The 128,299-nt window shown below is 40.8% G+C and overlaps 13 protein-coding genes across 20 annotated transcripts in view; 9 read left to right on the forward strand and 4 right to left on the reverse strand.

Moving 5' to 3' along the window:
• The first annotated feature begins 5,478 nt into the window (after positions 1–5,478).
• plch2b (phospholipase C, eta 2b) lies at positions 5,479–20,036 on the forward strand. The gene is made up of 21 exons (XM_050039220.1): positions 5,479–6,087; positions 7,160–7,306; positions 8,728–8,971; positions 9,135–9,264; positions 11,532–11,702; positions 13,521–13,614; positions 13,737–13,940; positions 14,047–14,167; positions 14,265–14,436; positions 14,546–14,665; positions 14,776–14,859; positions 14,954–15,054; positions 16,470–16,558; positions 16,657–16,842; positions 16,949–17,056; positions 17,136–17,260; positions 17,359–17,443; positions 17,529–17,675; positions 18,510–18,589; positions 18,673–19,780; positions 19,899–20,036. The coding sequence occupies exons 1-21, from the start codon at positions 5,736–5,738 to the stop codon at positions 19,913–19,915; spliced, it is 3,885 nt and encodes a 1,294-aa protein (XP_049895177.1). The 5' UTR covers positions 5,479–5,735; the 3' UTR covers positions 19,916–20,036.
• A 914-nt stretch (positions 20,037–20,950) lies between these two features.
• si:dkey-183j2.10 (glutamate receptor U1) lies at positions 20,951–38,062 on the reverse strand. The gene is made up of 11 exons (XM_050039239.1): positions 37,996–38,062; positions 26,750–26,833; positions 26,482–26,567; positions 23,393–23,424; positions 23,116–23,295; positions 22,674–22,897; positions 22,396–22,493; positions 22,079–22,296; positions 21,786–22,005; positions 21,455–21,699; positions 20,951–21,085 (listed from the first exon to the last, which is right to left on the reverse strand). Exons 3-11 carry the CDS (start codon positions 26,564–26,566, stop codon positions 20,981–20,983), a joined length of 1,407 nt encoding a protein of 468 aa, XP_049895196.1. The 5' UTR covers position 26,567; positions 26,750–26,833; positions 37,996–38,062; the 3' UTR covers positions 20,951–20,980.
• Positions 30,812–43,707, forward strand: brpf3a (bromodomain and PHD finger containing, 3a). Of its 2 annotated transcripts, none has more exons than XM_050039221.1 (13): positions 30,812–31,729; positions 33,540–35,060; positions 35,708–35,864; positions 36,656–36,787; positions 38,040–38,168; positions 38,278–38,590; positions 38,685–39,026; positions 39,443–39,994; positions 40,077–40,134; positions 40,401–40,489; positions 41,769–41,866; positions 42,005–42,159; positions 42,256–43,707. In XM_050039221.1, exons 2-13 carry the CDS (start codon positions 33,559–33,561, stop codon positions 42,437–42,439), a joined length of 3,711 nt encoding a protein of 1,236 aa, XP_049895178.1. In that variant the 5' UTR covers positions 30,812–31,729; positions 33,540–33,558; the 3' UTR covers positions 42,440–43,707. The 2 variants fall into 2 exon arrangements, with proteins under 2 accessions (XP_049895178.1, XP_049895179.1); XM_050039222.1 differs by having other exon boundaries at positions 41,793–41,866.
• Positions 43,708–48,546: 4,839 nt separating this feature from the next.
• Positions 48,547–56,950, reverse strand: mon1bb (MON1 secretory trafficking family member Bb). Of its 2 annotated transcripts, none has more exons than XM_050039232.1 (6): positions 56,804–56,950; positions 56,132–56,226; positions 55,447–55,992; positions 54,254–55,046; positions 53,431–53,578; positions 48,547–51,446 (listed from the first exon to the last, which is right to left on the reverse strand). In XM_050039232.1, the coding sequence occupies exons 2-6, from the start codon at positions 56,208–56,210 to the stop codon at positions 51,219–51,221; spliced, it is 1,794 nt and encodes a 597-aa protein (XP_049895189.1). In that variant the 5' UTR covers positions 56,211–56,226; positions 56,804–56,950; the 3' UTR covers positions 48,547–51,218. The 2 variants fall into 2 exon arrangements, with proteins under 2 accessions (XP_049895189.1, XP_049895188.1); XM_050039231.1 differs by having other exon boundaries at positions 48,549–51,446; positions 55,447–56,043.
• Positions 56,951–57,061: 111 nt separating this feature from the next.
• Positions 57,062–59,316, forward strand: tcta (T cell leukemia translocation altered). The gene is made up of 3 exons (XM_050039283.1): positions 57,062–58,285; positions 58,375–58,426; positions 58,785–59,316. Exons 1-3 carry the CDS (start codon positions 58,075–58,077, stop codon positions 58,825–58,827), a joined length of 306 nt encoding a protein of 101 aa, XP_049895240.1. The 5' UTR covers positions 57,062–58,074; the 3' UTR covers positions 58,828–59,316.
• A 949-nt stretch (positions 59,317–60,265) lies between these two features.
• On the reverse strand, positions 60,266–68,852 carry glyctk (glycerate kinase). 3 transcript variants are annotated; one of them, XM_050039237.1, is made up of 6 exons: positions 68,754–68,852; positions 65,543–65,635; positions 62,309–62,695; positions 62,072–62,223; positions 61,806–61,981; positions 60,266–61,714 (listed from the first exon to the last, which is right to left on the reverse strand). In XM_050039237.1, the coding sequence occupies exons 3-6, from the start codon at positions 62,662–62,664 to the stop codon at positions 60,824–60,826; spliced, it is 1,575 nt and encodes a 524-aa protein (XP_049895194.1). In that variant the 5' UTR covers positions 62,665–62,695; positions 65,543–65,635; positions 68,754–68,852; the 3' UTR covers positions 60,266–60,823. The 3 variants fall into 3 exon arrangements, with proteins under 3 accessions (XP_049895194.1, XP_049895193.1, XP_049895192.1); XM_050039236.1 differs by lacking the exon at positions 68,754–68,852 and having other exon boundaries at positions 65,543–65,878; XM_050039235.1 differs by lacking the exons at positions 65,543–65,635; positions 68,754–68,852 and adding an exon at positions 63,446–63,639.
• A 78-nt stretch (positions 68,853–68,930) lies between these two features.
• Positions 68,931–74,255, forward strand: wdr82 (WD repeat domain 82). The gene is made up of 9 exons (XM_050039265.1): positions 68,931–69,300; positions 70,236–70,333; positions 70,985–71,051; positions 71,161–71,260; positions 71,377–71,493; positions 71,609–71,764; positions 72,062–72,131; positions 72,348–72,490; positions 74,024–74,255. Exons 1-9 carry the CDS (start codon positions 69,140–69,142, stop codon positions 74,051–74,053), a joined length of 942 nt encoding a protein of 313 aa, XP_049895222.1. The 5' UTR covers positions 68,931–69,139; the 3' UTR covers positions 74,054–74,255.
• A 563-nt stretch (positions 74,256–74,818) lies between these two features.
• On the forward strand, positions 74,819–83,884 carry LOC126386713 (twinfilin-2). Its single transcript, XM_050039254.1, has 9 exons — positions 74,819–75,232; positions 78,911–79,089; positions 80,539–80,634; positions 80,759–80,863; positions 80,972–80,986; positions 81,127–81,252; positions 82,103–82,253; positions 82,662–82,783; positions 83,218–83,884. The coding sequence occupies exons 1-9, from the start codon at positions 75,136–75,138 to the stop codon at positions 83,383–83,385; spliced, it is 1,059 nt and encodes a 352-aa protein (XP_049895211.1). The 5' UTR covers positions 74,819–75,135; the 3' UTR covers positions 83,386–83,884.
• Positions 83,885–90,140: 6,256 nt separating this feature from the next.
• cish (cytokine inducible SH2-containing protein) lies at positions 90,141–92,667 on the forward strand. The gene is made up of 4 exons (XM_050039269.1): positions 90,141–90,371; positions 90,654–90,755; positions 91,360–91,523; positions 91,714–92,667. The coding sequence occupies exons 2-4, from the start codon at positions 90,736–90,738 to the stop codon at positions 92,208–92,210; spliced, it is 681 nt and encodes a 226-aa protein (XP_049895226.1). The 5' UTR covers positions 90,141–90,371; positions 90,654–90,735; the 3' UTR covers positions 92,211–92,667.
• A 149-nt stretch (positions 92,668–92,816) lies between these two features.
• hemk1 (HemK methyltransferase family member 1) lies at positions 92,817–102,401 on the reverse strand. 3 transcript variants are annotated; one of them, XM_050039256.1, is made up of 11 exons: positions 102,156–102,401; positions 99,489–99,662; positions 99,283–99,374; positions 99,097–99,190; positions 98,861–98,998; positions 97,021–97,085; positions 96,828–96,877; positions 96,631–96,730; positions 94,093–94,188; positions 93,642–93,752; positions 92,817–93,407 (listed from the first exon to the last, which is right to left on the reverse strand). In XM_050039256.1, exons 1-11 carry the CDS (start codon positions 102,216–102,218, stop codon positions 93,344–93,346), a joined length of 1,047 nt encoding a protein of 348 aa, XP_049895213.1. In that variant the 5' UTR covers positions 102,219–102,401; the 3' UTR covers positions 92,817–93,343. The 3 variants fall into 3 exon arrangements, with proteins under 3 accessions (XP_049895213.1, XP_049895212.1, XP_049895214.1); XM_050039255.1 differs by having other exon boundaries at positions 96,631–96,736; XM_050039257.1 differs by lacking the exon at positions 94,093–94,188 and having other exon boundaries at positions 96,631–96,736.
• Positions 102,402–102,703: 302 nt separating this feature from the next.
• Positions 102,704–111,360, forward strand: nprl2 (NPR2 like, GATOR1 complex subunit). The gene is made up of 11 exons (XM_050039249.1): positions 102,704–103,155; positions 104,785–104,876; positions 105,189–105,357; positions 105,459–105,567; positions 107,392–107,528; positions 107,684–107,781; positions 109,820–109,856; positions 110,427–110,520; positions 110,599–110,716; positions 110,836–110,978; positions 111,060–111,360. Exons 1-11 carry the CDS (start codon positions 103,075–103,077, stop codon positions 111,125–111,127), a joined length of 1,146 nt encoding a protein of 381 aa, XP_049895206.1. The 5' UTR covers positions 102,704–103,074; the 3' UTR covers positions 111,128–111,360.
• A 129-nt stretch (positions 111,361–111,489) lies between these two features.
• zmynd10 (zinc finger, MYND-type containing 10) lies at positions 111,490–119,474 on the forward strand. Its single transcript, XM_050039240.1, has 12 exons — positions 111,490–112,905; positions 113,133–113,241; positions 113,391–113,507; positions 113,592–113,645; positions 113,757–113,909; positions 113,997–114,085; positions 114,847–114,941; positions 115,039–115,211; positions 116,444–116,569; positions 116,654–116,775; positions 116,876–117,001; positions 119,022–119,474. The coding sequence occupies exons 1-12, from the start codon at positions 112,817–112,819 to the stop codon at positions 119,119–119,121; spliced, it is 1,353 nt and encodes a 450-aa protein (XP_049895197.1). The 5' UTR covers positions 111,490–112,816; the 3' UTR covers positions 119,122–119,474.
• Positions 119,475–120,730: 1,256 nt separating this feature from the next.
• The window catches only part of LOC126386712 (ras association domain-containing protein 1-like), a 14,723-nt gene continuing 7,154 nt past the window's right edge, over positions 120,731–128,299 (forward strand). The window contains exons 1-3 of one of the 2 annotated variants that reach the window (XM_050039251.1): positions 120,731–121,033; positions 122,386–122,741; positions 123,599–123,723. In XM_050039251.1, the coding sequence (XP_049895208.1) occupies positions 122,420–122,741; positions 123,599–123,723 (447 nt within the window). In that variant the 5' untranslated portion in view covers positions 120,731–121,033; positions 122,386–122,419. Of the gene's footprint in view, positions 121,034–122,385; positions 122,742–123,598; positions 123,724–126,562; positions 127,259–128,299 lie in introns of those variants that run through there. The other variant, XM_050039253.1, reaches the window with a different exon arrangement.

The raw sequence follows: 128,299 nt of genomic DNA on the forward strand, positions 1-128,299 counted from the left end.
TTGTTGCACCTCCTGTTAGGGAAAAGAACACTCCGCAAAGGTTTTGTAGAGGAAAAATCTGTCATATATAATATGATACGATATAAATCAATATTATTATGACAATATATGAATTTTATGAAATGAACTGGAAAGTAGCATGATGTCTGAGCATGTTTGTAGAGCGAGATTTTAAGAAAGACTTCTTCAGTGATGACGACCACATCTCTCCAGTGACGTCAGAGTCAAACACCTGACGCTGTCCAAGGATTTTATTTTGGTATAAGCTATTCTAAGATGTGCAAATATAGCCACATAACACTACTTGAATATGAAGGGAAGAAACATGTTGAGTGGATGATGAAACTCTTTGGTGCCACAAAATATTGGTACACTCAAAGGTGTCATTGCAGACCACTGGAAACAAGAGACACCAGTTTACCACTATTTACTTTTAATATCGGCTTGCTTTTTATAACTGTGTAGAGGATGTACTTTTTAAGAGATATTGCTTGCGCAGCACTGTTATTCCACAGGCAAGAAAAAAAAAACCATCCATATTCAAACATGTACGCATGTATACCAGCTTGTCTACCTTTTGTATTTTATAAACCTGAAGTATTGGAGGTTACGTGGGCTGCCTTCAGGTCCACCACTGTTTTACGCTTAGATATTTTATGGAAGTGTTACTTTTTAATATTATGATGCAACTTTATTTGTTGTTTGAACATTGTTTTCCAGTAATGTTTTTGCAACCAAACCACGTGATAAATAGCAACTATTCTTGCCCATATTAGTGCAGATAAGTCTACAAATGCCCTCCTAAAAGAGAAAAAAAAAATACTTCAATAGCTGTCTGTTTTTGTTGAAATGCGGTACTTCTGATTTTCTATTGAGTATTGTAAAATAATTTATATTCTATGATAATTTGCTGCCTATCAACAGAAAGCATTCATTTTTAGTCACTGGTTTTAGGGCTCTTAAATCAACAAATGCTGTTTATATGAACAACATTTCTACATATATACAAAATATGGATATATATTTTTTTACTTTAAGAAAAAGGAATTGCACTTTTTAAAGAAAAGAACCTTGCATTGTGCATTGTACTCCCTGTTACATTTTTCAAAACACGAGTTACCATGAACTCTGAATTTAAACACACTTTCCCTCAGTATCCTCTGATGTAAATACAATGATATTGTAAATAAGATATTTGTCGGTATGTTTGCTTGCTCCAGGCTTAAATTGATTATTATTTTTTGCTCTTACTTGAAACCAAAAAGAGACTATATTTGGATTTGCAAATCTGCAATTTCATTGATGTATCCCTGAGTATCATTGCAATCACAGGGCATTGAGCAGAATGGATGGACCTGTTGGAGAATGAAACCATCAGTGGTCGTGAACCTATCAGAAGTTTCTATAGGTCGGACACGCCAACAGAATATTATAATTTCTCCCTTGATTTTGTTTATTTCAGAAGATCTTTATTATTTGATGAATTATAGAGTATATATTACACCACAGACCAAAAACTGAAACATGGATTTGAATTCTCTGCACCTCCCTCGTCAGATAGAGTAGAAGCCACACCTTCTATTGGTTTCATTCTTAGGTGCTCTCGTATATTTTAGACAACACTTTTATGTCTTATCATTACTTATGATACCCTCGCTCAGTATTTGTTGGGTACAGTGTAATAGCAATATCCATTTTGTTAGCTGATGCTGTTGTAGTTTTGGTTTGGAAGTGGGGTTTCACTTGCCTCTTGTTGTTTTCTTTTCCTTCGGAAAACTTGTATAATACCCATTAAAATCTAAATCAGTCCTACAGCTTTTTTTCTTTAATGTCACCACAATGGAAACAGTGTTTGTGCTTGTGTGTGTGTGTGTGTGTGTGTGTGTGTGTGTGTGTGCGTGTGTGTGTGTGTGTGTGTGTATTAATCGTTTTACTTGTATTTCTAGGGAGGGAAATGTCAGCTAATGGGCCCACCACTTTGGTCCAGATGAAAATATTACAACAAGATGGATTGTTATAAAATGTGGTACAGACATTCATGTTTCCCAGACAGTGCAGCAACATTCTCGGAAACGTATCTGATATTTTCTCTTGATTTTCTGCAAAGAGAAAATATAAGAGTAGTCAACTCCAGATGCACCAAGCATTCTTAACCATCCAAATTTGCTCTTAGGTGTGTCAGCTGTTCTCAGTGATCAATCCCACTTGCTCAGAAGTCAAGTATTCGCACAGGTACATACTGTATATAAGGGCTGGTGTTGTGCCGTGTGCAAAGACTCTGGCACATGCCCAAGACTGGGGAAATGCCACTGAAAAAAGGGTTTAGAAGAAGAACAACTTTGGCAATAGTAAAATTGACTCACTTTTAAATAAACTTAAGCCAGGTAAATGTGATTTTCGAGTGTCAGTACTGATGTTACAGGAATGACAAATCATTTGCCATGTCAGCAGTAGTGGTGGAGGAAATATTCAGATCCTTTACCTAAGTATAAGTATTAATACGACACTGTAAACATATTTTGTTACTAGTAAAAGCCCTGCATTAAAATGTTAAGTATAAGTATGTCAGTAGGGAAGGGAAATGTATTCAAGTATTAAAAGTAAAAGTACTCATGCAGAAAAGTTTAAATAAATTTAATAAATCAAAAATAACTAAAAGCAAAAGCTGCAAGTCCTCATAAAAATATATAAGAAACTGAAACTATATTTTTTCTTTGCATGAAAAATGACTTAAATAATTAGAACAATAGTTGACAATTCATTTTCTAATTAATCAACTGTGTGCAAAAATCTTTATTTGTAAAGTAAATAGTTGTAGTGGAGTGAAAAGTACAATGTTTCCCTCTGAACTGTAGTGGAGTAGAAGTAGAAAATATGAGATAAAATACTCAAGTCAAATAAAAGTACCTCATTTGTATTTCATTACAGTACTTGAGTGAATGTACTTAGTTACATTCAACACTGGTCAGCAGAGGGACGCACAGTAACTGAAATTACAGTAACTGGGATCAATGGACCAAGTGTAGGAGTTAGCCCTGAAATTTAATAAACCAACCATTATAATAACTCTAAAACTTCATTCATATTCATGCATTTTTTTTTAAATGCAATGTTTTCCTCTTATCTTGGTAAGAGTGCTCTCGGCCACTTGTAACATTTTATCTAAGAGAAAAGCAAAAATAAAACATGAATCCCAAAAATCAGTGCATACTAACAAAATAGGAACAAATTGTGGATACAAATAATAAAAGAGAAATGTCTGCATATATAATTTCTTGCATGAGGCCCAAAGTATTCAAATTATTTAGGTCAAGGGCGTAGGCTTCATTTCATCATTTGGTGGAACACATAAATTCGGGGGTTTTGAGCATCAAATTTCCTGCATTCTGCTACTTTCATGTTTTCATTGTGGGGGTGTCAAATTCACGTGTCCCTTGTGTCAATTTGTCCAACAGGCTACTCTTTTTTTTATGACCAAATACCTCTGATCACACTCTCATCATTAGTATCAGCTGTAGGCTGCTTTGTGTTCAGTAGGCTACTTGTTAGCAAATGTTAGCATGCTAACACGTTAAACTAGGATGGTGAACATAGAAGACATTATACCTGCTAAATATCAGCAATGTTAGTATTGTTATTGTGAGCATGTTAGCAAGCTGATGTTAGCATTTAGCATAGCTTCACACAGCTGCTAGCATGTTACCCCAACAGAGTAGGAAAAAAGACACTTCTAACATTTTGCACACAAGGCTACTAGCCTCCTGTGACTGATTAATACAAAAGTATTGGTATGAGTGGTATGTATTCAAATATAAGTCATTTTTGATAACAGGAAATAACGGTCACCAGGTGTGCTGGCTGAGTTCTTATTTACTTCAACTGTACTTCTGGTGGTCTTAAAGCCTCTAAGGAAGTGAAGTTGTTTATCTGATGTTAAGAGCATTGGGTCTTGATATGTGCTGTTTTTAAAGGGACAGTTCACCCCAAAATCAAAAATACATATTTCCCCTCTTACCTGTAGTGCTGTTTATCAGTTTAGATTGCTTTGATGTGAGTTGCCGAGTGTTTGAGATATCGGCTGTAGAGATATCTACTTTCTGTTAAATATAATGGAACTAGATGGCACTCAGCTTTTTGTGCTCAAAGAAACACAAAAATACATTTGAAAAACTCAACAGCAATGTCTCTTTCCAGAAATCATGACCTGGTTACTCAAAATAATCCACAGACCTTGTTGTGAGCAGTTTCATGTAGGAACTATTTTCTTTCCATTGAGCTACACCCAGCAACTGTGTCAACAAACAGAAGGAAGCATGCATCCATCTACATCTACGTCCATCTAGTTCCATTATATTCAAGAGAAGGCAGACATCTTTACAGGCCGATATCTCCAACACTCTGCAGCTCATATTAAAACAGACTAGACTGATAAATAGCACTACAGGTAAGGATGAACTGTCCCTTTAAATTACCCATTTCCACAGTGGACATTTTGACTTGTCACAGTAAGAAAAACACAGATTTTGATTATAATATTAACAGTGGCTCTGTTCTATTCAAATGCCTGGTGTGCACAATACCAGCCTAAAACATTCCTCACTGATGATGGTTTTATCAGCTCCACACAGGTGTTTTCACTTATACCGGCTGATTAGATGTCTACTTGTGAAGATTGAAATGCGATGGCGCTATGCTGGGAATTATGTCACCATATCACCAGACGGATATAGACTGTTGATAAAGGTGTAAGATGTCACACACGACACACAGCAGGTGCACCAAAAGAGTGAGAGAGTCTTCTCTGTGCAGACAAAATAAATGAAATCACCTATGTGGGTCCACCATGAGTGTGTAAATCAAAAGCTTGAGATCACAAGTCTGTCTTTTTTGGAGTGACTGTACTCCTTATGGTCCCAGTAAATGAAATATTAGTGGATCTCTTTGTGTATTGTAACATGATACAGGGCTACATACATACATGTTATGCTTTTTGATTGCTATTCTGTTGCTAGGGCAACAGCTTTGGTCCCCGTTTAGTTCCTATCAGCTACCAAGGAAACTATTAAGTTTTTTCCTTGTCAGCTTCTGTATTACCAAACAGGAAATACACTTGGGTCCACTGAGAATGTTTACATTGTCAAGTCTGAATTGGTCTATACATGTATTGTATGTCACACATTTGCCTCTAGGGGGAAATCATTGCACACAATTGAAGGGTGGATCCATCAAGCTAGTTAATAGCCAAATGCACCAGTGTGACAATAACTTTAAATCATGATACTTTCTATCCTCAAAGCATTATATTAAACCCACTGCAATTTGTATATTCTTTAGTCATTACAACTGCCATGAGTGTAGTTAAATTGATATTAGCACCCTTCCTGTCCCACTCTCTTTCTTCAGAGGCTTACTGGTTGCGTGAAAATCCCTCCATGAAAGCAAGGCTGAAGCTGCGCTCCAGGATTACAGCTTGAGGAAGATTTAGTGACTCACACATGTTGCACACTCTTCCTGTCTGTGAGCCTTCTCTCAAGCAAAAAAATAAATACAGAAGGACCTATGGCTGCTACACCGGATGACTGGACACACGATGATGAGGAATGAGCCTTCAGGATGGGAATATTGTTCCCTAATCCCATGTGGGAAGACTTTACCTGGACGATATGCTGCGTGAGAGAAGCTGTGCCGTAAACAAACTTGTGCACAGCAGAGTGAGGTGGGTTAATGTGGTGTGAATGGGACAGGAGAGTTGGACTCAAATGTACAGCTCAGGGATGAACAGCACCCCAGCGATGCCACCTCTGTCTCCAGGGCTGAGTGGCACCCCACCGCTCTCCTCGTCGTCACCCAAGAAGACCAACTTTCAGTCTTTAGGATCTCTGTCATCAGGGATGTTCTCCCCCTCGCTGGCTAAGGGCTCCTCTAATCAGGCCAGGGAGGCCTCAAGCCCCTTGAACTCGTCCACCCCGTCCATTATGAGCTCTCCAAAACTTTGGCAGAAAGCATCCATCTCCAGACTTGCTGAGGAGTTCTTCTGGATTGGGGGCAGTGTGGTGGCACAGCCAAAATGGAGACTGGGTCAGATAGGTAAGCTTCATCAGTGACTCACTGAATAATGTTGCCTTCAAACACTTGAATTACAGCAGAATGTCAACAGGTTGCTTAGCAGAAGTGCCTGAAAGCTGCTGCAAACTAAGGAGTGGAGTTTTAAATCATGTTCCCACACATATTTTGAAACAAGGACATGTGAATTTGGAGCTTAAACTGTGATATTTTCCTGCAATTAGCCTCTTAAATGTGTGAACATAACAGAATGGTGCTGCAGGGGAGCCTGTGAGTAGATAATGGGCATATGGACTGCAGACAATCCTTTAGGATTAGCCTGAATGATGTGCCAGGTTGTGTCACATGTATCTGAGCTTCAGATTACAAACAAAGGTTACCTGCTCACAAACACACCACTTCACTATGGCCTGAATGCAACAAGGAAATAGCTGGATGTGTCATTTTAGCCAAAGAACTGTACACTTATATAAAAATTGCACAAAATATCAGAAAAGAAAAGTCAGGAGAAATAATTTGAACCACTGTGAGGCAACTGATAATTGAAGCATTTGTTTTCAGGCAAAGATCAGTTAAGCGGTGCATATCTTTTCCTTTCTGTCTCTCTTGTCATTAAGACATACAGCTACTTAAATCCCTGTGTGACGCAGCCTATAATCTCATAAACAAGCTCTACTTGTCTCGGCTGCTCCAGGGATTCCTTTGTTTGTTTGGTGGGTCTGCAGAGTGTGGTCTACACATGCTCTATATGATAAGTGCGCTGAGATAACTGCTGTTGTGATTCGGTGCTATATAAATAAAACTGACCTGAATTGACTTGACTGTGGTGTTGTCACGAGGTCTTCCCGCACATAATCACGGCACATGTGCTGCAGCATTTCATATATCACAAACTGTTTTAGCAAAATTTGTAATAATAATGATAAGGCACTTTAGAGAAATGAGCTGAGGCACCAACATTTCACTTTCATTTTAGTATTATAGATGACTGAATATACAGTACACTAAATGTTTGATTTGCAGCTCTCTCTGGTGTCCCTGTGGATTTTTTTGACCAAGCCACTTGACTTTTTACAAATAATGTGTTTCCCTGTAGTGGAGAGGTGTATGTGCACCATGCAGACTGGCACCCAGATGACCAAAATGAAGGGGAAGAAGAAAGGACTGGTCCGATTCTTCTACCTGGACGAGCACAAGTCCTGCATCCGGTGGCGGCCCTCCAGGAAACACGACAAAGCCAAAAGTGAGCCACTCACCAGTCTGAATATTCAATGTTCATATTTGCAGCGCTGATAATCTACAGCTGGCTGTTCTCATGGGTGTATTGGTTTTGATGTAGAACTCAAGATGAAGCTCTTCAGCGCTGATCACTTGGCAAGAGAGTAATGACTGTAAATCAGTCATCATCACTATTAAGAAATAGATTGAGCTTTCTTTTCTTCTCTCAGTAGGGCTATTGTTTAACTGAGGCTTGCACACAAAGCTAATGGTGTATCTTGCCATTAGTCAGTGTATCTAGCTCTGAATCCTCTGATCAAAATCAGCTATCACACTTTTTTGTAGCCCCTTAGCTGTGTGCATAAACGTTGGGCTCTGTCTTTTTATGTATAATGGGGGGACAGACTAAGGAGGTAAATAAACAGTTGCCAGTGTTATCTGATCATTAAAAAGTTTTTGTAAACTAGGAACATTATCAAGCAGCAACCAAAAGTGAAGCCAGTGAGAAAGTGCCAAAAACTGCACTTCCTCTAATGGCCATTTGAGGCTGGCTCCAGAAGCCAGTCAATCCCCATAGACCCCCATGTTAAAATGTTCTCCTCTACAGCAGCAATAAACATGTTTACAGCCTGGTGAAAAAAATATGCAGCTACAGCTAATTTCTCCGTTTATAAAAACTGTATGGGGGTGAATTTGTATGTAACTTACTCGTTTGCATTTTATCAAAGCTTAAAGTGACGCATGATTAAGAGTGGTCTGCTTTGAGTGACAGGCTGTCTGCCGATAGTGTCCTTGGCTTCTCAGTCAGATTCATCCCTTGCTCCTCCACAGCACCAGCACCTCGCCCAAATATGGTCACTTGTAGCTCCAAAAAACCAACATGGCTAACTTGAGGCTTCACAATGGGAGTCCACAAACCACTGTGTGACATCATGGTAGCTACATCCATTATTTATACAGCCTGTATACATTATAGGCTTTGCAGGTGAACACCTTGGCTATGTTGGAGTAGAGTCCATATAATGAATGTTAAGCTGACAAATAAAGTCATGCCATAATAATCTGGGCTGCTCCAATTGCAAATTGATGATCTCCAACAATGCCAAGTAAATGTGGCCCTCAATACTCTGAAGTGAATGAATTGAATGTAGGGCCAACAGAGGAACTACTACTACAATTATATTAGACTTCATTAGGGAATAGCATAGACTTCATGCTTTTGAGAAAACACTGGGGTCAGGAGCCCCAGCAGGCACTCCCCTCCTCCTCTTCCCCTGCACCTTTAACCCCTCCTAAGTCAGAAAGGTTGGTGACTTGGTTTTCGCCTTTGGTTTATGGGTTATAATGCTGTTCTTAGCGGCGGGTTTTTCAGTTACACCAAGAAGCTCAGAGGTGTCACTGACTAGTTGATTGACCCCCATCATGTTTCTTGATCATCTGTTTCAGTAACTATCGATTCCATCCACGAAGTCTGTGAGGGGAAAAAGTCAGAAATCTTCAGGCGCTATGCAGACAACCGCTTTGACCCAAACTGCTGCTTCAGTATTTACTACGGAGACCGTGTAAAGTCCCTGGACCTGGTCTCCACCAACGCAGAGGAGGCCCGCACCTGGATCACTGGGCTGAAATACCTCATGGCTGGCATCAGTGATGAAGACAGTTTGGCCCGGAGGCAGCGCACTCGTGATCAATATCCTTTGTTATCTCACACACGCTTAATCTCTGACTGTTTATTGTAAATCCATCACTCCTGTTCCTATAAAGAAAACACATCAATTTGTACAAGACAAAACAACACAGAGGAACTGACCTGGTCATGATCATTGTAGTTTTCTCCTTAACAGCAGCCTCACGTGGTTACAGCAGACTTTCTCCGAGGCCGACAAAAACGGAGATGGCACCTTGAGCATTGGAGAGGTTCACCAGCTGCTCCACAAACTCAATGTGAATCTACCCAAGCAGAAAGTCAGACAGATGTTCCAAGTAAGACTGAGGCTGATTATGCAAACTGTCATAGAGTTAATGAGCGTGACCTACAGTCAAAGCTACCTCTGTACTTTTGTATGTTCAGTAACCTAGTATTACTGATGACTCCTAACTGGAAATGTTGCTTCATGGCTACAAAACAGAATTCACATTGTGTTGAACTTGTGACTTGACTGATGGCTCTACTCTAGTAATATACAGCAGCTGAATAACAAACTAACAAGACTCACAGCCATGCTTGCAGCTCTGCTAAATGCTAACATGTTCACAATGACAATGCTAACTTGCTAGTGTTTAGCAGGTATAACGTGAAGGGACTGTTCTTTACTTATCAGAGGAGTAGGGTGGCTTTGGTGTGACTTTGTGTTTTTTATCTTTTATCCGGACACTCCCCCGAAGCTACAGATATTTTTCCTTGAGCCTCTCTGAGTGACTGGGAGAAAATGTATGACCCTTCCTTCATCATAGGCCATATTCTTTTCTATATTCACACAATAGTATGGAGCCAGTGCAACAAGCAAGCAGCATAGAGGGTGTTATCGCCAAGACAAACAGCCAGTTCTTAGAATGCAAATCCTCCTTACAAATTGCATCATCATCACAAGCTGTCTGTGCAAATCAGCAGAATTTGGGTGCATAACAGCCACCCGTCATCAGTCCTACCACACAAAACCAGCAACGGCCGGCAAGAATAATATCAGTAACAGGGACATTTCTAGATTTTGAAAATGTACCCTTTGATGTTTGAAAGTTAAAAGTTAAAAATGAAATCCTGGAGTTTAAAAGTTTGGGCAAAATTTTAAATGAGACATTTAGAATAAAGTGCTTTTAGTGAAATATCAGTATTTCAAGCTTAGATTTCCTGATGGAAGCATTCATAGTGCATAATGTTCTCAAAGACTGTTGAAAATTTGAAAATCCGTCGATAGCTGTGTTTTTACAACCCAGTCTCACTCCAAAGTCGTCAAAATCCAGCGCTTGGGCAGTGACTTGCGGCGTCAGACACTTACAAAAAAAGCCGTCCTTTAATGTCAGTATGATAAGAACGGTCACTGTTATAATTTAACGGTACTCGGCAACATCTGGGAAATGCAGCGTGGACAAGAACGAAAGTTAAGGTGGTGAAAGTCTGAGTAGGGTGGGTGGATCCAACAAACACTGACTTTCACCTGGGAGAACGGTGTTTGTGTCCTGTAGGATTACAAAGCCAAACCCAGTTCTTTTTTCCTAAACCCAACGGCATGTTTTTGTTTCCTAAACCAAACCACGTAAGTCAGTTGTTGGAGGAAAAAAACTGTCAACGTAGTGCGTTAATTTTGAAAGAGACTGTATGTAAACGGTAAATTTCCTGTGAAAAGTGAAGTGTATTTTGAAAGAAGACAACCTCCACCCGTAGTGCTTAAAAAATTATTTGACATACCTTCCCTATGTTGAGACATTTCACTCCAAATCACAACTTCATGGTGGCACTAGAGGAAAGCTCACAGGATCACTGAAGTCAGTAGGATTTATCCTCTGGGCACCATGAATGTCTGTACAGAATTTCATGGCAATCCATCCAACACTTGTTTAGATATTTCAGTCTGGATCAAAGTGGTGGACCAACAAACAGAACAACATAGTCTTCCATACAGCACTGCCAGTATGGCTAAACATAAATAAATATGTTTGTACATGGCAAAAAATGCATTCCACTTAATATGCTTTCAAACAATAGAAAGAAAAACAGGAAGCATCTGCAAGACAGGATTGTAATTTTATTATTTCCTAATGCACCAATGTAATGGACAGACACACTTTCTCAGAAAGAAGAAAGAAACCTGCAGGCAGATAAAGTGAAAAATGGTTTAAGGTGGAAAATCCTTGATGTTTCCCTAAGAGGCCTGTTCTGTGTGTGCTCTTCACATCATTTCAGAGGCACAGTGAGATTAAAGGATGGAGATGGAGCCAGCAGACAAATATGTATATACAGTATTTTGGCAGGACAGTGCAGGAGAGTGCCACAGGAAGGCCATATGGCCGCTGCTGAACAGATGGCTTTAGTTGCACTGCGGTATTGCTTTAGTTCACTAGCTCACTGTCCTCCCCTCCTGATGGCGATAGTCTCGGTGAACGAGCTCCATCATGTTTGATGGTGATCGAGATATATCCCTCAGATGGGTCTATGGTGGTACATATTTTCTTTGGCAGGGTGGTTATCTTAAATCACACTTACCGAGAGAGTTATTTCTCGCTCATAAAATACTTTTTGTCGTTATCTGTAGGAAGCAGACACAGACGAGAACCAGGGCTCTCTGGGCTTTGAAGAGTTCTGTTCGTTCTACAAGATGATTTCCACACGCAGAGACCTCTACCTGATTATGATCTCCTACAGCAATCAGAAAGAAGTCCTGGATCTCCACGACCTCGCACGCTTTATGGAAAGCGAACAGAAGGTAAACACAAAATGCAAAAGGAGTCATGCCAATTCTTTGTAGTTGTGTGTATTTATTCAAGTTATTATACTAAAGATTTTCATTAAATCAAACCCTATTTTTACACTATCTATGGTCAGCAGTTATCAAACAGTAGCCATTTCACTAACAAAGACCAAGCCAAGCAGTATAAAATTAGTTTTATTTGGAATGGATTCAAGAGAGATGGGCCGAGGGTTGTGTTCGATGTGATGATGGGGGCAGAGGACGGGGATAAAAATGGGGCCATTTGCCGGGAGATGAACAGCACGTGAAGGTTGGTCAGGGTCGTGTACAGTGGGATGAGAAGAGGGATAAAAAATGGGTTGATTGCATGGGGATGAACAAGGTCGAACACAGTCATAGTGTGGCTGGAGCACATATAAACTCAGGGGTTGAGGCGTCTCGATGAGGGTCGTGCTTCGTCATCCCCCCAGGTGTTCAGATCCAGGACGTAGTTGTGAGGTAATGGTGCTTGCCCTGAGCCATCACGCCAACCTGCTGAAAAAGGGAGAGGATAGGTACAGAGTTTGGGGGGAGGGTTGTGAGAACCAAGACAAACGAGAGAGACAGTTAGACCAAGCAGCAGTCTGGGGCTGAAAAATAAAGCCAAGGCGGAGTGCCAAAAACTGCAGTTCTTTGAATGGCCACTTGAGGCTGGCTCCAGAAGATATAGTCAGTCTTTATAGACCCCCATGTTAAAATGCCCAACTTTACAGCAGAAACGAACATGTTCACAGCCTGTTAAAAAACTGTTTTTGTTTCAACAATCATGACAACTGTACAGAGGTGAATATTTATATAACTCACCTGCTGACATTTTATTAAGGCTTAAATTTATGCCTAATTAACGGCAGGCTGCTTTGAGTGAGAGGCCGTTGCCAATAGTGTCGTCAGCTTCTCAGTCAGATCCACCCCTTGCTCCTCCTAAGTGCCAGCCTCTCACCCAAATATAGTCACTTCTGGTCCCAAAAAAACAGGATGTTAACAGCCAAAATGCCGATCTCGAATCTTAAGAATGAGAGTCCGTAGATCAATGAGTGATGTCACGGTGGCTATGCACATTATTTTTACAGTTTATGGGTTTGACACACCTGTACAGCCGAATGGGAGGAGCATAGTCTCGTTCCTGAACCATACTTATAATAACTTGATTTAATGTATGCTCTGTATTTACCTCCCTTTATAGCAGTTTTCATTGTTGGCGGCAGAGTCTGTCATTCCTGCATGAGATTCAAAAGATTCAAACAGTCCAGTGTTACTGTTTGTACAAAAGTCCTGCACTCCAGCTTTAATAAAAGGTATACATGGCAAACAGACAAGTTTCAAAGGTCCAGTGTGTGTAGGATTTAAGAGCTTCTATTGGCAGAAATAGAATATGATATTCATAGCTGTATTTTTTATCGGTTTATAATCACCTGGAAATAAGATGCTTTGTGTTTTTGTTACATTAGAACAAGCTGTTTATCTCTACATAAGGAGCAGGTCCCCTCCCACAGAGTTTGCCATGTTTCTACAGGAGCCCAGAATGGACAATCATACACTAACACTATATAGGGCTGTCTCATTTTCACATTTTGCTTCAGCCACTGAGGTTCTCCGACACGCTTGGCGCACAAGAGAAGTTTCAGTTCTGCAACCTCACCACTAGATGCCACTAAAGCCCACACACTGCACCTTTAAGATTTGATATACGTAACTATAAAAGAACATTTCCTGCTTTATAGTAAAAGCATTCAACCTGTGAAACATATATATAAAAGCAGTTTAACCAAAATGACATCCCGGTTGTATTTGCAGATGCGAGGTCTGTCCAAAGAGTATCTAGCCGACATTGTGGCCAGGTTTGAGCCATGTCCTCAGAACCTGCAGCGTATGGTGCTGGGTATCGATGGTATGTGGAAACTAAGTGATTACAATTTATTTAGCAATGCATCAGTTACATTGCATACATCACTTGAACCAGACATGACATCAACATACAAAAAAATCTGCTTTGAAATGTTCGTCCTTCAGGTTTCACCAACTTCATGAGGAGCCCTGCAGGTGACATCTTCAACCCCGAGCACAATCAGGTGAACCAGGACATGACGCAGCCTCTGAATAACTACTTCATTGCCACCTCACACAACACCTACCTGACCGGAGACCAGCTGCTCTCTCAGTCTCGAGTGGAAATGTATGCCTATGTTCTCCAGGCAGGCTGTCGCTGTGTGGAAGGTAAGAGCCTGAAAAACCAGAACTCCAGCTCTCTTCACTCTGATTTTATTACATTGCCGATAAGGTGGTTTACTCATCCTAACTCCTCATCTTCCTCCTCCTGCAGTGGATTGCTGGGACGGGCCTGACGGGGAGCCTATTATTCATCATGGCTACACCTTGACATCTAAAATCCTCTTTAGAGACGTTATAGAGACAATTGACAAATATGCCTTCACAAAATCACCGTAAGTGCTTCTGGGTCCTGATACTGACGTGTTTGTGACAATGAAAAGCATCTTACCTGTAGCTCAGGTGTCATGACTTCACTCCCTTCACCTCCAGGTACCCAGTGATCTTGTCCATAGAGAACCACTGCACTGTGCCTCAGCAGAAAAAGATGGCTCAGTATCTGAAAGAGGTGCTACAGGACAAACTGGACCTGTCCAGTGTTAATGTGCATGAAATCAAGAAGCTGCCTTCCCCTGAGATCCTGAAAGGGAAAATTTTAGTAAAGGTAGAGTTGTTTTTAGCCACATGCTGCTCAAGGATATTCAAACAAAGCACAAACACGCCACGGTCACACACGGACCTGTTATATTTAATCAGAAATTCTTGTTTTTCAGGGAAAAAAGCTGCCAGCAAACCTTGATCCTAGTGCAGATGAGGGCGATGTGTCTGATGAGGATACTGGGGATGAGGAAGAGGAGGAAGACGACGACGACGATGATGATGATAATGTACAGGTAGGTAGACAGATGGATAGATAGATAGATAGATAGATAGATAGATAGATAGATAGATAGATAGATAGATAGATAGATAGATAATTGTGCATTATGTTTGATGATTGTAGGAGGGGAATATCGTCACTTCGGCCAATCAAACCAAGAAGAAGAGACGATTTGGCAGATCAATCATCAGGAGCTTCAAACGAAAGGTCAGCCCTTTGCTTATCACTGTACTCTTTTTTTCTAGCCAACAGAAAGATTGCCAGTAATGTTTTTTTTATTTATTTATTTATTTATTTTCAGAGGAAAAAGAGATTCCGAGCGAAAAATAAGGCGTCGCCTGACGGCAAGTCAGACCAGAGCAGCACCAGCAGGGAGAGGACACAAATTGTTTATCATCCCAAGTAAGACCAGTCATTGAAGGAAGTAGTTTAAGCCATTTAACACCCTTAGTATCAGCAGTTACAGGTAATTTATGATAATAATAATAATAATAAGAAGAAGAAGAAGAAGAAGAAGAACAATAATTAATTGTATTTATATAGCGCCTTCACACAGAGTGTTTAGCTCAAAGGAGAAAAAAGAAGAAAATAAAAACAGGCAAATTAAAACAAGGGTAAATACTGCACGATAAAAACAAGCAATCACTTATGTAACAAACAAAAGAGGCAGCAAATCTCAAGAACAGGTAAGCTAAAAATAATAAAATATCATAATACTTGCAAATTTTTGCACATAAAGGCCTGTCTCTATTAGAGGCCTGGTCTGGTTGCCAAGCTGTTCATTTTTATAGAAGTTCTTTGGATGTATAAAACCGGGTTGTTGGCTACCTCAAATTATGTGTCCATTCCTTGATAACCCTCTAAGTTACTCATATTCCTTTAGGTCGTAAGGTTCCACCAATCAAAAAGGGTTTTTCATAAAAATTAATTCAAGTTTTAAATAGTGTTTTAACAGGATAAAGTGGTGCTGTGTCGGTATGCCTGCTGCTGTAATCCTCTCTATTTGAAATGTTATTTGAAGCCTAATTTTTATACAAACAATTTGATCATACTTTCCGTCTTTGCTGAGCAGCAGTTTTGTGTGAAAGGAACTAAAGGCCTGTCCCACATAGACGTCTGTCCCAAATATAGGCCTGTTAAGTTATGGTATGTTAATGGCGTAGAGGTAAAAACAAACGAGACATATGAAGGATGAAACACGTGAAAGATGAGAGTGAAACAAAGGAAAAGTGACAGTTTTTTTAAGGTTATGCTGAATAAATACGTTTTTAATTGCTGTTTAAAAATCTTAACATAATTTGCATCTCTTATGGCCTTGGGTGGAGGATTCAATAGCTGCCAGTTTTCTTATTTGTGTGATGTTAAAAGAAAAAAAAGGTAGAGGAGGGTCTGAGAGACCATGAAGGAAGATAAAACTTCAAGGAACTGGTAATGTAGGCTGGTCATGCACCTGTAAGAGCCTTGTAAATGAGTAAAAGAGCTTTAAAATCAATCCTAAAAGACACCAGGAGCCAGTGTAGGTTGGCTAAAATCAGGGTGACATGCTCTTTCTGTCTTGTTGTAAAAAATAAAAAAAATAAAAAAAAGTCCAGTGGCAGAGTTCTGAATTTATTGTAGTTTATTGTTTTGGGAGACCGGTGTACGTTTTTTGGCACCTTGTTTGGATAGAAACAGGTGTACCTTTTCAATATTTCTTAAATGAAAGAAAACTGTTTTGATTACCTTCTTTATGTTGGATTTAAAATATAAGTCTGAGTCAAGGATAATGCACAGGCCTGTGATTTAACCTGTGTGTATGTCTATAACTTTCCCTTCAGGAAGAGGAAAACAATGAGGTTGTCCCGCGCTCTGTCTGACCTGGTCAAGTACACAAAGTCTGTCCGTGTGCATGACATCGAAACACAAGGTAATCTTTGCATGTTTTTATCACACGCAGAATGTTACAGTTAATTGTATATTTAAGGAATGGATGTCTGAGGCTGTTTTTTCCTTCCTGTCTGGTAGCCTTTGCGAACAGTTGGCAGGTATCATCCCTCAACGAGACTGTCATGAACCAGATCTTACAGCTGAAGCCGGCGGAGTTGGTCCGTTTCAACCAGCGCCAACTTATAAGAGTCTACCCATCCAACTACAGAGTGGACTCAAGCAACTTTAACCCACAGCCATACTGGAACGCAGGATGCCACATGGGTAAGACACTCACTGAGACTGCAATACTGCCTGCTTTAAAATTACAATGAGAGGTATGTTTAGTGTTGCAGCAGCTTTTCATTTACTTGTTTATGTTTCATTTCAGTTGCAATGAATTATCAGACAGAGGGCCGCATGCTGGAATTGAACCGAGCCAAGTTCTCAAGCAATGGAAACTGTGGATATATTCTGAGGCCTAAGTGCTTGTGTAAATGTATGTGCATATGCAGATTCTGCAGAGTTAATAGCAACTCTCTGTGCGGAGGTAGTAAAAGTGTTTTGGTTCTTCTCAGCTGCCTTTAACCCCATGTTGGAGGATCCTCTGCCAGGACACAGAAAGACTCAGTTAGTGCTGAAGATCATCAGCGGACAGCAGCTTCCCAAACCCAAAGACTCCATGTTTGGGGACAGAGGAGAGGTGACAGACATAATCTGTTATTGAGACACCTTCTAACCTTTACAAAGATCTTCTTCATCACTAAAATTCAAATTTGGCTCATGTTTTTCTGCTTGCAGATCATCGATCCCTTTGTTGAGGTCGAGATAATCGGTCTAAATAATGATTGCTCCAAGCAGCAGACCAGGGTGGTGGATGATAACGGTGCGTCTCATCTTGGAATCTCATGACAGACAGTCCACTTTCTAGTTTATCTTTATGTGTAACTTCACTTTAACTGTCATTCAAGGTTTCAACCCCATGTGGGAGGAGACCCTCGTCTTCAACATTCAAATGCCGCAGATGGCCCTAGTGCGTTTCCAAGTGTGGGATCACGATCCTATTGGGCGAGATTTCATTGGGCAGAGGACTGTTGCCTTCAAGAGTATGATGCCAGGTAGATTACATGGTATCAGTTATTCACACTCCAGAGTTTGCACAAAGTCAGACATTTTGGGAAATATGCTTGTTGCAGAGAGTTAAGATGAGAGGATTAATATCACTGTCATGTGTGTCAGATCAAACATTAGAAAGAGGAGGAAACAGTCAAGAAAGTGACAGTTTGTTGGACTTCTATTGGACAAAGTGCAACTTTATGTACATGCAAAATTGTCTTTTGAATTGACGAACATCATATGTGTAAGGCACAATTCAAATGGGATCAAAACATTTTGTCTCTTGCTGCTGACCACCACACATATTTTTTCCAAAATAAGATCCCATTGTGATCCACTGGAAGAGGAGGGACTTCGCTTCTCTACAGTCTCACACATAATCCTGTGTCCAATTTTGGAACCCTGTGGCTATGATAATGATAAGCTTCTGCGGGCAAGGGCCAGTATTTTAAGAGATCTGGTGTAGCCATTTGATGAGCCAAGACTTTTCATTAGACAAGACTGCATTACGGTCAGTGTGTTCCACCTCTCCACACAGACTGTTTGCCTGCCGTTCAGATGTGATTGGTCAATACTACTAGACTACCAATGGAAAACCAGAACTCCTCTGATACCAAAATGTGTTTTCCCATTGCCTACAGATTCTGCATACATATGGAGGATCTGTTTTATAGATGTTACCTTTTGCAAAACCAGAACTTGTCATTTCTAAACTTCACTCATCACATGCCAATTAGCAAACTCCCAGCAACAAAAGCAAATAAGCATTCTCCCAAAATGTTGAACTATTCCTTTAACGTGAAATATTTTTGGGGTAACATGTTCTCCTTTTTTAGGTTATCGGCATGTGTACCTGGAGGGGATGGCAGAGTCATCCATCTTTGTTCATGTTGCCATCAATGATGTAACAGGAAAGGTAAGCTTTTCTAACTCACACATCTAATTTCAGCTTCATCAGACAGCACTATCCTAAAAGATTTGGTGTCCTTTGTGAAACAGATCAAACCGGCAAATGCAGTGCAGGCGGCCAGAAAACACATAAAGAAAGCAGCCCAGAAGCACATGAAGGGTCCTCAAAGGCAGCCTTCTCTAGACTTCTCTGTCCAGTCCTCAGAAGACGGACGTGCTCTGTTCTTCCGCAAGGATCTGGATACCATTTCTCAGGACAGCAGGAATGGAGAAATGTTTCCTATGGTACAAGGCCCAGCAGCCAAGGCCGCCATCCACAAAGGGGCCATGAGTGAGCCAGTGAGGCGAGCTCACAGAGTTAAAATTCATGAACCACCGGAGATGAGGAGGGGGATCTTCAGCCGGATGTCTTCCACTGACTCCCACCACATGGGGGCTGCTCCCTATGCAAAAGCGGATAGCTTTGACCTTGACACCTCTCCCCAGTCCTCTTGTATCGATGGTTTTGCTCCTGACAGCCAAAATCCGATTCAAGAAGAGTTGGAGAGTGAACCTGAAGAATCACCAGAGTCAAACTGTGCTGAGCAGGAGGCAGTTCAGACAACTGAACCAAAGCAGCCTGAACAATCTGAGGAACCACCAGAACCAGAGCCAGATGAGGCTGTTGCCATTGAACCTGAGCCACCGACAGAAACTCAAAGTCATACAGATTCACTTCCTCAGCCTCTGCCTCGGCCCAGGCCCGTGCCACAGCATCTGCTCCAGCATGAAGCCATATGCTCTCCCCTTATCCCTCCACCGTCCCCTGCCAGGGTGAGACGGACCTTAGAGGCTCCAGCCACACCCCGACCATCCACCCCTGTACGTACAAAGGTCCGCTCACGCAGTTGCCCTCGAAAACCGACTACCTCTCCTCAGACACCGATGGTGAACCGCAAGTCTGCTCTCCACTGGCAGACACAGCGAACACAAAGCTACGGCAGCTACAGCGGCCAGATAAGGCCCATCCCCAACGGCCTCTGCCTGTCTGACAGCACATCCAGCAGCAGCGATGGCAGCACAGACAGCCTGGAGTTTGTGCCCCCCTGTGTGCCAGCCGGGGAAGAGCAACGTGAGGGCACCCTGCAGAGGGAGATGAAGGCCCTCTTTGACCAGAGGATGAGCGAGATTCGCTGCAAATCGCCACTTTTTCCAAATGGTGAGTCATAGATGATGTGTGAGTCACATTTACAAAAGTTTAATAAAAAGAACTGCAGATACAAAAGTTAAGGAGCTATAATAAATCATGGATTGTGTTTTTACTGTGTTTTTTTTAGATGAGAACACAGTTTAGATTTTACAGATGACTCCAGAGACAGCAAGGCCCTTCAGAAGACAAAGAAAAACCACAAAGAGGAGGTGTGGGAGGAAGCCAACCCAATCAGCAGCAAAAATGTTGGCATTGTACATTTCAGCAAACCACAGATACGTAGTTTGCTGAAACTACATTTGTAGTTCCATTACATTCATTACACTGTACATTATTATATAGCAGATAAGTTGACTTTTTTTGATTTTCACCAACACTGTGATTAATATGTGGTTGTGTTTAGGAACAAGAACCACTTGGTTATGGTTAGAAAATATCATGTTTTGGGTTAAAACACCCACATTTGGTGGCACAAACACCACTGGGAATGCAGCAACAGGTTGCTAAAAACTGGCTACTGTTCTGATAGCAAAGTCAGCCCATCTATGTCACTTTATAATAGTTGATGTGTATGAAATGTACAAATGTAACGTATCCATGTTTTGCAGAAATGTACAATGCCAACATTTTCTTCAGGCAACCGGGCTGAGGAAACAGCTCTGATTTTCTTTCTGGATAAATGGGATGACACCGGGCAGAATTACACAATTAGACAGTGTTTATTGCATTAGGCCTGCTGTAATGTTTACAATCAGCACCATTTGTATGCATAAAATAGTTTTTAAAAAGAAATCATATGATGCCATTGCCAACTGTACAAAACAGCATGATGCAGAGTTGTAAAATCGTAACAGTAAATGTAAAAAAAAACTAAGTATGAGCACTATCTGTTAGTCAAACTGTAAACACTGAAAATTTTAATAAGTGTTTTTTTTTTACAATATTTAAACTATAATGTTTGCTTTTTCATTGAAATTGTAGCATTCACACATTGAAATTAATAAATTCATTATTTTACTAAAATGTGAGTCATTTTATTTTTATTTTTTTTGTTTGGTTTTTTTTATCTCATGCATCTCTGTGAGGAAAGATTAAAACCTACAAATAAGTTAATGTTTCTGTCAAATATTAGAACAATTTCTCAAACAACTATCAAACTATCAAACTAAAAAATGTTCACACTTGTTAAAAAATGTTTCTCAGATATTTTTATGCTTTTTCTTTATCTTTTTCAACATTTTCTTGAGGTTTGTTTGCATCGCTGGTCCTCAAGCGCAGACTCAGTTCTTCAGTCAGCACAGAGCAGCAGGATTTCTGTGGGAAGGACAGATAGATAAAACAAATCAAGTCATTAATATGTGAGAAAATTAATGTAAAGGTGTTTGTGTGGATGAGAGAGCATGACTGTCTGAGACTGTGCTCTGCATTTTGTTTTAGAGCTGAGGTGAAACCCAGTCTGAAAATGACAGGGTTGCTGCAACAGACTGCATTGTCTTTAAATGGTTGAGCAAACTTTGCAGCCTTGAGGCTTATGAAACCATTGAAAACCCTGTTGGATAAACACAATTACATAAAAAAATAAGGCTGTTTGGTTTAGTCTCTGAAAAGTCAACACTCTGGAGATGGATGTTGTTTTTCGCCTGACAGAAGTGATGTGATTTTTAAATGCGCTTGCACACACACCTTCTGCTCAGCTGCACTTCTGCGGCTCTTGGAGGTGAGCTCCAGGACAGCCAGCAGTGCACCCAGCCCCAGGCCCAGGGAAAGAACCAGAAACATCCCTTTGAGGCTGTGTGGCTGCACAGCTGAAGACTTGGCCCTGTTTGCTAGGCAGCTGCTGGCCCACCATTTGCTTCGCAGGTAAGCCAGCTCCCCCGCCTCACTCAGCTGAAGGATGGCCACGCTGAGGTTCTTTATGATGGGTGAGCCTTGAGGAAATTCATAGGTTTATTGTTTATTATGCTCCTTTTTAAAATATCATTGGTAAAAAAGTCATGAAAAAGAATAACCTCACCAAGGGGGGCAGCGATGCTGTATCCCCTCATTCCAACGACTTCATGTGCTCTGACCAGCTCACAATAACGTGCTACTGCCAGGTCCAAAGAAACAGACTCTCCGATGAAGGCAAAGTTTCCCTCTTTTGCACGTCGGACCCCTTCGTCCATAGATGACACAAAACTCTTAGTTCTCTCCATGTGCTCATAGATTCTGCGGTACACTGGGTTGTTTGAATTCTGCATGAAAGAAAAACTGAATTAGAGAAACAGCAGTGAGACGTGGGAGCCATGAGTGATCCGATGTCTGTACCTTGAAGAAGGAAAGAGTGGAGGAGCCGGCCAAACAGCCGTACTCAATCATGTCCTGATTGGCCAAGTCCTCAAACCCTTTCACTGTCAGGTGAGTGGACTCAGAGGTCTTAGAGGAGTTGAGGTTGGAGAAATAACAAGCCAGGAGGACGATGGTAAATAACCACCAGCTGCAGCAGATGACGCGTCCTGAAAGAGCTTTGGGGTGAGGGCCAGCACCTGACAACACAGAAAGAGAAAAGTGTTCCAGTAATCAGTAAATTCATTATCGCTGGTCTCCATTTGGTGACATACAAAGTGCCTGGTTTTAGTGCTTACCTTGTAGAGTCAGAGCTCCAGCTGTGTACCACAGGCTGTGGAGGAGGCTGAATCTGTTCTGCTCAGTCTGAGGCTGACTCCACTCGCATGGGCTGAGTCTGCATTTGCATAAAAATATTACTTATTAATGTGACCGCACTCAAAGGGATTCCACCGCCAACAGAAATGTGAAAATGTCCACAGACGAGACATATATATATAAATCCACAGCACAGCAGTCACCATCAACAAATAAATCATAATTATCACTTTTATTATACATTGATTGCATCACCAACCTGGTAACTATAAAGATACAAACAGCAGTCCCCAGGTAGGCAATGAGTATGCCGATCCAGGTCTCGGCTGTAAAGGGAGTCAGGAAATCAAAGAAGCCTGCTCCCTCTGAGATGTCCTTCCTCAGCAGGATGCTGATTCCTGTCTGCATGAACGGTTTGGTCATCCCCACCGCTTTCTCCCGAGCTGCAGTGAGAGTCAGCGGAGCAATCGCAAGGTCGGCCTCCTGTAGGGAACGCATGAATACTTAATGTACATTTATAGAAACTCCTCTTAGAATATTAGAGATTCTTATTGCACCAATGCTGATATTGTTCACACCACATATTCACTGATTTTGAATCTATCTGTTGTGAGTCACAGACACCAGCTGGTTAATTCAACCTCCTGCAGAGCGGCTAGCTGCCCTTTGACCCCACCAAATGTCACTTTTGATGGACTCACCCCTCTCACCACCTCTCCAATCATCCCATTCCAGTTCCCGCTCTCATCCTGTCTGCCATATGAAGAGTCTTTCACCAGATGCACTTTGTACTTGAAGCCCAGTTTCTTGGCTACTTCAGACAGCAGGTCCATACAAAAGCCCTCCAGTTGTGCACCTTTGGACATTGCATATGGCTCTTGCTGAAAAAAAAAGAGTAAAAGATAATCAATGGCATGTGTTATATCTTAAATTGTGTATTGACCTTTACTAGAGGCTCAAAAGAAACAAATGAACTACCTTTATGGTTGTGATTCTCATCTCTGATTGCGCTGATGTTGAGGGAGAAAAAAGTAAAAGGACAACGTTAGTACGGTAACTTTTAGACACAATACAAGCATTGTCCATTATGTCTTTGAAAACTAGAAAGTTGTTAAGATATGAGGAGAATAAAAATAAATCTTGGGGTTGGGACCTCCTCAAAGGGGCTTTAGATAAATCTGAGGGGTCACCAGGTGACTAAAATTTAAATACTGGATATTTTTCCTCCTCAGGCCTCTGAAAACTATTTAAATAAAATCAAATTAGGATGAAAAAAATCACCCTTTCACAGCCCATCATCTCTCACAGCCAGACCTTTCACAGCGCTGGAAAAAGGTCTGCCTGAACCCATCATAATCCCACCCTAAGCATATTAAAACACTTGGGTTGTTTGTATTTTTTAAACCAATCACAATCATCTTGAGCAAAATAGTGTCAGAGAGGAACTTGTTTTGGTGGAGAGGTGAGTGCTGGCATTACAATGGCTAAATCAATCCCAGCAAATGAAAATGCCACATAAAACATGAAAAGATGTTGAAAAGATGTAGGTTGCTAGCTCAAAAGTTGTTACTGATGATTTACGCACAGCACTGAAACAGAGTGTGGCGATTAGTCTGGCTATGTGAGATGAGACATGAAGCAACAGGGATTGCTCAAATAGGGAGCCAATGATCAATCTACATCCTGTGAGCCAGACTGACAAAGCCATAACAGGCGATGGGGGGTCACAAGTAGACATTAGTCAAGTTTAAGGGAAAGACCAGGAACCACCAGAAAAAATAGTGAGGGTACATTAAAGTAACAGAGCAGCTGCTTGCAGGCATGCCTGGCTCTGGGAAATCATACTGTTGGTCGGTTCACCACTTTGGTCCAGACTAGAATATCCCAACAATGTATTAGGATGAAAATGTGTCAAGTGTGGTTTCCAGAGGATGAATCATAATGATCTGACTTTCATCCAGCACCTCCAGTAAAATATCTCAACATCTACTAGACTGACTGAACATTCATGGTACCCAGAGGATGACTCCTACTGACTTTGGTGATCCCTTGACTATTGTGATCTTAGCGTTTAGCTCAAAGCACCGCTGTGCCTACATACAGCATCCCCAAGCAGATAGCTGTAAAACCACTGGTTCTTATTTTTCATTTCTTAGCTGTTCTGTTTTGGTGTCCTTGTAATATACACTTCACTTGTCAGTGTAGTGCAATATCATTTTCTCAGTCACGTGCAATACTACTTCTCATTGTTCTATCAAATAGTAGTAAGTAGATAATATAAATGTTACCGTATTCTTTTCAACGTTATCAGCAAAGTCCAACAATACAAGAAAGAAAAATTAAAATTAAAGAAAATGAAGAAATCTTATGGCACTGAGGGCTGACCCCAGGCTGTAGTACCCCTCTATGTGAACCAGTGGTTTGGATATACAAGCACCATTTGCAGAGGTGGGACCAAGTCATAGTTTTGCAAGTCACAAGTTAGTCTCAAGTCTTTGCACTCAAGTCCTAAACTTCTAGGTTGGGGCCCTAAACAAGTCATAATGCGCTCTTCATCAAATGTAATGCCATTTTAACAACAGAGGAACAATATATTAGATTTAAAAAAATCATGAATGCTTTTTAAATTTTGGATTTATTTGTTAAAACAAGTTTGTTGGAAATTGTTGTTTTTGTTTTGTTTTGTGGCCACTGCATATTTTTGTATGCAAATTAAATTATATTTGGTATTATTTTTGCCAGCTGGCACTCACTTATGTAACATTGGGTCTTCATTCTCTCCTGCAGCTTGACTGGGTGATGTTGGATGTGTTCAAACAAAGTGGATCTAGGGAATTTAGTGTCGAATGCTCAAAATGAAAAGCACTAATGTTGGCTGATTCAGGAAATGGAGGGAAATAAATTGATTCGTGGCACACTTTTTAGAAAACAAACTTTATCTTTAGGCTTGGGGGAAGGTATTGAGTATTTTCAAGTCAAAAGACTCGCCCACGTGAGGTCACAAGTCATTACTGTTAAAGTCCAGTTGCAAATCTTTTCTTGATTTTGTCAAGCTGAGTCAAAATTCAGATTTGTGTCTTGAGTCCCTCTAGGGACAAGGGAGAAAAGTATGAGGAGGAAACAAATAATGGGGATACATTAAAGTAAGACAGCAACTAACTACTGTTATTTTTTTCTTTGACTGACAAGTTATTCTCAGTTAAATTTAGCAGAATCAAAGACCCTTTTGTGCACTGGCCATCCTCAGACTTTATTCTGACATGCAGAGATGTCTGAGGTGAACTTTGGGGCGTATGTATTGACCTTCCAGTCACAACTGGTTTCCGGTATCCTAGAGATCTGGCCACTGTCCTCTCCCACTTTGCACACCACAATCTATTTAGAGCAGTGTTTTAATTCAAAGAGTCTCAATGCCATGGCACTGTGAGATGGGAGGGAAGTCAAAGAGTATCAAAAGCCTCGATTCAGGCCAAGGCCTCGGGGATCCATCGCCACAGGGTGATCCTGACAACCATCAGATCCTCCTTTTCAAAAGATGACACGTATACAAGCTCTTCAAGACTTTTTGGCCACTCTGAGACACAAGGCCTTTGTTTAGCTCCATAGAGTTGATTTATTACCGTTTTTTGTGAGAGTGTCAACTGGCTTGCCTCCCTTTCTGTTTTTCAACAAGAGTTGGACAGGATGTGGCGCTACACTTTGATATTGATCCGAGCTGACTGTTTGTGTATTTATGTCTCGTCAAGCCTGAGAATTTTCTACCAAACCCGCGGTGAAAACATGAGGAATTTGGCAGAGGAAAAAAAGCAAGCTGCCACCACACTGATGTACGAATGCAGTGACCCGGTCAGACTTTGAAATACTGGTGTGAAATGACAAAACTATATTTTTTTCATGCTGTCAATCACACATGCCTCTACATCAAAGCACACTCAGTCACATTCAACATGGTTTGGAATTGTCAGTATTATCTAACAAGCCTGGTTAAATCTGGTATATTGACTGCAGTGTCAGAATTTTGTCTACATAAGTATGAACCTGTGATAAAAAAAAAAAAACTTCCTTACCTGCAGTGCACACTCCTATGTCCAGCCAAAACCCTACAGACAATACAAATACGCCAAACAGCATCTGGAGTCTCCTGATTTGCATCCTACAAGTTACAAAAAGACAATTAATGGTTGGTTGTGATTCATGACTCACACTGATAAACTTTAATACATATAAATTAAGGCCTATCTTGATGAAAATGCAAACACAGTAATGAAATCAACACATTAAACAGTGCCAATGACAATTACTAAGGAGAGTAGAAATGATGGATGTCCATACTACCTGACAAGAGTCCAAGATGTGGCTGCTGCTGGCACGTCAGACTTCAGATGGACCCCAGTGAGCTCGACTGTGATGCAGCTTGATCTGAAGTTTTTCAGATTCAAATGGGTTTGTGCAACCAGTGAGGTTTTTGTGGGTGGAGAAAGTGGACCAATTTTGAAGGGGTGGGAAGAAACAGCATGAGATACGAACATATAGCTTCCACTGTGGAACAAAATGTGGTTGCTTACACTTACAGACAGCTACATATGTAGTTAAATCAGAAAAACATAATCAAGTTAAAGTGTTGAAGTTACTAGTGCAATAAATGACATGTACATGAATAACATATTCAAAGGGACAAATGTGAATGTTGCGTGTGTATTAGATTCCTTGGGAGGTGTTTGTGCATGTAAGAAATTAAAGAAGCTGTAACATGAGAGTGTGCAGCATTACAGTCCTCGCTCTGCTCTTTATTAACACTTTTAAAGGAAAAAAAATCCAACCACAGAATTGACTGACCGGCTAAAGATTTTGCGAGGCCCTGAAGGTTTATCAAACTGTTGCAAAATGGAAAGGAAAAAAAAAACATATTGAGTGAACAGATTCATGCAGAGAACTGCACATAAAAACAGCTTTGAGAGATGGCCTTGGAAAGATGTTGAAGGCTGAGTATGTTGAATAAATAAGAATCTTTTATTAAGGAATGGGCACAGATAAAAACGACCAATCTGGTGAAAGCTAGCAGGGAGCCAGGACTTCTGTGCAGCTCCAAAATCAATATTTGAAACTGTCGTTTTTGTCAGATTGGCACTCTGGGCAAGTCTTGTCCACATGACACTGTTTGTTTTAAAGAATTGTTTAATTTTCTAATGTTAATAAAATAGCAAGCGTACATGCTGACATGCCTGTTCTGTCCAATTCATACATTTTTATTTGTATTTTACCATTAAAATCTGAACCAAGAGGCTTTATGGTTGCAGGTTAAAGGGACAATTCACCCCAAAATCACATATTTTTCTCAAGATAATCCACAGGCCTTGCTGTGAGCAATTTCATGTATCTATTTTCTTCCTACAAAACTACACCCACAACCAAATCACCGCACGGACAGAAGCATGCAACTACTGCTAACACACCTAGCACAACTGAGCTAGCTAATGTTACAGCTTGGCCGAGGAGGATGCCATCGGTGATTACAGATTGTGCTGTCATGAGCACGAGCCTTTCGTGCATGAGTAGATGCACGCTTCCTCCTGTGTGGTGATACAGTTGGTGGGTATAGTTTAGTAAAAAGAAAATAGTTCCTACATGAAACTGCTCACAACAAGGTCTGTGGATTATCTTCAGTAACTGGGACATGATTTCTGGAAAGAGACATTGCTGTTGAGTTTTTCAAATGTATTTTTTTGGCGCTCTGAGCACCACAGTGCCAACTAGTTCAAGAGCAGGCAGACATCTCTATGGATGATATCTCCAACACTTTGTAATTTACACCAAATTTAGGTTGAGAGGCGACACTACAGCTAAGAGGAAAAATATGTATTTTTGATTTTTGGTGAACTTTCCCTTTAACAAAAACAATATATTAGGTGTAACAGTTTGGTATTTCACAAATGGTCTCATAATAGATTTTAAGTTATGTTATAAAATCAAGTTACAGTGGAAGTGTGTGGTCAGTTAACAGCTGAACAACTTGAAATAGACTGACATAAATCAATTTGAATGCCTCTGCAACAGGGATTGTTTGACAGCGGAGTGATTTAGTCATTGTGTGTGTTCAGCAGACATTTTATAGCTCCTGTGGTAAAATTAGTGATCTAAACAACTGAGTCAGCCCGTGATCAGCTCAACAGTTTGAGCAAGTTCATGCAGACTATAAGATAAGTATAATAATATTTAAATAAATTCAACAAAAGCCTGTTGGCATGGTGAAATACAACATCTCAGCATTGGCAAGATGAAGTAAGTGCATCGACTCCTGCCAGTGGACGTACTTAATTAAGTTAAAATCATAGTTGGCTTTGATGGGCCTCAGACCCATAATATTACTGTCAAATCTACTACCAGTGGAACCAGAAGGTCAGAAAATTAGGTACACTTATTCTAATGGAGCCATTTTTGTCAACTCAGCCAACAGAAGTACAAAGGATTCTTGTATGAATTATATATGTAATGCAGGATGTTAGAAATACCGAGTTAATGATTCCACATTATATTCATTCATTTAACCGCTTTGTTATATTTCATCTCTTCACATTATGGTCTAAATGTTGTGTCAAAGAAGTTTCCACACTTAAAGGAATGTACATTAAATCATATATGAACATGTTATTTGGATTAGCTGTTGTATTATTATTTTTTTATTCAATATGCCGTAAGATTTTTTTGTAACTGTGAAATGTAAACTCTTCTTTCGGTCACTAAAGCCTCCCAGAGACAGCACTGAGGGTTTCAGTGTCCCTGATGTAGTAAAAGAAGAATCATGCTAAATCAATTATCAAGTAAGCTCATACATGTGACTTTGGTTTGTTAGAGGCTCTCATTCCCACATGCAGTGACAATCCAACATAGACATGGCTATAATATACACTGGCTGAGGAGGAGAAAAACAAACAGAGACAAACCAAGAAAAAGCTAAGAGAAAACATGTATATGTTACAAATAGTTTTGACATGTACACTTTTAAGAATTACAGAAGCTCAGCTGGGGCTATAGATACACCTGAGGAACTTAGGGTTTTAGAAACCTTGAGGAAACCTTGACTAATGTAAGGCCAGCAGCATATAAATAAATAAGGACTCAGCATTTCCCCACTAGAGACGTATCCCTGACATTCTAACATATCTGACTCAGCAGTAGGCTATCACACAAACCTCATCAGCAGACAGAAGTTGTGCATTTGTAATATAGATGGACGTGTTATAATGCAAGCTTGCAAGCACTTTAAAACTTTTCATCTGTGTTGGATTAAAAGTTCATTTTTGTAAGTTTTTTCTTTCGATGAAACATCCAGGAAAGGCTATTACACTGAGTGGAACTTCAGTTAGGACTGTTTGCACAATATGGACATGGTGTCCTAAAGATGCTGTGGATTCAACACCTACCACAGCTACTGAGCTTAAATTTGCCTGACTGCAGACCATTGAATCAGGCAAAACTGCCATGCAACAAGCATAAAAGCTCATTCTTGACCTTGGACATCTGTCTACTTACTGGCTTCTTGCAGGGTTTCTATGCTGCATGATGAACCTTCACTAACTTAAACACCAACATGTATGAAAAGCCTAAAGATGACGTGGATGGAATCATAACAACTACTGTGTTTACATGTCAACAGATCCATCTTCATGACAATTGAACAACTCCATATGATGATGACTGTTCAAGAGAGCTCTCAAAAAACTAATAGGGCGGCTTTTAGTATGAACTGCTTTGTTAAACTATTTACATGGAAAATAATAAACTTTTACAGAATTTACAAGCAATATGACTAAACAGTTAACAGAATAGTTAAAATATTGCGTGTGAATTAGACTCATGAATTTCTGAAATCCTGTATATTGCTTTCACTTTAAGTTTAAGTTTATTTCCTTTATTAATCCCCCTGAGGGGAAATTCAATGTTTTCACTCTTGCTTGTCAATTACACACAGGTCCGAACACACACATGCACAAACAGGACCTATACATGCACAAATTGGAGAGATGTCAGAGTGAGGGGGCTGCCCTTGGTGAGGCGCCCCGAGCGGTTGGGGGGTTCGGTGCCTTGCTCAAGGGCACCTCGGCAGTGCCCAGGAGGTGAACTGGCACCTCTCCAGCCACCAGTCCACGCTCCATATTTTGGTCCGGACAGGGACTCGAACAGGTGACCCTCCAGTTCCCAACCCAAGTCCCTATGGACTGAGCTACTGCCATAGCAAATGTACGCAAATATGTCAGCAGGATTGCAAATCCAAATTGTGCACATAACATTAACTGTGTTCATGAGCATTTGATTATTATTTTCTTTTTACTATGTCATTATTACATTTGGATAATAGATTGATTAAATTATAATGTTTCCCTAGTGATAGCAGGTGTATATAATAGGTACAGTATGGGGTCTATGTGGTTATAATATTTGGATATTAGATTGTTTAAATTACAATGTTCCCTTGGAGATAGCAGGTGTATATGTCATCTAAAATATGGGGTCTATATGGTTATTACATCTGGACATTGAATTGTTTAAATTACAGTGTTTCCCTGGAGACAGCAGGTGCATTTAACAGGTGCAGTACATGGTATATGTGGTTATTACATTTGGATATTAAAAGGTTTAAATTACAATGTCCACTTAGAGATAGCAGGTGTATATAACAGGTACAGTATAAGGTCTGTGTGGTTATTACATCTGGGTATTAGATTGTTTAAATTACAGTGTTGCCCTGGAGACAGCAGGTGTATTTAACAGGTAGCCTACATTATGGGGTCTATGGGAAATACAGACGAGGCCATAAGGCGCGCAATATATGTATCGTTGTTTTTCTCATCGCTTCTTTATGTTATGATCTCCACATTGAGTTCGATGAGTTCGGTTTATCGCGCTGACCAATCAGAAGGCGATGCGCGTTGCGCGCGAGGTGAAGCGCCGACCTACAATTGGCTGAGGTGGTTTTTTCCAAAGGGGCGTATTTTTCAAGCCATCTTGACTGAATATTTAGCCTCATCCAAGCAACATTAATTTGATATCTTCGGGATTTTGCTACCCTCGAGTTGGGAACTAGCATCGTTTGAAAGCTTGAAACCACAGCTATGAAACCGGGTCGAGTTTGGGTGTTTGACCGGAGTCACGGCGGAGAACTGGAGTGCTGAAGATGACGCTGTCGCTCCTGAAATTACCGGCTAGCTAAGCTAACGGCTAGCATGTCCGCCTTGGTTGTAGTCTGTCACTAGCTGACATTTAGCTAGGTGCAGTTATTCTGTTTGGCACTCGCACTGCAGAGGACGATTTCACAAGGTAAACCACTCTGATATGTTCAGCATGTTCAGCGTTGCTTAGGAAACCTGCCGTTTTGTCACACGACTTCTGTGTGTCCTGTCCGACCGAGTAACGTTATCACATCAGCGAGAGACAACCTTTTTGCAGGGGTCTGGAGCACAAAGCAGGAGCCGAAACGTTGCATATTTGCGGTGTCGTGATCTAATGTATACATGCAAGTATTTTATGCATTTAGGCACGGTGCATACACTGCATCTGCTCTCTGGCTGCTGTTGGCATGTGTAATTGGGCTGCTAATCAACTTGCAATCCAAATGTTGTCTCTGCTGTTGTGCGCTTAAAATGGCTGACAGATGTTAGATACTCGGGTTGGTATTTAGCGCTCTTCAACCTAACTACGCACAGCAACAAGGGAAAAAAATAAAGGATCCCGGCTTGTGATTGGGCTGAGGGAAAAGTGGGAATGTAACAGACTCCCGATTGGACCAATGGAGAGGCAGCTGCGGTCATACATGCAATCAGCACAACTTACTGTATGTGTGTTTTTGCAGCAGGAGTACTTGAGGTAACATGCTGTGTTTTTATTACAGCAGCACCAGAGTTGACCCCTTTACATAGTAACTGTTGTGTCCCCAGGATTTCAAGGAAACACTGCGGTTCTACTAAAAAATAAAAGATGGCTTTTTGAATATTGGCAGCAACAAAGGAGCAAGAATAATCAGGATAACAACAAAATCATTGTAGGCACAGTGATATAATATAAAACAAGCCCTGAGGGCAGATCATAACAGAATTTTGTCACCAATTTATCAATTATTAATGGATAAAGGCAGTATTATGTAATTAATTGCTTATGACATTTTATTCACTGGTATTTTGGATTTTGTTATCAAGAACATATGCTGGGGGTCATCTGGGATAGCTGAATATATGACACTTTATATTGATGACCAGTAAATTAGTAGGTAAATGTCATGGCATTACATAGGTTTTCAGTTAAAATAGTACAATAATACAGTTAATGTTCGTTTATAATTCAGCATTCACTGTGGGTTTCACTCGTAGTTTGATAGTCTCATATCAAAATAGTTATTTTCCATTGACATCAGATTAAAAGCTCAGATTTTATTGAATCAGGACCATGGTGGCATAGCATAGAGTATAAATAACATATACAACTCAATAATGACAACAAAACAGCTACTGTTAATCTTAATAGAGTGCTGCAGGGACTAGTCCTGAAACCTGCAAATGAGTTAGCATTTTAGCACTCCCAGTTTTCTTGTTTTCAAATAGATGCCTGAAATGGGTCTGTAGTTAACACAAGCGTAAGAGGGTTAAATGTTGTGTTCTACAACATAAAATACATCAGTAAATACCCCACCCGTGAATTCTGAAGCCTTTACATGTCTTACAAAGGCAGTCTCTAACAAGTGGCTAAATGAGACTACAGAATGTCGCATGGCTTTACAGCCTCAATGTGTTAGGGACATTTGACTCTAGTGTAGTTCGTTTACAGCCTGACATTTGCTTTTTACTTCTAGCGATCTCATTTAGGCTTCAAAAAAGATAAAAGCTGTGTTCATTTGTGAAGATTATCTTGCTTAACACTATGTGTAAGTATCATAAACGTTTGTTTGTCACAGAGCTTATTTTCTGCAACATTCTAAAATCCAATGAAAAAATCCTGCTTGGTTTTTGTCGAGGGAAACAGGGTGATGTTTACTTCTGTGTTAGCCTACATATTATATAACTTTAGATAATAACACAACATAGAAGGTGTTGACACACATTGCATTTAATGTTTTTTCTCCCTTTGTGTCTGCTAGGGAGCTGGTGTAAACTCCCATGCAGAAGGTGAAGAGTTGGGAATGTGAGACAGTTGTTAGCGGACTCAACATGGGTAGGGGCCGAGGCAGAGGGAGAGGAAGGGGCAGGGGATCGTCTGGCCAGCTGCGGCCCCCCTCGCCCTACAGACTGCAGCTCTCTCCGTCCAGGGAGACTTTGACGTACGCTCAGGCACAGAAGATAGTGGAAGTGGACCTAGAGGGAAGGCTCCATCGGATAAACATCACGGATCTTCTGCCAGTTATCACGGAGGATGAGATGATGGCCCAGGACATTGCTGAGTGCAACAGCAACAAGGAGAACAGTGAACAAACGCAAAGTAAAACCAGATCGTGGAGGAAACCCTCAAACAGTAAAAGCAGGAAGAGTGGTAAAAATACGTCTCACCAGAACCAACGTTCAGGCTCCCAGCAGCACACAGGACCTACTAATTCCCTCCAGCACCCGTCTCACCAAATCCCTCTGCCTGAGCCCGTCTTTCGTGTGCTGACTTCAGTTAGCCCCTCAGAGGCGCCTCCTCTCCCAACAGCCTACTATCGTTACATAGAGAAGTCAGTGGAGGAGCAGGACAGTGTGGCTGAGTACGACATGGACGAGGAGGACCTGGCCTGGCTGGAGATGGTAAACCAAAAGAGAGTGTCTGACGGCCATGCGTCTGTATCTGCAGACACTTTTGAGCTGCTGATCGACCGCCTAGAGAGGGAATCCATCTTGGAGTCGCGCAGCCAGGCTCTGTCTCAGAGTGCCGTCGACGAGGATGCTTTCTGCTGTGTCTGCCTGGATGATGAATGTCTGAACAGTAATGTCATCCTCTTCTGTGACATCTGCAATCTGGCCGTCCACCAAGAGTGTTACGGTGTGCCCTACGTACCTGAGGGTCAGTGGCTGTGCCGCTGCTGCCTGCAGTCCCCCTCCCGTCCTGTAGACTGTGTGCTCTGTCCCAACAGAGGAGGTGCCTTCAAACAGACAAGTGATGGACGTTGGGCCCATGTTGTCTGTGCCATATGGATCCCAGAGGTGTGCTTTGCCAACACAGTGTTTCTGGAGCCTGTTGAGGGGGTCAAGAACATCCCAACTGCTCGCTGGAAGCTCACCTGCTACCTGTGTAAGCAGAAAGGCAGAGGAGCATCCATTCAGTGCCACAAAGCCAACTGCTACAGGGCCTTTCACGTCACCTGCGCCCAGAAGGCCGGCCTGTTCATGAAGATAGACCCAGTCCGGGAGACCGGTGTCAACGGTACCACCTTCTCTGTGAAGAAGACTGCTTTCTGTGAGCATCATTCTCCAGTGGGGTCTAGGCGGGACGGGTCTGGAGATGAGTCGGTTGAGGGGAGGCTGGTGGGGGGCAGGGGTAACCGAGGTCAAAGGTCCTACACTCAAAGCCCGCCACCACCAACATCAAACAAGAAGGCAACCAAGGGCCAGAAGAAGAAGAACACAAAGGGGTCGACACGTCGCTCAACTGTGCCTGTGCTGCTTGTGCCTCAGATCCCCTCTCACAGGTGTGACATTTGCATACCGTTGAAATTTACATACCCAGCATGCCTTATTCATTTTACTGTCTGTTGTCTTACAAGAGATTATTAGTATTCTTACAGGGTTCCACAGGAAACACTCTAATCTACTTAGGTGTCGATCCTGTGCAGTGTAGTATTTTAGGCAAGTATAGACTGAATGAAAAAGTTTGTTGACAACAACTTCTGAGTAGAAAATCCCTGTCACGTACATAAAATGAAACAGCCCTGAGCAAACACTGACTATATTGGTTAGTTTTTAGCCACCTGAAACAAGGCACATCGGAAAAAAAATAAATGTTGGTTAGTGTGTGAGGTAAAGCAGTGAAAATATTTCAAATATAGCGTACAATTAAACTGATACTGATTTTTTAGGAGGGTCTTTTGAGGTAGCTAAAATATGTTTTGCTGCTGAGCCCATCCACAGCAATACATTGCTTAGTTTCAGTGCAGGTAGATGTGGTTCATCAAAGACACTAGCAGAGCAACTTCACAGTGTTTTGGTGTTGGTATTATATATTATATTATATATATATACATATTTTAAATGACCATAAGGTCATAAGTCAGTGGTATTAGTATGACCATTAGTACTGCCATACAGGTTTTAATGTATAACTGTTACATCTCCACAGGCTGAACAAGATCTGCACAGGAGTGGAAGTCCAGAGGAAGAATCAGTTCATGCAGAGGCTTCATAACTACTGGTTACTGAAACGACAGTCACGAAATGGGATGCCTTTAATACGCCGACTTCATTCCCATCTACAAGCCCACAAGGCTGCAGAGCAGGTGAGGAGAGAGATTATGTACAGTGTGTGTTTAAAATGAAAATTGGAGAATGAAACAAATCCTCTGATGAAAAACAAAAACTAATAACCAATATTAAAGCTGGTGTCCACATTGATTTTGACTAAGTTAATATATCTGTGCGGTGGAGCATCATAGATTATTAAAACCAGGACGTTTACAGTCATTAGAGTATCAGGCTCTCACAGAACCAATAAAGTCTGTCCAGGACAGAGTCAGCCAAGTCACTGGAATCAGACCACTTCACACTAGTTTGTTTTCTCACACACTGAAATCAAAGCATAAGCCCAGACATCACACTTGCAATGGCTGATTCAAATACATGGCGGGCGTCCACACAGCCCTCCACAGCACTGTTTGACACAATTTTTTACAGTAATGTCCCTATAGAAGCTTTATACATTAACATGAATTTGGTTACATAAAACGTTTAGTTGATTTTATAACTATATAAATTGTGCACAAACTGAATTGAAATTGTGATCCATCTATTTTTTTAATTTTTTTAAATTTTTTTTACAAATTTGCCTTACAGCTTCGGATTTCTATACATGTGACCCGATCCTTATGATTGTCTTTCTTGCTGGGAAACGTGGGGACTAATGAGCTTCCCAATAGGAGTCTGAAATGTGCAGCACACTTTGGTCTCAGAGCCAGAATATTTCCTTGCATCTCCCACATCTCCCAGAAAAAAAATCTAAGGAAAGACTCATGATGCATTTTAAAGCTGAATCACAAGTCTGATCTGTTTGTGCTTGTTCCTTTGTGTTCAGAGGGAGCCTGATGAGAAGCTGTGTGCTGCAAGAGAGGAGCTACGATACTGGCAGAAGTTGAGGCAAGACTTGGAAAGAGCCAGGCTTTTGGTGGAGCTCATCCGCAAGAGAGAGCGGCTAAAGAGAGAACAGGTGCGTCACAGAGGAAATGCCAGAAAAGCTCTAAATATTTGGGATAAGTTACAGCTGACATCTGGACCTTTTGGTCAGTTTGGTGGACAATTTGTCTGACCAAATTCTAATTGGTCAGACAATCACTGGTGTTACTTACATAAGGCCGTGTGTCCAGCAAAATGTTTTTCCCCCAGCCAAAAATGTGAGGCGCTCTTCTGAAAATGCCCAGCTGGGAGCGCCAGAGTGCTTTGGAGACACTGTTTTTTCAGCTGGGATGTTTTGGTTGCATCTGGTTGCTATGATACAGAATATCTGCAAAAGTAAAAATGTCGGCACAAGGTTGAGTACTTCCTCTGGGTGAAGGAAAGGCCCAGTAATCCTATCCTTTGCTGTTGTTTAGCACTTGTACATGATACAGGGGTTGGTCTTTTTGGTATTTGTCCTGTCCCTCCTCCATTGTGAGTGGACAATAGTGAGAAATAACAGTGATGAGTGCAGTAGAGTAGACCCTCACGCTGAAAATATATCAAGCAGCAGCGAACTCAGACTCGCTGCAATAATTACATTTTTCTGCTGTTCGGAGGCGTGTTCATGTGTTTCAGGTGGGAGGAAAGTCTTTCAACGTAGGTCAGCATGCCACAGGAGTCACAATACTATGTGTACTGATTGGCTGGGGGGTATCATCTGGCCGCAATTCGTCGGCAAAATTTAAACGATCCCCAACTACTACTTTGGCTGCTGCAGTTTTCCATACACTGCATGGCAGCTTGCCGCAGGTCACACCACTGCTCGGTGTGCTTTTTGTGTCAGCGCCTCATCATGCTGCTGGCATTCATAGCATTGTGTAAATACGCGGCGCTCCCACGTCTCATTGTAACGCTGGCCTCGAGGAAAAATGCTTTGATTAACAATACCAGGTAGAGTGCTCTCAGTGCACTGTGGCCAAGTTATCCCAGTCAGAGATAACAGACGCAGATTTTTTTTGCACATTAACCAATCATATGATAGGAGAGTAGGTGGAATTTTCAGTAAACCAAGATTTGCTTTGGTTGACCTAAATTACAGCCCTAATTTAAATATGTCACCTTGGGCTCAGAGAAATTGTGGTTGGTATTTTTTAACATTAATTAATCATGTGATTGAGAAGATAATAAGCAGTAGAATTGATAATGAAAATAATCACTAGATGCAGCCTTCATCTACTTCTTCTATTCAGCTAGAGTGACCTTGTGTTTCCTCTCCCGTGTGTGTATGCGTCATCACTCCTCAGATGAAAATCCAGCAGGCTGCTCTTGAGTTGAAGTTGACCCCTGCGTTGGTGCTTCTGCGATCCACCTTGGAACAACTGCAGGAGAAGGACACGGCGAAAATCTTCTCGCAGCCTGTCGACCTATCAGAGGTTGGTGCAGTTAGAAAACAATCCACTCACAGTTACACAGTTTGTATCAAGCAGTGTATTAGCTTTGGCTTTGACTCAGCTAACAGTCTTATTTTCATGACTCCCTGAGGTCCCAGATTATCTGGAGTTTATTTCCCAACCCATGGACTTCTCCACCATGTGCAGCAAACTGGAGGGGCACGCCTACTGCTCCATCGCGGACCTAGAGAAAGACTTTAACCTCATGATCTCCAACTGCCTCAAATACAACTCCAAGGACACCATGTTTCACAAGGCAGCCTTACAACTGCGGGAGGTGGGTGGGGCCATTCTCCGCCACGCCCACAGGCAGTCTCAGAGCATCGGCTTGGACCCCAGCACGGGCATGCATCTCCCAGAGTCTCCGAACAAACATGGCTTCTACAACTGCACGTGGGATGATGGTGAGTTGTGAGTGGGAGCTTGCTTTTTTTGTGTGTGTGTGTGTTTGAACATAACCCTGAAGCCTCATCTGTTCTCCTCTTTCACTCTCTACAGTTGACTCCCTCTTGAACCCAGAGAACAGACTGCACTTAACCACAGAAGAACAGCTGAAGGCCTTACTGGACAAACTGGACATGGTTGCATCCATGCGCACCAGTGGTGGTCGAACCAAACGCATCAGGCTGCTGCGCAGGGAGATCAACGCTCTCAGACAGAAGATGAACCAGCAGCAGCAAAACTCTCAGCCTGTGAATGGCAATGACAAGGAGGAGGAAGGAAAAGAGGAGGAAGAGGAGGAGGAGGAAGAAGAAGAGGAGGAGGAGAAGGAAAAGAAAAAGGGGCAGACAAATATTGTTGATGATGGGCCTTTGACATCAGTGTCCAGCTCTGCGACTGGTAAAAAAATACATATATATTTGTTTTTACTCTATTATTAATTACTTTTTTAATTCCACTTAGCCATTACTAACCTATTTTAAGCAGCATTGACACTGTTAATATATTTTTGATTGGAGCTGCATTCACTGATTACGTGACATGTCCATCGCCCCCACCATCGTTTTGCTTTTTTTTAATCAGTCCTTAGTCAGATGACCGACATCTTTAAATGTCTTGTTTTGTCTGATCAGCAGCAGAACCCAAAAATATTCAGTTTACAATGACATGAAACAGAAAAGCAGCAAATCCTCACATTGAAGAAGCTGCAACCAGTGAATGTTTGAAGATTTTTAATTAATAAATGACTAAATGATTAATTAAATAATCATTTAAATTGTATTTTTGATCCTGAAATAAATTTCTCTTTGATCCAGACGACCTTCCACCTGTGCTAGAACTCACCTGCCCAGTATCATCACCGCTGCCAGGAGATGCTCCTCTCGAACCTCCCGTCCTGGGCATTGTACCTGGAGGGCGAAGGTCACCCGGACGCTCCTACAAGCGTCAGAGGTCATCCCGTAGTGGGAGCAAAAGCCAAGGTGAAGATGAGGCAGAAGTTGGTGAAACGCCATCTTCCCAACAGGAAGCTGTTCATGAGGTTACTCCGCTGGGAACACCTCCAACACTGCCCTTGGCTGGAGTTGGTCGTCGTACATCTGTTCTGTTTAAGAAAGCTAAAAATGGGGCACGAATGGTAAAAAAGTCCCCATCACAACAGAACGGGAAGACGTCAGAGGGTAAAGCAAATGGATTGGACACGACCCCTTCTAGCCCAAATTCACCCAGTGTGACCAGCATCACCACCTTACCTCCCACTCCGAACGCTTCTCCTACACCTCCCTCTCCTTCCTCACACCACCTGAGGTCCAGAGGCCCCAGCTCAGACAGTGAGGCAAACAAACTCCCTCAACCACCCAGAGAAGGAGGTAAGGACAAAGCAGATCACTAAATTACAGAAAGACATTCTAGACAGTCCATATAATTTGTCAATATTTGTATTTTCGGCAGGCCTGACTAATGGAAAGCACACCTCAGCAGATCACGATGAGGACGACCAAAAACTAAAGTGAGTATGGAGTCAAAGAGGCAATGGGCCTCATGCAAAAGCCACTCACAGATTTGGTCTTCCATGGCATGCACAAGTGATTTCGACTCTTTCGAGTGAACCTCAGAAAAGTGTGAGGTTTAGGATAAGAAAATGAAAATGTTCCTACATAAGGCCCATTATCTTTTACATTCATAGCTTTTTAAATGTAGCTATAGTCTCCTCATAAGTTGTGCTTTAACTCAAAATCACCAACCTCTCCTGTTTTTCTCTCCTCTTGTTTGCAGCTGTAGTGTCCCACCACCCAAACGAAGCCGTGGTAAACCTGCACTGGCAAAAGTTCCTGGCAGTGAGAATGGAGACATCTGTGGGTCTGGTGTGTATGATAAGAGGGCAGTCAAAATACACTGAAATGCCTCCATTTTTTTGTGTCTGTTGGATGCGTAATGTAAGATTCTGCTCACAAAACTTTTTATAAGCAGCATTATTTTATTAAAGCTGGAGCAGGCCGTTTTTGGAAAGGACAATAAACAAAAAAAGGCAGCTCTCCTATCTCTGTAGCTCTCTTATTTCTGTCCTAAGCCCCTCCCACCAGACAAGCACAGGCATATGCACGGGCTTCATACAGGAACCCTGTGTTTTCCATTCATTTATTAATTTTATCAAAATTATGTGCTGTGTACAGCACATTAGCTCACCCCCTCCTTGCCTTGCTCTCTCTCTGTTCATCAGACCACAAATGACAAGAATTAGCTAGCTAGCCACCCCACAGTCCCTCTGCCGCACTCTCCACCGTTGTAAACCGCTTCGTCACGAGGAGAACAGTCAGCAGCTCCGGAGACCTTCCTTCAGTCGGCGGCTATAGTGGCTTGAATTCTGCCAGCACAAACCCTGGGTTTTCTGGGTGTCACAGTGGGCTGATGGCCAGCAGCAGCACCAGGTCTAACCTGCGTAAAGGCAGCAACAGAAAGTTTACCGATCCAGTGCAAAGTCAAGGCTGTCTGGTTCCCCCAGAGCTGGGGTTTGCACTGGCTGGATTCAGGTTGCTGCTGCCATTGACTGGGGGTCCATCTACAGAGTTGCTGTCTGCTCTCCTCTTGGTGAGGTGGTCTGTAGCGGCAGGGAGTGAGGCGGAGGACACACTGTGATTTGAGGCTCTAGCTAGCCAATGTTACATAAGCATAAATTTGAATTAGCAGCAGCCATGAGCCTTAAGCTTCAGTTAGCAGAAGGTAAAACTATTAACAATGTTTTCTCTCCATCTGTAAAACACTTCATTGATATTGACATGTTTTTAATGTCGGACTCTCTTTTAGACTCTCTTTTTGATTGATCTCTCTTCCTTATTTGGGTTGTTTTGCAGTGTAGGCAGTTGTTGCTAATGCTGGAATAGCAGCGTTTCTGCAGGATTCTTTGCCACTGAATCAGGCTTTCTCCATCTGAAGAGATGTGCGTGTGCACCTGTATTTGTAGAACAGCCAACAGTAATGCCCTCTCAGACCACTTGAATTACAATATGCTCAAAGTCTATTCTGGGATTTTTGCCTATTAACGCCAAAATATAACTGTCTACCCCAGCTTTAAATGTTGAGTTTGGGCTCAAGATCTTTCCTGAATACAAATTAATTGCATGTATTGGAATATCCTGTTCACAGGACAGTCTACGCTTCTGTCTTTAGATAGTGATACCGAGCTTGGACCTCTGGACCTAGTATGGGCCAAATGCAGAGGATATCCATCATACCCAGCAATGGTGAGGATGTATTTAGTCTTGCAGTTTATGGTGTCTATACTAAGCCTCAGAGCTGACATAAAGAAAACAGCCTCATTACATCCCATAGAAAGGCATGGTAATTCAGTCAACTCTGACTGACATAATTTATTGTTACAGATTGTTGACCCAGACATGCCCCAGGAAGGGCTTCTTCACAACGGCATCCCCATTCCAGTGCCTCCTGTGGAGGTGCTCAAACTGGGCGAGTGGAGAGAAACGGAAGAGGGCGAAAAGCTCTTCTTAGTGCTCTTCTTTGACACCAAAAGAACTTGGTAAGATTCAGACACGCAGGCTTAACCTCATGCTGAATTTTCAAACAATCAGGAGCAGTCTTGGTCACTCTGAAAATGGTCCCTCTTGGTTTTCAGGCAATGGCTCCCTCGGAACAAACTACTGCCGATGGGGATGGATGACACTGTAGACAAACTGCGCTTAATGGAGGGCAAGAAACCCAGTGTTCGCAAGTCTGTACACACTGCATACGACCGGGCCATGGTGCATTTAAACCACGTGAGAGGAAACCTAAATTTCACTCCCTCCAATTTTATATAAAATTTTAGTTTCAAGATTTTGTGAAAGTAACAGGCCATCTGGTTATATGTATAGAAGCTTCATCAATGCTCTTAAGACGGAGGGAAAGTAAAACAAAGGGTTAACATTTCCAACAGCTGGTGGTATTTGAAGGTTTCTGATTTAAGTGCTTGAAAACATTTTCCTAGATGAATTTGTTCATTTCTCCATGTAATTTTTTGTAAGAGATTTTACACAACCACTGTTGCTATGTGTTCATATAAAGTTTTTATTTAAGGCCAAAGTGAGTCAAGACTCGGGTGAGGAAAGTGTAAATATTGAATTGTCAAAGGGATCGTCTTGATTCAAAACATATTTAGATTGTATTTGCCATTGAAATGTCACTGTGTTTAATGAAGTGTGAAAGTCCCACTTAGTGTTCACGTCATATCTGGACTCCACAGAGGTTTGGCTCAGACAGCTATGAAAGGAAATTTAAAAGTTTTGCCATAAAAAAATGCATTTTAAGCATTTTTCTCTCCAAATAAATGTGAAAGGCACCAAACCCAAAACCATTTATTCAGATACTCCCTCCACTGAATCACATAGCATCCAGTCTTTAAGTTACTACTGATGTTAAAGCTGAAGTGCGGGACTTTATACATAAAAATTAAAAAATCCCTTGGCAAACAAGTTCACACAGTTCTGATTAAGCCTATCATCACCAGGAAAAGCTCTCTGTATTTCACAGTATACTGGAGATGTGTTGTCTGTGCTGACTTTCCTGCGCTGGCGCACTGAAAGTCAGTCCTGCACCCACAAAGCTCAGTGTTGGAACCAACCAGTTAGCCAAAATGATCCCCAAATCAAATCCAGATCTGACTTGGCCTGTGATTGAACACACCATTTTGCTGTTACACCGTTTTGAGTAATGGACGGTCCCAGTTGGCGCTCGCTCAGTCAGCTCCCACTTGATTGTGCCACATATCCAAAGTCACTGCCCCCTTGCTGCCAGTCAGCTGCATCCTTAGCTCTGCAGTTATGATTTATCGAACGTCCTCTGCCTATTTTGTCAAGCAGAAGCTGCTGAGTGTCTACACGGCCAGCTTGGGCACCTATTATTACTTATGCTGTCACTCGCTGCCCATCCACATTTAGTTTTGCATCTTACATCAGCCAGCCAGAGCTAAAGGGGGCAGGGAGTGGGGAGAGCCCATAGAAGCTCAGAGTAGGATGGAAGCTGTGGTAAAAAATCCTAAAAAGTGACCATGTAAAGTTTCTGTAGTGGATGCCCCATTTAAAAAAAGAAATTCAGCGTTCAGGGGAGTATTAAATAAAATAAAAAAAAAGACTTGAACAGAGTTCTGCTGGAGGCGATGGAGATGTGTGGAACTCACCTGCAGGCATACATCATAAACATGCGTCAACCATGTGCAGTTACTCTCACTGCTGGAGGGGGGAGACAAAACGTCTGCGCTACAGCTTTAAACAGAGCATTACTCAAAAAGAAACAGATCAAACCTGCTCAAGCTGGCACTGACATTAAAGTTAAAGCTAAACCCAAAGTGGAGCGTTTGAATCCTAGAGTATGTTTTGGGTTTGTACACACCACATTTATTCAACAGTTCTGAGAACTACTCAGTAGATTCAACAAGAAAGAAATTCAGTCTGAAATGAATAGAAATGCTGATACTGGCTGCCGGTGCAAACATTCTCGAACTTTTAGTCCAGCTATGACGTGTTGTCGGTGGGACTTTAGAGGTCTTTACTTATTTTTCCATATTGTGAAACTGTATTATGATACTAGAATGTTGGAGTACCCGGTGCAGCTACTTGCTTGGTGAGATGTGAAGCCACTACAGAGATGAAGCTGATTATTTTGTGGTTCTGACAAACGTCTACTGCGATCACTCACTGAATATCTTGCAATTTGTTTGCAAATCTGGCTGAAATGACTTGAAAAGCACAATCGGTCTGTTTAAAAAAGGAAAAAAAAAGCAGAACTTGTAGGATTGGTGACTCCTGGAGCCATATATGTGGCAAAAACTTTATGTGTGTGTGTGTACAGTATATACATATATGAATACAACCTCAGTGTAGTAAAGGTGCATGTGTATAGTTTTGTAAATATGTAAATGTATGTTTATATTGGCTTACATGAAGTAATTTAAGGAATGCAAAAATCAAATTTAGATTTTAATTTATAATTTGTGGCAGTCGAGAGTGTTATTTAAAAAGTAAACTATTGAAAAGATTTATGTATGATGCTAAGTAGCTCTTTGTAATAGTGATGGTATTCACAAACATGTCAGAATATATTCTCTAGAAGTGAGGTGGCACAAGACCTGAGCTCTGTAGGCGGCAGCAACCGCCCTCGTCTACAAGAGTTGTTTGGTTTGGGTTTTTTTTTCCTCTTGGGTGGCACAGGAGATTTTTGATCTTGTCATTTGAATTGTACTGCAAGATCTATAATCTGCCTTTGACAATATTTTCTCACAGGAATAAATGCTGTTTGAAACAACTGCACGTGTACGTCGTCTGTTAAACACGTTTAACCTGCTCAGCTTAATATGTTGTATCATCTGAGTTCCTCCTTACTGTCAGGGTGTCATTTGAAGACAGGATCTTAGTTGAAGAAGAGAAAATGAAGGTTTAAAATGAAAGTGGCTTCCTCAGTGTCCCACATCAGGGGCAGGCTCTCCACATTTCTAGGAAAAGGAGAGGTAATCTGCAAAGTTAAAGGTCCAGTGTGTAGGGTCTAGGGGGATATAATAAGTATATTTTCTTCAGTTTATAATCACCTGAAAATAACGATTGTGTTTACATTACCTCAGAATGAACAGTTAATATCTACATAGCGAGCGGGTTCTCATGTATGGAGATCACCATGTTGTGCTGTCATGTTTCTACAGTAGCCAAGAATGGACCAGCCAAACACTGGCTCTAGATAGGGCCATTAGCGTTTTTGTGTCAGCCACTATAGTTAGCAGCCCCTCCGCCACAAGCAACCTCAAAGACACACTCATTTGTAAAGTGAAACTGCTTTACTCATTGTTTTTTACAGTTATAAATTATCGGGTCCATTTATTTTGGAGAGGGGGAGACATCTGCAAATATTTCGGCTCACTGTAAAAACCTGAATAGTTGGATCAGAGATAAGGTGAGCACACGTTGAGCTATCAGAGAAAAAAGGTGAGCACACAGCAGCTGCTCGGCCAGCCCGGTGTCTGTGACACACCAAACAGCGTTGGAGAAGCACTGTTTGTAATGTGAAATGGCTTTATTCTTTGGTTATAATCACATGGGGTCTCGTTTAGAAACATGTACGCACAAAACAAGGCCTGAAATAGGTGCACGCCACTTCCCATGTATAAATTGTGATCTATAAAAGCAGACTTGATGGGAGAAACTTTGACACATGCTTATGAACATTATGGAGACAGGAAACTGGCAGCACAGATGGTGAGGTAGAAGCCTGATTATAGAAATTGTTGAATATTTATGGGTGCATGCCATTTCTGGCTTTTGTTCGTACATACATTTATAGTATGGATCCTACGCATTGTTTTATAAATGAGATCCCTGGTCCGTTTGTTTTGGAGACCTCTGGACAATTCAGCTCCCAGTAAAAACTCCTAAACAATGAACACTGAAAGAATTCTAACCAGGAGAAGTTTTAGCTGGGTACAGTCTGCAATATGTGTTTCTAGATGCCTTAAAATCTTACACAATGGTCCTTTAATATTGCAAGCTCCAAAAAGTGTAATGATGCAACCAGGGTACAAAATTAGCACCATCCACTAGCTGAATGCTGGTAAAATATGCATGGGGCTGGTAAATTTGCTTCACTCACCAGCCAAAAAACAATAACAATCTATTGACGGGCTGGGAAAATTTAAACATTAACTAGACATTTGGCAGGTGGACAGAAAAGTTTTGTTTTGCACCCTGGATGCAACATTTCCTGCCAAGTCTTCATGAGCTTCACCTGACGAAGACCTTGAAGAGGTTCAAGGTCAAGTTTTTGTATGCTGCCTTAGCTTACAGCTGCAATGAAGGTGACTTATCACTCAACAGAAAGTTAATTGGCAACTATTCTGATAACTGACTAATTATTTTAGGAATTTTTCCAGCAACAAAAATTTGCTGGTCTCGTGCTTCTGAAAGGGAACCACCTAAATTAAGAGTTCCAATATGTTATTTCCACGGCCGAGTAAAATTCAATAAGTATTTGTGACCATGAGCTATTCTCTATCAAAGCCAGATACCTGAGTAGTGAGTCTCAATCTGTGATGTCATTAAGTTTAAAGTCTAGAGCTGCTCCATAGACAATGAATGGGAGACTGATTTTGTGGATCCAAGGGAATGTTTGTTTTCTTTTTTATACCCAAATGAGCTTTATTCTATTGTGGCGTTCTCGATTCTAAAACAGAAATTGTCCCCATATACTCAGAACGTTCACCTGGGTGCTCTCACTGTCATCTATAACATCTTTTCTGATTCATTGTCTACGGATCAGCTTTAAATCTGATGACATCACAGATTTGAGTTTTAGCACCCTAGTTTTCGGATTTAAGAGAAAGAGTTGTTCGTGTTTACTGATATTTTGCCACTCTAGTACTTACACTTCCTCTTAGACCAGAGGAATAATGTGTGAATTTTGACAATAGGCAAAGTTCCCCTTTAAAGTGGTTGTCTCAGTGCCCCACATCAGGGGCTGCTTCCTCCACATGTCTGGGGAAAGGAGAGATAATCTGAATATTGCTCCAAAAAATGTAATGATGCAACATTTTGTATTATGTGTTATTTGGGCATTAGTTGCTGTTATGGATATGTACCAATACTCCTGCCAGTGCTATATTACCAACACCAGTTTAGTTATAGCATGATATATGATAGCAAACTGGCATTAGCTGTCATTAGCTAGCGTTAGCTGTAGCTAACACCGGTCACTCAACAAGACACCTGCCCAGTTCGCCACTGGTTCTCTTCGCACCACAACTTAATTTCCCTGCGATGGCTGTTATTTTTTATTACTCTTAGGTGCTCCAGGTCTCGTGGACACAGCCGGTTCATAATTGTACGGCTGTGGTCCATCATATGCATATGAATACACAATATTAGCCTCTTCTGTGTCAAAACTTTTGATCCTTATTTGCCATTGTTACATTTGGCTGCTCTTCTTGTAGTTACGTCACATCCTGTTGGACTTTTCTTGAAGAGGAAGTAAAGGATTAAATATTTTTATGTATATTTCTTTTGAAATCTAGTGTCCACTTCAATTTCCTCCATACTGAGTCACTGGGGGCTCTAACCTGCAAGCTGCTCTTTAAAGTCTTCACTTGACAAAAAGATCGAAATGAAGTTCAAGGTTATCATGCTGCTTTGGTCTAGAGCTGCAACAAACAGTCAATTTATCCATTAGTCCATCAACAGAAAATTAACTGGCAGCTCTTTTGACAATTGAAAAATCTATTTAGTACATTTTTGAGCAAAAAAGCAAAGCATTTGCTGGTTTCATGCTTCTTAAATGGGAGAATTTTGTTTTACTTTGTCATGCATAATAATAAACTGAATAGCTTTGGATTTTTGGACTTGGTCGGCTAATACACAGTGTACCATTTAAGGACGTCACCCTGGTCTGTGGGAAAATCCACAGGGCATGTTTCACTATTTTCTGACATTTTATTGACAAAACGATTCGTCAAGAAAATAATGAACAGATTAGTTGATAATGAAAATTATCATTAGTTGCATTCCTGCTTTAGTCCTGCACCTGTACCCAACTGGGTCGGACGTGCACGCTGCTTCATTCACACTTCGTCACATAATGTACGTCAGAGGTGCTTGAATCATTTCAATGGTATCAAACGTGGCCAAGAGAAACGTCGCTTCAAGTTCTTATTAGATCCTGAATGTGTTGGGAGTTGCAGTGAGGGAGTTACTGAAATAATAAAACATATTTACCAAGTGTCCACAGTGTATTAGTCACACTTCACAGCGCGTACTCTAAACATGATTATTTTTAATATTGTCTCAGTTTAACACCAGTGTTTACACTTCTGATGAGTGTTTAAAAGGGAATTACTTGGTAATAAAAAAAACTGAGTAACTGCCCAAACACTTCTTAAACACAGGCTGAGGTGGGAGCAGCCTTCAGGTCACATCAAACCACTGAAGTTGTGCACAGCAGATTGACGCTCATCAAAGACATTGTGACAGTGACAGTATTGAATGTTGGTAATGCTTCATTTCACTTAATATAATAAATATTTACTTGGGTTTTTTTAAAGGAGTTCTGCCATAATTATTATACTGTAATTCCTTGAAAGAAACCTGAGTAAACATTCATTAATAATTTACTATTGGACACTTTATTATTATATTTGTTGAACTGAACGCTTGTCTGTAGACCAATAACCCTAATAATTGCATGTCTGGCTCACCTGCTATGCACTGACCAGAAGACTCAAAGTTACACAAGCAATTAACTGAAAGTCTACCCAGTGTTTTTCCTATAATTCAAATTAAATAGCCTAAGAAACTAAATATTATAGAAATACCTGACCCGCAAAATCAAGTGTTGTTTACTGTGATGTTAATTTGTCATTTTGTCCAGTAAGAAATAAATAAAGCTTGCACACAACATCTGTATTTATGCCTCCCATCTGACACCCTCTCACATCTAAAGACAACATCAGTTTTACAGTCACATACTTTAAGATTTTGCAAAGACTGGGGATCTTGCAGGCTTATTCTGTGCAAGATTACAACTAGATTCCTTTAGAGATTATTCCCATGCTGCTCCGGGTGAAAAATCTTACGGTTACCAAGGTTAATGGTGCAAGACCTGAGACGCTTTCCACCTGGTCCCACACTATTACTTATAACCATAAGCTGCTCTAACATTCAGCTCTCACTGTAATTGTTACACTTGAAAAAAAGCAACATAAACAAGAAAGAAAAAGGGAGGAGGAATAAATAAAACTGTCTGTTGCTCTTTGGTTTGCTTTTTGACCTGCTGGATTGCTCAATATGTGTTTATTCAACATCACTGTTTTTATTCTTTATTATTATTGTCATCAATACTACGTTTCTTTTTTAATATTATTTTATATATTTTTTTTTATTTTAAATAACAATAACTTTACTTAACACCCCCCTTATGTGATTAATTAATAAAAATGAAATAAAACTAATAAATTGAAATACATTTTGATTAATTTAAATAAAAAAAATTAACAAAAAAATTAAGAAAGAAAAATAATGTGCTGAAATCCCTTTAAGAAATATGACATATTAACAATACCTTACATGCCTGCAAAAACACATAACTTTAGGAACACAAGCTAAAAGACGTCATATTTCAACAGTATTACTGTCAATTCAGCATTAGTATAATCCATAAAGATAAACTGTATTTGTGTACAAACTTTTTGGATTTTGTCACCTCAACTCGCTGCCAGCCTCCATTTGGTAGCTGTGCTATTTTAGTGGGAGGAAACCGTGGGAATGTGGCGATGACTGTATATAAAGACGGTAAGACGACTGAAGACAGCCTGGACTGAGTTTTACGATCACCTTCCATCAAACAATCAAGATCACAGGAGTCTGCACTAACTGAGGCAACACTCTCATGATTTTATTCCGACATTGGGAATTCGTCTGCAACATTGAAACTGCTTGAAAAGTCGTTCGTCTTAAGGCCGACATTAATGAGGACAAGAGTAGCTTTGTGCAACCTGGGATTTATTCCATAATACTATAGACATACTCTTAAGACTTGAATTGACAGGAAACTCCTCAAAGGACACAAGGATGAGGCTACTGTTTATAGACCATCTTTACAAAACTATTATCCAAAAAAGATAAGTCGCCTGAAGTCACTACATCAAGTGTCGACTGACTAGAAGTATCTGCAGAAAAACGTGTGAGCTCAGTGGCATCTTCTTAGCTTAACTGGATGACAATGAAAACACTAACAATGACAATGTCGATCATGTAGAGTGATCAGGTGTAACAGGCTGGGATTTCCTACTCTGTTTTCTGCACATATTGTAACATGAATGAAACCTGATCATTTATATTTGAATACAAACATCAGTGGGATGTGAAATAACACCATGTTTTTCAAGTTCAATCACAGGGACGGGCAGCCAAAGTCATAGAGGGCAGGTTGTCTGTTCACAGCCCTGTATGACGCATGGTGGCCCATCCCTGCTCTGGCAGTTCCAGTTGTTGTTATTCCAGTTTATGTCGCCCCAAAAACACAATACACCTTCATTCCTTGCATAACCTGTTTTGTAACATCAGGATGTTTTTGTTTGATGACAGAAATCTATATCTAAGAACTAGTCTGAGAAAGGTAGTTTAAGTTGGTTGAACTCCTCATCTTCACTTACTGCCGTGAATAGTTACAGCGTATGAATGAGCTGTCGTCTGTGTGATACATTCACTGTCCGTGAGGGAATTTCCTCTCTTGCTGCAGTAATAAAACAATATAAAAACATTTAAATATCATTGCAATTATTTTCTACCACAGTTTCAATTTAAAACGTACTAATGCTGTTTTGCCCTGACTGTCTCTGATCGAAAGCACTGATGCAACGACATGCTTTCTTGTTAAGGTAAAGAAATAATACTTGTCCGAAAGAGTTCATTCCTTCTTAAATAGTGTAAAACTTTTGTAGTGTTTGATTCCAGTAGTCAGTGTCTGTCGAGTCCAACAAGTGTCAAAAGAAGGTTCAAAAATGTCTCGGAACCAGTGTACAAACTATTGTTGAATGAGGCGGAGTGACTATTGTAGCACTAAGGGAGAGTCCTATAGAAGAGATAAGAAGCCGTTATCTGTGGAGTCTTGCTGGTCAGATTTGCCACCTCGAGAGCTCTTGCTGGGATTTGGGGTGGTTGAATACTTTGGGGGATATCTGATGAAGAGACGGTCCTCCTCCTTTTTAATCCACCTTAGGAGCTTAGTGATAGCAGTAATAGCGCAGGCCTTTGTCACCAGAGGACTGAAGCAGGTGTACAGCTCAAACTTACTGGTGACCTACAACAGAGAAGAAAACTGACATTTTAGGTGGGTTTTTCTCAGGAAACTGAAACAATGGCTGTGTTCAAAATCACATACTTACATACAATTCATACTATTCATGCTAAGTATGGTATCTCTGGTGTAAAATTGAGTATGTAGTGCGTTCCGGCTGCATACTAAATTACCGAGATATTCCAAGTATCGCACGAAAATGCATTGCAGCTATTTGAACTGTCGAATGGCGGAGTACGAGGCAGACAGCTATAATAATTAACTGTTGGATAAAATAATTAGGAATGATACCTTTAAGGTATCTTAAGACAAACAAAAACTGGGATTTGCTCCTGGACTGCCCCCGTCGTCTCAGCAAACTTTCTGTTACTGCCATCTTTAGAGCAGCTCCCCTCCCAACGAATGGTCGATTCAACATCTGCCCGCTTAGCACAAGCTAACACAGCAGCAGCGGCTAACATCTAAACCCGAGCTGTTTAACGGTCCCAACAAACGGGGCTCCACTATGTTGTTAAACCCATTAAGAACCATAATGAATCATTAGCCGTGCGGTGCTAATAGTTAGCTCTGTCACTGTGTGCATGCAGCTGGGCGGACTCTCACAACTGTCCTCGGCATGGAGCTCACACTTTTTAAAATGATATCCAACCCTAGTGATGTTAAGGTACATTTAAGAAGAAAAGTGTGGGAGGTCACATATACAGCATGTGCTGTAAAACCTATTTAACAGTAAAATATTTGATCATCTTAATTCACCTTGAAATAATACTGGATATCATTGAAAATATACTATGCAGGATTTTCCTAACTCATACAAAAGTAACCCCTCTTAATCATCACTTATGACTCATTAGAAGTATGTGACGGTATATTTATTTACAGAGACTCTACCCTCTGCTTGTATTTTCTTATTTTCCTCTTATTTTGCTGGGTTCGGGTTGATCCTAGGAACGGTACACAAGTGAGGTCGGGACTTTATAAAAGATAGCGACCATTGTGCCAGACTGTAAGCAGCACACATCCAAGAGAAAGCTATGCAAATTGAGGACACGGTGCCAAAAAAAAGGAAGCAAATCCAGCCAGGCACAAAACACCAAGCAGAGTGCATCTGGCGCTGGCTCTCCCTTTCACTGACCATACTGTTTACACACACTGACTGACGATACCTGCCTAATATTTATTTAAATTGGGTGGAGAAGTAATGCTGACTTATATTTCTGATTAACAATTTTCATTCAACTGGAGCATGGACAGGTAACTTCGTTATTGATACAGTCATGTGAGGCAAAGATTATGTGTTGCTTGATTATACTTCAGTGTGGGCAGCCTGCTGATAATGGAATACCTGATTGTTAATTCAGTAGGCTGTTTGCAGTACATACTGATACAGTATGTAGTTGGCAGTATGTTAGTAAGTGGTATTGAACACAATAGTTTGACACTTTAGGAGATACTTCTTTTCACTGTCTTGCTGAGAGTTAGATGAGAGCAACAATACTCTCATATCTGTTTATTAAATACATAGCAACAGCCAGCAGCCGTCTGACTTAGCTTAGCATGAAAACTGGAAACAGGGGGAAAGCTAGCACCTCTAACACTCACTCATTAACAGGTTATGTGTATACTTTGAGAAGAAACAGTCTGGCACGTAACCCCCCTAGTAAAACCACAACTTCTTGTTTTTACACTTTGTACAAGTTAAACCTTGGGGCACAGCCAGTCCAGCTGTTTCTTCTTGTTTCCAGTCTTCATGCTAAGCTAACTGTCTCCTAGCTACAGCTTCATATTAAACAGACAAACAAAAGTGTGACATTGATCTTCTTCTCATCTCAGAAAGCAAACAACTGTAATCCCAAAATGTTTCCTTAAATAACCCTCAAACACGTTCAGACACCGTCGTGTCAAAGAGAAGTGAATGCATGCAAAACAGTATTCAGAGGTTGTAGATAGTAACAGTGATAATGTATTCGTAAACGCAGCCACATACCCAGGCTAGCAGAGTTTCCCTCTCAGCGACGTGGTAGATGAGCTTGAGGGGTCGTGAGGTGCTGTGGATGCGGCTGTGCATATAACGATAAAGGTCCAGCAGTCTCATTTTCTCCTCCTCGCTGCTGTACGGTGCCTCCATCTCTGGGCTACAGCAACAAATCATAGAGTAAAGGTTACAGACAGAAAAGGCATAAAAAGTTGGGGCTATGATGCTGAGTTTTTCAGTCATCAAACTACTGATTTTGATGCCAATGAGACAAAGTTTCACAGCCTAACTAAAAAATAATAAGTATTTCTGCTCTTTGTAACATTCTTTGTAACAACAGTACCATGTGAATCAAAATATCGTCATATTATTATTTTATAAAGTGTGGAGCTGTAATTATTTGTATGATTTCACTTTCGTTTTCAAGGTCTGGATTGGCTGCTGGCTCACGTAATAAGACACCTAATGCTTTCAGTTCAGCTTGTTAACAGATAGGCAGGATTAGAGGAGGACAATTTGCATTTCTTGCAATTTTTATGTCTCTGTGCCCTTGTAAGTGGAAGCTCCTTTAAAAAAAAAACACCTCATATTCTGAAGTACCCAATATAAAACTGGACGCTTTCATTTGTAAACAAAAAACACACTCGACTGCATTTTTTCTTTGAGGAAATTGTTTTTCATACTTCCTCTTACTGTCTTAAGTCATATTTTCTTGAGACAAAGAAAATGTTATATCATAGACACATTCATAAAAATATATTTCTTAACAATAAGGCACCAGTTTAGGCTCATATGTCACTCATGTAGTTGCATAGATAATGAGATACACACACACCTGGTGAACTGAGTGAGCTGGCGGTAGTTGTCTGGCACATCAAAGGGCTTGTACATGAAGTGTCTGAGGTCTGAGACGCCCACCTGGCTCACGCTGTACGACTGGACTTTGGCAATGAGGCTCAGGGAGTTCTGAGCCGTCATGGCCTCCTCTATCTTCCTCTTGCACTCAGCTACAGCGTAGAAAGCCTCCTTGTCTGTCGAGAGCAGCAGCAAGCAAACAGTGCATTCTGGAGGGTCCAGGTAAGAAATGTATGCATAAAAGTAACAGTCAGGATTAAAGAGTGGGAGACAGATGGGAGTCCAGATCTCCCCAGCCTGAAAGGCAGAGGAGGCTCCGATGAGGTTGAGCAGGAGGTGGACGTCAGCGGGCTCCAGCCTGGTGTCCTCGATGACTGTCTTTTCTTGGACGATGGTGAGTAGCTGGTTATTGGCAATGAGGATGGAGAAAACCAGATTGGGGGTGATCGCTTTCTGCAGGATCTGGCTGAGAGAGTCCCTGAGAGAAGAAGCTAGGGGCAGGCAGTGCACTGCTGCTAGCAGAAAGCTGGGGTCAGAGTCCACCAGGTTGAGAAGACCGTCCAGGATCTTCTCGGAGCCTGCCAGGAGCCTCCTCAGGTCGTAGTTTTTCTTGTGTTCGAAGATGCGGGATATGCTGGCCTGGGTGAGCATGCTGATGATCTGATAGTACACATAGAGGAGCTCTCCACGCAGCTGCTGCTCAGACTGACGGCTGCTGGAGACACACACCAGCACGAGGGGCCCTTTCTGTAAGAACACCACGGTGTGCCCCTCTAGAGGAAGGAAGACATCAGCAAATATTAAAGATAATACTGGAATCAACAGTCACCGTCTTTTAACAATGCCCCCAATGAAATCTGCACTCAAAAATAATTGACATGTTTTGGACTTGAATTGAGTGTAAATGTATCAGGCCTTTCCAAAATAATGTTGCACTTCAAATAAATACAAAGGGTGCATTAACCTCTCCTTGCTCATCGCATTTCTCAATGGTGCAGTTTTGTCAATTGGTACTAAATAACTTCCTGTCTATAGCCGCTACAGCCACATTTACTGGCCGCTCCTACCCACAATGCTCTGTGAAATGTGTGCACTTGCTCTTATTATGTAAATAGAAGTTTATATTTACAACAATGTTACAAAAGCTAAGCGAAAAAACACTAATGCTCTCACCTGAATAGACCGAGCGGATGATATTATCTCCACTTTGAACAAAGGACACCAGCGCCATCATGACTCCCATTGTGGATGAAAGAGCCTCTTCACTTCCGTATCGGGAATAGATGGGTTTGCCTGCTTCGCTCAGCACAAAAACATGCTTCCTGTGCTGCCGCCAGCTGTCAGTTGTCACATCCTCGTCACGATGAGACATAAAAGCTGGAGTTTCCTGGGTGCCTGCCTCCAACAAGGGAGATGACCTTCCCTTCACACCTATACCTTGCTCCTCCAGCTTGGCCTTGGCCAGCATTGTAACGACAAACTCCCCAGAGTCGCTGCGGTCATTGTCAGTGGCAGCATCCTCTGTCTCTGTGTCAGACGGCTGCGCAGACGCATTGTTCTGACACTCAGAGTTTTCTGTCGCCTCAGTCTCTAGCTTTGTTACCTGGTTTGAATCGGGCTCTGCATCCTGACTCTTCTCCTCGGCTACAGCATCAGACGGGAGTGAATCTGCAGGCTCCTCTTTGCTGACAGTGGCGCTGTGGTTTCTCTCCACAGGATCTGGGAACATGTGATTCCCCAAGAGGGAGAGAGAAGTTGCCAACGTGTCAGCTAAAATGAAAACAACAATTCAATTAGGAAATGAATGATAAAAATTGATATATGTGAGCAATTCAAAATGGAGGATTAAATCATGTACCAGGTGGATTGCTCTCACAGGATGGTTCACAAATCTTCACTCCCTGTGCCTCTCCTTCTTGATGATTGTCTCTCTCCATGATACCATCCCAGTCACTGGAGATTAAAAAGAAAGCCAAACAATAAACAGCTTATAACTGATGATTATCAGTGGTTATAGCTCAACCTAGTATCTCAATCTCTTATGAATAGGAGCACTCATACTGGACCAGTGGTCAGGTCACATGATTACAGAGGAGAACTGGTTACAGAGAATCACAACTCCAAGATACCAAACAGACTCTGGAATTTAACACTGATTACAACTTGAGCAGCCTGGCTAATGTTAAACTATAGATAAACGGCGGTCAAAGAGATGAAAGTAACTGGTATGTGACCGCCACAACTGAGGAACTAACGTTTGTTAAATAACAGCTTAACTTACTTCTGAAGCCATTCTTAGCTTGTCTGCGAACGTGCTCACTGTCAATATGGCTTACTTTTTAATTCTGATAAATATCTGACTGTGAATTCCGATACAACTGAGTAGTAAATGCTGGCTGTACTTACATGGCTAATGCTAGCAAGCGGCACACACACAGAGATCAATTTCATGGCCTTGGCTTAACAGTGAGCATGCAAGCAATCGTGTTCAACTAAAAATAGACAGATAGGGATAAAGAATTAAACTTACGATTTTGTACCGCCGAAACGTTGGGTTGAATATCTAGTTCGCTACATCAACTTTCATCAGCAGCCCGGCTGCAAACAAGCTGTCAAGAATGAGAAGCAGAAAACAAATTTTCCTCTTACGACAGCAGACATCCGGAATCTCTGATGACAAGCTAAACTGACCAATCAGGCTGCTCGGTGGCGACGGCTAGCCCCGCCTCCCTCAGGGACGCACTGCGTAAGACAGCAACGTAAATGTTAGCCATGATTTTAGCTGGGTAAGCTAAAAATACAAACTGTTATTGGATGTTTTAGCGGTTTGTCCAAATAGTATTAAATCCCATCACCAGTTAACATGTATGTATTGTATCGCTTCAACAACAAAACTTAAAAACTGGGATGGGCACGTGCATTTTCAGCGAATATATTCTTTATATGAAGCTAGCTAACGTAGCCAGGGGCTAATTAACTACACAGGTGTTTGCAGTCTCGTGGCGTTCCCTTCAAAATCTCAGGGAGAAATTTTAATTCCTCATATATTACCCGTAATCTAGCAGCGGGTTGGATCTTTAGCGGCATTTTCGACGTCTTAAAGAGGTCCATTGTATATCCGGTGAGGTTAAATATCTACCAGGGGCAACTTTAACGTTTAAAATTAATATTTACTGCATGCACTTGATATTGCTCTGACATGCTATAGCTAGCGTGAAAATGCTGGACATAAACGTTAGCTTCCCCCGGCAAAGCTTTCTATCATTCCTGACAGAGAGAAAACGTCTGTGGGGTCACGAAAATACTTCTGAATATCCAACCTGGTGCTGAACCACGTTTATAAAGTAACATTTAGATTTACCGTGTATGGTTTGCGGAGGGAACGCTATGGGAGTGATCAACTCCCAAATGGGGTGAGCTAAATTATCTACCATTTTGTGCTGGTATTAGCGTACATTTTCAGTTGCAACGCATAGAAAACAGTGAGATGTATTGTAGACACATTAATACTTCATTATTGTGACAGTTAAATGTGCAGTTTAGCCAAACAAGAAATGTAAGCTAGCACTATTTCTTTGACGAAGGATGTTTATCGTCGCGAGCTTGCGGAGCTACGCAACGTAACTATGTCACGTCCGATTCTTCAATCCCAGCCTGATACAAACATCGTAGCTAACGGTAGAGATGGCGTCCAGGATGTCATACCTTAACGTTACCTAGCCAAAGCGATGTTTTTTAAATTTATCCATCGGAGGAAGAGTTTACCCGACTGAGTCTACAAACGTTGAATAACCGGACACAATGGAGGAACCGTGGGACTTTGAGTTTTTGTCCCGCATAGCTGACGGCTGCTTGTCGTTCCTATCCGAGTTTGTTGACGACTGGCTCGCCAACGATATGAGGGTCTCCATATTCAAAATCCTTCTCAGCTGGTTAATTTTTAGTCTGATCGCGATTCACTTTGCGTGGAAAGTCTACGGGAACACAGTGAACGATATGTATTACCGACAAGGTGAGTGTTCTTTGACTGTATCTGTGTCACTTGCTAAACTAGTGCTAGCCACGTTAGCTTCATCTGTGTCTTTTTGGTGCTGCATTCAGGGACCGGACAAAACGGAGGCACACCAGATACAGCACCTCACCTGAGTGGATGGTAGGTGTCCGAGCACCCATGTCGCTTCAACAAGGTAGATGATCCTCCTCACTCACTAATGGTCCTGTTTGGTGCTCTGAAGCTGCAGTTGGGATTGGTCACCATCAGTGCAAAAGCTAGTTTAGGATCTCTGCCCATTTCTTTTCTGATTGATTGGACATTTAATAGTTTAGGGAGACTGCATCTAGCTGGAAAAGTTGAGTTGATTCAGTGTGATTATGCTCTCTTAACTGGAGCTGCATCATTTATTGAACACCTATGACTAGTGGTGGTGGAGGAATATATGTATGATAGCATTATACATGTTTTATCACTCTTTAATTGCATTCCTGTCACTGACATTGTGTTGTTCTTGCAGGGAAAGCAAAGCAGGAGACACCCCGAAGACTCATCGAGATTAACGGGACAATGGTGTCGGACTTTGGGCTCTATCTAAGCGAGAGCTGGACTCCTGTGATGAGACATTGAATGCACTCTCAAGTTGTGCTCATAAGAAAGCATCTTCAGTGCATTAAAGATGCCTGCACGCTCTGGTGACTGCCCGGAGAATCATCCGTTACGCATACCAACAATGTCACACTGATATCCACCAAATCAACTGCATAGTGCTGTGAGATATTTATTTTGGCTTGTCAACATTGGTCATTGAGCAGAACCTTACTCTGCGTTAACTGGTGTGTCTGACTTAATAGTCAACATTTTCCTTGAGATACTGATGTGACAAATACTGATGGGTTTGTGTTTAAATTAAGGGTGTTTTAAAAACACTGTCTTAATAGCAGACACAATATTTTCCACTCTGACCATGCAGAGAATAATTTGAATAAATTAAAATGTTGTATGGAAGGAACAACAGTATATTTCAAGTCAATACAGATCCCTGAAAAACAGTTTACGTCTTACATCTTCCATGATTTTTGTGTGCAATTTTAACTCACTGTGTTTCTCATAACATATAGGAAGCATTGTGGGCATTTAATGTGAGAGTCTACAGAGTGCCTGTCTAGAGAGTGTTCTCACCCTTTGACTTTTTCTTGTTTCATTATTTTTTCCAACACTGACTCACAGCAAAGTCCTGCGTCAAGGTGAAAAGAAATCTCACATTAACCCTGTTTATGACATACCTACAGTGCACAATTTGAATGAAAATCACCTGCATGTAATCAAGGTATTAGAGATTATTTTGCAGTATGTATCTAAAAGGACAAACGGCTGGTTACTCATCAATTTCTGACATAAAACCACAACACAAAGACAGTAACATTTGTGAGAGTAACAAAGTAAAACTTATGGAAAGGGAGGAGTTGCATAAGATCTGGGCCGCAATAACACAAATCACCAGTAACCCACCATAATGCACAGTGGCATGTTGAGGCGAGGCTTCTATACAGCAGGCCCTAGTGGGTTTTGAGAGGGTAAAATTTACTGGAAAATACAGGTAAATCATGTAGAAAAAGCTGCTGTAATGGCTTAAAACAACAATGCTATTGTCCTGGAGTGGCCAATTCAGGGTCTACATTCACTGTCCAATCCATAATGCAAAGCAGGACATGAAGATGCTGTTTATCTCATCTTGGTGTCACTCAAAAGTGCTTGAGCAATGAATTGCAATGTTCAGATTTGCAAAGCTGAAACCAGCCTATCCTTATTGTTTAGACTGCTGCCAAAGGTGCCTCTTTCCTTGAGGAGTGAGAACATGCCCTGTTAATAATTTTTATATGTTTATGCCCAGTACATATTAAAGTTAAATTTTCACATTCAATTTCTCTATTAATATGTGTCAAAGTGAAGTTTGATCCACTATGAGTTCATGTAAAAGAATAAAACATGAAAAAGTCAAAGGGGGTTGAATGCGTTTTATGTGCATTGTATGAGCCATCTTACAATCATCTATTATAACTCAGCTGTAATAGCTGATTGTAAATTAAACTTACATGCTATAATACAGTTATAATGGTAAAGACAAGTCTGTAGTACAAAACAATGTGCTGCAGTGTGTGTTTACAGAAATGTTTAATGATGTACATAGTCCTTGTCAGATGAACTAAAGAATAAAATCAGCAGCATATTTAAGGTGTGTCCAAGTACCTGAAGAGACCAGCAGCAAAGCTTTGTTGAAATAGCTTGATATTACATTAAAAAAAATACTGATTTTATTGACACTTTAATTGCTAGAGCTTGGGTGTTTTTTGGTTTTTGCAGTGATTAAAAAAAAACAAGATAAGTTAATACTCTGTGGTCATCAGAATTTCATATAGCTACACCAGTGTTTCATGTAGTTTCACAGGTAAGTGTGAAAATGTCTGTGTAGAGTTGGAAAAAAGCCACACAGACTGATAGTGCTTTATTCATACAGACCCACTGGACTTAGATCCTTTTATCTCGTGTGCTTTGGCATTATCTTACGTTAATGGGAATTGGTGGAATAAGTAGCATGTGCACATCCATCACATTCGTGCAGGTTAGGCCTGGTACAAGTAAGCGCTGCCCTTTGGAAAGACGTGTAAAAAAAGTGTAAGAATCATTGTTAGTAAGGAAGGTTTCAATGTCCAGCCCCTGTGCTTGGGCCTCTACACACAACCCCCCATCCGTGATAGCCCCTGCTGCCTCAGTGGGTCCGTCCTGACCATCAGTTCCACCACTCAGGAACACAGGACCGTTAGGCGGGAGCTTCATGCCTCTCAGCTCCACCCCCACCCGCATGGCCAGCTCCTGGTTTCGACCACCTCGACCCATGCCTGTCAGCTCCACGGTGGGCTCCCCTCCAGCTAACAGACACGTGGAACCCCATCCTTCTGTGCGCCCTTCACCCAAGACCTGCATGGTGCGGCAGAGGTCCCAGCTCTCCACGCCTACTTCAGGCCCCAGCCTCAGCACCTCAGCAGCAATCTCTGGAGGAGGTTCCTCTCTGGAACAGGCGAAGCGGGCCAGGAGCCCGTACAGTCTGGAGACTGACTTTACATCACCACATACTCCTGGTGCCAACACAACCGGACGGAAGCCTAACTCTCGAGCACGGCGACCTGCACACTGGAGGGCGATGCTGTTGGAGCCAATCACAGCGTTGAGAACATTTCCTGACGTACTGGATTCATCATTATTCTCCCTCAAGCGGGGACTTGGTCTCCCGAGGACTTCCTTTACTGAGGCTGGTAAAGAGTTCAACAGCTTGTAACGTTCAAGGACCGACAAAACTTCTTCAGGCCACACCTCAGTCCACACTGTGGGGCCGCTGGCTATCAAGTCCAGAGGGTCTCCAATTACATCAGACAATATGAGTGAAACCACCTGTAAGGAAGTGATTAAAGGAGTGATCAACACACAATGCTGGCTGTTGTTCTCCTCTACAATAAAAAGCAGATTAAAGAAAGTATGTTACCTGGGCCGGGTGAGCACAATGTGCAAGTCCTCCACCCTTTAAGAGAGACAGGGCACGTCGCACAGTGTTCAGCTCTTGAATAGTGGCGCCAGCACCTGCAAGTTTGCGGGTCACTTCCTGTTTCTCTTGCAGTGAGATTGGAGGGATGGGTGCAGGTAGCAGTGCAGAGCCTCCACCTAGACACAGTTATATAATTATTATAAGATTTACATTTCGAGGCAGGGTTTTGTGCAGTAAAGCAGCTGGTTGAAATGTATAATTTGTACCTGAAATCAGTACAAGTAGCAGGTCGTTCTCCGTCAGCTCGCTGGCTAACTGCTTGATGCTGTCAGCTGCCTTCTGGGCATCAGCGTCAGGCAGGTTGTGTTTCGCTCCCTCTATCACTTTGATGCGACTGTTTTCTTTTAGCAAGAGATGTCTGTGATGGAAATGGGAAATTATATCATACTGCTTAATCTAATTATTGTGTAATGCATTAACTTACATCCTAATGATTTACTTACTCTTTTCCATGCTGCCGTAATGTCTGCTGAATCCCATGTGGCACGCTTATTATTCCATTCACCAAATGATCGCCTACGATCCTCTCGGCCTCAGCAGCCATACCCAGCACAGCTTTTCCAAAGCCCACCAAGTGCAAGTTGTGATTGAGTGTGAACTTGTGACCATTGATAATGACTGAGTCCTTCTTGCGCTCTATACTCTGCCGGACCACAGTGTCAGGCTGCACAGCTTCCACAGCGGCTGCAAACACCATGCGTGCCCGTGAGTCCATTGACATTTTGCACAACACAGGTTTTCTCCTGTCCACGAGGGCCAGAAAAGCCTGAGGCCGAAACAGGGAAAGAACGCGGGCCATGGACAGTTCAGTCGGTCTGAGTCGAAGTTGCCTGAGGGATTAAAAAATCATAGATTATAGAGAATTTCCACAAAAACATGCTTATTTTAAAAGACTGTACACCTTATTTAAAATACAACAATGTGCAGAGAGGAAAATGTCAAATATTCAACAGGTGTCCACAAATATTTTTTGTTGGTTGAAGGTTATTACCTCTCAAGTAAATGCTGAAATATCAGAATTTTAACTGCATTTTAAATTAGTAATTACAAAGCACACTGACATTCCCCAAAGAACTTACATTTCTGCAATTCCTACTGAAAGCACAGTCTCAAAATTCAATATCTTAAGGAATTCATGATGTTTTTGTTAGTGTCAGGGGTCACTGCTGTACTGGATGGTGCAGTGAGTACTGTTCAAAAGTAAAATTAAATCAAAGTGAGGTAGTTGCACAACTTAAATTACTTGCACAGCACATTGAAGATTAAAACACCAGTGACAGTCGCAGTAAAATAATGAATTTAACAGCCAAGTAGTCAAATCCGAGCCAAAAACAATTGGATATCCATATTTAAAATGGAATATCATACTCAAGCGAATAAGCTGGTCATATCTAAAGACTTCAGGAGCACAATAGTGCCTGTTGGCTTGCTTTAAAGGCCTGAAAAGAAAATGCCTACTTTTTTTGTGGTTAAATCAACCCAAACCTAGATAATAAATACAGATAATAGCTGTTATAATCCTGAGCCAGTTGCACATTTCCTGGTAAAACTGCTCTCTGAAGACTCACGAGGCGGCCTACCTGTAAGGTTGTAACTGGGATATAAAGCCTGTGGATTCCTGTGGAAGCCTGTTCTGTGCGCTCCAGCTCAGCAGTCAGGTAGTGTGGCAGAAATATGACCAGAGGCTGACTGGAGTTGTGTACCCTGTGTGTAATGATTGACTTGAATGGACCACAGGACGCATCAAACCACTGATCACCCAGCCGTGCAGTTGTCTCTGAGGTTTTTTATTTTTTCCCCCCAGGACAGGGTGCACAAAAAAAATAGTGTATCTGACAGACTTTAGAGCTATTTATGTTGCAGCTTAGTTCAAAGAGTACACAACCTAAAACTAGTTTTCACTGAATTCATGTGCACACTGATCGCAAGTCTTCTTTCCTCTGAGTTGTGGAGACACCTACGTTAATGCTCTGTTTGAAATGTATTAATAAGGCACGTAAACTAAGTGTGCATTGTTTGTTTATGACAGCTGACACACTTTTAAAAATGGCAGGTCATCAGGAGAATATTATTTTATGTTAAATTTTGGTATTGAGCCAATGGGACTTCACAGACTTTTAGTATCATCCAAAAACCTGACATAAACATTCAGGATCAGGTCATACAGTGCTGAAAAATTCTCTTTTTGATATTTTTTTTTACTTACAGCTTGTCATCAAAGATTTAACTTGAACATCTAAGACTTTTAATGCACTCAAGAGAAATATTTTTCTCTCAATTTGTGGTTACAAATTTGTTAAAATCAGCATGAGTGAGCACTTTTCCTCTTCCAAGATAATCTGTCCAATTTACAGGTGCAGCATATCAAGATGCTGATAAACAGCATTATTACTACACAGGTGTGCCTTGGGCCGATCACAACGGAAGGCCACTCTAAAATGTGTAGTTTGGTCACACACTGCCACAGATGTCACAAGTTTTGAGGCAGGCAAGGCAGCTTTATTTGTATAGCACGTTTTATACACCAGGGCAATTCAAAGTGCTTTACAGAAATATAAAACATAATCAAGGTAAAGAGACGGTAAAATTGTCCATCAAAGCTGTTGCCCTTCATTTGACTGTTCATTTCACTGCTATGAGCCATCTCCAATGTCGTTTCTGTGAAACTTGCGCAGTTATGAGGTTGGCTGGATATAGTGCCAAATTCAGGGAAAAATGTGGTCTAATGTGGTCTATATGCTGAAAAAATGGTGAAATGTGTCTTTATTGCATTTTCACAAATAGAATAAAGGTTTCACAAATCAGAAACTGTGTCTGAATGAATGTTTACCCTCTGTAGGATAATCTAGGCCAGATTTGAGAAGTCTAGGTACAGTGGTTTTTGATCTGGACCTGGTCCAAAGTGGTCTATATGCTGAAAAAATGGTGAAATGTGTCTTTATTGCATTTTCACAAATAGAATAAAGGTTTCAAAAATCAGAAACTGTGTTGTAATGAATGTTTACCCTCTGTAGGATAATCTAGGCCAGATTTGAGAAGTCTAGATACAGTGGTTTTTGATCTGGACCTGGTCCAAAGTGGTCTATATGCTGAAAAAATGGTGAAATGTGTCTTTATTGCATTTTCACAAATAGAATAAAGGTTTCACAAATCAGACACTGTGTCTGAATGAATGTTTAGCCTCTGTAGTATAATCTAGGCCAGATTTGAGAAGTCTAGGTACAGTGGTTTTTGATCTGGACCTGGTGTATTGAGGTCAAGGTATAAAACAAAAACGGTGAAATCTCCCCTTTAGCATTTTCACAAATAAAATAAATGTTTCACAAATACAATAGTGGGTATCAGGCAAAGTTAACGTCTTACCTAAAATGTCTAAAATGCTTTCACATCAAGAAGCGTCACAAAAAACTGACAATCAGTGGACAAACAGTCGCACTGCACATTAAGTTAATTTCCCCTTAACTTTCCCCTTAAGTGCCGAATCGGAAGCTAACTTCAGAGTCGTATATTCGCTGAGGAATAATGTTTGTAAATCAGAGTACCGATGTGGACTCAAACCGACACGAGCCCAACTTTGACTGTTACCATGGTCACCGTGGATCTGTTACGCTACCCGAGCTCACGTGCGCACTCTTTACATTTATCATAAACACACAACAGTTAAAGCTGGTTCCTACCTCAGGGTGTTTCTGTGAGGACAAAACTCCTGCTGTTGTTTTCCTCTTCACGTCTCCTGCGTCCATTTTGCTGCCTGGAGCAAAACCTAGAAGCTGGGAGACAACGGGACAGGTTCACAAATGACACAGAAAGTGCTGGACCAGAGGGCGGCTGCTACTAGCCTACTGTTTCATACAGACGGTGACAAATGAGAGGAAAGAGACACAGGTGTATGCAGGTGACAGTCAAGAGTACAATATCCACCCTCCTCCCCTACACCAACTCGTAAAGAGAGGAAGTGAGTTATAAAACCGTCCGACAGCGAGACTGCACTGGTGTCCACTGTCCACCTAGTACGGACCGTGTGCAACACCGTACTGTGTTCGTCATGACAGACGCTGGTACACATGATGTTCCGCGACCACCGTTACAAACGTAAACCGCTCAAACTAAAGCAGGATTTATAGTTGTGCGTAGACCCTATGCACATAGTGTACGCCGTTGCGAGTATTTATACATGTGGGGTGGTGTGTCTGTGTCACTCTGTAGTTACACCTCCAAAACAAAAGTCAGCAGCAGAGGTTTCTGTGAGGTGCTGTAAAGTTTAGTTGATTCAAAACACACATTAAACCCACATTAAATACACATTAAATATGGCTTAATACAGTGTGCCAGTAAACCCGGAACTCCGTTAGCGCTTTTAGCACTTCCGGTTCTCTCGTCTAAAAGTCAAAACATTTTTTGAATGGGATTTTGGTAAAATGCCTCAAATAAGGTCTGTGGTTAACAAAAGCTTAAGCGAGTTTCAGGTTTTGTTCTACGACATAAAACACGTCAGTAAATACCCTACTTGTGAATTTTGAAGCTTTTACGTGTCGTAAAAAAGGCGGTTGCTAACAAGTTGCTCAATACGACTACAAACCCTGTCGGGGACATTAAACGTCATCACCCCCGAACAGGCGAGAGTGCTGGCAGTCCGCCATTACAGCTTCTTATTTAGCTTAAACAGTCCGATTTCCCCATTATACAATGTTTTTAAAATAAAGTGGCCAAAATCAGTTGAAAGCTTAGTGGCGGTGACGCCAAGAGTCATGCGACCGTGGAGTAGTCATGTGGTCCGTTAAAGCTTTTTACTTCTGGCGATTGCATTTAAGCTTCAAATGCGGTATGAAAGGTGTTCATATGTGAAGATTAGCTCGCTGAACAAAACCTGTAAGTATCATAAACTTGTGTTAGCCACAGAGCTTATTTTCTGACATAATCCAAAACGCAATGCAAAAATCACATTCACTTTCTCTTCCGGGAACTAGCGATGCTAAACTTCCGGGTTTTGACGTCAGCCCTGGCACACTCTATAGAGACAATTTCTAATAGACAAAGACAGACATGGGCTTATTGTAATACAGATGTTAACATCTTAAGGGTTACATTGTTTAAATAATTGTAAAAATTGTAATTGTATAAATAAATTTTAAAAATATATCCTTCTGTTGTCTCTATAAAGCAGTTGTGTTCATTTGATCGTAGTGCTGTATTTTAAAAAAAAAACTATGACAAAAACCAAGCAGCTTATAAACATCAGAAAAGATGCTTACAAAAACAAAATAAATAAAAATAATTAAAAATAAAGTTTTAATTCTATTTTATTCTATTTCTATTCATAACTTCTACTACTTATTTCAATTTATTTCTATTTAAATAAAAATAAATAACTATTAAATAATAATTAATATTATATAAAAAATAAATAGTTAATGATAAAATAAATAATGTTATATATAATATATAACATTATTTATTTTATCATTAACTATTTATTTTTTATTAATATACATATATACTCTCCATTATAAAGAGCATAAAATTGGATTAAGCTTTTTATTCTCCATGGTTATGAAAAGTTACGCCAGTTCCTGTTTTCGCTGCAGAGAGGTAAGTTTGTCCTAAAGCTTGTCACTGTGTTTATCCATTGCACTTGTCCCTTCAGCGGTGAAGGTGACTACAAATGGGGTGGGAGTGGGTAGTGTCCGGTGTTGGAAAGGCCTGTGGTATTGGTATTCCATAAAATTTAAATTAATCGCCCAGTCCCTTTTACTAGCTACACAATTTGGCAAATAAAGGCCTGTCTCCATTAGAGACCTTGTCTGGTTGCCAGAATGTTCATTTGGAAGAAGTTCCCTGGATGTATAAAAGCAGATTGTTGACTACCAACTTGATTTGAAATAAGTTATCTGTTTAGATCATGCATACAAATATAAATGTTTGAACTTTTGTCAGTATGGAGATGAGAGAGAACCAGAAGTCATTCAGATTTACCTGCATGACAAAAAACATAAAGTCAGAATATGTGTCCATTCCTCGATTACCCCGTATGTTATTTATATTCCTTTAATTTGTAAGGGTCCACCAATCAAAGGAGTCGGAGGTGTTTTTCACAAAAATTATGAACATTGTTTTAACAGGATAAAGTGGTGTTGTATCGATATGCTGGGTATGTTATTCAAAGGCTAATTTTCATACATGTAGTATTCATCCTGGTTCAAATAAATGATTGATTGTATTTCCCATCTTTGCTGAGCAACAGTTTTGTGTAAAAGGAATTAAAGGCCTGTCCCATATAGACGCCTGTCCCTAATATAAGACCGCTGAGTTCAGTGATTCAAGCAAATAATAGCCCAGTCTACTAATGGAAGTTTTAAGACATTTATGTATGTATGTAACTTAACTTTTGCTTACACACAAACCATTAATCAGAGTTTAACTGTCACTGTCCCTCCCTCAGCCTAGTGTAAATGTTTCCTAGTGTAAAATAAAAGCTCAAACTAACTATTATTATAAATATATATTAATCTGTCAATAATATCTGATTAAGTGATTAATAATCTAGTTTCTGAAAAGTCAAAATAGTAAAATAAAATGCCCGTTTCAACTTTTCAGAGCCTAGGGTGACATTTTGAAATGGCTTCTGTTATCCAAACAATACTCCAAAACATATTAATATACAATTATATGTGACTAAGAAATCTGTCCTCACATTTCAGAAGCTAGAACCAGTGACTGTTTAGTATCATAACATGAAACCTGACTTCAGCTCTAGGCTACAGAAAATATATATAATATATAATAATATTTATTTCCTGATTCCTTTTGAAAGCTCAACACTGAAAAACTGTCACTGTGTCTTTTTTACCATATAAGATAACATGTAAGATAACACAGCTGCATACTCACATGAAATGGCACCGTTTCTGTAGTTTGACCGTTGATAACACTTCTCTGTTAAGGAATTAATAACCATGAAAACAACCGCCATTCCAAGATGCAACTATCGCGATAACACACAGTGTGGTTTCCGATTGATGCGCGTGTCAGACGTTGAATATGCGCGTCACCGAGGTAGAGAAGGCGGTGCTTTTCCCTCCCTCCTCACTCCCGTGGATCAGAAGTATCACAGGCGGGCTTTCGTCGCTGTTTTTGAACCATACTTCTTTAAAATAAGAACGGTTAGCAACATTACAGTTCATATAAATAAATCCTAGATATAATAAGTGACATTTGTACGCAGGTTTAAAGCAAAACGAGGGCCTTCTTCCCCTCAGACACAGACAGAGGCCATCATGAAGCTGACGGACAATGTGCTGCGGAGCTTCAGAGTTGCTAAGGTGTTCCGAGAAAACTCAGACAAAATTAATTGTTTCGACTTCAGTTCAAACGGAGAAACAATTATTTCCAGCAGCGACGACGATTCCTTAGTCTTGTACGACTGCCAAGAGGGAAAGTAAGAGCGGGTTTTGTTCATTATACTCTATTGTTTTTGACGTTAGCTAGTTGCTATGCTAGCTAGCGAGGCCTGCTGCACTGCGACCAGCAGCGGTTGTATGAGACGTGAAATGACTGTATGTAAAAAAATACAGCTGCTACGTTGATTTAGTCAGTTTCAAGTCCCTTACGTTATTAGCCAGTAAGTAATATGCTAAGTAGCCAATGTGGTGTTAAAACCGGACCTCCTTCTATTAAAACTAACGATACGTTGGATGTAACGTTGCCATTAAATAGGCTAGAAATTGTTAGGTATGTTTGAGTTGGAAAAAACCCCATTAGTGATGTAACAGGGCCCGTCAATATCAATGGATCCATCAGTGATTATGAGTAAAAGGTTATCATGTATATCATCAATCACCAACCATTTTGATATTTTAGTAATTGACTAGTAATAGGCTGCTTTAAAGCTGGTGCTGGTTGCAGCTCCTCAGATGTGAACACTTCATAAACATTTGTGACTGATTTCACCGTTTTCTGTCACTTTGTAGTCCAAATAATTAATTAATATTCTAGATAACCAATTAAGTAAAGTAACCAATAATAAATGTAACTGCTATTTGCAGCCTTACAGTAATCTATCAGTAATTTTCTGATTTACAGGTTACAAATGCTTAGCACTATGCGTCAGAGCTCAAAGCAGTGTATTAAAATTGCGGACCAGCAGACAAAAACTCTAAATGTTAAAATCATAAAGATTAAAAACAGAATAAGCAAGTATCTCTGCATACAGGCTGTAGCCTTGGTGTGTTCTGTATTTTTTTGAAATGGTAATAAATAGTAATAATTACAAAGAGAAAACTAGATTATTCATCAGCATAGATTGATGTCTTGTAGTTATTGAAATGCTAACACACTTTCTTTTTCTTCCCTATATTATCTGATTTATGGCAGACCCAAGAGGACACTCTACAGTAAAAAGTATGGAGTGGATCTGATCAGGTACACACATGCTGCAAACACTGTGGTCTACAGTTCCAACAAAATCGATGGTATGTTGATGCACAAATACTTGTTGGTAGTTTTTGTGTGGTCTCGTGGTATGAATAAGTTTCAGGTTGTGTTCAATGTGTGTTGATATATCAAAGGATGAGGAATTCATCAACAAATCAAGTATCACAATGTATTTTTGTCTGTATGATAATGTGGTATTTGTGGTCATTAATTACCAAATGAGGGCCAAACAAGAAGAAATATTTATTGTGCATTTCATTCGGTTGGAGATGTCGTAAAAATACAGGAAAGTGAACCCTTTTTCTGCAGCACAGGAGAAGACAACATTAAAGTTACATCACAATATTAGTATTATCTAAATCTTAACATTGCCGTTGCTGTAGGCTACAGTGTGTAACTGGTTGGACTGTGTTGGATGTGTTCATGACTCCAATGAACCGTTGCTGGATCGGGGGGATACACTGCTCACTTTGGTCTGAGGTAGTTGTTTGTACAGTTTGAGGGTCTGTGATTCTGCCCCATACAGGAGCTAACTGTACAAGTGACTGCCTTGCCCACGGTTGAGTCGACTCATCAGACCTGCCTCTTATCAACTTCATGTTTGGTTATTAGCTTGTTTCCTACTGTTGCTGCTTGTCATGTCTAATGTATGAAATGGTAATTTAGATGTTGTGTTGCGATTCTTTCAGATACTATCCGGTACTTGTCGCTTCATGACAACAAATACATCCGCTACTTTCCTGGACATAACAAAAGGTGAGGACTGGATCTATGCAAGTGTGTCTGTATCTTGATTTGACGTTAAATGGTGAGTTAGGAAGTTTCTCTGTTCTCATGTTTTCCTTTTTTTTGTGTGTGTGACCAGAGTAACATCTCTATCCATGTCTCCTGTGGACGACACATTTATTTCCGGCTCATTAGATAAAACAATCAGACTATGGGATTTGCGGTCACCTAATTGCCAGGTGGGTACCCTTTTTATTCGGTGAGCCTCCACTGGTGTTGCTCTAATATGTAATATGAAATTGTAAAAGAGGGATATAGCAGACTCTGACCTTCTCTTGTTATCTGTCAACTTTAGGGTCTGATGCACCTGCAGGGGAAGCCAGTGTGCTCCTTTGATCCAGAGGGTCTCATTTTTGCTGCAGGAATAAATTCAGAGATGGTTAAACTTTATGATCTGCGGTCGTTTGACAAGGTACAAACTGTTTATATGAGAGAGGGACTATTCATTATGCATGCATGTCTAATACTAAAAGTAAACCACTTTAATTTAAAAGGAGTTAAATATTTATAATGCCTCTTATCAACAGGGTCCTTTTGCAACCTTCAAGCTTCAGTACGACCGGACATGCGAGTGGACAGGACTCAAGTTTAGCAATGACGGAAAACTCATTCTTCTTTCCACTAATGGTGGAGCCCTTCGCATCTTAGATGCTTTTAAGGGTGCTGTGCTACATTCCTTTGGGGTAAGAGATGACTCATGGACACACATAATGTGCAATTACCTGAAAGGAAAACACAAAGACATATCCAATCTAAATGACAGGGTTAAGACAGTGTGTCAGTGAAAACTACAAATGTTTGGAAAACACACACAGTCAACTCACACCTGTTCAATGACACTTTAAAACAGTGAAGGTATTTTTTTGTGTTATCATTTATGTTTTACATAAAAATATGAGGATTTGAAAACACACGGTTCACTGTTGCAGTACTGATTTGTACAAAATAATTGCTCATGGATGCTCTTCATGCACCTGCAGGGCTACAACAACAGTAAAGGTGTAACACTGGAGGCATCGTTCACTCCCGATTCTCAGTTTGTCATGATCGGTAAGTTAAAAATCGCCTTTTCTCTTTTCATTTCTGTAGTGTTGGAAATTGATTCATACATTATGTCATGTAAGGCAGAACCACAAATTTAATACAATATCTATAATACCGTTCTTTCCGCAAATTACAGTATTTTTAAAGATTCCAGGACTTTGCCATCATATTACAGAGCCCGTCAAGTTTTTATGTAATGTTTGTTTCCTTCATATATTTCAGGCTCTGAGGACGGAAAGATCCACGTGTGGAATGCAGAGAGCGGAATGAAGGTGGCATTATTAGACGGGAAGCACACAGGACCAATAACCTGCCTGCAGTTCAACCCCAAGTTCATGACGTTTGCAAGTGCCTGCTCCAACATGGTGAGTGTCAGATTTTGAAGTTGCAGTATGCTGCATTTCCACTGCAACAGCACATCTCTTTTCTAATCAGAGTTTTAACAGATCCTTAAAAAGTCTTAAAAGGTATTGAATTCATTAATCTAAAAAGTAAGGCCTGAATTGGTATTAATATGTCTCAATTTTTTTAAAAGTCCTAAAAATGTTAAGAAATGGGAAGTAGCATTTTGTGAATGGTATTTTTCTGACCTTGCATTGTAAAATCTCAAAATAATTTACAGAACGCTTCTTGCATTAACATCTCACAGATCAGGACTCAAATTTTGTTTCTGTCTGGGATGATTAGAGCAGAGGATTCACTGTGTGCTAGCTAAATGCCCCTGCACCCTGGATGACATGGGGAGGTGCAACCAAAATTGACGGTTAGACCAAGATTTCACAGTGTGGTTGAAATCGATACAAGGCAGTGCATACAAGGCTTGGTTTGTGTATGTAAACAGTTTTTCAAACTCAATGCAATGAGAATCAAGGTAGTGAAACCCCAAATGCAGAGTGAGAAATAGAAAATCCCCAACAAACTGCAGGTATTTCTCAGTTTTATGTTACAATAAACATGTCCCCAACCCTAAGTAATAGAAAGTCTTACATCTAACTTGCCTTCAGCTGTAGGAACCCTGTCTACTGGACTCAGTCTTTTATGGTTTTCCATTAGCAAAAGGTGCTAATCGTAATTAGTTTCTGGTGCTTTTTCTGGTATCACCTCAGTCGAAGTTCCAAGCAAGCTGAGCAGATACTAGAAGGTGAGATTTAAACACTGCAGATCACTGATTTGTCAGAGAGAATTGTCACTACTGCGACACGTGACAACCTACACAATCCCACCATTTTAAAACAGCCATGCTACCATCAGTAGCGACTGCAATGTTTTTATTCACTCCACCCAGATTTTTAAAAATGGACAGCCCGCAAAATAGACCATCCATAGTTGCTGAAATAAGGATTCAGTGGGTGTTGTACTGAAGAAGGGGTCGTAATCCCGCCTACACTGAGGGGGTTACTAGCTACAGTGGAAAACAAAATATAGAAAAACACACCTGGTACCGAAAGTGAGTTCAGTCAAGCTGAACCATGCAGTGGAATTGAGGCAGAGTAGATTGATGTACATGTCAGCCATCTTAGTTGTCTTGGAGGAACTTTGCAACAATAACATGTATTTAATGTGATCACTAAAGTCACAAAATTCCTGAACCTATCTTGTTTCTTCTGTCACAGTATTGCACTGTTTTGTGACTTAAACACTGATGACACCATCAGTGACTCAACCCCATATCCACACACTTGATATAACTATGCTGTGTGTGTGCATGACTGTGAGCTTATAACATGACATGATGAGTCACGTTTTCAGTGTTCTAATCATCTTCCCCTGTCGGCAGATGGGGAAGATGTAAAGCAAGACAGCGTCAAAGTGAATTAGCTATACATATGTCTTTTAGTTCAAGTAAGAAAAAAGGTCGTTACGTGACAAATTAATTTGAATGCTTTCTCATCTTTCAGGCATTCTGGCTCCCGACCATCGATGACTGATGACAAAAGAGTGAAGGAAGGCTTCTGTTGAAGGCCAAAGTCGCAGTGAGCAGCAGGGGTCAGCACAGCCGGCTCAGTGTATATTTCACAGGAAGTGTGACCCACTAAATTCAAATTGTAAATAAGTAGTTTGCAGAAACAGAACATTTGTCTATTCTTTTTTTTATATATTTCTATTTAACATTAAAACTTTTCTTTGTAAGATGTTGGTTTTGTCGGTGTATTATTGTGCTGCGTGCACGCGTATTACACAAGTCGTGAAGAGATGCAGTGTTGCAAGAATTATTTATCTGAATCAAGCATGGAAAAAACTGTCAGCACGACCAGGTGATTTGTGATAGGAAAAACATCTTACACAATCTGTTGACCATCATGCCTGTCATGTGTGGAGTAAGATGAGATTGACGAAGTTGAATAAGTTGGGTAAACTTTCCAAAGCAATGTTCCCGCTATATCCCAAATCATTGTGATGTGTTATTCATACACAGCAGGATATTTTTTCGCTCAAACAGTACGTGGTAAAACTAAAAAAGCCCACTTCTCTGTGTTCCCACTTCTCTGGCCCAAGGGTTTTACCGTCCCACCAGTAGCTTGTGACAATACATCTGACTCGAATTGTTCCTGGCCCAGAAGCTGGTAATTAGGTTTGCAGGTCACAGTGTCTTCCTCCACTGTAGGCGGTGGTGTGTGGTGGGGGTGTCACAGGCCAGTACCCAGGCCAGGACAGTCAGTCACTGGGAGCTAAATTTGGGAGAGAGGTGATCAGGTTCCCTGTCTGTGTACACATGATACTGTCCTAGTTACTTGAGCGATGCCCCTTCTCACACTGTCACACACTCTCAACGAGTCCAGACACACTCAGCGATCCTCTCCTTCAGCAGTCAGGACTGTACTTAGAAGAAGTAGAACAACGTTAAGGACATATTTTTAAACAGGCTCCTCTGGTTGGACTTTGTGTCTCTTGACTGGACTGAATATTTGGGCCTGGTGCTGCGGCGCTCCAGTCCTGCCTGTCGCTTCTTGTCTGTCTCTCGACACCCCTGCTACAGTGCTTGGCGGGAGGAAGAGACTGCTGACCCGCCATGTTTCTCGCACTAGTGGTGACGCCAGAGCTGAGGGAGTTCCTGGCCAGGGCAAGAGGTGGAGCAGTGCGCCTCATCAAGGTGCGCATCCAAGACGGTGAGTGACCCAGGACGGTGTGCAGTGGAGCAGTCAAACACTGGATTGAGATGAGTGATATAAATCCTCCATGACATTAGTTGTCTGTATCAAATACATAATGTTTGATCGTTTAACTTAAAGTGTACAGTAGGAGGGTTGGATTAAATCTGAGCAAACATTTTAATCTGTTGGGCAACGGTCCAGAGCCCGTCACATTATAATACTGGGACTCAACAAGTCATTGTCATCTGGACAAACAAGGTTTATCTAAAGATGCATCCTCGATACAGTGGTTCAGTGTTTATGAATTTTGCTCCCTTAAAATGAAACATATCTACTTGTGACCTCTGATCACACATTATGGTCTTGATAGGGACTTGAGTTGAGCAGGTTTTAGAGATCTGTAAAGGGTGAAAGTATCCATTGTTCACAATAAAAAGTAGTTCTCCTTTCTTACCCCTTAAATTATTAGATTTTCTTGGGATGCTTTGAGGTATACAGGTTCGAAACCACTACTTTATAACATCTGTAGTGGCCTCAAGTGGCTCAGAAAGTTTTCAAACCAGCCATGTCGTCTCCTTGTCACGAGCTGCCAACTCTTTGTTCTTAAACTATTCACCCGTGGTTTTCAAATGTAAAGTTACAGTTTCGAGGATCTCAGTTTTGTTCTCTCTGACTGCACCGATGGCAATAAGCAGAAATTGCAGGTGTATTTTTGGATCTAATTTCTCAGAGATCCAAACAATGTTGCCTTTGTCACTTCAACACTTTCTCTCTCTGTTTGGCCCCTGTAACCATTCACTTGCAAGAATTGCAGAGACCAGACACAAAAAAAACAGTATGCTGCTTCACACACAAGTGAGTTGAAGAGCGGGTCTGTTGCATTAGCTCTGCTTACCCTCTCTGACAGACCAAATTCACGGGAGATTTTTCCCGGGAATGTCGCCACAGACACCCAGTTCCTAATACTTCAAATGTGAGCACTTTCATCAGTGGGCCAAAGACTCAATATCCATTGTGTTATCTCATTCAGCTATAGATAGTGACTCAAAAGACATTTATTTAAATTAAAAACGTCAAGATTATTACTTTGGGTTACATTTAATTTTACTTCCTCAGCCCTCTAAAACATGTTCTAATGAAACTACTGATTTCAGTTCATCACCAGTTTTTTCCTCTCATGTATCAATTAGCCTGCGATTACATCAGAGTTACAGCTGAGCGCACAGTCATGTATTTTTGTGATAAACTGTTATGGGTGGGGGAAAATCGATGCAGCATGGTATCGCCTTTTGTGTGATTATATTGTATCGTATCATAATGTCAAGTACCAATATTTTTATTATATAGACTATTGATGTGACAAATACAAATGAAAATTTTGGTGGCCTACTGGAATAACACACCAAGTTTACTGGTGCCAAAAAGTTGCTGAAGTGAGATGGACAGACTGAAAACTCACCTTATTAGATAAAACAGATGTTGACAATGTTACAGACAACATAATTTACAGTTGAAAAAAGGTAATAAATCACACAGTATTTTATTGCAGTATTCAGCATATTGCAGAGTAAAATCACAATTGTGACTTAGGTATCACGATAATATCGTACCGTGGATTCTCTGGTCATTCCCACCCGTATAAACCATGTTGTTTACTGAACGACATAAAAGATTTTTAACCCATTTCTCAAGTTGTGACGATATTTCCTCATGTGGGTGGTCAGAAATGTCATCTCACTTTGTTTCTTCTACACAACACACACAAAAAAATAATTTTGTATAATAAATTAGCAGAATACAGTGTCACATCAGTACAGACTAATATAATGACTTAATATATTTTTTGTTGTTTTTCAAATTTTGTTTGTAAAAATTGATGAGGGACATGTTATTTCCAGCTACTGTTTTTGTTTGGGTTAAAACAGAATATTTGTTCATCCAGATGGTTGGAAGATCCTTTTAAACATTTTGGAAATACCTTAAGAACAGCATTAAGTGTTGCTGGGTATCTATTTTAATTTAATTTAATTTAATTTTATTTTATTTTATTTTATTTTATTTTAGTTTAGTCATTTATTTTTTCAGAAAAGTTGTTGCTCAGCTCTGTGACTCAAGCACAAACCGTGGCTTCATGTCAGAATAACCTCGAGGCATCACACGTAGACGTGTCTTGGTATTAAGGGATCACAAACAACAAACAAAGTTGCTAAACCCCGGCTACAGACAGGCTTTATCTAACTTCTAGGAATAGAGTGGCAGCTGTGTGAGAACAGACCTCCAGTGTGTCAGCTGAGCAGCCCATGTGAAAACTGGTCAGTGAGGCAATGGGTCTCTAGGTAGGAGATTATGGAGGTGGACTGATATGTCGGTGAGGTGTTTATATCTTGTTTTGGTATCTGACGCTGTAATCTGATTCGTGACAGATGCATTCTGGGGCTATCTTTGTGGACTGTGCCTCTCGCATCAAATATTTGCTCTCATATTTGAAGCATTGATGTCAACAGATTTGAGCTCGGTGCAAAAAGAGCGTCAGGCCCGTCTGACTTCCTTACTGAAGCACTGTGATCTTCCCCGGGTGTCACTCGGCTATTTTGAGCGGCATGTGACGTGACATGGTGGCTTGCTGCTGCTGCCCGGTGACACTCGTGTTCGTTCCAATGTCAAAAGAGAAACAAGATCATTCTGGTTGATTTCATCACCGCTGGCTTTGGTGTGCCACTTGGTTTCCTGTCACCAAACTGTCCCTTCATAACTTATGCCTCATGATTAATTACTTAAACTCTGAGGCAAAGAAACCCACAGTGAGTTATTAACGTACAGTTTAACACTATGGACCTATAAAGACAGGGACTGAGAGAGAATGGCTGGTGGAAAGTATGTGAGCGTGCAGAGCCGGAATGTGTTGTGGCTCAAAATAGCAACAAGCCCCAAGAGACAGTCAGGAAATCCCCCTGCACCCCACAAGGACATCAGACTTTAGGTTTATGTGTTGCAGAGCAGAGTCAGAAATTAAACACACATTAATCTTTGCCTTCTTTCACCACAGCACAGGGAGCAAACAGAGAGAGCAAACACTGAGACCTCATGGACTCTCAGATGAGGTTTGCAGGCTGAGTTTATGAGTTTACACATAAAGTTCATGATCAATTAGACTTCATAGAGCTAAAACACAAAGTCAGTTAATGCATTAGTCAGAAAATGTTTTAATAATCAACCAAAAATGCCAATTTTTGTCCAGTTATAGCTTCTCAGATGTGAAGATTTGTCGCTTTTCTCTGTTTCATAACACTGTAAATGGAATACTTAAAATTTGGGCTACAGATGTTTGAAGGTGTCACTTTGGACTCATTTTATAGACAAAGCCTTTAAAGCCTATGTAATGTAAAATGTAACTGTACTTCAGTCAAAGGAGTGAAAATATAAGGCTCATTTAAATTCAAAAAATTAAAAGAAAATAATAATTTAGTGAGCAGATTTAAGCATGATAGAGTTGGGAATATGAATAGAGTAACATTTTGTCTGATGTCCCTCCAAATAGGTCATGCATGGTGTCAATGTTTGGCTCAATGAGCAGTAATCCTCCTGCATGTAAATGATTATTGTCCATGACTGTGTCTGTGTGCTCTGCAAAGGGCAGGCTACATATAGGAGGGGGGGGTGAAGGTATGTGATGAGTACTGGTCTGATTTTCAGAGCAGCTGGTGCTGGGGGCCTACAGAGAGCCGGAGAAGAGCTGGGACCAGGATTATGATCGCTTCCTGCTTCCTCTCCTGGACGACCAGGAGCCCTGTTACATCCTGTACCGCCTCGACTCCCAGAATGCACAGGGCTACGAGTGGATCTTCGTATCGTGGTCTCCTGATCAGTCTCCAGTATGTCGTACCACATAGTCTTAATTCTGCACAACATACTGAAGATATATACACATTGCTGCTAATAAAGAAAGCCTCAAATGTATATCTTTTAGGGAATTTAAAGGAGTATTCCACCAATTTAGTACTGCATTTCAGTATGATTATGAAATTCTGCACACTACTGATCACATTCACTCACTTTACTAACGTCATATTGGTCCTCAGACAAGATGTGTACAGGTATCAGTACCATATGTACAGGTATGTTAACATAGCTCTGGAGAAAAAAATAAAATCAAATCTGGGGGCGCCCATTAGCTCAGTGGGTAAAGTGGGTGCACCATGTACAAAGGCAGCGTTCTTGCCACAGCAGCTGCGGGTTTGATTCTATCCCACAGCCCTTTGCTGCATGTCATGCCCTCCCTCTCCCCTCTTCACACTTTGAAGGCAAAAGCCCCCAAAAATTAATCTAAAAGAAAAAAACACTAATCTGCACCTATAGTACCTCCCTGGATCCATACATATTAAAATCAATGAGGTCATCTGATTGTAAAGACAACCATACTAGAGTATTGTAGTTTTAATCAGATATAAAGTAATAAAATACACAAGGAAATATAAATGTAGGAGGGATGTAAAGATATGTATCTTACAGTAGAAAATTATGAGAACATTGTAATTGGCTAAGTTTATTAATATTGTGAAAATAGCTATTACAAAGAAAACAGTATTAAAAAAACAGTGAAGAAAGGCGAATATTGTAAAAAAAAAAAAAAAATCTGTGAATGATCCAAAAAAAAAAACATATCTGAATTATTACAGTAATAAGTTAGATGTCAAATAGGGTAGAATAAGATAAGAAGATAAGAATCTGAATATGATACAGAGACATGGAAACCTAAAATCTATGAAGGTTATCTTAGTCGTGCACTAAAAATGCTGGTTCCTACATTTCCCATCATGCAACTCAATACTACCTTTCATATGTGAGTGTCTTTAACACTCAACAGCCACAGTTTGTATCAGTTTCAATTACTCATGGCATAATCCAAGATAACTCTGACGACATCATCAGGGTTGTGATGATGTCATCAGGGTTACAAGTTACAGCGCAAAGACCAGAATCTTGTCCTTATCTTATAATTTGTACTTAAGTATTTCCACTTAATGCTCCTTTACACCTCTATTCCATTACATTCATTTGACAGTTTTAAGTTATTCTGCAGGTTCGAGTATTTAAAAAAATCAACTTGTAAATGATATTTTATTATTGTAGATTAAGATAATCAGCTGTATAAAAAGTGATTAAAATGAGCTCCATCTTTACAGTTGCAACATTTAAGTGATGAACACATGAATGCATCCCTAATTATTTATTACCATTTTGTCTTGAATTTTTAAAATCAATTTTCACTTGACTGAAACATATACACCCAGTACATATATTTCCCCCTCTGTTGGCTGCAGGTGAAACAAAAGATGCTGTACGCTGCCACCCGCGCCACAGTGAAGAAAGAGTTTGGCGGTGGCCATGTGAAGTATGAGATGTTCGGCACAGCTGAGGTCAGACATATTTACAGTCACTTTACTCTGCAGTGACAGACTGTCTTGTTTTGCTGTGATGGCGTGTTGTAGAGGTGTTTGTCCCGTGCTGCCTGTAAAGGGCCTCTTGTCTTTGCAACACTAGGAGGACATCTGTTTGCTGGGCTACCAGCGCCATGTGTCATCCTGCTCAGCTCCTGCCCCGCTCACATTAGCCGAGCAGGAGCTGCAGAGGATCAAAATCACAGAGGTGAGAGGTCAACATGCTCTCAGCAGTGTTGTCATTGTTGCATGTGCCAGGGTCTAATACAACTTCCTTAATTTGATGTTTAACTTATTGTTGTGGTTTCCTTTTCAGGGCCGGGTTAAACAGGTATGTATGAAGGGGTGGAAAAAAGAAAGACACAGAGGATTAGAGATCATTTATTAAAATACACTTGTACTGCAGCATGGTAAATGTAAAGCTGTATTATCCCATGAAAGACTTGTGTGTGTGCTTGCTGCCCCCTGCAGGTGAAGACAGAGATCAGCGTGGAGAGTAAGCACCAGACACTTCAGGGCCTCGCCTTCCCACTGCAGGAGACGGCCAAACGAGCCCTGCAGCAACTCGCCCAAAAACGCATCAATTACATACAGCTGGTGAGTTGATACACGTGGAGGCTCATTCATGCCAATGTGATGTTAAAGAATATCCTGTGAGTCATTATAATGTGAAACCTTCTCCAAAAAGTATCTCAAATAATGAGTTAAGCCCAACCCATCTTCTCCCCCGTGGCCCTTCACCTAGTTTGTGAGTGCACGGGACTGAATAGTGGCCCTTCAGAGGGGAGCCACAATGGCTAGAGGTTGAAATGTTAAACTAGGAAACGAGACACCAGCACTGAGTATCTATGATAGTGTCTCTGAATAATGAGAAACAATACAAAGTCAGAATTTTGAGAGTTTCTCATTATTTAGAGACACTAACTTATTATTTTTGAGATTGTAGCTAATTGTTTTATGTATTTCTATTATTATTTTTGAGAAAATGTCTCATTATTTTGAGAGTTTCTTATTGTTTTGAGATACCAACTCATTATTGTAAGAATGATGCTAAATCATTATTTTGAGAAAGTCTGTTATTATTCTGAGGTACCAAGTCATAATTTTGAGATAGTTAATTGAGGCACTGACTTATTCTTTTGAGGAAAAAGTGTAATTATTTTGTGACTAACTCATTTGAAATACTGAGTCATTATTCTTAGATATAAACAAATTATTTTGAGAAAGTTTCTTCTTATTTTGAGGTATTAAGTCATTACATTGAGGTACTAAATTATTATTTTAAGATACTAAATCATTTTTAGAGTAGATATAGGCTTCCATATATATGTGTGAGCTTACTAAAATGACAGAGAGACAGTGTCAGTGTTGATACATTAGACTTCTGATGTTTTACTGTGAGAGAAACAACACATCCTGTACACTGTGCATTGTGACTGTGTTTCAGAGGTTGGATGTAGAGAAGGAGACGATCGAGCTGGTCCACGCCAACCCCACAGAAACTCGTGATTTGCCCCGCAGGGTTCCAAAAGACACTCCCAGATATCACTTCTTCCTCTACAAACACTCCCACGAAGGAGACTACCTGGAATCTGTCGGTATGTCACTGATTCCCCGTACTCTGATAATCCTCTTCTGTTCACATCTGCACAAGCACGCGCAAAGAGATTTATATCTGTACACCTGGACTGCAGACACTGAGAGACACTGAGAGAGAGGGAGAGCAATAGTGCAGCTCCTATCGTCTACATCAGTGGCTCCCATTTTGGGTAGTGAGCCCTTAAAATTGAGATAGAGTTGCATGTGACTTGTCATGGAAAACAGCCTTGTTGTTGTGTTTTGTTTGAATAAGTTGTATCCAGTAAAGGCTGCATTTAGAGACCAGTCACCCTCCAGTACAATCTGCGGGGGTTATGTCCACAAATTTCAAACCACTAATCTGCAGCAACATAAAACATTCACTTATAATTCTCATAAATAGTCCTCTTCTCTTTCGCTGCCTGCAGTGTTCATCTACTCCATGCCAGGATACAGCTGTAGCATTAAGGAGCGGATGCTGTACTCCAGCTGCAAGAGTCGACTACTGGAGGGAGTGGAGAAAGATTACCATTTGGAAATTGCTAAAAAGGTAACAGATGGATAGAGGGATAGAAATTACACAACACAGTTTGATGGAGGGTTGTAGCTGACAGTGAGACAACTGAGGTCACGTTCTCTGGGTTTTTTCACATGTTGTTGGTATTTAGAGGCAGAATTCTGTGTTTTTAGACTCACGCCACATCCACAATAACGCACTTTAAAACAAAAGTGTCTCTTTCTTAGCCGTGTGGAGGACTGCAGATCTCAGTGCTGGAGGACAGACTTTATAGAAAATATATCTGAACTTTTGATAAATAAAGTGCGGAAAAATCCAAATAACTGACAACTAATATACAAGGGTGCATGACCTCAGTGTTTCTAAAATCTTAAGTACAGTACAGGCTGTGCGCAACCTCAGATTTCATGGCCTAAATTCTGACTACTCCACTCATGCTTGTTCCCTTTTTTTGCATCTCTGTGCAGTTGGAGATTGATAACGGAGATGAACTGACAGAGGACTTTCTGTACGACGAGGTCCATCCCAAGCAGCACGCTCACAAACAGGCCTTCGCTAAGCCCCGCGGCCCGGCAGGAAAAAGGGGGCACAAGCGCCTCATTAAGGGGACAGGAGGGACCATACAGGACAGCTAGGACGCGGACACATGTCTCCCATAGTTGAGTCTGCAGTTCCAGCCCTCTCCCCATTTGCCCCCAGACCCACTAACACCTCGTCAGGCCCGGAGGAACGAGCTCAGTGATGGATTTCCTCTGCTGTTTGTGTACTGAAACACCTGTGCTGTAGAACTAATGTTTTTGATGAGAATATGCTGATAAATTATCTGACTCCTACAGGCAAATAAATATAAAGACATATATCATTAATCAATAAACAGAACGGTTTATTGATGAGCCTCCTTTTAAAGAGTCAGGCTGAGACCCAGACAGATGGCTTTGTTATTGTGAAGCTAATCTGTCTGGGATCTGCAGTTTACACTGTAATAATAATAATAAGAATAGACTTGTAATGACTTGTAAATGCGTAGTGAGATGTTTCAGTCCTCATGTCCGGCCTTCAGTACAAGTTTTGTATCAACAATGTTTGTAAGACAATAAGAAAGGAAATTCCAATAAATTTTGTTTATACTGTGGTATTAGACCTCCCTGGTACAGATTTGTGTATTCTTTATCCAGCATGGAAATATTTCCTGTCACATGTCTGTAAATGTGCAACACAGTTAGGACGCACTGAGCGTTGTTTGTGGCCTGTTACGCTGAGATGCACATGGGATAATAAATCTCGCATTAAAGAGGCTTTAAATTAGGCCGACAGCTGTACATTCAGGCATCCAGACGACAACACCCTCCTGTCACAGCAGTGTGCGGCGATTGAAAGACAGCACTGTGTTGACTTAACTGCATGAAAATCAATTCAGGAGGAGCTCAGGCCAGCGTCATCTGAGAGTACAGTATGAATGTGCAACCACGTCTGTGTCATCAAACAAGATTCCTAGTAACAAGAACACTTTAATAACCGGTCACAGCTCATTTTGGCTAATTCCTTTTTGGAAATCGCTTTGGTGGTTATCTCAGCTGTTAGATAATAATCCTCCTCTGCTGTGTCTGCAACATGCCTCTGCAGAGCCTGCGCGGAACTGGACTACAAACTCAGGGACCCTTTATAGGCTGGTACTAATGATGTGCACACACCTAGTCTCACTGTTAGTAGGTTAGTCAACTAATTGGTTTTAACGCTCTGAGTTGACTAAGAAATCGAATTAGTTGCATTTATGGTCTTTTCTATAGAGAATGGTGGTGCTCATTAATGAAGCTAATAGTCCAGCTACAGTCATGCTAACGGCTCTGCGGAGCTGCACAGGATACTGCTTTAATCTACTATAGTATAGGCCAAATCATTGTTTTGCAAGTCACAAGTGAGTCTCAAGTCTTTGCACTCAAGTCCCATGTCAAGACTGACAAGTCAGAGTCAAGTCCCAAGTCCTTCACTTTAAATTCAGGGTTTAAACGGGTCATAATGCGCAAGCTAACGTGCTAGCTTGTATACTTTAATTCCCTATTTGTTGACCACTGTGTAGTTTTTGTACATGAACAAAATTATCGTTGGTCTTGGTTTTTCTGACTGGCGCTCAGTATCGTAACGTTAGTGCTTCGTGGTTGTCTTCTGCAACTTGACCGGATGCTGTCGGATCGATTCAAACAAAGTAGATGTTGGGAATTTAGTGTTAGCATTGTGTTAGTGTTAGTTGACGGTAGTGCAGTAGTGCTTTAACCTACTATAATGTAAGTGTCATAAGTGTGGCCAAATCATTGTTTTGCAAGTCACAAGTAAGCCTCAAGTCTTTGCACTCAAGTCCAAAGTCAAGTCCCAAGTCCTACACTTTGAGTTGAGTCCTTAACAAGTCATAATACGCTCTTCACCAGATGTAATGCAGTATTAAATTTATAAAACTCATGAATACTTTTTAAAATTCTGCATTTATTTAGAAAAAAAAGTTTGTTAAATAGCTACTTAGCTGTGAAGCTAATATTAGCTCGCTGCAAATCCCTTTTTTGACCACAGTGTAATTTCTTTAAGTGAACGAAATTATCTTTGATGTAATTCTTTCAAACTAGTGCTCGACATATCATTCTTTATGGCTGCTCCTGCAACTTGACTGGATGCTGTCAGATCGGTTCAAACAAAGAGGATCTGGGGAGGTTATGGTGCGTTCCAGGCAGGCTTTTGAACTTGTAAGTCACGACTTCAAGTCACGAGTTACGACTTTGTAGCGTTCCAGGAAAGTTACGGCAAACTGCCAGTTACTTCCTGTTTAACGCTGAACATGGCGAACCGTTTGTTTGTGCTTCCCCATTATTGCTATCGCCAAAGGTACCTGCTCCTTGCTCATTTGAGTGAAACGGAGGAGGATAGGGTCACAGATGCTATTATAGGCTATTTTTTACGTTATCTGTGTGTTTGGAAACGTATTTTGTATTGATTTATTCTTGCACTAGAAACCAGCTGTTAGAGCGGCTGCCAATAATGCGTTAACATTAGGGTTATTTTATGTCTATTTCGCACCATGTATCACCTGCATCAACACCGCATCCATAGGGCTGCCATTGTTGTTTAGAGGAGTAAGGTAATTGGTTTACAGGGCTGTGTGACGTCAGAAACCGTAACTGGGAGTACATCGATCTGGTACGAGTTCACGGGTGGGAAGTTACGGGTTTGACTGCCGTTCCAGTGCACTTTCATGGGTTACAGGTTGTGAAAACACGAGTTACGGGTTGCCTGGAACGCACCATTAGTATCGGGAAAGAGTGTTAACATTAGTTGATTCAGGAAATGAAGGGAAAAATGAATCAATTTTTTCCTGTGACCCACTTTTTAAATTTTTAATCCTTGAACTTGGGGGAAGGTATCAAGTATTTTCAAACCAAAAGGCTCAAATCCAAGTAGAGTCATGAGTCATTAGCTATGTTTCCATTCAAAAGTGATTCGAATCATTGGGAAATGCGTATTAAAAGAAATACGAATCCTGTGTGTTTCCATTAAATGTACAGACTTTGGTGAAAACTACGAACTCGTGCGAGTTTTCCGCAGAACTGGAAACAAAACAAGTCTCACATTCTTCTTCTTCTACGTTTTCTGGTGCTTGGCAACCAGCTTGTAAATGCATTACCGCCTTCTCGAACCGGAGCGTGGATATCACCATGGAGAGAGGTGCGCTACGTCAGACTTAATTCGAACATAAGTGTTTCCATCCCCCGTTTTGCGAATCATTTTTCGAATCAACCAAAACCCCTCTAAAGCGAGCATATTTTAGTTTGTGCAAATCAGGGGATTTTAATTCGAATTTTGCCATTTCCATCATAATTTTCCGATGCGATACTTCTAGATGCGCATCTAAACAGGCTGCTGGAAACATGGCTATTGATGTTAAAGTCCAAGTTGAGATGCAAGTCTTTAATCGAGTCTAAAGACATCAAATATTTTGACTCAAATCTGATTCCAGTCGAAGTCATGTGACTCAAGTCCACATCTCTGATAGAAGCTGTCAGCATGCTAACATGCTAACACAATACTACCGTAGCATTCTGATCTTTAGCAGGAATATAGTGAACCATATCAACAACTGTAAATTGTAATTAGCATTTAACACAAAATAAGCCTACAACAGTAGACAGGTGGGGATGTCATTAGTTTTATGAGTCGGTCTGTGTGGCCAAAATGACTCGACAAAAAAAGATTTTGACCTTATGGTGGTGCCAGATACAAAGTCAGCTGAACACCAAAGACAGAGGGATACATCCTCTGGGGATGAATTTCTATCCACCCAAGAGTTATTAAGATACGTCCGTTTGGACCAAAGTTGTGGACCAACTGGACTGTCCAACCATTTGCGACTACTATCACCTGGAGCAGTGCTGCCACTATGGCAAAAAAAAAAAAATCACTGCCACATTTCAAACCTTATGTATTACGCAGTGCCCTTGTGTGACCACGTTTATCTGCAGATTAAATCAAAACACTAATAGCCGAAATTGTTCAAAAGGATTTTCTTATGTGGAGGACAGGCAGTTGTCCTGCTCCTTGTGAATAAAGCTCTGCTGATGAATAAGCTCCTCTCTCCTATCAAGCAACGGATGGATTTATGTTGCTGATTCCAGGCACTTAAAGCTTTTCTCAGAATCCTCTGGAAAACGCCCATTTTTTTCTCCAAGCTGGAAGAGGACAACAGTTATTCATTGTGTCCCAAACATCAATCCACTTACCGATTCTAAGTAGGCCTAAGTTCTGAGTATGTAGTGTGCTCACACAGAAAAAGTTGAGCATTTTCAATATATCACTGCAATTATGTGGCGTGTGTGTGTGTGTGTGTGTGTGTGAGAGAGAGAGAGAGAGAGAGAGAGAGAGAGAGAGAGAGAGAGAGAAGCACTTTTGATCTGCAGTCAAGTGTAAAATGGAAATTAAGGAGCTAATCACAGCTGACAATTGTCAAAAATTAAATTGTGCACGGAGGAAGAGCTTGCATAAACAAAATTTTTTTTTTAATTTAATGCTCTTCAAATCTTTTGAGGAACATTTAATTTAATAGGCAGTAATGTTTCAAAGTTCCGGTTTGATTGATGTTTGCTAATGGATTTATAATTTCCTGTTACAGAAAATGAACAATATGTTCATGTACATATATATATTTATACTTAACTGTCACTGGTTCCAGCCTCTGAAATGTGAGGATTGATTTCTTAGTCATAACTGTATATTAAATATGTTTTAGACTATTGTTTGGATAAAAGAAGCCATTTGCAGACGTCACCTTGGGGTCTGAGATGTCGCGATGGGCATTTTCTTTGACTTTTTTAACATTTCATGGACTAGATTATTAATCACTTAATCACAGACATCATTGACAGGTTAATCTAAATTAGAACAACTAGTTTGGCTACTTAACACTAGGAAACACAACACACACACACACACACAACACTAAACCAAGGGAAGTATATATATGTATACCACCTCTCCCCCAGTATGGGAGAGTGGCTCCAGCAGATTCCAGGTACAACATCTGGGGTCTTAGTCCAGAAGAGTGGAGTCCTAGGAACAGCTAAGACACTGCGCAGAACCCTCAAACTCCCAGGACTCATATATCTACACAGTGGTGTAGATTTCAGGGAGGGCACAGAGGACACGTCCCTTCAATACTTAGAACATGCGTATTTGTCTCCTCCAATAAAAATATTAAAGAAGCTAAAGACATCTACTCTGACTAAATTTAAGTCATTTAAATCAATAATTGATGGATACAACTTCACCAGAAATCAGAAATTTAAGTGTTTGATGCTCAAAATTTTCTGGTGGAGGACCCCTGAAACCCCCTTTTGATTTGTGTCCCTCTCATTGCTGCTGCAAAACCTAAGCCTTTGTATACTTAAGCTATTTGCTGACCTTATGTATGACAATCAATCAATTAATAAAGTATTGGGAGATTAATGTCCAATGAAAATAATCATTAGTTGCAGCAGGATTTGGACTTGTGTGCACAGCCCTCCTTTTTCAGTATTCAAGGTTTTTGGCCTTCTTGCACTTAAGCATTGTGTTGTAAGTGCACTGTTTTTTTCCAAAGTAGTCACTCAAGAGCTCTACACTATGCTCAGGTATAAAATACAGACCTCAGTGTGAAAGAGCTAGGAACGTTCATACAGTATGTTCCTTTTCAGCTGTACATTCTCGGTAATGTCCCTGCCTACCTGTAATGGTCTCCAGTTACCAAACTAGATCATTCAGATGCATAATTCTTCTGTCCCTGGAGTCTCTTCTCTCAAAGCAAAACTGCACGTAATGCACTCTGAGACAATGTTCATTTGGAAAACACCACATATTTCTGTATGGTTTCTTCCATGTCTGTGTGTTCCTGTTTTAATGTGCTGCATGTGATTGCTCTAAATGGACTGTGCGTGCTGCACGTTTTGCTTTTTGTGTGTGTCAGTGATAGAAGTAATCTGGTTACAGAAAAAATAATGTAATAAAACAAAATGAGGGGGTCACAAAAATATTTGTGGTGTTCTTTTTCATTCTGAACTTATAAACCATATTTGTTCAACCGCATCCAGCAGGGTGAGATAAAAGTCCACAAGACTTCTTGGAACAAAAAGAACGCACATTTCAGGATTTCTTGGAAAATAGCTGAGATTTGGCTGTTTGGGATCAGTAGGCTCTCCTGGATATGATTATGATACAGGATCGTTTCACGTGTTGCTTTGTTTCCAGTGTACCACATGTGTGAGAGAGGTGGCTCAGACTGTTGTGGGGATATAACATAGGGAAAATCCAGCATCAGTGTTTCACTCAGCAGCCCTTGTGTGGCATGAATCAAGTCATTTAAAGTTAAAGATATGAGCTGGTGTGGATTTCCTAGATAGAGTCCATAGAAAGTAAATATCAGGAGAGGTCAATTTTACATTCAAAGATATTGGTTTAACAATGAAGCATAATGCAATATAAAAGTGAAGGTGGAACAAACCGTGAGCAAGATGACATGTCTCTGAGCTTACAGTAGACCCGTCTTTTAGTTTAGTGTCTCAACAACAACTTGCTTTCTCGAGCGCAATTACTCCGACAGAAACCTCCGAGAAAACCTCTCGCCGTGTTTTTCCAACCAGGATCGAGGGAAATCTATATTACTGGAAACAGCCTGTGTGTGCATTCCTATTATCTTTAATGTCGAGGCGGTGAATTCCCAGAAAGAAGGCTCTGTCAGGGCCGCCCGGCGGGGCGGAGTCAAGCCCTGCAATTATTCCTGGAAAGCGGATAGGGAGAAGCTGCCGCGCGATTCCTGGGAGCGAGCGCCGGTTCAGCGAAGGCAGGAGCCGGCGGGTGGAAACCTGGGGGGGGGGGGGGGGGGGGGGGTGGTGAGTCTGAAAACACGGACTGAAAAAATGACATGTTCTCCTGAGAATTAAGCGTTAAAAAGAAGCGTTTTACGCGCGAAACAACGCGTTTTAATACCGGAGTGGTTCGCTGGCTGAGGGCGCGAGGGACGCAGTGGCGGTTGGTGCGGAATGGGAGTTGGTGCGGCCGGCGTGACGTCAGAGCCGCCGGTGCTGTTCTCAGAATAGACTTCTAGGAAACGGTAAATTTTAAAAGCCAAGCCTTTACACTCTGTCCTTCACACATTTGGATCCCATTCTGGTGACAACACACTCCAAACCGCCGCGACGGAGATTTTTATGTTTTAAACTCATTGTTTTCATTTTATTCTTTTTCAAACTGTACGTTTTATAGGCTACACAGTGTTCTTATATAAAGTACAGGACCAGACCCTGACCGGGGACGCGCGGGGCTCTCTCACAGTCCTGTCCATATCTCACCGACGTTATTTTCTCCTAAATGTGTTTTTGTTTCTTAAACACAGGAGCTCAGTCTCTTTATGTTCTCGTTATTTTCTGAAGAAGAAAATTTGACCGGATCTTAAACCAGAGGACTCAAGATATAGCATGATTCTTTGTGTACCAGGGTGAGTTGATTTTCTTTGTTTCTGCGTTTTTCTCTTTTATTGTTTGTAATAAGAACACATTAAAAACAATTCTGCCTGTAAAAGCAATTTATTCTAATGTAGCCTTAAGTCATAGGTATGTATAGTCTGTAAACAGGAGAGTTAATTATAAACGTTTTCAAAGGGTGAGGACTCTGTGTAACTCAAGTCTACCTATTCCTAATAAAAAAGGCTTGTTATGAAACCAAAAAATGCCTTTCATCAGATGCTTCACACTTCTAATAAATGTAATTACACAGTTCTTTCATAATTTAACCATTATTTAACAAGGAAAGCCTGAGGTTAAAATGTTCTTTCAAAGAGTGCTCTGACACAGATTGCCAGCTGTAACAGACAAAACACAAAATGTGCCACAAAGTAAAAATAAAAATGTGACTATAAAATCATAATTTTGTGGTTCTCAAGTTGAAACAGTACAGTGGTGTGACCAGAGGGAATGTCCTCCCTTTTAACAGCAACCACTTAACTGCATATAATGATGTGGAATCCTGTGTTAACATGGAGGAGGGACGCCTGCAGTAAAAATGTTTGTGTTTTTAAACCGTATTTTCCGTCTTGTCTCCAGTCCCAGGACTCCTCTTCCCGCTGCTCCGTCCACTGAAGCCCCACGGGGCATGCGGACAGGAACTGTACCTCCCACCCCTTGCCTTCAAAGCACCCCTCCGCTATGGGACCCCACAAAGGACCTGCGGGCGATCGCCAGCAACTTCTGCTATCTAGAAAATTCAGGTACAGTATAATTGTGTCACATTTGCAGCCGTAAGTGAGATTCCTGAAAATCCACAAGCTGTTCCAGACACTGTTTGGCACATTTTGTCCTTTGTTAGTTAATACATCGTGAACTGTAAAATTAAGCAACACACTTGGGGAGTGAAAAGTGAGTGTTCACAGTGACTAATATTTAGGAATCTGTGTGTAGGATGGTACTGGGGAGCTGTAACTGCAGCTCAGGCCCACGCTGCACTACAAGAGGCATCTGAAGGAGCTTTTCTGGTACGGGACAGCAGCCACCCTCTGTACATGCTGACCCTCTCGGTCAGGACTGCACGTGGCCCCACTAGTATACGCATCCAGTACAGCGGCGCCCAGTTTCTGCTTGACTCCAGCTCCCCGGCTCGTCCCAGCCTGTCGTCCTTCCCTAACGTGCTCAGTCTGGTGCAACACTACATGGGACCAGAGAGGAAAGCGGAGGAGGGGAAGGTGGAGGAAGAGGCTCCTACGAAACCCTCTCAGCAGACAATTCAGGAGACATCTGTGGTATTAAAACTGAAGCGGGCCGTGTACAAGCCCCAAGGCCTCCCCTCTTTACAGCACCTTACACGCCTTGTCATAAACAGACACTCTGACTGCCCCGACCAGCTACCACTCCCGAGGCCTCTGCTGCGTTACATACAGGACTATCCCTTCAAGGTATGAGGGGTCCCTCAAGTCCATGTTGATGACTTCGAGGAAAGAAACTGTCAAACAGGTCCTCTGTGTGCCTGTAAATGACACCGCTGCTCCAGCAGTTGGAGGCCAGTCACGAAAATACTGGACACAGGGTCGTGTTTTTGCTGACAAAATATGTACAAATTCAGTTAATGCTGACGTGCCTGGTTTCTGACTATATTTGTCGTGGACTGGGTGATGAAGAGCCCCAGAAAAAGACGACTTGTGAGCAAACCTCAGTACTGTACTCACTTATGTCATGACGGATGTGGAAATGGTCCATATCTGTTATACCCTCATCTGTTCTGGATGTACATAATGTTCCTGAGAAGTACACTGATTCCATTGAGACATCTTTTATGCCATTTTATTTTTCTCAGTACAACATTTTTTCTACCTTTTACATGTGTACATTTTTCTATTAAAGTAACCAACTGGAGTCTAACTTGCCGTTCTTTTAGTCATTGTCTCTTAAACATGCCAGTATTAGTCACGGGGTCAAGAGAAATACTGTCATCATCATCATCGCCATTATTATTAACCACCGCATGATGACTCGCTCTTGTGACACTTGTTTCGAAATATTTTCGGCTTCAAATCACCTTTGAAACACAAAGACTTTGTGGCCTTTGAGCTTTATTAAGTGTGTGTGTGTGGGACCCAGATTGTGTGAGGAAGTAAAGGCCACATTGTGTGTATGTGTGTGTGTGTGTGTGTGTTTTTTGCTCAACAATGCGTACAGGCTGCATCTGAGTCAGCGAGTAGACGAGCGAAGGGGAGGACCGTTCATCAGCGGATTCACAGAACTACTGAATGCTTCCTGGGAGGAGGGTGAGATTCTGAGAGGGAGTGTTCTAAGAAAAGCCTCAGTAATTACCTTCAGCTTTGAGCCTGCTATTGTGCCATCTCGCACGCTTTTTTTTTATTGCGGCGCAGGATGTGATCACAAATGTTACCAGATTAAAAGTGCAACAGTGACATGAATATGATTTGAGCGTCTGCAAATTGTGAATGCTGAATGATCAGATGGGTGTGAGCGCGTGCTCGGTGGCTCAGTGGGGGTAGGGGAGCTGAGACTGTGGCGACCTGGGCAAAAGCCAGCGTAATAGGATCTCAGTTTCTCAATCTAGATCCAGCTTGTGGTGCTTGTGTGACTCTTCTTTCTGAAGGATGCAGAATCGCGGCCTAGGAAACAAAAACAAATAAACTCTGAATTTGTATTTGAAATGCAAAAGAAGCAAATAGCAGGGGTGCATTAAGCTTAATTTGTAATTGAGTGAAGATTTTAGTACTTTAAATCAAATAGACAGTGATGGGACTAAAAGGTGGACACTTCAGCATGAAGTTACAGCAGGTTACATGATGACAAAATGCTTTAATGATGTTCAGGTGACAGACATAAAGGCTCTCTACACAGACCTGCCACTGATGTCGTGCCGTGTCTCCACATAATGCATCTCTTCCACATTCACCTCCACCCACCGTCGAATGAGCGGGGGGTGTCTGGGATCCACCTCCAAGTAAACACGGCTGTTATTCACCAGAGAGAGGACACAAAATGGATTAAAGAATAATTATCTACTGGGCAGAACTGACAGAAGCAACCTTGACATGAGGCAAGTGGCACATGTCTGGAACTGTATTTACTGGAAGTCTCTTAAAAAGCTTAACTCATTAAAGAGGCAACGCGATACGTGTGTTTTTCAGAACATGCTGTTCTTGTGACAAGCCGCCGTTAGGAATTAAACCCAGGTGGGTTAGTCTGTGTCTGTGTGTGTGTGTGTGCGTGCGTGCGTGCGTGCGTGCGTGCGTGCGTGCGTGCGTGCGTGTGTGTGTGTGCATGCTTGTGTCGGGCAGTGGGGTTCTTTACCCATGATTTGATAGAATCTGTGGAGCCAATGTCAAAATCTGTTTGATCACTTTTAGGCCATCTTCACCTCCATCTAAAGCAGCGTGGTCTTCAAACCTGGGTGCACAGTAATCTATAAATCACTTACATACATCCATTTAATGCACATGTTTCTAATAATACTAATACTAATAAATACTACTACTAATGATAATTATAATTCTAAGGACACCAAATGCACTGATGCAAATTCATTTTATAACTCACTTTATGCATTTTCAAAGGTTCGACATGGTTACTCGGTTTCTCCGAAACAAACATCAAATTTCACAACTACATACAATATTATTTTTGGTCAAGAATTGTAAAATTATCAGCATGACTTTATGTCAACCCCTGTTAAGCATTTATGAACACTCAATTAAATGATTTATAGCACACTGTAGGCCTAAAGCCAATATTATGTGTTCAGTCAAAACTTAGAAAAGACCAGAATCTGACTTGTCATGTTTTAGCATAAAAAAATTCTTTATGTCATAAAAATGAATAATTAAAGAGAAAACAGCACGATAAATTTTGTCTAACAGCAAAACACAGCCAGAAACCACACCACTCAACTACACTGCTAAAGCTAAAGAGGCAAACCAAGCTAAAGCTTGCTAGCAAGATAGCCATGGCTAAACTTGGCTAAAGCTAAATTTGGATAGATATTTTATAGTGTTTGTTAATATCCCATATTTTCAATAACTATAATTCCTCCTTTAACTTCTCTCATGAATGCTTGATGACTTAGCTACAGTACTGTAATCAAATATACTGAGCTATCTTCAATCTTCCCGGGAATGTGTATAAACTTTTTTTTTTTTTTACAGCACACTATAAGGATCTATTCATGCATGTAATCATGGCCGTAACTAGCTATGAGGTACCCGAGGTAAATGCCTCGGTTACTATTTCCTGGGATTTTTTATAAAAATATACATTTTACAAAAAAATATGAAAATCTAATTCATAGAAAGATCACAAATTATATTAACCGCTACAGCCGACAATCAGGAGTTGTGTTTCTATGCCACACCTGTGAGGTGTTATGAATTATCTCTGTAAGGGATAATGTATAGTTCGGAGGTTGTTATGGAGAAATAAACCCCTTCAGGATGTATGGAACACCGACGCGAAGCCGAGTGGTTCCATACATCCTGAAGGGGTTTATTTCTCCATAACAACCTCCGAACTATACATTATCCCGCTTAGAACACGGCTTACGAGTGAAATAATTAATTTGAAACATAATGTTGATCAAAATACAACATAAACAAGAGATTACGGGGCGCGTTTGTGTCGACGACTCGCGGTGCCACCGAGACGAAAGGAGAGCTGTGACACTGGGTCAGAGTTTCTGATCATGCAGGGTTGCTTTTCAGCCACGATGTGGATGGAGCCTCTCCTATTTTTGTAGTCATATCTGTCATAAACAAGGGATTACGGGTTACGGGGCGCGTCTGTGTCACGGAGTCGCCAGACTCGCCACCGAGACGAGCTTAATAAACAGCCGTTGCTATGGAGTCCCTAGCAACGGTCTGCTCCACGGAGCAGCGGTGGTCTGTCGAGAAATAGACACCGCAGAATATTGGTGATTGACCAATCAGAATCGAGTATTCAAGAGAGCCGTGTTCTAAGAAAATGATAAGTGCTCACTAACACAGATTTAGACAGATTTGTGAACAATATTTGAGAGAAATAGGTCTTTTGTGTATATAGAAAATGTTTTAGATCTTTGAGTTCAGATCATGAAAAATGGGAGCAAAAACAAAAGTGTTAATATTTTTGTTGAGTATATTTTCTATAGCGAGCTTTTTTAACTGTATACTTGAATTTGATTGACACAAAATAATCTTAGGATCCACCTGGCCTTCCGAAAGGTAATACTGTTAGACAGCCTTTGTAAATAAGAATTTGTTCTCAAATGCTTACCTGGTTAAAATTGAGATGAAAAAAACAGTATTATTTGTCACATTTGCATTAACTGATCATAAGTCTGTCTGTCTGTCTGTCTGTCTGTCTGTCTGTCTGTCTGTCCTTTTTATGTACTTTCAGTGAGTTGAACCCTCTGGAGACAGAATCCAGCCAGCCCTCCAAAAGGTCAATAATAGCCTATATATCTATATCTGAGAGTGCCAAAAGTAAGAAAAAATAAAGAATCCAGTCAACAACATTATGTGATTGTGTATTTGTGTAATTGCACAGTTTAAAACACTATTTATTTTACTTTTTATTCATAAATAAGTGCTCAAAATGGTTTGTACCTCACTAGTTTCATAACCCTGGTTACGGCCCTGCATGTAATTATTATTAAATTAAACTGTGCTGTCAATCCTTTATTAAATGAAGAAGTTATGACGACTTCAGAGGAAGAGTTGTAAATGCTGACAGCTCCATAAATAATACAGTTAAGCTGCATTATAGTTTATTATAATGTGTTACACAACCATTTATTATGTGTTTATACTGCTTATAGATGCTAACTATGGGGAGGTAAAATAAAAAATAAACAGTCACCTCAATATTTCAGGTTCCAGCGTCGTCATATCCTCTGAGAACAGGTATGGAGGGTTACTGACCAAAGCTGAGACGTGGCTACAGAGGCTCAATACAGCGTCTGCATCTGACAAAACACAAATTAATACTTTTTTTTTTTTTAAATTGGCAATATGTTTAATTTTTTTTAATATCTGCAATGCAGTGCTGTCACATACCTTTCATCACATCTATATGATAAATCTGTAATCTGTCCTGAAGCCCCAACCTGCAGAGAAAACCCTTCATCAGACTTTATGCAGCACTCTGTACGCCCTGATTCGAAAAACATTAATTGTCAGTCTCTAACCACAATCAGCGTAAACTAATGGGACATTTACAACTTGCGCACATGTGCTATGGTACAATTACCTCAGCGCATTCTCTCTTGTTAAATCCACCGCATCCTGGCTTTGATCCACGGCGCTGGCTTTGAGCTAGTGAGACAGAAACAAACAATTAAACTGCTGTTTACTGTGTGCATACAACTACCTCGGGGAAAATCATCTATAAGACATTTTTACAACTTTACGATCTGTTAACAGTTGGAGAAAGAAAAACAAATAGACAAAGCTAACTTCATGATAGGATATTACAAAGTATGTTTGTACTGTGCTTTATGATGTGAAAACAATGACGCATTCTACTACAAAGCTCCTTTACTCAGCCATGTGTATTCTACAGCTGTCACTAGTGTTTTTTTGTCATTAACAGATAACCTACTGATTTTGATGCATTGTTTAGAGTTTAAAATGTCAAAATTCAGACATGGCTATTGACTGTTCCAAAAACAAAACTACTACATTTGTCAGTCTGACCAGCATAAGACAAGGAAACTGTTGTTCTGTTAACATTTATGAAACTGACACAAGCCAGTGTTTAGTATGTTACTCATCACAATTGTACTAAATACATTCTCCCTCAACCTACTGACCATTTAACTGACTCCTCATTTCAGCATCTACAAAACAAGACTATGAATCTATGAAAAGTTGGAAAATGACAAAATATCTGGGTTGGTGGAGTTACAAACAAGTGAGGTACTCAGACCTCTGCAGCCCTCACCTCATCTCTGCTTGAGACTCGAAGCTACTATTAACTGGAAACAGCACATCCAATATGGCTGCTCCGCCCACTAACAGCAGTAAAAGCTTAACTATTATACAGTTTATTAGCACTGCTGTCTTATTTGTGTCTCATTAAAACAGTCATACACACAGTACTGTCTAACTTCCGTCTGTGGACATGTTGCTATGGTGATTGTATGTGAACATTACAGTGTAATTTGTTACCAACTGGTTTTGCTAACAATGGCTAACCTGGCTATAACTGGGATTGCTAACAACATCTCGGTTTTCCGACTTCTACTGTAACCTGGTCAATTCTGGAGTGACGTCATTCCTGGCTCTGAAGTCCAAGGTAAATGAAACTCAACATACAACACCCAAATCACCAACTTAACTGTTGGTGTTCATGGTGCATTGTGGGTAATGTAGGCAGCAGGTTTGAACAAGAAAGAACAATGCATGGAAATAAAAAAGATGACATTTAGAAAAAATGTTATAGAAGTGCAATGCTAAACTAGTGGAATACTCTTTTTATGCCAGCATTGCAAATACCCACAATGACATTTTTAAAATGCTTATCACGAGCACGTCATATTTACCATGCTGAACATCTTGGATAGGTGTGTTAGCATGCTAACATTTGCTAATTATGGCTAGACGCAAAGAACAGTTGGTGATGATGGGGATGTCATTAGTTTTGTAGGTATTTGAGGCCAAATGAAATGTCAGCGGATCACCAAAGTTATTTTAATGAATCCAGAGGAGAACATGATTGTCTGTACCAAACTTCACAGCAATCCATCCAATAGTTGTTAAAATATATATAATTCAAAACCACCGCTCATGGTGTTACCAAACAAAAAGTCAGAGATACCAAACTCACCTGGAGACCATGATAGTCTGTAAAAAAAAAAAGGTGCCTATTGCATCTATCAACCTTGAGATATTTGACCCAATAAGTGAAAACTTAAAATACAGAAAAAGTCAAGAGATCGCTTAAGTTTGGAGGCTTTATCCTCGGAGACCATGAATGTCTGTACCAAATTTCATGATAATCCATCAAAAAGTTGTTGAGATATTTCAGCCTGAATCACAGTGGTGAACTGACAGGCCAACACTGACATTACAATAAACACAAACCTCACCTGAGGCAGACTCTTCAGCAGACTCAGAGAAATGGCACCGGAGCCACATCCCACTTCCAAGCATGTGTGCTGGGCACCTGCACCCACTCCAGTCCTGGGCTCTGTCTCCAGATCAGCAAGCACGAGTTCAACTAACTCCTGCACCAACACACACACAAATGTTATGTCTGATTGATCTTTGGGGATTTTATTGTACATTGTACGTATATGTGTGGCCTGTTTTTCTTCTCTTAAACCTCAGTTTCAGGTCTCGGTATGAACACAGGAGGTCTCATCTTCAGTGTCAGATCTCTGAAGTCCCACTCCTCAATCACATACTGCACAGGCATCCTGCACCACACACACACACACACACACACTCATGAGTATTCTCAGTAAAAAACATCTGGGTATTCACACAGAGGTGTCTGTAAACCTTCTACCTGGATAAGCGTCTAGAGCAGAGCTTCCACACCTGCTCTGTTTTTTCTTGGCTGAGAAACTCTGTTAACTTCCCCTGCTCGAGACTTTCTATCTGGATACAGAAACAGCATAAAGAGCATGAACATGACATGCTATTAGATAAGAATGCAGCTATTCAGCAAATGCGTCAGAAAATGAAGAATGAGCTAAGAGAATTCCCTCTCACAGTTTTAGCCCCGAGCAGATGAGCAATGATGTATTGACTGGAGTGGTCCGGCTCCGTCACACCTCTCTCTTCAAAGTGTCTCCTCCATAAGTCCACTGCCTGGAGTGCTGTGATCCTGCCTGCAGGTAAGGCCGGAGCGCTGCATGTACGCACTGCATGGGAGCCCCAAATTCCCTAAAAGATTAAAAAGAGTTTCTAGTAACATTCCAACATGCATTTCACACTTGCTGGTTTATCCATGCGACTCCCCCTTAGGGTAATCCCCACTGCCACGCAAGTGACGCTGAGTCGAATTTGAAAATTTCAGATTGAACCTCGGACACCACTGATTGACGTATATCCAAGACACATGTCTTTCCCGCAATTCACCAGCTTTCAGCTTCCTCTGCTCAGTGGAGGATCAAGTAATCTGCACTCTGAGTTATGTGAGATTAGATATACCTACACAAGTTGATGCAATCAGCATGATACCGAGAGGTGTTTCTAATAATCTGTGCTTCATGAAGCTGTAAGTAAATGGATTTCTGTAAGTGACAGGAAAACAAAGATAATATGTTTGAGTGAGCATACCAAATATCTGTGGCTGAGCGCTTCCTGTCATTACAAACAATATCTGCCACAACTCAAGCCAGCTCCTACCTTTCACGTTTCCATAACCTGACCTTCCCCGCCCACATACTCACCCTCTTTCCATCTCCTTAATCAGCCCAGCAGGATATGTAATGGCCCATCTCCACTCCTTCCCTGCCAGACTGTCTAGTTTTTTTTTTTTTACTTGATACCTTCTCCAAAGCCCAAAGATTATTATATGTTTTTTACAAAGTTCAACGTTCCACAATTCAAATCAGGTAATTTCCATTCATTTTCTGAATCAAGTAACGCAATTCCCCAGATTTACTTTGTTTGTTTGTTTTGAGACTACATGGTGGTCAACATAAAATTAATTGCAGTATGTAAAATATGTGGGTTAAAAATTACAGATGGAGATGCAACAACTTCCAACAAACTTGTTTAAACAAATAAATACATATTTTAAAAAGCATTAGAAATTTAATTTATTATTACTCTGTTGGTAAAATGGTATTATATTTGGTGAAGAGTGATTTATGACGTGTTTAGGACTTGAAACTCAAAGTTTAAACTTAAGACTTGACTTGGGATTTGTCAGTGTTGACTTGAGATATGGCTCAGGATGTGGCCGTCTTGACTTGGGACCTGAGTGCAAAGATTTTACACTTACTTGAGACTAACAAAACAATGGCTTGGTTTCACCTGCGCTAGTTTGCATCCATCCTCACTTTCTAGCCTGTCTGCCTGCCTGACCATTTGCCAGACTGATGATGCTACGTCTACGTCTTACCTGTTTCGACTGAGTACCTTGTTTGGACCATTGCCTGTTTTTGGAACTCAATGAAGAGAAGTTTCTTTGACAGTCATTGTCTACTTTTTGCTTCAAGCCGTTTGTATTTCTGAGCCACTACAATACCTCCAGTTTTGATAGTTAGTGAACTAAATAATCCGTTTTGAGATATATCATTGGGGTCCATAAACTTCAGGTGGACATTTGTAATTAGTTAATAAAGTGTGATTTACAGATTAATCAATATGGAAGTGTTAGTTGAAGCCCTACAGATGTAATTTTGGAGACACAGGGAGTCTTGACCCTCCTAATATTAAAAAAGGGGGACGATTAATGGCTGCCATACTTATTTCAAACATATTAGTTAAATATCATGATCACTCATCAGTGTAGTGCAATATCCTTTTCTCAGTCATGTGCAATGCTACTTCTCATTGTTATATCATATTCAATATAACATTGATTATCAGGAACAGTCTGTTTGTTTCACCATTTTAGTTCATTTTTAGTAACTCTTGTACTTATCGTACTCTTTTTGTTACTCTGTTAGGCGCTGGTTCTTGCTTTTGCTCATTGAAAACATAATTCTAATACTCTATTTTTCTAAAACTGGGCCCAGTGAGTGACCCTGACCCGGGGAACCCGACAACTGGTTGTCTGGTTGGTGCTGGTTTTGAACATTAAATTGTGGTTACTGTACTTTGTGTTTCTGTAATTTGAAGCATTCTCTGACACAAGACTTTCCTTCGGGGTAAATTAAGTTGAATTGAATTGAACTGAATTCTACAGTTCAGCAAACTGAGTCATTGTGCTCATTAAAATGTTCAAACAGGGATTGATTCTAGTACTACCTCACTGCACTGTGGATAAATAAACATCTATCCAGCTCTTGTACGCGCCTGTCAGCCCTTTACAGTTTTATCTTGGTGATGAAGTCAGGGATTGACAGCTCAATCTGTCAGTGTGATTATTTACCCAGATTTGATGAAGACTGCGTCTTTCTGAAGTTGAAATTAAATCTTTTGCCTCTTAAATCCACTCAAATGTAAGTGAACATCAATCATTAGGCTCAATAAAGATATAAACAAAGCAGTCTAGTTGTTAGTAGGGATCGTTATTTTTCATTTATCATTAATCAGCCAAGATACTGGGGCACATTTACTTTCATACTTTTCCCTATTTTATGTCTGGTGTAAAGTTAAAACTTGGTAAGGGGGTTATTTTCCAACAGCCTGCTTTACTCCACTGTGCTAAAGACAGATAGTATTCCAAGAGTACAACAAAAATCAATTTGACATGTTAATTACCTTTGGTCCAACACTCCTGCACCCAAAGCATCTGTAGCCTGCACTCAGAGATCTTCTCCACATTATTAATCTAAACAAACACCTTTACATCATAACTCTCTACGTTTTACAGGAACATACAGTTTGTGTATTCGCTGCATCCTTACGGCATACTGTTGTCCTACATGTACACCTAAATGGACATTAAACCACGTTTCTGTAGACGGATGGCACGCTTCAAAACATTGTTGATAGTATTTCCTGTTATGCGGTGCACCTGCGCAGTACTGACCCCGGTGAATAGTGGTACCTTTAAAGACTGTCGAAAATATGAAACTTTTTAGCATGAAACACGCGAAATACCAAGCAAAATATAGTAATTAGCACGAAACTGGAGGATTTTATCATATTTTTCACGTTGTATTAGCCGAGACAATGTAAATCACATGAACAGCTAATTGTTTTAAAAATAACACACATCCTCCGCGGTCTACGTAGAACTTACGAGAACATACTACGTCAGTTACGAGCGTTACAAATGTACGAGGGGCTCGTGAAGACATCAGTATTGTTGTTCCCCAGCCTGGTGAGCATGAATGTGTCGAGCGTTGCAGAGTTGTTGGATAGTTTGCTGATAGTTTGACAGGCATTTTTGTCAAAGTACAGCGGTAACACATTTGTTCAGACGTTGTCCAGACGTTAGAGCTGCTAAGTGTATTTCACAGGAGGCTGCTAGCTTGTTTTTTTAACGTTTAAACGTGATGCTAGCAGCTAGCTTCTGATGCTAAATAACAGTTGAGACAAGCCAGGGCAGACACACACACACACACACACACACACACACACACACACACACACTGACACAGGAGTCTGTCATTTGATACAGACACTGAATATTTAGTTAGATATCTGGGGTAAGATTGTCCTGATAACAAAGTCTATGATGGGCATGACCTCTCGAATAGAGTGTATATTTTTCAGTGAGTTTCATCCCACCCTGGGTCCAAAGATAACATATCAGGTAAGTGTATATCTTTAATAAGGGTAGTAGTTAATTAGAATGACCACAGCTACCTCATTAATTACCAAACACACTACCAACATGACATATATATCCTTATTGTGGTAGCTAAATTGTGGTAATCATATAACCTGGTATCAGAAACATAGAAAGTATATTAATGCATTAAATTCTGTTTCTCATTATCTCAAGTATGAGGACACTTCATTCAAAACAGTATCAGAATTTGCCATAAATCTTGGTGAATGCTTCCAGACTTACAGATTGTTCTAGGACAGTCTGTGCATCCTGACAGGCAGGCATGTCCAAACATTTTTGAAAGGAGGCCACATTAGATAATGTGAACATAACTGGGGGCCAGCTGCTTCTCACATTATACAGATATTTAAAAAAATATGATATTAGGATAGGATATGAGACAAACACAACTGCTTCATCTCTCAGTGAAAACGTATTTAACTTTAATCCACTCCTTAAAGCAGCGGCCCTCGCTGGGTAACAGCATATTTGCTTGTTCACAGTCTGTTTATGGAAACAAATTAGCTCTACCTTCTTGCAAAGTGATCTCGCTAGATTAACTAGTATTGTGTGGTCGGCCACATACAGTATATTTTGAAAGAGAAGGGCCACGGTTGTGCTCCTGGCCAGACTTTGGACATGTCACTTAAAGCTCTTGTGTGTAGGATTTAATGGTATCTAGTGAAGAGTTTGCAGAACTGAAACTTTGCTCAAGTACAAAGCATGTAGGAGAACTATGGTGACTAACCCAACAATGCAAATGGCCCTATCTAGAGCCAGTGTTATGTTTGACCTTCTGGGCTACTGTAGAACAACATGGCAGAATCTTTGGAAGGAGATCCGCTCCATATGTAGATATAAATCAGGCCCCCAGGAAGTGCACAGTGATTTGAAGCCAATTTTAGTGGCCAAACAGTGTTACTACATCATGTGATGCGCTGTGGCTTAATAAGTATTTTTCCCATTGACTTACATGGCAGAAGAGATGTCTGTAAATCAGTGGATACGTTGTCTTGAGCGTTACAACCCCCAGAAAATGATTCATTTCACTCTCAGTGTTTGATTTGTTTTGTCTGATAACATTTGGAAAGTCAAGAACAGCCTTGTTTAAATCATTTTATCCCCATTCAAGTTAGCGGAGTGCTAAATGGCACGTAGTGGGCTAGGCCAGTGTCTGTAAAATGGCTGCTCTGTGCGCCACACAGTGCAGAAGCAGTGCTGATCATCTGGGTCATTTTAAACACTGGAGTTTACATTTTTTTGCTTCTCCAGCGCTGTATCCAGTTCTCTCTATACATCCATGATATAAACGGCTTATTCTAAGGTAACAAAAGCAGAACGATTCTTATTTTCAGGTGATTATAACTAATGAAACCATAGCTATGAACATTAGATACCATCTCTGCTAATAGATGCCCCTAAATCCTACAAACTGGAACTTTGATGTAATTAAAGTTAGAATAAGTTATCTTTATTAATGGTAAGCAGGTGTTTTATCCCTCTACATATTCTTGTGGTTTTGACCTTGGAAGTGAAAAGTACGTAACCTTCCCAGTGTATCTTATAGGATGTTTTTCACCACACAGTGTTCCCTGTGTCCTCTCCTGACAGGTCCCGGAGGAATACATTTCTCGGGAGCTCTTTGACACAGTTCAAGTTTATATTATCACCAAGCCAGAACTGCAAAACAAACTGATAACAGTGTATGTAATCTAATGCTTCTTCTCCTCGCCATAAGTCAGTCTTTTTGTCCTCCATTTATATCTGTGTTTATCTTTATGTTGCTTCGTCTCAGTATCAAACTACTGTAAGAGTCAGAATTTAGTTTAATGCCAAGTTGGTTTACAAGGAATTTGCTTTGGTTAATTGGTGCGTAACATAAGGATGAAAGCAAGTGTTGCAAAAATCAAGAAACATAAATAAATAATAGGAGAAAATTATAATAAAAATGTGAAAAAATGCTATAAAATTATGTACAATACATCTGAATTAATACACTCTTTATTTATTTTTAGCACTGCCATGGGCAAAAAGTTGATTGGCTGTCCTGTGTGCATTGAGCATAAAAAGTACAGCAGAAACGCCCTCCTGTTTAACCTTGGCCTTGTTTGTGACGCACAAACCAACACGTGTGCCCTTGAGCCGATTGTCAAGAAGCTGTCGGGGTACCTCACAACTCTGGAGGTAGTGAGTGATGTGTTTTCACATCTGCACTTTGATGACGGCATAGTTCTTGGTAATTAGACTTCTCAGAGATGATCTTGAATGTTTTTGTCTCGTTGCAGCTGGAGAGTGGCTTCATATCCAATGAGGAGAGCAAGCAGAAACTCTTACCCATCATGTCGACCTTGTTAGAGGAACTTAATGCCACGGGAGCCTGCTCCTTACCCATAGGTTTTTATTTTATATTGTCTCTTATACTGTCTCTGGGGAACTACGTCCATTTATTTTTCAATTCATACATGTTATTCCTATGGTCTGACACTGCCCAAAAATATTAGTAAACATGAACAACTCTCTCTTAAATCCAAAACCTAGAGTGCTAAATCATACTTCCATTCATTGTCTACGGATCAGCTCCAGACTTTATACTTTATGACGTCACAAGTTTGGGACTGAGGCTATGTACACATTACAAACAAATGTGGCCAAAATATGGTTTATTTGTTCTCATGTGACACAGATCTGATTTTTTCAGAGTAGTGTAGACACAGAGGTCTGATATTTTCCAATCAGATCTGTGAGCAGTGTGACCACTGTGAGAATGGTCATGTCAGATTTTGTGGAAACCTTCTGATTCATCACCAGGCTAGGGTTGCAGTGATAAACCGTGAAACTGTAAACTAAGGTATAAAAAAAATGACGATCATACAATGTACATTTGCTTGTCTACGGTATCAGGGGGAAAAAATACAGCTGGATGGAGAACCTTACCTGCGTGTGCTCATCTCCTTTGCTCCTCCACTGCCTGTCAGACTTTTTAGACAAACTTCCATTAAAAAATGGTTTCAAACTTAAATTATAACAAAATGTTTGTTCCACCAAAATAACTCTTATGTTTTCATTCCTAAGGGTCATTGTAACTGATAATAATATTTGTGCAAAACCATATATCATGATCTGTGATATTTTCGGAGGGGGTTATTGTATTTTAAAAGTCCCATACCATTGCACCTCTAAATCAGACCTTGTTGTTGACATTGTACTGTAATAAAGCAGTACAATGTAACTACAGCAGGCTGCTGTAGCTGTACTGCTACTGCAGTAGGTTACCCCAGCCGCCAGCCAATAAAAGTCCGACTGCAAGAATCTTTCTGATGAGATAGCCTTGCTAGACTGCTGCTGTGACAGCCTCGTCGTGAGGCGCTGACAGACATATTAGAATGTAGCCTTGGACATCCTAAAGTTCTAGAGGAACTGTTTCTTTGAAAAATGATCCACATCACTGGCCACCACATCATCCACACCCACACGTCTCTTTCCACAGAACTATCAGCAATAGCTGCAAATAGAACTACAGCTATGGCTTTCATTTCTTTGTCTCCTCGCCCTCAACCACAACATATAATATATAATATGACAAATTGTCATCTGACCTCTGCAACAAACAACTTGGGAGATTGGCGCTTGCACTGCAATGTCATCATCCTGTAATGTGAACATAGACTAACTTCTCTGGTTTCTGGCTTTGAGAGAGAGTAGCTCATGTTCACAAATATTGAACGACCTTTCCTAGGCCATGAACATAACATTAAAATTCTTAACTTAGGTGGTGTTCCCCTTTGTTATACATGCAAAGGTGGTGGTGAAATGCAGAGTGTGTGTATGTGTGTGTGTTACAGGAAACAGCCTTGATTAAGTGAGTGACTGTAAAGTGTGTTCATGAAGTGTTAGTAGAAAACATTTTCTTGAGCTGTTCATTTTGCTCTGACTAGTTTTAGAGATTATTTTGCCACAGCACCAAAAGTGATGATAATAAATGATAATTTTGTGTTCATTAACTACTACTTTTATTTCTTTTTGACTTTGTCTTTAATGTATTTTGGGAAAAAGCATAATAGTGATTTTCTTACTGTGATTTACCATTTTAGGAAAAGTATTGAACATTAAAGTTTATGATTTGGCATTTTTAAAACCACATTTTGGTGTGATGGCAACAATTACTTGTGAGAATTTTTAAAATCTAGTGTGTTTTATCTGCTCTGTGTCTGTTTTTAGACGGATCCAACACCATCCACTTAAAGTTGATCCATCTGCGAAAGGATCCTCCTATCGTTCAAGAGTACGATGTGCCTGTCTTCACCCAGTGCAAAGACCATTTCATCAAATCTCAGTGGGATCTCACCACGCAACAGGTAGGCCTTGTGGCTGATATCAAGCGACGCTGTGATAAGATATGTGCCCAAATTCTAAGAAGAGGAGAAGGATTAGTGATCAAAGGCCTAAGGCCTGTTAGGTCATGGAGTTTAGTACAAGCTGATAATGCTCTATTGTATGTTGTTTACTGCAGATCCTGCCCTACATTGATGGGTTCAGACACATCCAGAAAATCTCAGCTGAAGCGGATGTTGAGCTGAATCTTGTTCGCATTGCGGTACAGAATCTCCTGTAAGTATATTTCCGCGAAAAAAGGCTGACACACACCAGTAGCAGCTGATGTGCATCAGAACACCATTATCCATTGTATTCTATGTAAAGTAAGCCCAAGGGTTGATCCACGCAACACATCATGACAAGCCACTATGCTATTCATCAGCGCTGGCCGTCAGCAGCAATTATCTCATTTGCTATCTTTGATTTATGCTCTGTGTAGCTACGCTGGTCCAGTGGAATAACAGTCACACATCTTACATATGTCTTTTGAAGTTGCATTCTGTATGTCTTTATCTTTTGTCAGCTGACACCGTGAAAACTGACACTGTGAAAACCACAAGAAAATAGAAGACAGAAGGAGTTTCATATGTACGTCTCGCAGTCTGTCAGTAAAACCTCTGAAGCTGGCGTCTGCTCATGAACAGGCTCAAACACGTTAGCACAACAGGAATGTGATGATATCAAATAAATTTACTGAAAATTATTCACAATTTCCCTGTAAAGACACATCAACAAACATCATACACAGTGATAAAACAAATGAAAGACAATTACCGTGAGCGCCTTTTAAGCCCTTTTTACACACAACCACATGATGGTGGCGTCATTCCGCTCCAGTGTGATTATATGCGGCTTTATAGAATCGAAAGAGGCACAATGGGCGTTACATGTAACACAACAGCATCAGCCTCCAGTGTGACATTAAACATTTGTGTCAGCAGCGCTTTCTAAACAACAATGGCATTAATGTGTTCGTAACAATCATTTACTGTCACTGTTCTATGGCAGCCGATCTCATCCTCCTTGGAGGGTAAGGAGCTCTCAAATCTCATTTTTCCCCCAATTTGCAGTCATTTACAGCTGCTGTTCTTCTTCTACGAGTTAGCTGCTAACTGCTACTTTTTAATCGTCCCACAGTGGGTTGCACACATAACACATTGTCAAAATTTCACACCAGTGCCACCCATGATCTTGTCTTGCAGTCTGCTGTCGTGTTTGTACAGACACAGTTTCGACACTGGTACAATCTCCCATGGCGGCTTAAAGGCAAGACCACTCTGTCCCCACTTTTCCACGATCGTACCTTATATATAGAAAGGTGAGGCGGCATAATGGCGTGAAATTTGGTCCGCGCCCATAATGCTGGGGTTATGCCCTTAACTAAACTGTGGTCATGTGACCTGTTAAACCTCACACTTTACATCAAACGTTAGCTTAATTAACTTATCGTAAAACACACTTTATTCAAACTTGACAGAAACAAAACTCACCATAACTGTCTTGATTAGCCTTTTTAGTCATCCAGTTAGTAAGTCCACCCTTCCAACAATCACCAACTCTGCTTTGGTTGAAATGAGCCTTTAAATTACAGAGTTTGATGTGACAATATGCTGATCTACACACTGCTTATCCCTTCCGTCTCCCTCATCCACTGAGCAGCAGCTCTCACTCGTCGTTTGGAGGCTGCTACAGTAACGTCACATCATGTTTCAACAAACATTTAATCAATGGCAACAAAAGAAGAAAGGAAATGGCAGTAACAAAATATTTTTAAAGTCACAGATTGCTTGTTTGAAAACTTAACGTTACTACTCCATTTCTTGTTTAGTTGCAAGTTGGTTTGTTTATACAGAAGTTAGCCCACTGCAATGGTTGCAATGGCAATGGCACACATGAAAATGGCCGCCGCTCTGACCATCCTGCTACACTGACTTGAATGGACATGTCCGTTTCCCTCTCATTTTATTTCTATGATTAAACCTTTCATAAAGAGTACTTAATTTCTAAGAACCTCATTTTAAAGGTGGTAATATTAAACACATATTTTTTAAAACCAGTGTTACCCTTTTAACCTCTCACTTATACATTTTTAAACATTTTTAATGACCGTAGGGACTCAACTACTCGTGAAGTTCTGGCAGAAACATATGTAATAAACATCTTGATAACAAAAGTCTCTGAGACATTTAAACAGCCTGAATGTGTGCGTTGCAGACGTTCATTTTCGAAAGAAACCAAGAAAAAATACTGAAATTCCTCTTTTCCTTCACAGGTATTACGGTGTCGTGACCTTGGTGTCAATATTTCAGGTATGGTGGTACTATTTATGATTTTAGGGCCATTGTGATTTAAAAAAAAATCTAATTATGAGAAGAAGAGTCATTATTTGACGTAAATGTGGATTACACAGTGTAATGGCTATAGAATAATGACACCATATGCATTTAGATTAGTTCCCTATGAGCCTCGCTTTCTCAGTGCAGTTCTGTCTGTCAGCGGGTACGATCCCCCGGGAAAATGAAGACTCAATTTACAGTAAAAAGGAAGTGCGTCAACCACTGCACAACCAAACAGGAAGAGCAGAGCAGTTTTATTTTCCACAGTAGCTGTCAGTAGCTTTCCCCAGTCACCAAAGAGTATCAGTGTAAGTTCTTTGCAGTTACAGTAGCAGGAATGGCGGACTGAAGTTACCGTGGAAACGATGGTAGTTGCTAGGCTCTGAGGGAAACTGAAAATGATGTGGTTGTATTTGCGACAGCCGCACTGACAATAAAACTGCTTGGAAACTATGACTGTTTATTGCTGACAGTGGCCTAGCTCTCAGTCATAACTGTTTGAGGTTTGTTTAGTTTGGTGATCGTCTTTTTACCTCCCTCCAGTACTCCAATGTGTACTGCACCACCCCCAAAGTCCAGAGCCTCATAGACGACAAGTCCATCCAGGAGGAATGCCTCAACTACGTCACTAAGCAGGGTAAATAAGAGCCATGACTGCTGAACTCAAGTGTTATTTTCCTAACTTTGTGACGATCATTGTGTCATTGTGTGTCAGGCCAGAAGCGTGCCAGTCTGAGGGATGTGTTCCAGCTGTACTGTGGTCTGAGTCCAGGGACCACAGTCCGAGACCTTTGTTCTCGCTACTCGCAGCAGCTTCAAAGGGTAGATGAGAGGTCAGTATCATTCACCTTATCAGTTCCTGGAAAGACTTTGTGACTCTCAGGTCAGGTCGGTCAGGTCAGAGTGACATTTATTTACATGCCTGCGTCATGTCGTGTGTTTCACCTTCCAGGAGGCTGATCCAGTTTGGACTGATGAAGTCTCTAATTCGACGGCTGCAGAAATACCCTGTGAAGGTGATCCGTGACGAGAGGAGCAGGCTGCCTCGACTCTACACCGGTTGCCATAGTTATGATGAGATCTGCTGCAAGACAGGCAGGTTTTAAAGCTCCCTCTGTTTGTTCAGTATAAGTAATGGTAGAAAACATGTCGGCTTACGGTGTCTTTATTTTACAGGGATCAGTTACCAGGAGCTGGACGAACGTTTGGAAAATGACCCCAACATCGTGGTGTGCTGGAAGTGACATGAACTGACAACTGACTGAAAGATACAGAGATGCCTCAACCAAAGATGCCTTCAGTGACAGGAGGAGTTTTCATAGTGAAAGTGAAGTAGTGTTTTGTAATTTTTATGTTAGTGTTTTTTTTAAACATCTCATCAAGAAGTAGCACATTTCTGTTTAGGTCAGTGAGGAAGGAGATATTTATTAATATTGTACAAAAGAGTTTGTGATTAATAAAATAGATTATACCACAACGTGACAGTGTGTTGTAAAGTGCATAAAATGATGAGGGGAAAAAACATCTAGAATTTAACATTTGATGCCACGTTTTAAAAATGAGCCTGAGACTGAAGCACTGGAACAAGTGGATATAGAAGATCTCATGTTGTCAGACTGGACAAAATTACTCATCTAACTTTGAAACTACAATGAGAAACATTCATTCATTCATTCATTTTCCGTAACCACTTAGTCTGTTAGGGGTTATGGGAGAGCTGGAGCCTATCCCAGCTAACATTTGGAAAGAGGTGGTGTACAACCTGGACAGGTCACATAGAGGCAGACAACCATTCACGCTCATACTCACACCTACGGGCAATTTAGAGTCACCAATCAACCTAACCTGCATGTCTCTGGACTGTGGGAGGAAACTGGAGTACCCAGAGAAAACCCACCCTGGATTCGAGCTGGGAACCCTCTTGTTGTGAGGCGACAAAGCCAATCACTGTACCACCGTGCCACCCAACATTAATATCAATAATTTTTACTTCACCACTATACTGTGGAAAAAAGGCACCAGTACTAGATTTCATGTCTCAAATTATAAGGAAAAAAATGACTGTCAAACTACATTGGTTTGACAGCTACAGTTCCCAGTTGCTTACAAAAGATTTTACATTATACAGTCTTTTAAGCTTATAAAATATTATATATTATTGCAATTTAGACAACCCAGCAGTATATAAAACAATAAAAAACATTTCTTACACTCACAACAGTAAGTAATTTTATTTGAGAATCATGGTAATGTTTATTGCCAAGTAGGTTTTCACTCACAAAGACTTTGCCTCACTGTTTGGTGCAAGAAATACACATTAAGGCAAAGTACTGCAAGGGTCAAGGAAATAAATATGTAATAGAAAATGTATAAAAAATTACTATAAATATGTGCAATAGAGCTGTTTCAGAATAAGAGTCCTGTGCAGTTTTGTGCAGGATCTGCAAAATTTTGATTTAAAATATCTTGACAAAGGCCTGCAGTTGAAAAATGGCCGGCTGGCTAACACTGGCACATTTACAGCTATGTTGATTAATGTGCGTTGTCATTATAAATAAAAGAAATGAAATTAAACTGTATGTGCAAAAGTTCACAATAGTCCAATAATGTATTCTTGAAGTGCAGTTTGCTAGTGATACTTACTTGTGTAGGAGTATGTTTGCAGTGTGGTGCTGCAGCTCCTGATACCTCCTCCATCACTGCTCATTTTTGATCTTCACACTCAGCTCACTGTTGGTTTTACTTGAAGATGTACCGCCCCTCTCTGGCGGCCGGGAGGAACTGCGTTCTGGGTGCGCTCGGTTTACAGTCACCATGACAACCACAGGACACGAAGGCTAACCGGTTAACTCCACTTGACTGAAGAGTTAGCTAATAATATTCTTCTTTTCTTATTTTACTCGATAGTTTGTTGAATAGTGTCCTGTAACAAAATGGACACGTCTGTAATTCTGCCGGTCGAAGCAGAGGCGTTTGTTCAAAGTCTGGAAACTTTCTCTGTCAAGGAGGTGGGCTCTGAGAGGTAAGGTGAACCAGCAACACCTCAAGTTAGCTAGAGCTAAAGTTAACATTAGCTAACATGGCTAAACTAGCATTAAACTATCCAGGATATAACTTTAGATTTAATTTAAGTGAGCCAGCAGTGTTTGCGAAGCTACTTTGAAAGTATAGCGTTGAAACCTACTGTAGCAGTTGATGAAACCTATTTCTGTGCTGTTAAATTATTTTTCTCTTGGTGTGTGTTGACAGGTGGTTCAGACAGCACGAGCACATCGAGAAACTCAACATGCAGGCGATACTGAATGCTTCTGCTATGCACAATGAGTTCGTCAAAGAGCACCTGGTGTCCTATGGAAAGGTGAGTCCTACCTCTCGACACGTGATGTTGAAATGGAATTTAGAGAAGCCCTTCCAAAAAAGAAAAATAATTATATATGATAGCATGATGAACACTTTAGAAAAGTTTTTTAATCTACAGTATCTTTCCCTACCTCCCTTCCTCTCTAGATACCTGTTCTGGTCCATGAAATGATCCTCATCGAAGTGTGGAAGCACAAAGTGTTCCCCATTTTATGTCAGCTGCAGGACTTTAATCCCAAGAACACATTTCAGCTGTACATGGTTGTGAGTGTAAAATCAGATGTAAAATGATGTCAGCTGGCAGCACTCATAACTGATTTCATATGTTCTTTAATGCCTCCTTCTTAGATCCACCATGAAGTCACAATCATAAACCTACTTGAAACGATAATGTATCATAAGGTCAGTGTGTAAATACATACCCCAGAATACCCCCTGATTGTGCAGCCAAGCAGCTTAGACTATCTGTCTCTATAAATATTGTCATAGTCTTAAGTTTTGTTTATTGTGCAGGATTCATGTGACTCAGCCGATGACTCTGTTCTTGACTTGGTGGATTACTGCCACCGCAAACTCACCTTACTGGCGAGCAAAGCGACCAGGGAGGGCACAACAACTCTTGACCAACACAACCTGAGAGGAGAAGCAGTTGTATCCACTATAGAGGTACAGACATCTGAGATTTGTTGTTCTTTCTTTGGTCCTTCTATTACTAAATGTGATCAGTCACATCATTCTTTTCACTTGTTGAAGGAGTTGCAGGTGCAGAGTGCTGCACTGGAGTTTGAAATCTCCCTGAAGGCTGTTTCTGTGCTGCGCTACATCACTGATCACACCGAGAGGTACGACAAGCGTGTCCGGAGCATCAGTAAGGTTCAGGGATTAGAGGCTTACAGGGGAGAATCTGAGAAATCCTCTGAGACTTTAAGGCATTCAAGCTAAACCATTTTTGACCTTCTTAATCATTTTGTTTATAATACATGAAGCAGTTGTTAAAAAAACATTTAACATCTTCAAATTGCTTGTTTTGTCCAACCAACAGTTCAAACCCAAGATAATACATTTACAGTAATACAAAACAAAGATAAAACACATTTAACAACCTTGAGCTTTTGGAATTTTTGTTTGAAAACTGTCTTAAATTAATACTTGATCCCCCAAATAACCTTTTGTGTATCAGTTACTCACTCTGTGTTATGTTGAACTCAGTAAGAAAACTCTGAGAGTGTTTACTCCTGGTATTAATGTGTTTCGGTGATCTGAACACAAGTGGACAGCAGAGACACATCGCCATTTACATCTGTGTCTATTATGCGTCTCCAGTGAGTTTGTCAGTGGATGTTTTGATATAATTTTGCTGTTTCTAAACACTGACCACTATGACTTAAGTGTATCAAGAATGTTAATCTTTTTTGGATTCTTCAGTCACCATAGAGGCATGCTAGAATAACTAAATTGTCTTTCTGATTTCAACGTAACACAAGGTGACTAAGTGATATACACATGATCATTTGAAGGGTGAAGTATTCCTTTAAACAAGTCATCATCTATCAGAGTTGCTGCAGAAAAGTTTTCCGTTATGTGACCTTTTCTTTCTTCACAGTGTCAGTGTCATCAACCGCATGCTGTGCACACATAACCTGCCTTGTGTCCTGGTTCAGCTGATTGACTGCTGCCCTTGGAGTCGCTATAAAGAAGGTATACTGTGCATCACACCTCTTGCATATCAAATATGTTCTTATATTTTTGCATGGGACCCTTCATTTAATTCTCTCCTCTCGGTCTCCCACTGAAGGTGAAGTAGAAAAGTACATCAGTGGCAGATGGCAGAAGATCCCTGCTGAGGACCGTTTAAAGATGACAAAACTAGACGGTCAGGTCTGGATTTCTCTTTACAATCTGCTGCTGAAGGAAGACTGCCAAAGGAAATATGAATTCAACAATTTCAACAAGAATCAGCTTCTGAAGGTAAACTGTGAAGAAAATGTTGACTTTTCATCATTCCTTTATTATCTTCAGGGTCTTGAGCTGTGATGCTTGAGTTATTTGAAAAGTAAAGCAGAGGAAGTGTGTGAATGCCAGATCATTGTCCTCCAACAACATATCTGTCCTCCTCGCTCGTTAAAACACAGATTCAGTTTCCAAGGTTTGTTTTGACTAAGATGTTTCCTCCTATTATACGTTTTCTCATCCCCTTCCTGTTGCATTAATTATATAACCAGAGAGCCTTGTGCATCCTCCTGTAGTCCCTGTTATCCCCTCCAATCATGCATTGGGTCGTGTGTTTGTGTATCCATCTGTCCGCAGCTAATCTCACAACTACCGGACCAATCGACCTCATACATTGTGTGCACTTTTATGACTATATATATACCCAAGGACTTCTTGTGGTTGTGGCGATTCACAATAGTTGAAAAACCTGTTTAATTGACTGTTTTATGCCGTCATTGACTGCTGATTACTTACTACTCTCTAGGGGCTGCAAGATTTCCGTAAATCATCTCAGCTATAAACAACAAGCCTTACCGTCTGTTGCAGGCCACATTTAGGCCTCTGTTGTGGCTCAGAAACTGACATTCATAAAAGAGTTTGGTCTTATTTTGCACCAGAGCATCTGCAGATTCATTTCAACACGTGATATGTTACAATCCACAATACCAGATTTCCCCAGTTTTCGTTATCTTCGCCACCATCTTGACTGTAAGGGAGCCAGGAAGGACAATTACACCCAGTGCAGGCCTCCGCTGTCTGCCTGCAACCTGGTTTTGCTCGGTCATACCACACAGGGAGCATTTCAGAAGCAGCGCACTCTGTCTGCCTGATTTTGTACACCTAGAGATTTTGTTGATTTGGTCATTTTTCCTTGATATCTGTGCTTCTATTGTAAGCTCCATCAAAAATAGACAAGGTACTTATTTTTATTGGCTTCGGGGACATGTCATAAACAGTCATTTTGAACTGACATCAGTGTATGTACTTGAAAAGAGTATATTTTTGCTATTGGTGTGTATTTCCATCGCACATTTGGTCTAAAGTTCATTTAAAGTGGTATTAAAAAGGTCTTAAAAAGTCTTAAATGTAACTTGTTCACACCCCAGACACCCTGTTCAACTCAGTGCACTTTTCTAGTGTTCTCATACAGTCTTGCTGTTATTGTTGTTGCTGTAATTATTTGTGGGCTTATTGTTCATGTACCACAGCTGCGGGGTTTCCTGACGGAGGTGTTGGTTGATCAACTGCCAAACCTGGTGGAGCTGCAGCGTTTCCTGGCTCACCTGGCCGTTACAGACCCTGCCCCTCCAAAAAAGAGCCTCATTCTGGAACAGGTGCACACTCACACATGCACGCAAAAGTGTATACAGCTTACTATGTCCCCTGTGCATTTACCCTCAGTTTTGCTTTATGTGCAGATCCCAGAAATGTGGAACCACATTGTGAGTGAGAATTCTGGGAAGTGGAAGGCAATAGCAAAGTATCAAGTCAAAGAAACGTTCAGCCCGTCTGAGAGTGACCTGAGGCAGCAGGCACAGAGGTAATACTGCACACACAAGTCTGAGCACTGAATGTAAAGAGAAGTCAATTGTATTATTCTCACTGTGATGATTATTGACATAAGTATTGTTCTATACCAGGTTGGCCCAGATGTACAATTTGGATCTGATGGAGAGTTTACTCCCCGAGAAGCCAAAGTGTGGATCCTGTGGGAAAGAGGCTGCAAAGAGATGCTCTCGATGTCAGGGAGAGTGGTACTGTCACAGGTAAGACTCGTATAGATGTTTGTCCTGTGGTAGTGCAGACGCTGAACCGGACTGTCGTAGTTAAGAGGGAGCTGGGTCTGAAGGCAAAGCTCATGATTTACCAGTTGATGCACTTTTCAACCCTCACCTATGATCATAAGCTTTGGGACATGACTGAAAGAATGAGATCATGAGTATATGCTACCAAAATGAGTGTCCTGTGCTCACTGTTGGTCAGATATGGAGTGAGCAGCTCAGACATTAGATCAGACATTTCATATCCCAGATGGTTTGAAAACCACCTCATGCCCGGATCATACAGCGGTGTGTTGCTACAGGTGTGGCTGCTTTGAAAATACCTTGGCAAAGGCGCTGGGTAAAACAGAGTGGTGCACCTGTGGAGTGGGGCTGCGTGCACAACTGTACGATCAACTGTGATTGACAGAAAAAAATGATTCAAGCAGATTCTCTCATACCGTCTCACTTTCTCGTAGCTCTTTAAGACCTGTTGGAGCACCAGCGATCTCATTTGCATATCTATTTTTAAATGCCGATAGAAATGAAACCAAATAAGATAGAGCAATAATTTTACACTAACATATCATGCATTCATCATGTCCCAGATCACTGTTTCCTTGCACTAATGGGTTTGTAGAAATAGAGTAAAAAGTCCACACAACAAAAACATTATAATCCAGACCACAGATACTCACAGCACTTCCTACGTTAGAATAAGCACCATCACGTTGTGAGCATGAACTGAGGGTATAAGGGTTATATTGATGGATAGCATAATAACTACTCCAAAAATGGCACTACAGAATGTAAAAATGTAAAGATACGCTCTGGTGGACTTGTTCTATGGTAGGTCATAAAGGGTTAAAGACAGCAGTCATCATGAAACTCCCTCTCTCACTCTCTGTAGCTCTCTCACAGTCCAACAGCTAGCTAGCCTGTTTATCAGCATAATAAACAGCATTATATTTAGATTTAACTTGGTTGTTCATGTGGGGTGACCTTGAATTATATAGTTCATCATAACCCATTTTACCTTTACTGTATGTATTCCGTTTATTATCTGTTAAGGTTACTATACATATTTTTGTAAATAATCTTGTTTGGGTTACAATATATATTTTTGTAAATAATCTTGTTTAGGTTATAATTAATATTTTTTAAATATTCTTGTTAGATTTCTTATATTTTCACTTATCTTTCTTATCTTAATCTTGTAAGGAGCACCTGTAACGCAAACAATTTCCCCTCAGGGGTCAATAAAGTATTTCTGATTCTGATTCTGATAATTAAATGCTGCCAATATCAACCTTTCATCTGCCATTGTTCTCCTATTCCTAACAAATCAAATGATCAAAACAGGAAGGAGGTGGTAAATTAATAAAGCCCGCCTTTTGCTTGATTTGATTGGCTGCCTGGGGCAAGTGTGACAATGATTGGCGGTGCAACTCTGCGCCTTGCGATGAAAAGTTGAGAATATGTTTAACTTTTATGTGTTTCTAAAAAAACTCCAGAATTATAGGCAGTGCAGGAGACCAGGGCACGCCTGGCATGCCATACCACAGTAAAACAATGTTTTTTGTTGGCGATATGTTTCTAGTGAAGCGCCTCAGGATCCCCCAGGAGCTGGAGAACATATGTGCTAATGCTTAGCCTGCTACCATGGCAACCATCTAGAAGCGTTCTGTCCTACCTGTCTGAAGTCCTTTATATCTACTCATGTCTATTTGTAATATTGACTCCCTTTCCACTTTCATATCCCATCTGAAAACACACCTTTTCCAGCTGGCATATTCAGTCTGATTTAATGGTCACACACATATTGAGACTTGCACTGGTGATGAAGATGAATACAAGTCTGTGTTTCTACATCAGACATAAAATTACATCTTATCCATGGCCATTAGACATATCTTTCTACACCACATATCTTACATAAATGTTCTTGGTATTTTGATATCACATGCTAAATGTATGATATGTTTCTCCTGATCTTAAGTCTCATTCATCTTATTGTGTTTGACAGAGAATGTCAGGTGAAGCACTGGCCTAAACACAAGAGAGCCTGCCAGCTTATGGCCGAGGCCACAGAGAAGATCCAGAGGGACCTGCACATCAACAGCTAATGAAGAGAGACTGCTGACACACATGAAACAACTGGTGATGGACGATAGACTGTTGAGTCACACAATGGGAGGGGAACAGATCTGCATGTTCACGACGCTAATTCAGATTCCTATACATTTTTGAAATTCTCTCAATGCAGGAAAAGTTTATGCCCAGTTATAAAGTGTTATTGTTCCTTTTGTTTTGAATACTGTAATGTTTGTTTATGATTTTGTGTTTGTCATTTGTGTTTAATGAAACCTTGCTTCACTGTCAAGACTCCTGAACTCCTTTGATTTTATTATTCAACACATTAGAGGTGCATTTAACTTCATTACACCAGCAGCAAATAAAAATGCTTTAACAACTCTACTCTACAACTCTACATTGTCTTCCTGCCCAGTGCTATTAAGAAGAAAGGCGTGTAGGTATTTTCATATGACCACAATGACAGACCAATGTAACCTTGTTGATGTGTTTGTTTCATTAACTGCTTGTTTCTTTATGTCGTTTCTTAAGGACAACTTTCCAGTCTAGTAGACAATAAACGACCGTTACCTCCAGCATGCACTGGAGCGGTTTGCAGCTGAGTGGGAAGCGGTCGGGAGGAGAGTCAGCACCTTCAAATCTGAGGCCATGGTTCGCTGCTGGAAACCCGGGAGTAACTTACTGCCTCAAGCGAGGGAGTTCAAGTATCTCGGGGTCTTGTTCACGAGTGAGGGTAGAATGTAGCGTGAGATGGATTGCCAGACTGCTGTGGTGAAGAGAGAGCTGAGTCGGATGGCAAAGCTTTCGATTTACTGGTCCATCTACGTCCCAACCCCTCACCTATGGTCATGAGCTCTGGGTAGTGACCGAAAGAATGAGATCGTGGATACAAGTGGACGAAATAAGCTTCCTCCGTGGGGTGGCTGGGCTCAGCCTTAGAGATAGGGTAAGGAGCTTGGACATGCGGAGGGAGCGTGGAGTAGAGCCGCTGCTCCTTTGCATCGAAAGGGGTCAGTTCAGGTGGTTCAGGCAATTGATCAGGATGCCTCCTGGGCGCCTCCTGTTGGAGGTGTTCTGGGCATGTCCCACTGGTAGGAGGTCCTGGGGTAGACCCAGAACACGCTGGAGGGATCTTGTATCTCGTCTGGCCTGGTAACACCTTGAGGTCCCCCCAGGAGGAGCTGGAAAGCGTTGTTGGAGAGAGGGACGTCTGGGGTGCTTTGTGGATGAAAATGGATGGATGGATAGACAATGAAGACATAGTCTATTCTCTTCTATTCAAACCTCTTTTAATACTCACCCAGTTCAAGTACTGGGGATTTGTGGTTCCTCTTCTTGGTTGTTACTCCTGTCAGTCATGTTCAGACTTTGCCCTCCATGAATGTTAGACTGTTGACTTTCTTTCAGTGAATACATAACGGTGTTGGCTGTTGGTTTAAGCATTATAAATACTACCCGTGTGTGTATGTGTGTGTGTGTGTGTGGGTGGGTGGTTAGAGATAGGGTTTAACACAGTGGTTGGAGGGGTGTGGAGGGGGGACTTTGCACGCCCACTCAGCTGTGCTCCGGTGCTCCGGACTCAGAAGCACCCCCTATGTGAAAACATTCCGGATGTCGGCTCAGCTCAGTCTCATCTTACTCTCTCTTTTTCATAATGAGCAGCTTCCTCCTCTCACAGCGCAGTCTGACACAATCTAAAGATGTCTTGAGGAGTGCTCACACACCGTTGTTTCTCTGATATTACCGAGCAAACAGGGCCTCCGTCGTTAGTTAGATGTGAGCCGCCGGTGATGATAGATTATTTCCAGAGATGTAGCAGCGGCCTCACACCTCCGTTACTTGGAAACCGTCAGAAGTTTGCTGCGGAAAGTTTTTTCTCTCCGGATGGAAGAAGAAGTTTTGAGACAAAGCGGGTGCCACGGGGCTGTTTCCCCTCCTGTTTTGGTAAGTTAGACTGAAGATACTCAAGATTTTATTTCACTTTGACGTGTCAGTGATTAATGTTATTTACAAAGCTTGTTTTTCAGACCTAAACATGTGACTTTTCATCTTCCGAGCCGTCTTAAACGCACCTTTAATTGTTGTATTTACAGAGAAATCATAGTTACTCATGTACTGAGAAACCTCAGCCTACAGCACATTGCTTGGTGACATAAACATGTAACAGTAATGTCTTCTTTCACACTCTACTTACACTGGGTTGGCAGACTATCAAATATTACATAATTACTCACATGGAGCATGTTATGTATGACCAACGTGTCATATACACTACATAGTTAATACACCATCATATATAAACTTATAGTGTGTTATAAAATGTCTGAAATCTGCTGTATATAACTCTGACACAAACAAAACAAACGTTATTGCACTTGCTAGAAGTACATTTACTCTTTCACTATACTTTAATAGCCTACAGCTTATTGAGTGTTTCCATTTTATGCTAATATAGGCTACATACACTCAACTGCATTTATTTGAGAGCTGTAGTTTCTCGACAGAATAATATTTTAAATAAAAAACATGTAAAACAGCATGTACATGACAATGCCAGTAAGTTAAAACTACCTCTAACTTGAATGGCCATCACATTAAAACATAAAGCATCAGTAAAGCATCAGTAATAATGATTCAATAATATAATATGTACAATTTAAATGAGCAATTTTTACCTAAAATAATGTATTTTTAAATTGTGGTATTGCTTCATCAAGGCAACTTAAATACAGGGATACTTCTTATACAGCTGTATATAATTAAAAAATAAATAAATATATATATAGGCCTACTTTTTATTTATGAACATTTTTTACATTTAAGAGCGAAAGAAAAGAAAAAGGACGTTGAGGGATGTTTACAAAGGCATGACAGATTTTCCTAATTTAAAGTAAAGGTTAATATATGGTACACAGATAATCATGGACTCATTGGCTAAATAAACACACCATTTTCTCCACCGATTTCCTCCCCATTCTTCCTGAAGTCGAATTGAGTATATGTCATATGTTCCACAAGGTGTAAGTGTTTAACAGTATTAATATACTGTATATAATTTTTAGGTGTTTTTTGCGTGTTAAATTTAATAGCACATTTGAATTTTTTGTTTCCTGATAGAGCAGGCCAACATTCAGAAACCACAGAGTCAAATGGAAACCCTTTCAAACCACCACATAAACATCAGGTTGAACACTGCAGGTTTCTGCCACTGACTCACACAGTGAAATGTTAAAACAGGAGCCACATAGTCGTTGGAAGGTACCTAGTGTGTTACTGTATGTTTTTCTTCCTGCCAGTGATGATGGAGGAAGCCGTGCTCTGAGCGACACGATGTCTTGGGGGGAGTTCATCGAGCTCCGTGACCTGAGGACGGACAGAGAGCAGATAGAGCTGACACATGGGACACAAACGCCCTGCTTCCCTCCACGCCTGGAGAGAACCAACGCCCTGAGGATCAGCCCGGGGAAGGTCCCAGACCTGCTGAGCAGGGTGGGCATCATCAGACTCCTGAGCAGCACCCAGGACCCCCAGCCTCTGGAGGAGAAGGGGGAGGGACACAACTTCCAGCCATGTAGCCACGCTCAGCCCACGTGGTGCGACCTGTGTGGAGACTTCATCTGGGGACTGTACAAGCAGAGCCTGCGGTGTGTCAGTGAGTTGGCTTATGTGGGCTGTTTGCGTGCCTGAGTGTGTGCATGTGTGGCTGCCTTGGTGCATATGCATGATCAGAAATGAGAACAAGACGGAGAGTAGAGGGAAATTTGGTTGTGAGAAAGATGCAGCCTCCAGTGTGGGTGCAGTCCAAAATAACCCTGTACTCAGCCTGGTGACACATAGAAATTATAACCTTGTCTGCTTGCTCTGCCATGCCATTAATGTGCTCCACGTCGTCACTCGATGTTATCTAGCATGCAGTTGTTTAAGTGGTTTGGTGGTCTGATCATTATCTGATTGGGGTAGGCTAGAGACATTTATGCTCTAATTGCTCAAGACTCATCTTAGAGTTGCTTTCAATTTGAACTTCCTTCTCATCAAATGAAACCCTCTGAAATGTGGCTGCGGTTTGTTTAAAGCAGTGGTGTGAAGAAAAAAGGCTCCTTAACAGTAATCTGAATATGAAACTGCAATCAAATCACAATTAAGCATCAACACAAACACTGATGACAATTATCAAGATATTCATCAAAGAAACAAATAGTCACGCATTTATACAGAAACTGAATTCTGCATTCATGTGACAGGATATTTATTTTGCAGCTCAACAGGTGCAGTATTGCCATATGTGCACTTGAAGACAAGTAGCATTTATTTATGTATTTATATACATGCGACACAAATGGGAGAGCTTAGTAAATGCAAAGGAAAGCCCACCTAGAGTAACTGAAATGACCATTAACAGCCAGAGGACATCACTGTCTTATAACTGCACTCTACAATAACACCACATGCATGTTCTCTGTTAATGATTTTGTCACATGCGTTTATGTGTGTGACTTCCTTCCCTTACAGATTGTAGATTCACGTGCCACTACCGCTGCCGTGCTCTGATCCAGTTGGACTGCAGCTGGGACCGAGGCTCTGCAGCCGACCAAACATGTGTTGTGGAGCACACCATAGAAACGGACACAAATGTGGTAAGGACCTTTGTAATCGGCAGCATGACTGGCTCAGTGTCTTCTATCAGAAGTGGTAATAGTCATGGTTTACTTGCTTTTGAAGGCATCTTTAGCATCAAGAAGTTGCAACAGTGAGGAAACTGGATGCTTCCTCAAGCCTCTAATTTGATTGTCACATTGTGTGTTACCTGTAAATTCTGCTGGACTGTGTTTGGGAACAAAATCAGTTGTATAATGGCCAAAAATGGGAACCTTCATACATACATGACAGTAAAAACACACCCTTAATCCAGTTCCACTTACTGCAAACTGGGGAAGTTTGCTATTATTGAGAAACACAGAACATTGCAGGTAACACCTTTTGCAAGATCTGCTTCAGGTTGTTTAATTACTACAGTGAAACAAAGTTGAATAAAGAAATCAGATGACATTTTTAGTATGATGTACAATAAGATATGTTAATTTCAGTTTGTTAAAAGGCTTATGTATTGTACACGGCACAAATATAGACATGTACCATTCTTGTAGGCCGTAGAGAACTGCAGGGATGACGTTTTTTGCCGGCAAACCTGGAAGTTACATCACACTGGTTCCCTCAACAAAAAGCGAGTGGTATTTTCCATTGGATTTTGGATTATTGCAGAAAAAAAGCTCTGTGGCAAACAAAAGTTTTTGATACTAACACATTTTGTCAAGCAAATAACACCACTTTTACGATTTTTGAAGCATAACTGAAATCACCATAAGCAAAAACCTAACGTTAGGCTGTAAACAAACTACACCACGGCTGCATGACTTAAGTCTCAGCAACTTCTTCCACAAAAGCCTTTCCCCATAGCATGACAGGATCTAACCAGTGGTCAGTGCTCTTCCAGTTGCCAGTTTCACATCCTTTTCATTAGAACAGTTTGCAAAGGCACGAGTATAAACACAACAAGGCCGTATGCCATGTCCGTTCTTTTTAAAGACACTTAAAGCATCAAAATTATGAGTAGGGTATTTACTGATGTATGTGATGTTGTAGAACAAAATGTGAAAGTCTCTTAAGCTTGTGTTACCCACAGACCTTTCAGGTATCTAACCAAAACCACTCAAAAAATCCACTGACTTCAAGAAGAGGGAACCAGGAGTGCAAAAACACCAACTCGTTTCCAGGTTTTGGGACGCATTTCTGCAGCACTCTATAGATTTATTTTTATGTTTTAGCCCTGTCTTTGTTAGTTTTAGAGAGACAGATGGAGACAAGGGTCTTAATGCTTTCTCAGCACATCAAGTCCTGGCTGCTGAACATCTTAAATCTCACTATAAGAAGATGCCTGTGTGATTTTCTGCACCACAGTGTTAGTCATACAAAGGGGAGTCAAGGCTACGAGCCTGTAGTTGTTCAAGGCAGCAGGGTTTGGTCTCTTAGTAACGGGTTTTATTCCCTCTCTATCAAACACCTGTTGCTTATCAAAGGACGACTGGAATGTGAAAACTTCAGCAGGCTGTTCAGCAGAGTATGAACAGTATGTGAACATGGTTAGATACTGTTTGCTGTCGGGGGCTAAGATTGTGTGCACAGGCGTTTTGCACAGCAGACATTTTGACTTAACATAGCAGGGAAAGCACAGGTGGAACTAATATACTGGCTGACGATGACTCTGTTAGAGTGGACCAGTAAGAGCTGCCAGTGAGTCAGCATGCAAAGCACCAGAGCTGTAATAAATGTTATTAACAACATCTGCCATGACCTAAAATATCTGCAATGAACATAACCCAAAGACAAAACGGACAACATAACAAAACAAAACATGCAAGACAAGTCCATTTGGAATTCCACATGCAGGAATATTATATATATTATATTTTACTGTAGCACTAACATGTGTCACCTTTGGTTTAGTTAGAGTTCAATGTTAGAAAGTAGAGCAGCTGGAAGGTGTTTGGGTGGAGCAGCTCACATGTGTGAACTCATTTCTTCACACTAGGAGGCTCAGAGTATTTCCTGCCAATACTCATACTGAAAGCCAAAAGGATATGACCAACTCCTCAGCATGTGTGAAAAACACTGAGTTTGTATTTTACAAACGTCTTCACCAGTTGTATGTGACCTTGTTTTTCATATGTTCATTAGTGAAATTACTTGACTTAATCTAAAGGGATGCACTGCGGGTGGCATGGCTCAGATTAAAAAGGGAAAAACAGAATTGTTTATCTATATCTAAATCATAAAGCTACTAAAAAAAAGCCTTTCATCTCAGTTTTAAATGCCGCTCATTTTCATCAGCATTCCTGATTATAGTCTTCTGTAGCCAGACATGCCCTTCACAGTTTCACAGGGTGTCATTCATATTGCAAGTTTTTTTTTCCAACCAACTGTTCATAACTCCAAAATATTTTACTAATGATAATAAAAAATACAGAGATAAGAAGAAAATCATAAAAAAACCATCACATTTAAGAAGTGGGTGACAAATATTTTGTTTGGAAAGTGACTCACATGAATTATTAAAAGAGCTGTATGCGACATTCAGAGGATATCTACGGTTCTTTCAGCTTAAGGCAGGGGCGAAAATCCCATTTCATAGTTGGGGGGGACAATAAACAGTAAAATTTTAGAGAATAATTCCAGGGGGGGACAAGGAAAAAAAGTTGTAGCCTGTCTTTTATACAGCATCTTTTACCGCAATTTGACGCTTTAATCTTCTCTCTATCTCTCCAACAGGTAGAGTGAATATCTATACTTATGAGAAATGGCTTAACAACTAAAGTGAATATCTATACTTATGAGAAATGGCTTAACAACTAAACATTTCCTGCAATTAAACTGGTAAAATGGTTTATAAACAGTGTGCTGTCAGATCTGCCGCTGCGCACCTCACAACTGTGTGTAACAATCGCGCATAATGACCGCTCCTCATCCGTTAGACTGCATGTCTTTCATGTTTGTCTCACTGACAGGTGGAGAGCCTACAGACAGGTACCCATTAGCTGCGAGCCGCTCCACCACTGACTGCTCTTGTCCTGTCCTCTCCCTCTTCTTTCTCTCCTATCCTCTCTGACTATCACTAAACTCTGAGCTTAATCATTAGCTTTTAGCTTAGCAGCACTCGTAATTGAGTAGGCTTTTGAACAATGCAGGAGAAATGTTGCAGACAGTTTATATTATCAGCCTGGGCCTGGGGCTTGTTGTAACAGTAAATGGGATGTGTTGTAACTTGTGTAAGTTAAACTGTGTCTGTGTGAGTGAACATCTTACCCTGCGATGCGCGATGTGGGCAGCGGTTCCAGCCACACGCTGCTACTGCTGCCAAGCAGCCCCGCCCGTTGGAAAGAGTGTGGGATATACCACTACTAGGAATGGGAGGGGGGGACTAAATCTTTTAAGATTTAAATAGCACATTATTGCGTGATTATAATGAGCACCGCTTACATTGTGCTTTCAATAAATACTACTGCATTGTTCAAAAATTATTAATTGTGTCTCAAATGATTCTAGGGGGGTACAGCTTTACTGAAGGGGGAGTGATGTCCCCCCTGTCCCCCCCGGGATTTCCGCCCCTGGCTTAAGGTGAGTTGTAATTCAGACTTTAGAGACTTTTTTTGTTCAACTCAGAATAAAATTTAAGATCACTTTTACAATATCAAATTTAAAGGAAAAAAACAATGAGCTTGCGGTTTATTGGAACATAAAACATGATATTTTTATTTCGTGTTGGAGACGAGGGTCAAACAGAACTATGGCGCTTGTTGACAGGCTTTCCTGGCAAGTTGTGTTTCTCAAACTTTCTGCATAAAATACACCGAGCCTCGAATGCATCACCTAGTACAGGTTTCAGTCTTGCCACAAAACCTTGGTTAAATAGTCTATTTTTGTTGAATTTGTACTTCCCCCATGCGGTCCAAGGTACAGTTACAGCTAGCAAGGAGACAGTGGGTCCTCTGCTCTGAGCATTGCAGCCAAAAACAAAATATGAGCACTGCTGATTCTGCTATCCTGATCTGTGTAACATTAATTCAAGAGGCATTCTGCAAATTATTTATTAAAGTAAACAGATGTTACCAAGTATTTTAAGATTTTACAATGCAAAGGATGTATGGAGAGGATGTAAGGAAAAGGATGTAAGTATGTACGGAAAGGATGAATGTAGGATATATGTGTGTGTATATATATATATATATATATATGTGTGTGTGTGTGTGTGTGTGTCACAATACATGACATCAACTTGGCACCTCCCGACCAGAATTTTCACTGACTTTTCGAGTTGTTGCTCTGTTTCCCAGTCTGTAATTCTTTTTTTTTTTTGTTATTATTATTATCTGGACACCATGTGAATGCAGGGAAGGACCCTATTGAACTGCATTATGGGAACTTAAGGATCCAATATTTTAAGAGCTACTAGCTCTTATAGTTAAAGGATAACTTCGGTATTTTTCAACCTGGGCCCTATTTCCCCATGTGTATGTGTGCGTATGATTCATAGGTACTACTCGTTCTAAAATTGGTTCAGTATTGAGGGAGGCGGATGCAGCTGGGAGCCGCGAAACGAGCTAAAACGGTAACAGGGGCAAATGTGTCCCGTATAAGTTTGCGCATTAAAAGTGCTTT

Source organism: Epinephelus moara, chromosome 24 (assembly GCF_006386435.1).
Source record: "Epinephelus moara isolate mb chromosome 24, YSFRI_EMoa_1.0, whole genome shotgun sequence".
In the NCBI taxonomy this organism is placed as follows: Eukaryota; Metazoa; Chordata; class Actinopteri; order Perciformes; family Serranidae; genus Epinephelus; species Epinephelus moara.

Bases quoted from the DNA above. Each gene is read 5' to 3' on its own strand.
- cish (XM_050039269.1), top strand. From the start codon at position 90,736: ATGATTCTTTGTGTACCAGG. The intron at 90,756-91,359 runs GTGAGTTGATTT...TCTTGTCTCCAG, and splicing joins ATGATTCTTTGTGTACCAGG to TCCCAGGACTCCTCTTCCCG. The intron at 91,524-91,713 runs GTACAGTATAAT...ATCTGTGTGTAG, and splicing joins CTGCTATCTAGAAAATTCAG to GATGGTACTGGGGAGCTGTA.
- nprl2 (XM_050039249.1), top strand. From the start codon at position 103,075: ATGATGGGCATGACCTCTCGAATAGAGTGTATATTTTTCAGTGAGTTT. The intron at 105,568-107,391 runs GTTTTTATTTTA...GTCTGTTTTTAG, and splicing joins AGCCTGCTCCTTACCCATAG to ACGGATCCAACACCATCCAC. The intron at 110,979-111,059 runs GCAGGTTTTAAA...TTTATTTTACAG, and splicing joins TGAGATCTGCTGCAAGACAG to GGATCAGTTACCAGGAGCTG.
- tcta (XM_050039283.1), top strand. From the start codon at position 58,075: ATGGAGGAACCGTGGGACTTTGAGTTTTTGTCCCGCATAGCTGACGGC. The intron at 58,286-58,374 runs GTGAGTGTTCTT...TGCTGCATTCAG, and splicing joins CGATATGTATTACCGACAAG to GGACCGGACAAAACGGAGGC. The intron at 58,427-58,784 runs GTAGGTGTCCGA...TTGTTCTTGCAG, and splicing joins GCACCTCACCTGAGTGGATG to GGAAAGCAAAGCAGGAGACA.
- wdr82 (XM_050039265.1), top strand. From the start codon at position 69,140: ATGAAGCTGACGGACAATGTGCTGCGGAGCTTCAGAGTTGCTAAGGTG. The intron at 71,765-72,061 runs GTAAGAGATGAC...ATGCACCTGCAG, and splicing joins CTGTGCTACATTCCTTTGGG to GGCTACAACAACAGTAAAGG. The intron at 72,491-74,023 runs GTGAGTGTCAGA...CTCATCTTTCAG, and splicing joins CAAGTGCCTGCTCCAACATG to GCATTCTGGCTCCCGACCAT.
- zmynd10 (XM_050039240.1), top strand. From the start codon at position 112,817: ATGGACACGTCTGTAATTCTGCCGGTCGAAGCAGAGGCGTTTGTTCAA. The intron at 113,242-113,390 runs GTGAGTCCTACC...CTTCCTCTCTAG, and splicing joins ACCTGGTGTCCTATGGAAAG to ATACCTGTTCTGGTCCATGA. The intron at 116,776-116,875 runs GTAATACTGCAC...GTTCTATACCAG, and splicing joins CTGAGGCAGCAGGCACAGAG to GTTGGCCCAGATGTACAATT.
- LOC126386713 (XM_050039254.1), top strand. From the start codon at position 75,136: ATGTTTCTCGCACTAGTGGTGACGCCAGAGCTGAGGGAGTTCCTGGCC. The intron at 79,090-80,538 runs GTATGTCGTACC...TGTTGGCTGCAG, and splicing joins GGTCTCCTGATCAGTCTCCA to GTGAAACAAAAGATGCTGTA. The intron at 82,784-83,217 runs GTAACAGATGGA...ATCTCTGTGCAG, and splicing joins ATTTGGAAATTGCTAAAAAG to TTGGAGATTGATAACGGAGA.
- hemk1 (XM_050039255.1), bottom strand. From the start codon at position 102,218: ATGTGGAGAAGATCTCTGAGTGCAGGCTACAGATGCTTTGGGTGCAGG. The intron at 98,999-99,096 runs GTTTAAGAGAAG...GTGTTGGTGCAG, and splicing joins TACCGAGACCTGAAACTGAG to GAGTTAGTTGAACTCGTGCT. The intron at 96,737-96,827 runs GTATGTGACAGC...GTGTTTTGTCAG, and splicing joins TCATATAGATGTGATGAAAG to ATGCAGACGCTGTATTGAGC.
- brpf3a (XM_050039221.1), top strand. From the start codon at position 33,559: ATGCAGAAGGTGAAGAGTTGGGAATGTGAGACAGTTGTTAGCGGACTC. The intron at 36,788-38,039 runs GTGCGTCACAGA...ATCACTCCTCAG, and splicing joins AGCGGCTAAAGAGAGAACAG to ATGAAAATCCAGCAGGCTGC. The intron at 39,995-40,076 runs GTAAGGACAAAG...TATTTTCGGCAG, and splicing joins TCAACCACCCAGAGAAGGAG to GCCTGACTAATGGAAAGCAC.
- plch2b (XM_050039220.1), top strand. From the start codon at position 5,736: ATGGGACAGGAGAGTTGGACTCAAATGTACAGCTCAGGGATGAACAGC. The intron at 8,972-9,134 runs ATATCCTTTGTT...CAGCAGCCTCAC, and splicing joins AGGCAGCGCACTCGTGATCA to GTGGTTACAGCAGACTTTCT. The intron at 14,666-14,775 runs GTAGGTAGACAG...TGATGATTGTAG, and splicing joins ATGATGATGATAATGTACAG to GAGGGGAATATCGTCACTTC.
- mon1bb (XM_050039231.1), bottom strand. From the start codon at position 56,210: ATGGAGAGAGACAATCATCAAGAAGGAGAGGCACAGGGAGTGAAGATT. The intron at 55,047-55,446 runs GTGAGAGCATTA...TCCTTCCTCTAG, and splicing joins CATCCGCTCGGTCTATTCAG to AGGGGCACACCGTGGTGTTC. The intron at 51,447-53,430 runs GTATGTGGCTGC...TCTCTGTTGTAG, and splicing joins GGGAAACTCTGCTAGCCTGG to GTCACCAGTAAGTTTGAGCT.
- glyctk (XM_050039237.1), bottom strand. From the start codon at position 62,664: ATGGCCCGCGTTCTTTCCCTGTTTCGGCCTCAGGCTTTTCTGGCCCTC. The intron at 61,982-62,071 runs GTACAAATTATA...AACTGTGTCTAG, and splicing joins GCTACTTGTACTGATTTCAG to GTGGAGGCTCTGCACTGCTA. The intron at 61,715-61,805 runs GTAACATACTTT...ACTTCCTTACAG, and splicing joins ATTGTGCTCACCCGGCCCAG to GTGGTTTCACTCATATTGTC.
- si:dkey-183j2.10 (XM_050039239.1), bottom strand. From the start codon at position 26,566: ATGCAAATCAGGAGACTCCAGATGCTGTTTGGCGTATTTGTATTGTCT. The intron at 22,898-23,115 runs GTGAGTCCATCA...CGTTCCCTACAG, and splicing joins TTGGAGAGGTGGTGAGAGGG to GAGGCCGACCTTGCGATTGC. The intron at 22,006-22,078 runs GTACAGACATCG...TCTTTCATGCAG, and splicing joins CCACTCTTTCCTTCTTCAAG to AATTCAAACAACCCAGTGTA.